This window comes from Oncorhynchus tshawytscha, linkage group LG16, assembly GCF_018296145.1.
Source record: "Oncorhynchus tshawytscha isolate Ot180627B linkage group LG16, Otsh_v2.0, whole genome shotgun sequence".
In the NCBI taxonomy this organism is placed as follows: domain Eukaryota; kingdom Metazoa; phylum Chordata; class Actinopteri; order Salmoniformes; family Salmonidae; genus Oncorhynchus; species Oncorhynchus tshawytscha.
In genome coordinates this window covers 73,409,010-73,551,712 of record NC_056444.1, presented here as the reverse complement: position 1 = coordinate 73,551,712, position 142,703 = coordinate 73,409,010, and the positions used below count along the sequence as shown (strand labels likewise).

General features: G+C 41.4%; 6 protein-coding genes across 8 annotated transcripts in view; 5 read left to right on the top strand and 1 right to left on the bottom strand.

Moving 5' to 3' along the window:
• The window catches only part of LOC112216623, an 11,436-nt gene extending 4,704 nt beyond the window's left edge, over positions 1–6,732 (top strand). Inside the window, exons 2-7 of the mRNA XM_042299934.1 lie at positions 1,803–2,134; positions 3,254–3,613; positions 4,007–4,125; positions 4,331–4,433; positions 4,874–4,989; positions 5,724–6,732. Coding sequence (XP_042155868.1) covers positions 1,803–2,134; positions 3,254–3,613; positions 4,007–4,125; positions 4,331–4,433; positions 4,874–4,989; positions 5,724–5,865 — 1,172 coding nt within the window. The 3' untranslated portion in view covers positions 5,866–6,732. The remainder of the gene's footprint in view (positions 1–1,802; positions 2,135–3,253; positions 3,614–4,006; positions 4,126–4,330; positions 4,434–4,873; positions 4,990–5,723) is intronic.
• A 17,406-nt stretch (positions 6,733–24,138) lies between these two features.
• LOC112216320 (hepatocyte nuclear factor 4-alpha) lies at positions 24,139–31,224 on the top strand. Of its 2 annotated transcripts, none has more exons than XM_024376226.1 (10): positions 24,139–24,295; positions 25,798–25,972; positions 26,278–26,402; positions 27,046–27,152; positions 27,326–27,481; positions 28,800–28,887; positions 29,261–29,413; positions 29,645–29,881; positions 30,102–30,224; positions 30,704–31,224. In XM_024376226.1, exons 1-10 carry the CDS (start codon positions 24,208–24,210, stop codon positions 30,844–30,846), a joined length of 1,395 nt encoding a protein of 464 aa, XP_024231994.1. In that variant the 5' UTR covers positions 24,139–24,207; the 3' UTR covers positions 30,847–31,224. The 2 variants fall into 2 exon arrangements, with proteins under 2 accessions (XP_024231994.1, XP_024231995.1); XM_024376227.2 differs by having other exon boundaries at positions 24,142–24,295; positions 26,278–26,372.
• Positions 31,225–39,954: 8,730 nt separating this feature from the next.
• Positions 39,955–44,574, top strand: LOC112216319 (alpha-tocopherol transfer protein-like). The gene is made up of 6 exons (XM_042299613.1): positions 39,955–40,033; positions 40,517–40,802; positions 41,870–42,051; positions 42,476–42,669; positions 42,864–42,974; positions 43,253–44,574. The coding sequence occupies exons 2-6, from the start codon at positions 40,525–40,527 to the stop codon at positions 43,535–43,537; spliced, it is 1,050 nt and encodes a 349-aa protein (XP_042155547.1). The 5' UTR covers positions 39,955–40,033; positions 40,517–40,524; the 3' UTR covers positions 43,538–44,574.
• A 2,079-nt stretch (positions 44,575–46,653) lies between these two features.
• Positions 46,654–78,415, top strand: LOC112216318 (cAMP-dependent protein kinase inhibitor gamma). Of its 2 annotated transcripts, none has more exons than XM_024376223.2 (3): positions 46,654–47,016; positions 77,420–77,604; positions 77,783–78,415. In XM_024376223.2, the coding sequence occupies exons 2-3, from the start codon at positions 77,451–77,453 to the stop codon at positions 77,863–77,865; spliced, it is 237 nt and encodes a 78-aa protein (XP_024231991.1). In that variant the 5' UTR covers positions 46,654–47,016; positions 77,420–77,450; the 3' UTR covers positions 77,866–78,415. The 2 variants fall into 2 exon arrangements, with proteins under 2 accessions (XP_024231991.1, XP_024231992.1); XM_024376224.2 differs by lacking the exon at positions 46,654–47,016 and adding an exon at positions 66,373–66,523.
• Positions 78,416–78,975: 560 nt separating this feature from the next.
• Positions 78,976–100,476, bottom strand: LOC112216317 (adenosine deaminase). The gene is made up of 11 exons (XM_024376222.1): positions 100,312–100,476; positions 95,196–95,257; positions 94,485–94,607; positions 88,090–88,233; positions 87,717–87,832; positions 86,819–86,943; positions 85,606–85,677; positions 83,775–83,876; positions 80,135–80,202; positions 79,823–79,952; positions 78,976–79,557 (listed from the first exon to the last, which is right to left on the bottom strand). The coding sequence occupies exons 1-11, from the start codon at positions 100,468–100,470 to the stop codon at positions 79,453–79,455; spliced, it is 1,206 nt and encodes a 401-aa protein (XP_024231990.1). The 5' UTR covers positions 100,471–100,476; the 3' UTR covers positions 78,976–79,452.
• A 38,805-nt stretch (positions 100,477–139,281) lies between these two features.
• Positions 139,282–142,703, top strand: part of LOC112216316 (CCN family member 2) — an 8,654-nt gene continuing 5,232 nt past the window's right edge. The window contains exons 1-3 of the mRNA XM_024376220.1: positions 139,282–139,485; positions 140,608–140,824; positions 141,876–142,124. Of these exons, the coding sequence (XP_024231988.1) occupies positions 139,414–139,485; positions 140,608–140,824; positions 141,876–142,124 (538 nt within the window). The 5' untranslated portion in view covers positions 139,282–139,413. The remainder of the gene's footprint in view (positions 139,486–140,607; positions 140,825–141,875; positions 142,125–142,703) is intronic.

Here is a 142,703-nt window from a genome sequence, read left to right as displayed (position 1 = left end):
CTCTCTCTCTCTTTCTTTCTTTTTCTTTCTTTCTTTCTTTCTTTCTTTCTTTCTTTCTTTCTTTCTTTCTTTCTTTCTTTCTTTCTTTCTTTCTTTCTTTCTTTCTTTCTCTCTCTCTCGGAGGACCTGAGCCCTAGGACCATGCCTCAGGACTACCTGGCATGATGACTCCTTGCTGTCCCCAGTCCACCTGGCCGTGCTGCTACTCCAGTTTCAACTGTTCTGCCTGCGGCTATGGAACCCTGACCTGTTCGCCGGACATGCTACCTGTCCCAGACCTGCTGTTTTCAACTCACTAGAGACAGCAGGAGTGGTAGAGATACTCTTAATGATCGGCTATGTAAAGCCAACTGACATTTACTCCTGAAGTGCTGACTTGTTGCACCCTCGACAACTACTGTGATTATTATTATTTGACCATGCTGGTCATTTATAAACATTTGAACATCTTGGCCATGTTCTGTTATAATCTCCACCAGGCACAGCCAGAAGAGGACTGGCTACCCCTCATAGCCTGGTTCCTCTCTAGGTTTCTTCCTAGGTTTTGGCCTTTCTAGGGAGTTTTTCCTAGCCACCGTGCTTCTGCACCTGCATTGCTTTCTGTTTGGGGTTTTAGGCTGGGTTTCTGTACAGCACTTTGAGATATCAGCTGATGTAAGAAGGGCTATATAAATACATTTGATTTGATTTATACAAATATAAAAAACAAAAATACCTTATTTACATAAGTATTCAGACCCTATGAGATTGGACATAATTTCGAAAGGCAAACACCTGTCTCTATAAGGTCCCACAGTTGACAGTGCACGTCAGACAAAAAAACAAGCCATGAGATCAAAGGAATTGTCCATAGAGCTCTGAGACAGGTTTCTGTCGAGCCACAGATCTGTGGAAGGGTACCAAAACATTTCTGCAGCATTGAAGATCCCCCAAGAACACATTGGCCTCTATCATTCTTAAATGGAAGAAGTTTGGAACCACCAAGACTCTTCCTAGAGCTGGCCGCCCTGCCAAACTGAGCAATCGGGGAAGAAGGGCCTTGGTCAGGGAGGTGACCAACAACCCAGTGGTAACTCTGGCAGAGCTCTAAAGTTCCACTGTGGAGATGGGAAAACCTTCCAGAAGGACAACCATCTCTGCAGCACTCCACCAATCAGGCTTTCATTGTACAGTGGCCAGGCGGAAGCCACTCCTCAGTAAAAGGCATATGACAAACCATTTTGAGTTTGCTAAAAGGCACCTAAAGACTCTCAGACCATGAGAAACAATATTCTCTGGTCTGATGAAACCAAGATTGAACTTTTTGGCCTGAATGCCAAGCGTCACGTCCTTGAATGTCCTTGAGTGGCCCAGCCAGAGCCCGGACATGAACCTGATAAAACATCTCTGGAGAGACCGCTCCCCATCCAACCTGACAGAGCTTGAGAGTATCTGCCGAGAAGAAAGCGTGAAACTCCCCAAATACAGGTGTGCCAAGCTTTTAGGGACATACCCAACAAGACTCGATGCTGTAATCTCTGCAAAGGTGCTTCAACAAAATACTGAGTTAAAGGTCTGAATAGTTATGTAAATGTAATATATTTATATAAATTGTATAAATTAGCACAAATTTCTAAAAACCTGTTTTTGCATTTTCATTATTGGGTATTGTGTGTAGATTGATGGGGGGAAAAAACGATTTAATACATTTTAGAATAAGGCTGTAACGCAACAAAAAAGTCAAGGGATCTGAATACTTTCCAACGGCACTGTATATATATTTAAATGATTACTGGAAAATCTTGTGTTTGTGTTTTTTACAGGACCGAGTTTACATAATGACTGTATTGAGAAAGCCAAATTGCCTATCAAATTGTTTTCTGGCCCCTGGGAAGGAACATCTCTGTGGGAGAAAAAGAAGAAGAGGGAGAAGAAGAAGAGGGAGGAGAAGAAGAGGAAGAAGAAGAAGAAGAAGACAGGAGGGCTTGTGAGTGCGTCAGATATCCTGAGAGAGTTGGCCCAGTTAAATCTCCCTGACACAGATGTCAAACGGTCTTGTTTGCAAAGCCTAGTGTTTAAGTGTGGATCTGCTAGGCTTCTCTTCTCCTATCTGACTGCTCTGCTCTGCTCTACTGGGCTAGAATCACTGATGAAGGTATCTACTGTCTGGGTCTGGGGCACTTTTACAGCTGATGAAGGTATGTAATGTCTGGGTCTGGGACACTGTTACAGCTGATGAAGGTCTGTACTGTCTGGGTCTGGGGCACTGTTACAGCTGATGAAGGTATGTAATGTCTGGGTCTGGGGCACTGTTACAGCTGATGAAGGTCTGTACTGTCTGGGTCTGGGGCACTGTTACAGCTGATAAAGGTCTGTAATGTCTGGGTCTGGGGCACTGTTACAGCTGATGAAGGTCTGTACTGTCTGGGTCTGGGGCACTGTTACAGCTGATGAAGGTCTGTAATGTCTGGGTCTGGGGCACTGTTACAGCTGATGAAGGTCTGTAATGTCTGGGTCTGGGGCACTGTTACAGCTGATGAAGGTATGTAATGTCTGGGTCTGGGGCACTGTTACAGCTGATGAAGGTCTGTAATGTCTGGGTCTGGGGCACTGTTACAGCTGATGAAGGTTGTAATGTCTGGGTCTTTTATTTATTGAATATGAAGGTCTGTAATGTCTGGGCTAAGCACTGTTACAGCTGTTTTTCATGCTGCCTTTTTTTTATTTATTTATAAATATTGTGAGAATGAATTAATGGCTACTTGTTCAACAGACATTTTTTTTTGTCAAATTGAATTAATATTATATTGATTACAAATAGTTGTGTCTAAAGTACAGTTTGAGTTTGAGCAATACTTATGTATGTTAAAAAATGTAATGATTACATTGTGTCTGTGTAATTTATGTATTAATTAATATGGTTGAAATATGGTTATATTGTCTCTATATTCGGGTCTACCTACAGTACTGGTATATATATTGTTTGCCACGCTACAGACAATACGTTAGGAATTGAAACAATTTTATTCTCTTTGTCTCCTGTGTAAACTTGATTCTGACTTCTAATCATTAACTTCCTTATTAATTCTTAATTTTATAAAAACTTTGATATAGTCCAGCTAGCACTTTGCACAGAAATGAGAAAAAATGACGAGGCAGTTAGCCAGGGGGTTGCTTTAGAGAAGCTTTCCCCCAACCATTTTTGCCCTTTTGGCTCTTTTTAAAAACATACGTTATTTAACATTCTTGCCCTCAATGCCTCTTCCCTCCACAGAAGCCTACTAGAACCCTATGTTGCCAGAGCCCGACCCAGAGACAAGAGAAGAGGGTTGAGATGCGTCCTGTTTGTGCTCAGCTCCTCTTCGCTGCCATCTTGTGGTCAATGCCTTACACTGGAGCTGCTGCTGTGCGGAGCCTGTCCAAATCCAACCGGACTAACCATCTCCACCTAACTAGACCTGGTTTCGAGTCAGACCCTGACTCTGACTGGAGTAATCTGAATCTTACCAGCATCAGCGTGCCTCGTATCCGAAGGAGGCGAGCCATCTCCCCCAGAGAAATTAATTCCTTGTTGGATTATCACAACCTTGTCCGCTCCCAGGTCTTCCCTCAGGCTGCCAATATGGAGATCATGGTGAGGCCCCTGCATCTGCTGAACCAGGACAGGAAAACAAGGGACTGCTCCTCTGTCACATTCTATGGCTGGGCTTACTAACACTTAATCAAATCTGAAACATAACTGTGGTATTCTTGCTCTACACCAGAGTTAGATTTGACATTTTAGAATTATATTTTTTAAATAATTGTTTTATTATGTATATTTATTGAATAAGTCAAATCTCACATAAGTAAGTACAGACAAAATCAAACATAATGTGAAAAAGAGTCGCTAGAATGACAGGACCAGTGAATATCTGTAAAACCTTCCTCTTGGCAGGGACAGGGTGAATGTAGGAAAAAAATAAATACAAAAATTATTATTTGAGAAGTGTTGAACAGCTGCTCTCTCTCACTCTCCATGCTTTAGGTGTGGGATGAGCAACTGGCTAAATCAGCAGATTCCTGGGCTTCCCGCTGCATATGGGATCATGGACCCTCACAGACCATGAGATATATGGGCCAAAACCTGTCCATCAACTCTGGCAGGTACTGTAGAACTAGCCCTGTTCTTTCCATGTTTACAACTGTTTTATAGCTGTTGCTTATGTGATTGTTGGAGATCTGGTGTGTTTTTGTTCAACAAAGACTGTTATAGGAACACTGTCTAATGCTACAGTATATCTAGTCAAATATGAAGTAGGGTGGTATTTTAAGAAACATGAAATGCTGAAAGGTCTTTTCCTTCTCCTAGATACTGGTCAATCATCGAGCTGGTGAGGTCCTGGCAAGATGAGAAAAACTCCTTCTCCTATCCCAACACATGCAGTGGACCAGTTTGTTCCCACTATACACAGGTGTGTGGCTTAGATATTGCACTAAATAAGAATGTACAGATGTAGGATTTTAATTTGAGCCAGTTTGCTACAGCAGGAAAATAATCCTGCAGCTACATGAAATGTGAATTATTATGTGTATTATAATTAATGTACATTTTTGTAGGGGTTGATACATTTTTCATTAGGGCAAATCAAGTATTACATTTCAAAGTGGAAATTACAAACGTTAGAAGCCTGTTTAAAACTCAAATACTCAACAAAAGAGTGTTCCAATTAAGATCCTACATATTTTTTTGGTGGTATGTACTATATATATGGTCTTCTATTTACAGAAGATCTGTGCTTTGCTGGTATAGTTTATATTTATATTAGTAAGAAATTGGGTGACTGTGTGTGAGAACTGTCTGTGATTGATCATGTTGACCATGAGAACTACACATCACATCAACACATTACAGATGGTCTGGGCCAATACCAATAAGATGGGATGTGCCATCAACAAATGCTCAAACATGAATGTGTACGGGAGCTCTTGGAGGACAGCAGTGTTCCTGGTTTGCAACTACTCTATCAAGTAAGTACACACTTCTCTGTTCATGGCAAGAGCAAGCGATCTTGTTATAATGAACACTTTACAGTATACGCAAATAGACATTTACAGTACATACCCAATATAGATTAATTAACCTCTACAGGATTGGTGGGTTCCCACGCAGGACGGTTGAGCTAACGTACGCTAATGTGATTAGCATGAGGTTGTAAGTAACAAGAAAATTTGCCAGGGCATAGACAAATCTGATATTGGCAGAAAGCTTAAATTCTTGTTAATCTAACTGCACTGTCCAATTTACAGTAGCTATTACAGTGAAATAATACCTTGCTATTGTTTGAGGAGAGTGCAAAGTTATGAACTTGAACATGTATTAATAAACCAATTAGGGCAGTCTTGATACAACATTTTGTACAGAAATCCAATGATTCATTGGATCGGTCTAAGATTTTGCACATACACTTCTGCCATCTAGTGGCCAAAATGTAAATTGCACCTGGGTTGGAATAATACATTATGGCCTTTCTCTTGCATTTCAAAGATGATGGTACAAAAATAAAACGCATGTTTTCTTCTTTGTATTACCTTTTACCAGATCTAATGTGTTCTATTGTCTTACATTCATTTAATACACTCCTTTTTCTATTGCATAAGCTTGACTCATCAGAGCCTTATATTTAATTGAATATCCTTTATAATGACAGGAAACAAACAAGCAAACAAGATCAGAAGTTAACCATGTTTTATTTCTCTTCCAGAGGGAACTGGGTTGGAGAGGCTCCCTATAAGAGTGGCAAACCGTGCTCTGCCTGTCCATCAAAATATGGAGGTTCATGTAACAGAAAGCAGTGTTCCTTCAGTGGTTCAAAAGCCAAAGCCAAGAAAAGAAAAAGGTATTAGAAAGACATCAGTCATACTTTCCCTGTTATAATGGAAGACTTTTTAGAGTTCATTGTTTCTGGTCAATTATTCCGTTCCATTCATCTCAGCAACAAACAACTGCAAGAGAGGGTGTGTGAAAGAAAGGTGAAGGATTTCTAAACATAAAAAACTAATCAAAGCACAAGACCTGCTTTTTTCAGCGATTCAATTATAGTACCACTATTTTTGTGTTTATCATAAACTAATGTTTGATCCATCCACTGGATGTTAGGGAAAGAATGTTTTTCCCCCTCGGTCATGATGTTGTGAACTTAAATCTATGTAAACTCTTGGGTTGCAAAGCTCCATTTTCTCGCCATGACACAGAAAGAACCCAGCTACCAAAAACCAGACAGTATTTCTGTTGTATTCATTTGATTATGGCCTTTTTTGAAAATGTTAAGAAGATGAGTGCAATGTACACTATATATCCAAAAGTATGTGGACACCCCTTCAAAACAGTGGATTCTCTATTTCAGCCACACATATTGCTGACAGATGTATAAAATCAAGAACACAGTCATGCAATCTCTCATTGACTTTCAATGTGGCACCGTCATAGGATGCCACCTTTCCAACAAGTCAGGTCTTGAAATGTATGCCCTGATAGATCTGTCCTGGTCAACTGTAAGTGCTGTTATTGTGAAGTGAAAACGTCTAGGAGCATCAACAATGAAGTTGTAAGCCACACAAGCTCACAGAATGGGATCATCGAGTGCTGAAGTGCGTATCGAGTTTAAATCGTAAAAGTTGTCTGTCCTCGGTTGCAACACTCACTACCAAGTTCCAAACTGCCTCTGGAAGCAACGTCAGCACAAGAACGGTTCGTCTGGAGCTTCATGAAATGGGTTTTGGCCGATTAGCTGCTTACAAGCCTAAGATCACCAATGGCAATGCCAAGCGTCAGCTGGAGGGGTGTAAAGCTTGCCGCCATTGGACTCTGGAGCAGTGGAAACGCGTTCTCCAGAGTGATGAATCGCGATGCCAGGAGAACGCTACCTGCCCCCAATGCATAGTGTCAACTGTAAAGTTTGGTAGAGGGGGAATAATGGTCTGGGACTGGTTGTCATGGTTCGGGCTAGGCCTCTTAGTTCCAGTCTAGAGAAATCTTAACGCTACAGCATACAATGACATTCTAGACAATTCTGTGCTTCCAACTTTGTGGCAACAGTTTGGGGAAGGCCCTTTCCTGTTTCAGCATGACAATGCACCCGTGCACATAGCTAGGTCCATACAGAAATAGTATGTCGAGATTGGTGTGGAAGAACTTGAATTGACTGCACATAGCCCTGACCTTAACCCCATCAAACACCTTTGGGATGAATTGGAACACCGACTACGAGCCAGGCCTAATTGCCCAACATCAGTGCTCGACCTCACTAATGCTCTTGTGGTTGAACGGAAGCAAGTCCTTGCATCAATATTACAACATCTAGTGGAAATCCTTCCTAGTTGAGTGGAGGCAGTTATAGCAGCAAAGGGGGGACCAACTCCATATTAATGCCCATGATTTTGAAATGAGATGTTTGATGAGAAGGTGTCCACATACTTTTGGTTGTGTAGTGTATTTGTATGCTTATGCCAACGTGTTTGATAAATCCACAAATTGTTTGCACTGCTTTTGGTTGATTATATGGCTCTTGATTGACATTTTGCGTAGCTAAAAATAAGCACTTTTATACTGTTTTTTATTATTATTATTATTTTATAACACATTTGTTTACTGTAGATTTAGAGACATTGATCATGTTGGTTACTTGTTCTCTTGTAGGCCAATTTTTTTTTTTTATAACATTGTCATACACTTATTACAGCTCATGATTGGCCTGAATGTGAAATAACTGTCAATAATTATTTGAATAAAAAAGAAAGGAGTTTAACTCAGTAGTGGGTGTTTAAACCTTACAGTTCCAGGTTGCTTTTTCACTTATATCTGTATTAAAAGGAGATTTTCTTCCTATTTCTTCCTTGCCAATCCCATCTTAATATTAATGTACACCTAAACACAGCATGTCAGCATAGATACTATACATTGGAAACTATGACTGGCTACATGTGCATGTTATCTCAAATGTCCCCTGGCCTGCATGTTTTCATTTAACTAGGAGTCTAGTGGAGGCTAGGAGAGACTAGGAGAGGCAAGGGGAGGCTAGGGGAAGTGAGGCTAAGGGAAGCTAAGGGAGGCTAGGGGAGGCTAAGGGAAGCTAAGGGGAGGCTAAGGGGGCTAGGGGAGGCTAGGAGAGGCTAGGGGAGGCTAGGAGAGGCTAAGAGAGGCTAAGGGAAGCTAAGGGGGCTAGGGGAGGCTAGGAGAGGCTAGGGAGGCTAAGGGAAGCTAATGGGAGGCTAAGGGGGCTAGGGGAGGCTAGAGAGGCTAGGAGAGACTAGGAGAGGCAAGGGGAGGCTAGGGGAAGTGAGGCTAAGGGAGGCTAGGAGAGGCTAGGGGAGGCTAAGGGGAGGCTAAGGGGGCTAGGGGAGGCTAGGAGAGGCTAGGGGAGGCTAGAAAAGATGAGGCTAGGAGAGGCTAAGGGGGCTAGGGAGACTAGGTGAGGCTAGGGAGTCTAGAAAAGGTGAGGCTAGGGGAGGCTAGGGAGGCTAAGGGGGCTAGGGAGGCTAGGAGAGGCTAGAAAAGGTGAGGCTAGAAAAGGTGAGGCTAGGGGAGGCTAAGGGGACTAGGGGAGGCTAGAAAAGGTGAGGCTAGGGGAGGCTAGGAAAGGTGAGGCTAGGGGAGGGTAAGGGGGGCTAGGGAATCCACTCTACTGGTTTTCACCTAATTTATTCTCCATATTCACCTGCAGAGAGTCTATCTCCACTATTAAACTGGACTCTAATGAGGCTTTTATGGTCATAATTATGAGATTCAATTGGTTTATATCCATTAACAATGAGAGACTGGGATGAAAATATTATTTGTATATGTTATTCCATGTCCAAAATGGTTCACACCGATAACCCAATATTCTACCATAAAGTCTTAATATGTACTGCATACACCCCTCTTTACATGTTCATGCTTGTAAAATATATTTGAAGAGTGAAATTATACGACTCCTACTCAATCAACAAACATTTCAACATTTTCAGAGGATATCTGATTCTGTGGGAAATGGCCAACATGGGAAATTTCATTTCAGGACAGCAACTGTCCCATACATGCAACCAAAAGTGAAAGTTCCCACAAGGTAAACAAATGAACTATTTTGTAACAATATCAGTGTGAGAAGAAAACTTGACCTGTACCATGTTATCAACTTACTGCTATTCACAGGGATATTTGTATGTTATTGTATTTGTGCAGTGTTTTTCTGTTCATTCATTGCGTAACCTGGAGAGAATAGGAGGACTTCTCAACCAAAACATTAGAAACTTAATTCACACTCACCATCCTGAGGTGGGGAGGTGACACCCTCTCAAGTCCTCTCTCTCTTTCATGTCCTTTTTTTCCACCTTCCCTCTTGCAGGGGAGTTATTCGTTCCTTCATTTACTCCTGTTCTTCCTTCCTTCCTTTACTCAATGCACATTAATAAAATAAACGTGCCTACAGACAGGCTTTTTGTTTCTACCATCTTGTTGCTATAGCGATAGCTTCCTGACATATATATGCGGTCTCTTTATGAGCCTGGTTACTGTTTAACATCTCCACCCACATTTTTCTCAGATTAGAAAAATCAATAAGATAACAGCTGGAAGTACCTACCTAATGCTGGGGCCTTACCTTGCACCAACACCACCTTCCTCATTATAACGCAGCCAGTGGCTAACTTCCATATTTGAAACCCTATAACTTTGGGAATACAGAATAAAACACATGAGAAAGAAACAGGGAGAGAGATGGTTAATGTAAACTCACAAGTCAGTACAAGCATGGAGTTTCCATTCACTGGTGGTGAGTACAACAGTTTCTGTCTTTTATCATCTCACGGTTTCGGTGCATTATGGTGGAGCTCACACCAACTGTTGACTTTGTTTAAACTGTAGTATGCAATACACACTGCAGAGGGTTTCTCTTATGGCAGGTCCATTCGATGTAGAAAATATAATCGCCATTTTTTTTGACACGACTGCAATCTAGGAGGTGTGGCGACGATATGAAGGTTGTTAAAAAGGGCCCCATAATAAGCTGAGACTGACTGATGAGACTGATGTCAGCCTGGCATGGCAAAGCTTCGGAGTGTAGCATAACATGATGAATGAAGGACTGCTATAGGCAGTGGGCCGAATGTAATCATAACAACACATTTCAGGAGGAGTCCTGTTAGAGTGTCAAGCACTGTAAAACACTTTGTGAATCTGGGTGGAATTGTGGCCAGGATAGTGGAAAGGTGTGGAGGGCAGCCTCAGACTCTGTCAGAGGACAACACTGGACTTTCCCCTGAAAAACACATGGGAACCACCTGGGAAAAACTAGGAAAACACCTGACAGCATCTGCAAACTGAGTGTGACTCAGTTACACTGCAAAGTGTCAGAACATGCCTTTTCAGAAGTGTACTGTGGCCTATGCATGAATGGCTTGGGGATTTATTGTCATTATGTCATTGATCACACATGGTATAATTTACATTTAAGTCAAGGAGATGCAAAATACCTTTGACCAACCAAACTGACGATATTAGTTTCCCCTTCCTGGTTTTATTGTACTGTACCATCTTTCCTTTATAATACAGTCAAATGTTCAAAGCACTTTCTCAGGTTTCAGTGAATAAAACCTAGCGGTCAAGCAGGGAAACGGTTTTTCCACCATTCATTTTTCCCATAGGAGATTTTAGAAACACTTCAAATAAGGGCTGTGATTCTTGTAGACTTACCCTGGCGTGACGTTTTGATAACTGTGTATATCTCTTTAGGGCAAGGTGACTTTTATCATAAAGACCTACAAATGCCATGATGATCTGGACGAGACTGCCGAATCAAAGCAAAGGTGCGAATCTCTGAATGTACTACTGTATCTAATGCTAGCTAAATATGGTAATGAATAAATTGGCTACATTCATTTAAATGGACAATTCTGTGAACTGTCTTGTGCAAGTTTTAAATGGACTCAGTACCTGTCAGGAAAGGTGTCAGCTAGAGCTTGTAGGGATTTATAGTTTTGCATGATATCTACTTTGATGCTAATTAGCATTTTCGAATCTGAGAGTAAATAGAGCCGAATATATTGATAAAAGCCACCTTGTACGAGAGAGATTTACATGGTTATCAAAACGTCATGCCAGTGTAAGACTACACCAAACACAGCACTTATTTGAAGTTTATCTATAATCTTATATGGGAAAAATGGATGGTGGAACAACTATTGGAACCATTTCCCTGTTTGACCGCTAGGTTTTATGGGTATTATGACACCTCCACTGTGGTGCTCTATATGGTGGAACACACCAGCTGTTGCTTTACTTTGTGCTGGCTCATACTGTCGAGAGCCGACTAGTCGTAAGAAGTGTATAACTGCCTCCCGAATGGCACAGTGGTCTAAGGCACTGCATCGAGTGGCGCACAATTGGCCCAGCGTCATTCGGGTTAGGGGAGGGTTTGGCCGGCAGGGATGTCCTTGTCCCATCGCGCACTAGCGACTCCTGTGGCGCAGTGCACGGCTCTCGACCTTCGCCTCTCCCGAGTCCGTACGGGAGTTGCAGCGATGAGACAAGAATGTAACTACCAATTGGATACCACGAAATTGGGGAGAAAAGGGGATAAATAAAAAATATATAAATAAATAACACCTGCATTTTTCTCAAGGAATGTGTTACCTCTGAGTGCTTAAAAGAGCTTCACAAACCAGGAAATTTACTGTATGTTGCAAATACATTTCTTTGGCAACTACCCTGTTTAAACTTATTTCTGGCCTAGATCTTGGGTTATATGTTTCTTTGTACAGACACAATAATGCTGCAAATCACTGTTGATAAGGTCTCTTCTAATTGTCTCTCATGCATCAGGAGACTTACAAATACTGACGTTAATGTTTCACAGGCATGACCTGCAGTTATGAGTTCTTGTCCCTGGTGGACATGACCTGGGCTGCGTCTGAAATGGTATACAGTAGTTATGAGTTCTTGTCCCTAGTGGACATTACCTGCAGTTCTGGTCCCTGGTGGACATTACCTGCAGTTCTTGTCCCTAGTGGACATTACCTGCAGTTCTGGTCCCTGGTGGACATTACCTGCAGTTCTGGTCCCTGGTGGACATTACCTGCAGTTCTGGTCCCTGGTGGACATTACCTGCAGTTCTGGTCCCTGGTGGACATTACCTGCAGTTCTGGTCCCTGGTGGACATTACCTGCAGTTCTGGTCCCTGGTGGACATTACCTGCAGTTCTGGTCCCTGGTGGACATTACCTGCAGTTCTGGTCCCTAGTGGACATTACCTGCTGTTATGGTCCCTGGTGGACATTACCTGCAGTTCTGGTCCCTGGTGGACATTACCTGCAGTTCTGGTCCCTGGTGGACTTTACCTGCAGTTCTGGTCCCTGGTGGACATTACCTGGGCTGCGTCTGAAATGGCACTCTATTGCCTGCAGTATATAGAGCACTACTTGACCAGAGTTAGTGCACTATATAGGGAACAGGGTGAGCATTCAGAAGCATTTGACGTCTGACCTCTGGCATTAACTCATAACATTTTCCTGGACTGGGATTGGACAGGAGTGATCTGCCATTTGAGATGAAGATTAAGTGTGAATTTTATGTCTCATATCTAGTGACAGTGTTGGCATAAAGGGCATTGGAAAGCATTTGCCTTTTCAAATAACATGATAAATACCTTACTAAGGTGGAGAAAGTTTTCTGATCTGGTGCAGTAGACTTATGCTTTAGAGCACAGACAGACACATCCTGTATCTCTCCATTCATAATCTCTAAACCATCTCATTTGTCATTCTTTGGCTATTCATTCTTTGGCTATAACTGCTCTCTATGCTTGGATAGGCTACATGCTGAAACTTTTTCTCATATTTTTTAACTATAAAAGTCATATTGAGTTTGGCATTTCTTTTTCAATGAAGAGCTGGACTCAACTGCTATAATGAGTTAACACGGTCTAGATGTGTTTTAGTATTAAACCCAGCAGAGATCCCCATTAGCAGTGTGCGTGGATGGGGGTATTACACACTCGGTACACTTGACACTATGAAGCCCAGTGTTCAAGACTCCAATCAAATCTCATTGTGACAGGCATTATAGGATTATCCCTGCTGCCACTTCATGGTCACGTGGCTGCAGCCTCTGGCTCGCACACACACACATACACACACGCATTTTACCTCAGGCCTCGGTGAATGGCTTATGGCCCTACATTCCCACCGGCTACAGCCCCCTTGTTCTCCCTCCCTCAGACAGACACTCCTTCACCCTCACTCTGCTCAGGCCGGGCCTGGGTGAGTACTGCAGCGTGCTCCCGGTGAGAGGGGAGAGAGAGGCTGATGGGCATACAGTCTGGTCCCTGGGCCTGGTCACTGTCAGGGGTCAGCTATCCACAGTCAGGAGGATGTATGGAGGGGAACATGGAACACTGCATGGTCACCTCACCACTCCAGGTACAAATGTAGGATTTTCATTTAAGCCAGTTTGCTGCATCAGGAAAATAATCCTGCAGCAACAGGAAATGTTATTATGTGGATTATAGACATTTTTGTAGGGGTGGATAGATTTTTTATAAGGGAAAACCAAGTCTAAAATTGGAAGACTGAAAGTGGAAATTACTAACTTCAGAATTGTTTTTAAACTTTGAATACATTACAATTTAAAACATTCCTGCATTGCAGTAAAGTTCTCTTGCAAGAGGATGGTCAAATTAAGATCTTACATATGTACAGTCAGTCAGAAACACATGTCACGGGGAAGTATTCTGTAATTCTATGACTGTTGTACTATAACTGTAGTACTATAACTCTCAGAATACAACCGTACAATAGATTTTTACTACCCTGTTACACATACTTTTACATAGCTGGTGGAAAGAGAGAGGGATTTCATGCAGTAGATTATTCCACCACACAACAAGCTACTCTGTTGTCTGTTTACTTTTTAAACCATCCCACTGGGCAAAAACTGGTGGAATCAACATTCACCCCCCCAATCAATGTGGAAAACTGATTTGCAAAAAGTAATGAGCATAAAGGCATTTCATCTTTTAACTTTTAACGTAAATGGTGACATGGTGACATTTTTTTGTTGATTTCATGTTGAATTCACATTAGTTGACAACTCAGCCAAATGTAAATCAAAACTAGACGTTGAACTGACGTTAGTGCACAGTGGGATGGGACTGTAAAGCTGCAGACGGACTGCTCACAGAACAAAGCTTTATGTTGTTCGTTAGTTAAATTAATGCTTTCTGACTTAAAAATATGATCAATTTAGCTGTGTCTGAAAATAGACACACTATTATAGATACATATTGATGTGGTAGCCCACAAGAAAAAAATACTACAGTTTACAATAGAGTACTACAGTACTTACTATAGAATTCTGTAGTTAACTGTAGAATACTATACTACACGCTGTAGTATCCATCGATCATGTGTATTACTTACTATAGAATGTTGTAGTGTACTGTAGAATACTATAGTAAATACTACAGTATTATTGGGAGAGAGAAAAAACAATGGAGTAAATACTAGAGTAAAGTCTACAGAAACACTAAACTTTTTTTAAACTATAGATAATACTGCAGTATTTTATTTGCATATACCCTGCCCCATATCCCAATTTGTGCTACCCATAAGTATATTGTGTACAGGTTATAGAAAAGAGCAGAATCTCTGAATTAGCCATTCAGACCCTAGTCCTACATACCTACCTATCGAGAGGTTATGGACAATTTGCTCTTTTAGTATTTCCCCAGTAGGTTTCCTCAAGGAGAAAGCCTCCACAAAAAAACTATAGTAAATATTACAGTAAAGTCTGCAAAAACACTACAGTAAATACTATAGTGTATAAATATAGTAATGCTACAGTATTTAAACCATAGTATAATATAGTATTTTTTTTATATGAAGGCCATATTGGTAATGTAAAAGGCCAAATGAAACCATGTATTAACGTTAATGTGTATCAATTTATATTTTATCTTGAGTGTATTCATACAAAATTGGGAAAACTGCAGATTGATTAATTTGCTCTAAGAGTTTACTTTGTCACAGACCAATCTTCTTTTTGAGAAACTCGATTACAAACAAAAACCATAGGATACTGCCTCCATTGTCCACAAGGTGGTGCTGCTACCAAGTGATTCCAATCCCCTTTATACAGGTCAGCCTGTGAAATCTACATCTTCATTCATCTTAATGCTTAATACTTAGATCACTATCTGAACATCCTCTTTCAACTCTCCATTGGGTTGAACTGTTCAAACAGAGTGATGGCTGTAGCAGAGAGGTTGCCAGTCATCAAGCTCAGTCAGTAGACTGTAGAAGGGTGATGAACCCTCATAATGGGGCCACTGAGTTTTTTTTAAATGTTGAAACTGTCCTCTAAGAAGGTTATATACACATGTAGGAACTTAATTTGAGCCAGTTTAACACATTGGGAAAATAATCCTGCAGAAACAGGACATTTTAATTATTAGGTGGATTATAATTGATGGACATTTTTGTAAGAGTTGGTCCATTTTTCATAAGGGAAAATCAAGTCTGAAATTTCTAAGTGGAAATTACTATTTTCGGAAGCTTTTTTAAACCTCAAATACACTACAAGTTTGAAATGTTCTGCATTGCAGGAAAGTTCTCCTGCAACAGGGTGATGAAATTAAGATCCTACATCTGCAGAAGGCAAATAGCAGAGTTAATGAAAGAGGCACCAATGTCAGTTGCCGTCCAGCTTCTGCTGCTACTTAGGTATTACATTTTATTTTAATGTGATGATTTAGGATGAGGTTGAATTCCTTGGCTTATAGTGTCTTGTGATTCCTTCTTGATATTGATTGGTTGATCATGGGAGAGCCTATAGCAGCAGAGAGAGTGATAACCGGCCATGCGGTCTGCTGAGAGATAGGATTTGTGCTAGCAGGCAAAATGAATTCTCAGCAAAAACAGCAGTTAATGATTAAAGGGCTTTATCAAGACACTGTGATTGATTTACGAGGAGCATTGGGTTAAATGTTTATTGATGCAATTGTTGACTTATTTAGTGTACAGACATGGGGCTACTTGAGTTTTCCTCCTGCATGGTGGAAAAAACAACTAGGGGTGGATGTGTAAGAAAATTTTAGTTTAGGAAGTTTTGCATGTAGTAGTCTAAGTTTTAAATGTCAAATCCTTGATTGTTGAAAGTTATCTACAAACAAAGTGTAGCATATTCCCTCACAACTTTTTTAACGGCAACTATTAAAATATCTTTATCTTCTTTATTGCCCAATAATTTTGGGGTTATGGAGGGTGAGCAAATTTAGGCCCTAGAAGTTTATCATTGACCTTAGACCAAACAGCCATGGCTCAGGACTATGACAATATTTCAGTTATTTCAGAGAACTATTTTAACAATCCGAGATGTTTTTCATACGAAGATTTTTCCTTTTTCCTTCTGTAAATCCACAAGGAGGAGTTGAGTCCTGGATTTGTGAAAAGTTAAAACTGGTAAAACTGCATGTTTTTGTATGGCACCTTAAACCTTAATTTGCTGAGAAATTGAGAGTAATTGAAAGGTCAATCCCATGGACAGTAGTACACAGCAGTCTTTTGCTTTTGGTTTCCTCCTCTGTACTTGAATCAAATATTTTATTTTATTTCACCAAGTTAGTGCCATTGAGAGAGACCTATTTTTCAAAAGAGACCTTGCCAAAATAGCATCACACAGCGATTCAGCTATAATTACACCATAAAACACTAAGCACTACAGTTTATAAACATACCATTTACACATTGAACAGGCAATAATTATCTGGGGAGGTGTGTTGCATCTAGGGGTCAAAACATTGACAGACCCCACTAAACTGTCCACCATAGATTTGAGCCTAGCTTTGAACTCATTCAAGAAGACGAGCTCCTACAGTGTCATGTCCTTTTGTAGCTCGTTCTAAGTGGAAGGGCCACTCTAAAATAAAGGGATAACGCTCAAGACAGAATTATAGAGAGCTCTGAAATGTACTATTGGTGCCTCAATCATAACTCTCTGTTGTTTTCTGTTCTGTCCTGAGATGGCAGACTAAAAGCTGCCTAATGTAGGCCCTCTGAACAAAGTGTAAGTAACATGTTCCTACTGTGTAGGCCTTGTTCACACTGGCAGTTTGAAGTGACTGAAATCCGATTATAAACTGGAGGGTTCGAGCCCTGAATGCTTATTGGCTGAAAGCTCTGGTAAATGATCACTATACCACGGTTATGACAAAACATTTATTTTTACTGTTCTTATTATGTTTGTAACCAGTATTATAATAGCAATATGACACCTCAGGGGTTTGTGGTATATGGCCAATATACCACCGCTAAGGACTGTATCTAGGCCCTCCTCGTTAAGTCGTGCATAAGAACAGACCTTAGTTGTGGTATATTGGCCATATACCACACCCCCGCAGGCATTATTGCTCAATTATAATCTGATATTTTTCCTGCAGCCAAAAAGCACATGGAATCGGATATTTCATAGAAAATTTCAAAACACCTTCAGGGGTGGTTTAAAATCAGATACAAATCTGATTCCTGGCCATGTGACATGTGTCTGGATGGTCAAATCGGATTTATTTGACCTCAAGTGTTTTTAGAATTTTGTTAGGCATATCTTGTCGATTGTTAGTTCCTCTGTTGACAATTTGGGGCGGCAGCGTAGCCTAGTGGTTAGAGCGTTGGCCTAGTAGCCGGAAGGTTGCAAGTTCAAACCCCCGAGCTAACAAGGTACAAATCTGTCGTTCTGCCCCTGAACAGGCAGTTAACCCACTGTTCCTAGGCCGTCATTGAAAATAAGAATTTGTTCTTAACTGACTTGCCTAGTTAAATAAAGAAAAAATTAAAAAATTTGACAAGTGACAAGCTAAATAGCTTGTTAATTGTTTACAAACAAATGAGTGAATGTGCTAGAAAACTAAACAGCTAGCTAGCTAACTAGTTGACTGCTGTGACTAGCCAAAAATGACTCGTTTTGAATGTTGGATCATCTTCCACTTTGAGGCTATAAAAGTGTTCTTACACTGTGATTTCGAACATTCTAAGCAACTAGGAAACTTCCATGGCAGGCATTATTGCCACCTTAGCTTTCTGCACAACATCTTCTGAGTGAGATGAAGCAGGAACACCATCACCAATCAGCCCACACCACCACACACACACACACCATTACTATGACAACTAGCGTAGCCATCAGCAAATGTCTGAACACACACAAATCTGATTTGTTCACTTGTAACTTGCTGTTTGGACAGTCAGTATTCCAAAACGGATTTGAAAAACAAAGCATTAGGGCCTACAGTCTGAACAAGGCTTGAGAGTCTACTACTACTGCAAGTTTAAGATTCAATGTTGTTCCAGACATTTGCACAAAATGGTTGTGAGTCAAAGCATTGATTTCACCTCAGCTTATTTTTTTTACTGACAGCTGTTTTACCAAATAATCTACAAGAGGTGTCGGTCAGTGCTAGCTAAAACAGGGGGAAAGGGTATCAAGTCAACATAATTACCTTCACTAGTAAACATAATGTTTCAATTGCATTACCAAAACCAAAGCAACGACAAAAACAGCAAATAAGAATAATTTCAACAAATGTCAACATTAATATATTAAGTCAACAATTTCGAATGGCACAGACACATATTACCACTGGTCAGCCAAAGGGCTTGGAGTTGCACAAGCTGTGTGATTTGTAGATAGTTATCATCTGTTGACAAGGTCTTCGCCTGCCATGACACTACTGCTACTCACATGGTATCTCCTACATCTAACACACACAGACAGACAGAGCAGCGCAGGCTCAACACTGGCCTCAAGTATGCTACAACAAGCACATTGTTAATGTCTCCGTCCTTCTTTCATTAATTCCTATCAACATCTACAACAGTGTAAAATACACACATCATAAACACTCACATTTGCCCTGTGCTGGAGCTCTCCTAAAAATAAATATTTTCCCATACAGTATATTCCAAATATTATTGACTCTTGGTTTTCCTTCAGTTGTTGTCTCCACTTATTCTCTTTTAGCTTCAGTAGCTCTTTCCATTGGGATCGGACGTGTGGAATGAAAAAGAGTCATTCAGTGGAAGGTACAAATAGGCAGTGGTTAACAAATGGAGTTTGGTCAGTGGTCGGACTATTCAGATTCCTATTCAGAAGACAGACAGGACTTTGTTCACAAACTGGAGTTTGAAGTTAGTTTCAAAGGGGAGAATTACACTGGTGTTACATCAGGTCTCATCAGAAGTCAGTCTTTTGACTTTTAGCCCCGGGCTGCTTGTGTGACTCATTATAATACTGACAGGACAGAACTTACATAAAGACGTCATACACACATCAACATGGCTGCTTCAGGTGTGTACGATGAGGATTGACTGTGTCAAACGGGAGCACGAGGGAACATGTTATGTCACGTTAACCCTTCATTAAAAAAGTATAAATCATCTTGTTGAGTACACAGAAATAAACTATTTGTCTAGAAGACATTTCACTTTTGGAGTTTTATGGACTGCATGTTACTGCTATGGTCTAGTCTTCTGGTGGCTGTGTTAGGGTCTGGCCCAGTGTTAAAACAGACTAAAGTGAACTAGTTAAATCAGGAGGCTTCTCTGGTTACTCTATGATAAGATACTCTGGAAGCTGGTGGAAATTTGTGTGCTATGGGAGTGTGCCTATCAAACAGGGACTAATGTTAATTATAAACCGGGTGGTTTGAGCCCTGAATGCTGATTGGCTGACAGCCGTGGTATATCAGACCGTATAAAACAAAACGTTTATTTTTACTGCTCTAATTATGTTGGTAACCAGTTTATAATAGCAATGAGGCATTGGGGGGTTTGTGGTATATGACCAATATACAACGGCTAAGGGCTGTGTCCAGGCAATCCGCGTTGCATTGTGCATAAAAACACCCCTTAGTTGTGGTACATTGGCTATATACCACACCTCCTCGTGCCCTAATTGCTTAAACATACAACCTGATATGATAGAACTCTCCATATTTGCAAAAGCATGACAAATGAAATAGTTACTAAGATTTATATATTATAATTCAAGTTTACATTTTGAGTACTATGACATGTTATGCTGTTATCATTATGTAAATGACATGTAAATCGTGAAAAAATCTATATCAGTTACTAAAACGTAGACAAGTTATGTGAGTTTAAGGTGATGATCCAAAATGTTGCTATCAGTATCTTTCTAAACCTGAACAGTCTGTCACTGCCTGAGTGTGATTAAGAAAGTCTTAACCTTGCAGATTACACTTTATGGAGCAGTATATGATTGCCCTTGGAGGAGTTCACAGAAAATGAAGACGTGAGCTGGCGATAATAAAGACGTTTAATGGCTAAGGAGATAAGATTTGTTCTAAGTGACTCGTTCTCTTTATTCCGTCACACAGATTTCCCTCTAGCTTCACCATCATTACTGCCGTGGTGAATGAGCAAATATGGGCCCTTGAAGGGCACTCCAACAGAGTCTATGTTTGTGTCCCAAATGTCACCATATTCCCTAGTGCACTACTTTTGACCAGGGCCCATAGGGCACTATATAGGGAATAGAGTGATCATTACTGCCTTGGTGCTCAAGCAAATGTGGGTACTTGAGAGGCGTTACTCTAGAGTCTATGTCTACCTAAGATGTGGAGAAGTAAGCAATGTAATGACCTCTGTTCAGACTTCTGAAACACGGACCCCCAGAAGCTCTGGCGAGGCCCTAGATTAGTTGCATGTTCTATTTGACCACCTCTTGTCATCCATTGATAAAAAATGTTATTGGTTACAAATATTCCTCTCTAAAGTTTAAAGAAGACAAGGTTCTTTCGTGCCGTTTTGTTTGTTATGCTTGTTTTCATCCATTCATCCCAAACTGGTTATCCTGAACAATGTAATTCTACCAAACATTAATCAAGATGGTGTCTCCCATATTGGCTTCTGATATGATTTGGATCAATTTTAGTCAATATTTGCTCTTCTTTACACTCTCAGGCGGATCCCAGTGACCGACTTAACCACAGGAATGTTACGATGGTAAACTCGGAAGAAGAGATTTTACTTTATGAATCCTATATGCTTTGGTTGGTTGGTTCTCGGGTTCACCAGCCTGCGTTTAACTGCTTTGAGGTCTCGGTGAACCCTAGATCATTGACCTGTGGCTTGTAGTGTACTGGCACGTTCCCTTCTTCAATTACAACACTACTGTTTACCATGGCACATTTACTCTTGCTGTGGGGCCACCTTATTTGCGTATTCTGCAACATTTATTCTTCTAAAATCAGTTGCTTTACAGGCCGGGGGAAACAAATGTTTACTGTATTCGAGTTAATACTCAACTGTATTCAATGTTTAATGTCATTTTATGAACATATAATAGTAAACTTCTCTGACAGTGCATTCTGTTCTCAAATTCTTGTTAAGCCACTTTACATTGTTAATCCTGCTGGAAGCTTTCTAATACGTTACGTATCCCAATGCAATCCTACAAACATAGGCTCCTACCATCACAAACCAATGACATTATTGACCAAAAAAGTGCTCTAAAAGCCTTGAATTTGACGCTAAGGAGCAAGTTTCTGAAGAGTTGGGTCACACTGCTTTGGTATGTAACGTGTGTACAGCATTTTGTGAAACAGTGAACTCCTTTGCATAAAGGCAACAAGTTATTTTCAGCAATAGTTATTTCCCTTGTTTATTATGAAATAATTAACTGAGATTTACCAGAGACATATTACATTTGGAAGTACAGTACCAGTCAAAAGTTTAGACACAACAAGGGTTTATCTTTATTTTTTACGATTTTTAACATTGTAGAATAATATCAAAACTATGAAATAACACATATGGATCCATGTAGTAACCAAACAATTGTTAAACAAGGCAAAGGCCCCCCCTTTGACTCTCAACCAGCTTCACCTGGAATGCTTTTCCAACAGTCTTGAAGGAGTTCCCACATATGCTGAGCACTTGTAGTCTGCTTTTCCTTCACTCTGCGGTCCAACTCATCCCAAACCGTCTCAATTGGGTTGAGGTCGGATGATTGTGGAGGTTTCTTTGCAGCAATTTGACCATGAAGGCCGGATTCACGCAGTCTCTTCTGAACAGTTGATGTTGAGATGTGTCTGTTACTTGAACTCTGTGATGCATTTATTTGGGCTGCAATTTCTGAGGCTTGTAACTCTAATATGGCTCCAGGTCATCTACAAGTCCATGCTAGGTAAAGCTCCGCCTTATCTCAGTTCACTGGTCACGATGGCAACACCCACCCGTAGCACGCGCTCCAGCAGGTGTATCTCACGGATCATCCCTAAAGCCAACACCTCATTTGGCCGCCTTTCCTTCCAGTTCTCTGCTGCCTGTGACTGGAACGAATTGCAAAAATCATTGAAGTTGGAGACTTTTATCTCCCCCACCAACTTTAAACATCTGCTATCTGAGCAGCTAACCGATCGCTGCAGCTGTACATAGTCCATCGGTAAATAGCCCACCCAATTTACCTACCTCATCCCCATACTGTTTTTATGTACTTTTCTGCTCTTTTGCACACCAGTATCTCTACCTGCACATGACCATCTGATAATTTATCACTCCAGTGTTAATCTGCTAAATTGTCATTATTCGCCTACCTCCTCATGCCTTTTGCACACAATGTATATAGACTTTTTCCCCCCTTTTTTCTACTGTGTTATTGACTTGTTTATTGTTTATTCCATGTGTAACCCTGTGTTGTTGTCTGTTCACACTTCTATAATTTATCTTGGCCAGGTCACAGTTGTAAATGAGAACTTGTTCTCAACTAGCCTACCTGGTTAAGTAAAGGTTAAATCGAAAAATTAATAAAAAATATATACTTATCCTCTGCACCAGAGGTAACTCTGGGTCTTCCTTTCCTGTGGCGGTCCTCATGAGAGACATTTTCATCATAGCGCTTGATGATTTTTGCGGCTGCACTTGAAGAAACTTTCAAAGTTCTTGAAATTTTCCGTATTGACTGACCTTCATGTCTTAAAGTAATGATGGACTGTTGTTTCCCCTTGCTTATTTGAGCTGTTCTTGCCATAATATGGACTTCTGCATACCACCCCTACCTTGTCACAGCACAACTGATTGGCTCAAGCGCATTTAAGAAGGAAAGAAATTCCATGTTCATTGAAATGCATTCCAGGTGACTACCTCATGAAGCTGGTTGAGAGAATGCCAAGAGTGTTCAAAGCTGTCATCAAGGCAAATGGTGGCTACTTTGAAGAATCTCAAATATAAAATATATTTTGATTTTGTTTAACAATTTTTTGGTTACTATATGATTCCATATGTGTTATTTTATAGTTTTGATGTCTTCACAATTATTCTACAGTGTAAAAAATAGCAAATATAAAGAAAAACCCTTGAATGAGTCGGTGTGTCCAAACTTTCAACTGGTGCTGTAGAGCTGAATCCAGACTGTTGGCAGGCCCCCTCATAATGCATTACTTCCTGTTGAGCTGCACCTCTCTTCACGTTGAGTATACATTTGATTAAGACATTTAGATAAAAGGCTAAAATAATCGGTGTGATTTCAGATTGCAATAAGAATCCATATGATAAGATGCTTTTTTTGGTGCTGAAGGCATGGGGTAAGAGTGTCTTGGCATTCTTTGAAAGGCCTACAAGTGTAGCTTCCAATTTTTGGCCAAAGACATTCAGTTATCTGATGGACAACTGGTTTAAACTGGCAGGAAACAACAAGAGGTGATGTCAAGCAAGTAAAGCACAATGATTTGGCTGAGATTCAACATTTTATGTCTCTCATAGTATAATCGTTGATCTATTACTGACAGCACGGTGGAAAGAGAAAGAAGGAAGGAGAGAGAGAAGGGAAAAGATTGAGAGTTCCAAGTTATGTTATCTTTGAGAGAAAAACAACTGTGATACACCAATAGAGGAGTATAGTTAAATATCAACTTGACATTCACCCCAGCCCTCCTCTGGTTAGCAGCCTAACTGGGAGGAGGCTCCTCCTGTCAGTCACAACCAGACTCCTCATGGCCTCCTCCTCCGGAGCTCTGGAGGAGAGACTGTCCCGAGTGAATACTCAGAGGTATCTCTATCTACTTTTATGAGGAGGAGCTTGGCCAAATATGGGAGAAGGGGGAGGAGGGGTGCAGGGGGGGCACTTAGCCTCTTGGACAAATATTTTTCCCCACTGTCAGGTAGCTGAGAGGGAATTTGTTTGTCCAAAGAACTAGTAGACATGGATATGGCAGACTATAGCGATGCCCTGGACCCAGCCTATACCACCCTGGAGTTTGAAAACATGCAAGTGCTCTCCATGGGCTCAGGTGAGTCAGAGTTACACATTACCTGGTTGAACTTTGAGACTTTTTGCTATTAAACTGGTCTTCTGTAGCTCAGTTGGTAGAGGATGGCGTTCAACACCAGGATAGTGGGTTTGATTGCCAGGACCACCCATACGTTAAACTTTTGGACAGGTCAGTTGTGGACGGAGGGTTTTAGTTGCTGTTATCAAGAGCAGCTCTCAGTTGTCCATCTTGTATTGGATGCTAATGGATGAGAATGTGCTTCTTTCCTGATAATATTATCCCCTCTTCTTGCAGTTGTAAAACATTCAGGGGTTTTGCACAATACACACAATGCATCTGGATAATTTGGTGGTGAAACAACCATTTGGTAGAGAATTACCTTCTCCTGTTGTAACATGTAGATTGTTATGGTATAGTGGTCATATTTCACTTAAGATAGAATTACAACGAATAGATATTCATACTATGCGATAGTGATTTAAGAGACATGGACATCTCTCTCTTGTTACCTACATCTATGTTCGGCATTTTGAGGTCCATAAAATGAGAAAAACATTTCACAGAGTTGTGTGACAGCATGATATATGCTTTTTGAAAGTGAGAAATTGTCCTTTCTACTCTCCCATGACATTTGGCTGTGAACCTGATTCTAAAATGAAACAACTTCCTTGCAGGATGAAAAAGCAATGACCCTTGAAAGACACTTACATTGCATGGCCAATATCATCTTTGATATGCCTTAATTATTGTACTGTTTAATCCTCACAAAATTCAATTGTTTTATGATACTTAAACAGCATACAATACAGTGCCCTTTATTTTTACTTTAGATGTTACTAGTTTAATTACAGCTTTACTGCACAGGTATTAATAAGAGTAACTTAATGTGACGTATAAGCAGTATAAGAGTAACCAGCAATGCCACTGACTTTAATGTAATCACCTGATGCAGTCAACCAATTAATGTCGCTCTCACCTTTTGAAATGAATCAAAATATCTGTTTTCTTTGAAAGTATGTTGGTTAGTTAGTTAGGTCATTCACTATTGTCCCTCTAAGTTATATTCAGTCAATATATTGATTATATTAGTCAATAAATGAGGACTGAGAGAGCTAAGAGTTTAAAAAAAAGATTACATTTTTCACATTTTGTAGAAAAACATTCTGGTTAAAGTAACAAATGATTTAAATGAATGACCTTTCCTCTAGTTCTCTCAAACTGTTGACCACTAGTTATTCCATAACATCCATCCCTACACTCGCTCAGGTTATCTTCCACCAACATAGCAGTTCATTATTTAATTACTTTATATAGCCCTCATAAATATCTTTTAGTTTTGATTTTGGATCACATAACTGCACATATCCTCTATCTCATGTCCAACATTGATGGCCCAAAGAGCCCCTGACTTGATAAGGAATATCTCTCTCTATCTCTCACTCCATACTCTTAAGCATAGGGTGATACGCACATCTAAAATATACTGTATAAAATATGTCTTTGTCCATTGTTTGCTTCAGACTCCTCGCCGGCTGAGAGTGCCAACATGAATGCAGCCAACCACCTCGGAGCGGGCACCCTGTGTGCCATCTGTGGGGACAGGGCCACGGGCAAACACTATGGGGCCTCCAGCTGTGACGGCTGCAAAGGCTTCTTCCGTCGGAGCGTTCGCAAAAACCACATGTATTCATGCAGGTGAGGTTTAGGCCAATATTACACACAAGAGCAAAGACAGTGACCATCGTATCCTTGGGCATTTACAATAAAATACTATTACATTTGACAAGTTTTGGGATTGGGATACAGCACCTGTACATAGATGGGGTGTTCATTGACAGTTGCAATATCAAACTGATGTAGCTAGGCCTTGAGAGAAACCAATAGACTTCAACCTTCTACAGTAGGTTGCAATAGCACTGGCATATTCAACAAGAGTCTTCTAACTGCAATCTACTCAATAGGCCCTTAATAATCAAGCCTTCTTCAAACTCACTTCCCAGGTTCAGCCGACAGTGTATTGTGGACAAAGACAAGAGGAATCAATGCAGATACTGTCGATTGAAGAAATGCTTTCGAGCTGGCATGAAAAAAGAAGGTATACAATTCATTCAACTTCATTCAAATGGTAATTAGAATTAAGGAATGACAACATTGAGAGTGGCCTATGTAGCCATATTGTGTTATTACGTATTATACTCAGTCTCTACACAATGTGATGACACTAGCAGTTATGATTTAATCATCTCTGGTAAGGTATATTCTAGAACTAGAACGTTCCATTTGTATCAGCCAGTCCCTATCATAGAATTGTAGAGAGGAGCAGAGCCATTGGGACCGCTCATGGCTCAGAGTAGGGTATGTTGCAAGAGCCATGAGAGCAGCACTTTGTTAATGTTCACTCCATGATTCACTGAATTCTATGACCAGCTTATGCTGAGCGAAAACTTCTGTGAGGGAGTTATAGCCACACATACTAATAAACACATCAGGCCTGGGAGAAAACATTCTCCCATTCTCCCAGAGTCAATGCTAATAACCCACTAGGAACTATGAATGTCTGTCAGATAATCTATGCACTGTTTATTACATTTGTTTTTTCTTACTGCACATGGAATGGAATATTTGAGTTGAATGACTTTGTAGGTTTGTGAAGTGAGTTAGAGTGTGTCTGAGAAAATGGGGAGTGCTTTGACTAAACCATTTCTAGTGAACAATAGAGTATTTATTCTATTCTGATAGCCGCGGTTTATGTTTCTATTGTTTCTCAGCTGTACAAAACGAGAGAGACAGAATCAGCACTAGGAGATCTAGCTATGAAGACAGCAGTTTACCATCTATCAATGCACTTATCCAGGCAGATGTACTCTCAAGACAGGTAAGGCCCATGGATATGGCTTTTTCGATCGAAATCATGTAAGCATTTAAAACTCATTTTTATTTGTCCCAGTTGTACTGAATAGAATGGATTTAAATGTATTTTGGTTAAATAAATTATGTTTATATTTTGGCTATGAATACACTCATTCATTTTTAATTCTGTATGTGTAGATATCCTCACCTGGACCTATACTGAATGGTGACATCAGGACAAAAAAGGTAGCGACCATCACAGATGTGTGTGAATCAATGAAACAGCAGCTGCTGGTGTTGGTGGAATGGGCCAAGTACATCCCTGCCTTCTGTGACCTGCCCCTGGATGACCAGGTAAGGTTGCATTAGATTTAACAGTGACAGACTAGGTTAGACTAAACCATACTACTCTCATTCAGGGGTACTGCATTTTAGGGGCTGTTTTGTCCTGGACTAAAAAGCATGCAATATAAGGCCAGAAACCGGTCTGATATAATGACATTATTGGGATTCTTAAAAATAACAACTTGAAGCTATGTGTCCAGGGAATATAAAGCTCTTCAATCAGCATTTGGAGTATGGAGTGCTGCTGCTGTTTTTTAAGACCTTCGAGTCCAGTTAGAATATGATGAGCTAGTTTGATAGTTGTATCTCTGATCAGAACTATTCCAGAATCATTAACACCGTGACAACCAGGGCTTTGGTAACTGATTTGCTGATGTTGAATTAGTGAGGGATGCATCAGGTGTATCTTCACACATTTACTTGTCTCTCTCTCTGTGAGAATCTCTGGTTAGCTCTTCAGTGACCTTAAATGTGGTATGAAAGGTTACTTGTTTAATGGTTAGGTGTGATTGGCAGAAGTGATGTAATATTTTCCATGTCTTATTGGGATTCCCGAGTGGCGCAGCGGTCTAAGGCACTGCATCTCAGTGCTTGAGGTGTCACTACAGACACCCTGGTTTGAATCAAGGCTGTATAACAACCAGCCGTGATTGGGAGTCCCATAGGGTGGCGCACAATTGTCCCAGCGTCGCCCAGATTGGGCTGGTGTTGGCCATCATCGTAAATAAGAATTTGTTCTTAACTGACTTGCCTAATTAAATAAAGGTTAAAAAAAATAAAATGCATTGTTTCATAGAGAAGTTCAGAGGCGGTGTTTTTTAAAGTATTTTTTTTTACCCCGTTTTCTCTTCATGGTATCCAATTGTTTGTCTTATCGCTACAACTCCCGTACGGGCGGGAGTAACAAAGGTTGAAAGTCATGCGTCCTCCGATACACAACCCAACCAAGCCGCACTGCTTCTTAACACAGCGCGCATCCAACCCAGAAGCCAGCCGCACCAATGTGTCGGAGGAAACACCATTCACCTGGCAACCTTGGTTGGCCCGGGAGTCGCTGGTGCGCAATGGATTTACATTTGGTTGAGTTGTCAAGTAATGTGAATTCAATATGAAATCAAAAATTCCCCATGTTATTGGATTTCGGAAAACATTTCTATGCAAAAATGACAAAATTCACTTACGTTGATGACTTTTTAAAAATCCAACCTGTTTTTGACGTTGGAATCAACATCATCAATTTTTTATTTATTAAAATGAAATGTAAACAATGTTGATTCAACCAGTTTTTGCCCAGTGATTAATAATGAAAGGCTTTCCTTTATTTCAGGTGGCATTGCTGCGAGCCCATGCAGGAGAGAATCTTCTGATTGGAGCTGCAAAGAGGTCTATGTTGTACAAGGACCTCCTGTTACTAGGTAAACTCAAGATAAGATATTAGCTACTGTACACCATCTAATTGCTCCAGGGTCATCATAAATAATGGTAGACCCTGGCAGTGACCCCATTCTCCTAGGGTGTCTCAGGTGGATTTGGTATATGCAAAAATCACATTTCCAATTAACGCATGCATATGGTAACTGATACACACTTGTAAAAATATAAGCACACACCAAAGTAATATTATTATTATAATTACACCATGTCATATAATAGTTATGTAATATAATAGACTAGTTATATAAGAGTTATGCTAGCAATATGATATTTGTTTGGGAGGGGGGCAAAATCATCAAAAAATCACAGAGTGATTCGGTATACATGGCATTTATTGGTTTCTGTTCCTTATAGGAAATGACCACATTATTCCCCGGAACTGCCCGGAGATGGAAGTGTGCCGGGTAGCAGTGAGGATTCTGGACGAGCTAGTGCTGTCCTTCCAGGAACTCCAGATAGACGACAATGAATACGCTTGTTTGAAAGCCATTGTTTTCTTCGATCCAGGTATTACATGGAACACAACGTCACCTTTAAAATGAACAGCCTATCATCTGATTCAAACAGTGAGACATCATATGAAGCATTCTAGGGCAGTAACATTTATGTTGCAAAACAAAAAACTATGTAACCAGTGAGCAACTAAACTAGTGACTAAGAATGCCTGTTATATGAGCAACGTGTCCGTGCAGCGAGTGACCAAGCTGTTAACCAAATGCCTACCCTCTCCTGCTCCAGATGCCAAAGGTCTGAGTGACCCAGGTAAGATCAAGCGGATGCGGTACCAGGTTCAGGTCAGCCTAGAGGACTACATCAACGACCGGCAGTATGACTCCCGGGGACGCTTCGGAGAGCTGCTCCTGCTACTGCCCACACTACAGAGCATCACCTGGCAGATGATCGAACAGATACAGTTTGTCAAACTCTTTGGCATGGCCAAGATTGACAACCTGCTCCAAGAGATGCTCTTAGGAGGTTAGACATCTTGATATTGTTACAAAGAAAGTAAAAGGTCTCAATCTAAATGACAAAATAATTTAATACAAACAACTTTCCGTGAGTTCTATTGGTTAGAGAAGTTTAGACTCTTCAATATGATAGAATGCTAGTTGAATATCATACTCTATTACCGAAGGACAGTGAAGGAGAAAATTAACTGTTTGGGGGGTTGGTGTATGTTGTGTTGTTTCCTCAGGTTCTGCTACTGAGGCACCTCACACACCTCACTCTCTGCATCCACATCTGGTTCAGGAACACCTCAGCAACAATGCCATCGTTTCAAGCAACATGGCTACTTCCATCCACAATGTCCAAATCTGTGAGTATCAATAACTACATGCCAGACCCCAAATGTCCAACTCCAAGTGTTGGTTCCCCAGAGACAGATTAAGCCTAGTTCTGGATTAAAAAGCACTGAAAGCTGTGTCCTGGACACTGACCCCAAAATTAGACAAAAAATGTTTGAGATTCTCAACCAACAGTGAGCTCAGTGGCATCAATCCACTGCCATGTGTAACAGAGTCAGGTAGTTGGAAGGACACACAAGCTTGGCAGAATAATCCACTAAGAAGTTATTCAGAGAGACTAATCAGGCTTGCTTTGTCAAAGAAAATGTCTGTTATTTTTTATTAACATTTTTAATGCCCTCAGAAAATTTCACAAATGTACTTATTCCTTGTCTGAATATATTAATATTTTTTCAAGTAATGTCATGCCACAAGGTAAATATGTTGATTTGTTTGTTAACCCGACTTTAGTTAATTCCTCCACTAATTGATAATTTCTGGTTTGTTGCAGCCACTCCTGGAACCCCAATCCCCTCTCCTCCCACAGTCTCCAGTTCAGAACACTATAAAATGGCTCAAGGGGTTATAGCCACTGTGCCCAAGCATCCTATCTCCATCCCTCAGCTCACCATCACCAAGCAAGAAGCCATCTAACACAGAACTGGACCCCATCCAACAAAGCATTTACAATTTTACCATCTTTGCTAGCATATGTTTCTCTGTAAACATGCTCAGTATAAAGGTGCAACAACAATTCTCATATGTGAGAAATACATATTTTCCAAAAATCTCAGGGAGTGTACTGTACAGTTGGGATACATTAGTAAACTAATCCCCAGCTGAGGTACAGTACCTACGGTAGGCCTACTCATATTATTGCATGTAGTATCAAGCTGAAATTGCAAACGGCTAGAACAACCTCATTCATGGGCAATTTGATACAGTATGCTCTTTGACATACAGCACCAGTCAAAGGTTTGGACACACCTACTCATACAAGGGTTTTTCTTTATTTATACTATTTTCTACATTGTAGAATATTAGTGAAGACATCAAAACTATGACATAACACATATGGAATCATGTAGTAACCAAAATAGTTGATGACAGCTTTGCACACTATTGGCATTCGCTCAACCAGCTTCACCTGGAATGCTTTTCCAACCATCTTGAAGGAGTTCCCACATATGCTGCGCACTTGTTGGCTGCTTTTTCTTCACTCTGCGGTTCAACTCATCCCATACCATCTCAATTGGGTTGAGGTCGGGTGATTGTGGAGGCCAGGTCATCGGATGCAGGACTACATCACTCTCCTTCTTGGTCAAATAGCCCTTACACAGCCTGGAGGTGTATTTTGTGTCATTGTTCTGTTGAAAAACAAATGACAGTACCACTAAGCGCCGAACAGATCTGATGGCGTATCACTGCTGTCCTTTAGTAGTGGTTTCTTTGCAGCAATTTGACAATGAAGGCCTGATTCGCGCTGTCTCCTCTGAACAGCTGATGTTGAGATGTGTGTTTCTTGAACTCTGTGAAGCATTTATTTGGGCTGCAATCTGAGGTGCAGTTATTCTAATTCATTTATCTTCTGCAGCAGAGGTAACTCTGGGTCTTACTTTAATGTGGCGGTCCTCATGAGAGCCAGTTTAATCATAGTGCTTGATGGTTTTTGCGACTGCACTTGAAGAAACTTTCAAGGTTCTTGAAATGTTCTGTATTGACTGACCATGTCTTAAAGTAGTGATGTATTGTCATTTCTCTTTGCTTTATTTGAGCTGTTCTTGACATAATATGGACTTGGTCTTTCACCAAATAGGGCTATCTTCTGTATACCCACCCTACCTGGTCACAACACAACTGATTGGCTCAAATGCATTAAGAAGGAAAGAAATTCCACAAATTAACTTTTAACAAGGCACACCTGTTAATTGAAATGCATTCCAGGTGAGTACATCATGAAGCTGGTTGAGAGAATGCCAAGAGTGTGCAAAGCTGTCATCAAGGAAAAGGGTGGCTACTTTGAAGAATCTCAAATGTAAAATATATTTTAATTGGTTTAACACTTTTTTGGTTACTACATGATTCCACATGTATTATTTAATAGTTTTGATGTCTTCACTATTGTCCTACAATGTAGAAAATTGTAAAATTAAAGAAAAACCCTTGAATGAGTAGATGTGTCCAAACTTTTGACTGGTACTGTAGCTGTACAGGTTATCTATGTCTTTATACACAGAGTTCAAATTATGAATTGGTAAATAAAATATAACAGTATACATGTTAGATAGGTTTTCTTAATCACATTTCAATTGTATAAATGTTACAAACAGGCCTCATATCTGTGATGAGGCAGATCATGATGTTGTTGTTACACAGTATTTTAAAGATTGTTGTCAATGGCAATACAAGTCTTGTTGACTGATATAGTCACTCACAACTTGTACCCAGAAAAAAGAATACAATGATATTATCATGTTTTTAAATAACGTAATTATGTGACAGATGGAGATATACAGGTATGATAGGCAGTCAATTGGTTCTGAAATGACATATTTAGCTTTTTAAAGCTATCGTGTACTTGCTGTATGACAGTTGTGTTGCATTGAAATCCAGGTTTAAGATATCCCTGTCTATATGCACTGGAATTCGCTAGTTGTGTAGTAAAACGCTTAAATGTTTGAATTAAAACAGCTCAGTTAATTTAATACCAGGGTTGGGGAGTAACGGATTACATGTAATCCGTTACATGTAAGGGATTACAACAACTGTAACCCGTTACGTTACAAGCAAAAATATTGCAATCAGATTAGATACTTTTGGAAAAAACTAGATGATTACTTCAAACAGGATGATTGCGAAAAAAATATTTGACACTTCTCTGTTTACTCAATGACATTCACATCATCATTGAAAAAAGGCGCACATTTAAATTTGTTCCACCTGAGCGAGTCTGACCACAAATCAGAGTCCATTACGATGACACACCAAACGTCTTTGATGGATCGCAGGAAAACAGCAGGAATGGGCTTTTGTAGGCTACAGTCCAAGCTATGTCTTCCAATGGTGCAACTGCTGTCGGTATCCATAAATTATTAAATTTGAATAAACGCTTGGAGGTAAGGATGACAGCCGTGGTGTAGTCTATGGCGATACGGATATAATTTACTATTGATATCTACATAGCGCATTGATGTGAATCACACTGCTGCGCTCTCATTTAGCTATTTGCGCCTTACGGATTGTGGTTGTTGTTGGATGGCTGTTCACAAATTTAATGTATATTTGAACACAATAGTGGTTGAATTCAACAAGTTTAAGCTGCCTATCAATCATTGTTTTTGAAACCAGTGGATCGCAAGTGAAAAATGCGCTCTTGCAACAGCTGCATAGTGCTGATCCCAGCCTATGGAATACAAGTGGGGCTTTTATTAATCAAATTCATGCTGATAAAAAAAAGACATCCATAGTCCTAATGGACACATGCTCAAACTGGCACACTTTTGATAGACTTAAATGGGGCAATCTGTAGTTACTACATCCATTTTTGGATTTATATACTAGATATATTAATGTAAAGATATAATTTAATCATATTATTATATGTAGTACAAAGCAATGGTTTAGAAGAAGCCTTCATAACCAACCCATAAAGTAAAATGTTAAATCCATGTATGGCCAGTTATGTAAACTTTAACATTGATTTATCCTGCAACAGGCATTCACAGGTTGATGAATTCATAATGTTTTACCCATTCCATTGTTATCTTCATGTTCTACTGTAAAGACCTTGTAGTGTTTTTTTAAATTTTTTACCATAGAATGTTATTTTGTGACGGTATTATAACTACATGACAAAATACATGGTGCCTTGTCATCTGTACCGCCTTGTACTGCAAAGATGGGCAATGTGTTTCACCTTACAATGTGAAGATGAATAAAATGTCAAGGTTTATTTTTACATTGCATTGTACTGTGCTTTATTTCAATAAGAGCAGACGTTAACGTACAAAAGGACATGCAACCTTAAACTGTAGGAGATGAATTGTAAATGTAGCAGGATAGCTTCTGGTAAACCCTTATGTCAGGAGGAAAAATATAACATTTTGTTAACATTATTTCAGAGGTCTTCCCCTGTCACACTCTGACACTTTGCTGGCTAAGTCAATATTGTACAAGTTAAGTGAATGAGCAAACGAGATGGTTTGTTATCTTCATTTTACTGTCCTGAGTTATAACTAAGCTGTGATTAATGAAGATGAAGCCTACAATCAAGATGAGTATTTCTCAATGATTATGCTATTGTAACATGGATGATAACCAATGGCCATAATGGTATCCAATGTTTCTTTATCAAGGACAGGTTAACCCTGGCTAAAGATTTGGAGTGACATTTCAAAACCAGTTTAAACTGCTTGTTGGCTGTTTTTTAGTGTCTGACCACTGGGCATAGATGTCAATTCAACGTCTATTCCAGGTTGATTAAACTTAATTTTATTGAAAGGATGTGGAAATGTTTTTGGTTCAACCAGTGTGTGGCCAGTGGGTGACGAATGATACAAGCTGTTGCCTACGTGGCAGTGCATCGTCAGGATAATTAGTAGGTGTGTTTCTTCAGGCTGATAAAAGGTCATAAAGTAATTGCAGATAGAGGTCAAAGGAAGCAGGCGCCTCACTTCAAAGCTTTTCCAATATTTCCTCTTGAGTAAAGAAGAAATGTCAGTGATATATTCCCCACTATTAATGCCTTTTATGATGGGTTACGGACTAGGCATTTCATCATAGGTGGACTCAACCAACTCTTTTTTCCAGCATGTTGTATGTACCCTATCGCTGCCCCTTCCTCCTTTCCCTCCATTTCTCACAATAGGTCTACTTTGAGTTTGTTATTGTGGTCCAATTTTTGGAGTAGTGTTATCTTACAGGCATGTTCAGGAGCATGGAACAGCGACAATTCAATATAGGCTATGGTCTACAGTTAAAGTCGGAAGTTTACATACCTTCAAACTCTTTGCTTGACCTAATGGGAAATGTAAAGAAATCAGCCAAGAACTCAGAAAAACAATTGTAGACCTCCACAAGTCTGGTTCATCATTGGGAGCAATTTCCAAACACCTGAAGGTACTACGTTCATCTGTACAAACAATAATACGCAAGTATAAACAGCATGGGACCGCGTAGCCGTCATACCGCTCAGGAAGGAGAAGCGGTCTGTCTCCTAGAGATGAACGTACTTTGGTGCGAAAAGTGCAAATCAATCCCAGAACAACAGCAAAGGACCTTGTGAAGATGCTGGAGGAAAGAGGTACAAAAGTATCTATATCCACAGTAAAATTAGTCCTATATCGAAAACCTGAAAGGCCGCTCAGCAAGGAAGAAGACACTACTCCAAAACTGCCATTAAAAAAGCCAGACTACGGTTTGCAACTGCACATGGGGACAAAGATCGCACTTTTTGGAAAATGTCCTCTGGTCTGATGAAACAAAAATAAAACTCTTTGGCCATAATGACCATCGTTATGTTTGGAGGATAAAGGTGGAGGCTTGCAAGCCAAAGAACAACATCCCAACCGTGAAGCACGGGGGTGGCAGCATCATGTCGTGGGGGTGCTTTGCTGCAGGAGGGACTGGTGCACTTCACAAAATAGATGGTATCATGAGAAAGAAACATTAACCTTGGTCGCAAATGGGTCTTCCAAGTGAACAATGACCCCAAGCATACATCCAAAGTTGTGGCAAAATGGCTTAAGGACAACAAAGTCAAGGTATTGGAGTGACCATCACAATGTCCTGGCCTCAATACTTTAGAATATTTGTCGGCAGAACTGAAAAAGTGTGTGCGAGCAAGGAGGCCTACATCCTGACTCAGTTACACCAGCTCTGTCAGAAGGAATGGGCCAAAATTCACCCAACTTATTGTGGGAAGCTTGTAGAAGGGTTCCCGAAACGTTTGACCCAAGTTAAACAATTTAAAGACAATGCTACCAAATACTATTTGAGTGTATGTAAACTCCTGTCCGACTGGTAATGTGATGAAAGAAATAAAAACTAAAATAAATCATTCTCTCTACTATTATTCTGACATTTCACATTCTTAAAATAAAGTGGTGATCCTAACTGACCTGAGACAGGAAATTCTTACTAGGATTAAATGTCAGGAATTGTGAAAAACTGAGTTTAAATGTATTTGGCTAAGGTGTATGTAAACCTCTGACTTCAACTGTATCTATTTATCATTTTTCTGACAAGTCCCTTGAATCCTCAAGAAGACCAGTTGTAAAGCAAGCGTTCAATTCAATGGGCTCAATCTGTGTAGGGTAGGAGTCAGCAAGGCGGCCCGCAGGCCAAAACCGGCTTGCGAGTTATTTTATTTGGGCCCCAAAAGATTTGAGTAAAAAAAATGTTTTACTGAGTTAGAGTTCATAGAATGAAATCAGTCAAATAAATTAATTAGGCCAATGCATACATTTCACATGACTGGGCAGGGGTGCAGCCATGGGTGGGCCTGGGAGGCTTTAGGCTCACCCACTTGGGAGTTAGGCCAACTCACTGGGGAGCCAGGACCATCCAATCAGAATGAGTTTTTCCCCACAAAAGGGCTTTATTACAGACAGAAATACTCTTCAGAATCATCATCTGTTCGGGTGGCGCAGGTGAAGAAGCCGGATGTGGAGGTCCTGGGTTGACGTGGTTACACGTGGTCTGCGGGTGTGATGCCGGTTGGCATACTGACAAATTCTCTAAAACGACATTGGAGGCGGCTTATGGTAGAGAAATTAACATTCAATTATCTGGCAACAGCTCTGTTCAACATTCCTGCAGTTAGCATGCCAATTGTACGCTCCCTCAAAACTTGAGACATCTGTGGTATTGTGTTTTGTGACAAAACTGCACATTTTAGAGTGGCCTTTTATTGTCACAGAACAAGGTGCACCTGTGTAATGATCATTCTGTTTAATCAGCTTCTTGATATGCCACACCTGTCAGGTGGATGTATTATCTTGCCCAAAAGAGAAATGCTCACTAATAGGGATGTAAACAAATTTGTGCAGAAAATTGAAGAGAAATAAGCATTTTGTGCTTATGGAAAATGTCTAGGATCTTTTTATTTCAGCTCATGAAACATGGAACTTTCCACTAGATGTTGGAACATTTCTGCATTAATTAGCTTCCATTCAGCCACAAGAGCAATAGTGAGGTCAGACACTGATGTTGGGTGATTAGGCCTGGCTAGCAGTCGGCGTTCCAATTCATCCCAAAGGTGTTTGATGGGGTTGAGGTGAGGGCTCTGTGCAAGCCAGTCAAGTTCTTCCACACCAATCTTGACAACTACTTCTGTATGGACCTCACTTTGTGCACGGTGGTATTGTCATGCTGAAACAGTTCAGCACTTTCCCCAAACTGTTGCCACAAAGTTGGAAGTACAGAATTGTCTACAATGTCATTGTACACTGTAGTGTTAAGATTTCCCTTTACTGGAACTATTGGGCCTAGCCCGAACCATGAACAACAGCCCCAGACCATTATTCCTCATCCACCAAACTTTACAGTTGGCACTATGTATCAGGGCAGGTAGCGTTCTCCTGGCATCCGCCAAACTCAGATTCATCAGTTGGATTGCCAGATGGAGAAGCATGCTTCAACACTCATGAGAACAGGTTTCTGCTGCTCCAGAGTCCAATGGCAGTGAGCTTTACACCACTCCAGCCAACGTATGGCATTGCGCATGGTGATCTTAGGATTGTGTGCGGCTGCTCTGTAATGGAAACCTACTTCATGAAGCTCCCGACAAACAGTTATTGTGCTGACATTGCTTCCACAGGCAGTTTGGAACTCAGTAGTAAGTGTTGCAACCGAGAACAGATGATTTTTACATGCTACGCGCTTCAGCACTCGGTGATCCTGTTCTGTTGGCTTATGTGGCCTACCACTTCGCGGCTGAGCCGTTGTTGCTCTTAGCCATTTCCACTTCACAATAACAGCCCTTACAGTTGACCGTGGCAGACCTAGCAGGGCAGAAATTTGACAAACTAACTTGTTAGAAAGGTTGCATCCTGTAATGGTGCCACGTTGAAAGTCACTAAGCTCTTCAGTATGGGCCATTCAACTGCCAATGTTTGTCTATGGAGATTGCATGGCGGTGTGCTCAATTTACACCTGTCAGCAACGGGGACCAATCCACTCCGATGAAATGTGAATGATAGGCCTAAAACCTACACTAGGGTGTAGGCCAAGTTGCCTATCCCTGGTGTTGGGTGTAAACCTATCATCTGAAGTCTGTGGTGCAATTGCACCATCTATTGGATAAAATGTGCGTATAAAACCTGGATTTAACTTTACATTATAGTAGGCCTAGGTTAACAGTTTTAGGCTGACGGGCTGACAAGGATGAAATATCAAGTGTATCATAAATTATATTTTTTATTTAATACACATAAATGCATGAATGCTAATTGAAAATAAATTAAACTAAAGCCAACACAATTCCTAATTGTCTTCTTCAGCCTCCTCTTTCGGCTTGTCACCAAAAGCACTCACAAACTTCTACAGATGCACAATCGAGAGCATCCTGGCGGGCTGTATCACCGCCTGGTATGGCAACTGCACCGCCCTCAACCGAAAGGCTCTCCAGAGGGTAGTGAGGTCTGCACAACGCATCACCGGGGGCAAACTACCTGCCCTCCAGGACACCTACACCACCCGATGCTACAGGAAGGCCATAAAGATCATCAAGGACATCAACCACCCGAGCCACTGCCTGTTCACCCCGCTGTCATCCAGAAGGCGAGGTCAGTACAGGTGCATCAAAGCTGGGACCGAGAGACTGAAAAACAGCTTCTATCTCAAGGCCATCAGACTGTTAAACAGCCACCACTAACATTGAGTGGCTACTGCCAACACACTGTCAATGACACTGACTCTACTCCAGCCACTTTAATCATGGGAATTGATGGGAAATTATGTAAATATATCACTAGCCACTTTAAACAATGCTACCTTATATAATGTTACTTACCCTACATTGTTCATCTCATATGCATACGTTGATACTGTACTCTATATCATCGACTGCATCCTTATGTAATACATGTATCACTAGCCACTTTAACTATGCCACTTGGTTTACATACTTATCTCATATGTATATACTGTACTCGATATCATCTACTGTATCTTGCCTATGCTGCTCTGTACCATCACTCATTCATATATCCTTATGTACATATTCTTTATCCCCTTACACTGTGTATAAGACAGTAGTTTTTTTTGGAATTGTTAGTTAGATTACTTGCTCGTTATTACTGCATTGTCGGAACTAGAAGCACAAGCATTTCGCTACACTCGCATTAACATCTGCTAACCATGTGTATGTGACAAATAAAATTTGATTTGATTTGATTTGATTTAATAGCATATTTAGCTGTGGATATATCACACAAAAGACAAACCAAGAGATCCATTACAGTAGTAGGCTACCAAAATCACCATCTAAATACAATGAAGTGAGTTTTGATGATGATTTGTTGTTACAATGTAGCAAGTCCTGCAGCCTAGTCTCCCCCTGTGTAAGGATCAGATGTGTTCATTTATTTTAACATTAAGGTTGTTTGATTTGGTTAAATAAAAATGTGGTAATTTGGTCGTTATTAAAAAATATTTGGGGGAGTCCGTTTTTGGGGGAGTCTTGTTTCCATCCTGAACAGTAGAATGCGGGATGCACATTCAATTCTGCAATCGCCAATATACCATAGAAGAAGAAGAAGAGTGACGCAGCTCATCACACTCTCCAACGAGAGAAGAAATGTCGCACCACCCGGAACTGTCCGCGGATTGCTCCAGGCAGGTTGGTTTGTTGTTTACAGGTTCTGTTATGATTTGGCAAGCATTTGTCTTGATAAAACGTTCAGAAAATCGACATGGAATTATGATATATTACCAAAAGAAATCGACCCTGGTAATACTAATTCCATTGGCTGGTATTCTGAAGCCCAGTGGCGTGCAGCCAGCCTCAGCTTCACCAGTGCAGCGCTGTCAAAATCAGCAATTATGAGAAATGTATAAATGTTTACAAGGCAATGTTTTCAAGATATGTATTTTGTTTAGGTCACTGCTGTTACTGTCTGCTAGACTAGAGAATACAGTCAATTGTGTGGCTACAGTGTATGACTAATTGCTGATGACCTCAGCGATGTCTAGTGGTAATTGTGGTATTTCGCACGTCCTTCTACGGTCTTGTGATGCTCTCCAATCCATTTTTTTTGTACCACGAATATTTCTGCTGTGTTGTTTAATCCCGACATTTATGTGGTATTCATACAAATTTTAGTGGCCAAAATGATGTCTGAAGAAAGTGAGCCCATGAGGCACATTGATCTTGGGTCTCCTTCTCTGGAACAACCAGCGGCTGGTCACTGGTTCCCTGGCCCTCCCCCGCCCGTCTACTCCTGCACTCTGACTCCTGAGCTGGTGGCCAAGGCCCGGGAGGAGCTACAGGAGAAGCCAGAGTGGAGGCTGAGAGACGCACAGGCCCTGAGGGACATGGTGCTGAAGGAGCAGCCTAACCTCCGGACCAGGCTGGACGATGCCTTTCTCCTGCGCTTCCTACGGGCCAGGTAAAGCATGATGCACTACAGTAACTACCCATAATGCTCTCTGTACAATGATCCAGGAAACTGGCCTTAAGCGTCTCACAGTAGGTCGGATCTAGGATCAGGTCCCCCTGTCCATAAAATCATATTATTATGATTTGAATGGCAAAGCTGATCCTATATCAGCACTTATACTCTAAGGCACTTTATGAATAAGGGCCCTGGTGTCATCTTATTGAAGATGTTCTATCTTCAAATCAAATTTATTTGTCACATACACATGGCTAGCAGATGTTAATGCGAGTGTAGCGAAATGCTTGTGCTTCTAGTTCCGACAATGCAGTAATAACCAAGAAGTAATCTAACTAACAATTCCAAAACTACTTATGCACAGTGTAAGGGGATAAGAATATGTACATAGAGATATATGAATGAGTGATGGTACAGAGCAGCATAGGCAAGATACAGTAGATGGTATCGAGTACAGTATATACATATGAGATGAGTATGTAAACAAAGTGGCATAGTTAAAGTGGCTAGTGATACATGTAATTACATAAGGATGCAGTAGATGATATAGAGTACAGTATATACGTATACATATGAGATGAATAATGTAGGGTATGTAAACATTATATTAGGTAGCATTGTTTAAAGTGGCTAGTGATATATTTTACATCATTTCCCATCAATTCCCATTATTAAAGTGGCTGGAGTTGAGTCAGTGTGTTGGCAGCGGCCACTCAGTGTTAGTGGTTGCTGTTTAACAGTCTGATGGCCTTGAGATAGAAGCTGTTTTTCAGTCTCTCGGTCCCAGCTTTGATGCACCTGTACTGACCTCGTCTTCTGGATGATAGCGGGGTGAACAGGCAGTGGCTCGGGTGGTTGTTGTCCTTGATGATCTTTATGGCCTTCATGTAACATCGGGTGGTGTAGGTGTCCTGGAGGGCAGGTAGTTTGCCCCCGGTGATGCGTTGTGCAGACCTCACTACCCTCTGGAGAGCCTTACGGTTGTGGGCGGAGCAGTTGCCGTACCAGGCGGTGAAGCTTACATAATGATGACCTGTCCCGTCTCCTTGTCCATCCAACAGGAAGTTTGACTATGACCGTGCCATGCAGCTGCTCCTCAACTACCACACCAGCCGGCGGGCCTGGCCCGAGGTCTTCCAGGACCTGAAGCCCTCCACGGTCAAACATGTGTTAGACCTGGGCTTCCTGACTGTTCTGCCCCATCCGGACCTTAATGGATGCTACATCCTCTGTCTCAGACCTGGTCAGTGTGTTAGCTCACACTATCTACTGTTCTTTTATGTCCTAGAAGGGTTTTATGTCCTAGAAGCGCTCTAACTCATTTTTTGATCTTTATTTGGAAATACTTTATTTGAACACTGTCTTCATAGAAGAATAGAATAATACTTTATATAAACACCCTCTTCATATAATAGAATACTTTATTAATTCATACAAGCCGGAAATTGGTTGTCTGCTTTACCCAAACCGGCATTATAAGTGCATTTACTTACTATCCCTTATGACCTATGTATAATGCATGACATAGGTGCTAATAGCTGCCCATAAACACCTATAATTTTTTAAATCTTGAAAACATGTCTGATAATAGCCTTGCTAAAACCGATTCAGATTATCCTATGCTTGGCCTTTTTCAGAGTTACTAAATATATGTTATTTTACAACAGGAAAATGGAAAGCAAATGACTATCCATTTGAGGACAACATCCGGGCCATTTACCTGACTCTGGAGAAGCTGATTCAGCCAGAGGAGACTCAGGTGAATGGGATCGTCATCTTAGCAGACTACACTGGGGTGGGCTTGTCCCAGGCATCCAATCCGGGCCCGTTCCTGGCCAAGAAGGTTGTCAGCATCCTTCAGGTAAGCCATCAAAGACCTTGTTATTGTTCTGTTATTTAAGTTTTGAGATTGTCACCCATGACAGCATGATCAAAATACACTGAGGTCTATCTAGAATATGTATCTTATCAAATATGTTTTGTTGAAAACATAACACCCTCGAGATATGGCTTGTGTCTTCTGTCAATAACAGACATTGTAATGTTGGATTTCAGGATAGCTTCCCAATAAGAATCAAGGCTGTTAACATCATAAATGAGCCCCGGATTTTCAAAGGGATCTTTGCAATAATTAAGCCTTTCCTGAAGGAGAAGATGGCAGAGAGGGTGAGTTTCATTTCTTTGTATTTGACATAATATGGAGTCTTTCTACATATCCTCCTTTTTCTGTACATGGTAACCTGTTAATTTGATCACTGCGTTCAGATGACATTTATCTCGTATAACAGTTGTGATACGATTTCAGTGATTTCCAAAGCGTTTTAAAGCCATTATGAATAAACCTAATCAAATGAACATGGGGCAGAAGCCCTCTTGAAGTACTGTAGGATCCTTTGTGATTGTGTGACATCAGCCTAACATAATTCCCTTATTTTTTCATACAGTACGTTCTCCACGGGTCAGACCTGCGCTCTCTGCACCGCAAAATTCCTCAATCCGTCCTGCCAGAGGAGTATGGTGGAGTGGCCAGACACCTTGACATGTCAGCCTGGTCAAAGACATTACTGGACTCTGAGGAGGAGTTTATAGTGGAGTTCTGCCAGCCAGATCCTCTAGAGGGCGTAGTCCTCCCAGACTCCATGCTGTTTGAAGGGGAGCAGCCTGGTGGTGGTGCCAGGGATGACGACACCTTCAGGGGGCTACGCTCTCAGCTCTACTACTGTTACTGATAATGACCACCACCACCTCTCGCTACTATGAGGACACTAGCCTGGTCCCAGATGTGTTTGTGCTGTCTTGCCAACTCCTATGGTCATTGATGTGACATTGACCATAGTTGGTAAAACAGAACTAGATCTGGGACCAGACTGAGGACACCACTGTTTATTTTTCCCACTAATTGTTATTTTGACCAATCACATCAGATATTTTTTAGATCTGATTGTTTTTCACTAATTGGTCTTTTGACCAATCAGAATAAGGCTGCCTGTATAAACGCAGCAAAAGTTATTTAGTAGAAATCACTACAGGAAGAGCTAAAGTGATGTCTGGGCCCATATTCAAAAAGCGTCTCAAGAGTAGGAGTGCTGATATAGGATCCGTTTTTTACCTTTGAGATCAAAATGAATATGGGGCCTACTACACTCCACATTGGCCAAGCATAAGGCAACTTTAGGTTCTGGTAAGGAAGCTTTACAGAAGCTGCTAATGCATGTTTACTTATTTAGTAGTTTGTGCCTCTCAGTTTTAAAATGGCTCTGATTTCCATTGTAAGATATATTTCCCATAGAGGAAGACGTTCGACTGTGCCCATTTGAAATGCCACTCACTTCCACTTTCTCCTTAATTTCTCAGAATACATGTACTGAGGCTCTTCATCGGCATGGTGATATTCAAACACCATGTAATTACAGAATACAAGTACCGAGGCTCTTCATTGGCATGGTGATATTCAAACACCATGTAGTTACAGAATACACGTAACGAGGCTCTTCATCTGCAAGGTGATATTCAAGCACCATGTAGTTACAGAATACACGTACCGAGGCTCTTCATCGGCAAGGTGATATTCAAACACCATGTAGTTACAGAATACACGTAACGAGGCTCTTCATTGGCATGGTGATATTCAAACACCATGTAGTTACAAAATACACGTAACGAGGCTCTTCATCTGCATGGTGATATTCAAGCACCATGTAGTTACAGAATACACGTACCGAGGCTCTTCATCGGCAAGGTGATATTCAAACACCATGTAGTTACAGGACACATACTTTGCCTTAATCTATTTTTGATAATGATAGATATGCAAGGGGTTATGAATGGGGTTTAATTTGTATGTAAGCATACAAGTATGCCACTTTTATCCAAAGCAACGTACAGTGCAGTGAGTGGATAGCGTACAATTGTAGCATGTGTATGTAATTCCAGCAGGAATTGAAACCCATGAACTTGCCTTTGCTGGCGCCATGCTCTTCCTGAACCACTCAAGACCTGTAATGTCTGAGTTACTGAGCGCCAAAGCCTACAGTGTACCTACATGGCAGTGTACCTACATTACCATTCAAAAGTTTGAGGTCACTTTGAAATGTCCTTGTTTTTGAAAGAAAAACACTTTGTCCATTATAATAATATCAAATTGATCAGAAATACAGTGTAGACGTTAGTGTTGTAAATTACTATTGTCGCTGGAAACGGTTGATAAAAAAAAAAAGGAATATCTACATAGGCGTACAGAGGCTCATTATCAGCAACCATCACTCCTGTGTTCCAGTGGCATGTTGTGTTAGCTAATCCAAGTGTATCATTTTAAAAGGCTAATTGATCTTTAGAAAACCCTTTTGCAATTATGTTAGCACAGCTGAAATCTGTTCTGATTAAGGAAGCAATAAAACTGGCCTTTAGACTGGTTGAGTATCTGGAGCATCAGCATTTGTGGGTTCAATTACAGGCTCAAAATGGCCAGTAACAAAGACTTTATTCTGAAACTCGTCAGTCTATTCTTGTTCTGAGAAATGAAGGCTATTCCATGCGAGAAATTGTCAAGAAACTGAAGATCTCGTACAACGCGGTGTACTACTCACAGAACAGCGCAAACGGACTCTAACCAGAATAGAAAGTGGGAGGCCCCGGTGCACAACTGAGCAAGAGGACAAGTACATTAGTGTCAAAAAAATGTGCTTTTCAAAAACGAGGACATTTCTAAGTGACCCCAAACTTCTGAATGGTAGTGTACCTACATGACAGTGTGACACGAAAGCAATATTGATGCACATTTGTTCATATTAATTTAACTAGTCCTGATCAGTTGTCACTCATGCTGATTTGATTTCCACCACTAGCATTGTAAATTGTGGATAGTTGTATGATATAAAAGTACTAACTACAGTATTACATTAAATTTAACATAGCTCAAATTAACATGAACATTTTTGACATTTAATAGCTAGTATGTAGATGAAATGGCCATGTTTATGCATTGTTCTAGACAAGTTTGAATCCACAGACTATTTTGATATGTAACGTTAAAGATAGATACAGCTACTTTGTTTTCTTTGCATTAACAACACTTAGGGCAGGTTTCTTGGACACAGATTAACCCTAGTCCTAGACTAAAAAGCATGTTCAATGGAAATTCGACACTGAAATTGCCTATGCTGTGATCTGGAAACGGGTCCATAATGTTTTGTTTTACCAGTTACAATCTCAACCCAGGGTACAGAAGCCAGCTATGGGGATAGCTCCAGTGTTGCTGGGTGGGTATGTCATTGTGCCAAATATTTTATTATTACCATGGACCATATAGAGGTTAGGTTATATTGTGCAGATGAACTCACTCAATAGACAAAGAGTATACCAAACATTAGGAACACCTTCCTAAAATTGAGTTCCTTCTTTAACCTGTCTCCTTCCCTTCATCTACACTGATTGAAGTGGATTTAACAAGTGACATCAATAAGGGATCATAGCTTTCACCTGGTCATTCAATGTCATGGAAACAGGTGTTCATAATGTGTTGTATACTCATGAGTTTATATTTTATTCATTATTTTATGAAAGGCCAAATTGTTTAAAAAATATATATTTTGTCATTAAGTTACATTCAACAATGTTATATTGTAATTAGCTAATCAATTTATTTTTCTAAGATGTCTAAGCATGTCTGCAGTCTCTTCATATTTTAGAGTAGGCCTCCATTGATCAATAGATGAATAAACACATTTCAAATTCAGATGTGTGATTTGCAAAACCCTAGGCCTACATGTCCAGTACAGAGGATGGTTTCATTGGGTAGAATAGAACACAACATTATCTATTTTAGTCAATTCCCAGATTGCCCAGTAGGCTGCCGTTTAGGCTTTATGCGACTTGAGAATTAGGCCTAGTCGAAAGCTTAATTTTGTCACATTCTATTCGTTTTCATATTTGAAGTTATGAAGAGTTTCACGTTTCAGCGTGAGTGAAATGTGAACCTGGATCACAAGACTATGTCTGATTGGCTGTGGAATGGCTAACTCCATTTTGGAAACAGCTGTTTGAAGACCTAATCTTCCCTCATTGTTTCGGGAGGTTGCCAGAGAAACATTCCCGCTTTATGAGACTTCATCGCTGTAAGATTTACATTTCGTGTTGCAGAAGGGCCCGGAAGCTGAATTGGTGTTTGATCCGATTGTATCAAGTGGATAATTAAGGCTACCGAATCAAGGTTAGTCATTTGTCTTTTTGTTACACTATAACAATGTTTATGTGAAAATGACTGTTGCCGCGCAACGTCGGCGGATGCACATTTGGTTACGAGGGATTTGTTCTGATTTTGATGCAGGTCGTGTGTTCGTCAAACTTACCAACATTAGGCACTTGAGGGACGTTTTATTTTGTTATTTACTCAGTGGAATGCCTATCTATACTTGAACAATGTAGGAGGTCTCGTCTGGTGGAATATAGGCTACTGCCTATCCTATTCTGGGCGATTTGAATGTGAAATTGGGACAAATTGGACTACTCCAATATTTTAACACCATCTTCCACGTTTTATTCAACCTTTTCAGTTTTGCGTATCAACAGATAGCCCTAGACAAGTTCAGCTAATTATCTCACTTATCAGAACAAATAAACTGATCTTGTGAAATAACCAAATACTCTTTTTAAAAAAAGATCACATTTTCTTATGCCTTTTACAATGGTCTTGACAGAGGGATTTCAACAAATACCCTTTAACTTAATTGTTGAAGGTCAGTAAGGATAGCTGTAGTCTGTAGGATAGGTGTAGGCTAGGGGTGTAGGCTATAGGCTAGGTGTAGGCTATAGCAGTTGTTCCCCAACTTTTTATAGTCCTGTACCCCCTTCAAACATTCAACCTTCAGTTGCGTACCAACTCACCAGGGTCAGAGCACTCTCAAATGTTGTTTATTGCCATCATTTGAAGCCTGCCACACACACACACTATACATTTATTAAACATGAGAATGAGTGTGAGTTTGTGTCACAACCCGGCTCATGGGAAGTGACAAAGAGATCTTAGAGGACCAGGGCAGAAATAATAATAATCAATTTTGCTCTTTATTTTACGTAAAGGTTTTATGTAAAACCTTATTTGTTCATTGGAAATTGTGAATAACTCACCAGAGGTTAATGAGAATGGTGTGATTGAAAGGATGCACATAACTCAGCAATGTTGGGCTGTATTGGAGAGAGTATTGACATGTTTTTGGGCATATCCACACAGTCTGTGCCTGTATTTAGTTTTCATGCTAGTAAGGGCTGAGAATCCACTCTCGCACAGATGCGTGGTTGCAAAAGGCATCAGTGTCTTAACAGTGCAATTTGCCAATGCAGGATACTCTGAGCGCAGGCCAATCCAGAAATCTGGCAGTAGCTTCTGATTAAATAAAATTTTCACAGAACCGCTTGTTGCAATTTAGATGAGGCTCTCTTGTTCAGATATCGGTAAGGCGAGGCATGAAAGGGATAACGAATCCAGTTGTTTGTTCCGTCCGTTTCGGGAAAGTACCTGCGTAATTCTGCACCCATCTCACTCAGGTGCTTCACTCTATCACATTTGACATTGTCTGTAAGCTTGAGTTCATTTGCACACACAAAATCATAGAATGATGGAAAGACCTGTGTGTTTTCCTTGTTAATGCAGACAGAAAAGATCTCCAACTTCTTAATCATAGCCTCAAGTCTGTCCTGCACATTGAATATAGTTGTGGAGAGTCCCTGTAATCCTAGATTCAGATCATTAAGGTGAGAAAAAACATCACCCAGATAGGCCAGTCATGTGAGAAACTCATCATGTGTAACGTATGTGAAACAGCTAGCTTAGTTAGCGGTGGTGCGAGCTAAATAGCGTTTCAATCGGTGACGTCACTTGCTCTGAGACCTTGAAGTAGTAGTTCCCCTTGCTCTGCAAGGGCCGCGGCTTTTGTGGAGCGATGGGTAACGATGCTTCGTGGGTGACTGTTGTCAATGTGTGCAGAGGGTCCCTGGTTCGAGCCCGGGTATGGGCGAGGGGACGGTTTAAAGTTAAACTGTTACACATGCAAGCGGTCAGACAAGTGAAAATTATGGTCAGTAAAGAACTTTAGGCTCGTCTCTCAATTTTAAAAAACGTGTTAATACTTTTCCCCTTGATAACCAGGGTCACAGCGTTACATGGTCGCTGCCCATGTCATTGCATAATGCAGAAGTTACACGAGAGTTCAGGGGCCTTGCTTTAACAAAGTTAACCATTTTCACTGTAGTATCCAAAACATCTTTCAAGCTGTCAGGCATTCGCTTGGCAGCAAGAGCCTCTCAGTAGATGCTGCAGTGTACCCAAATGGCATCAGGAGCAACTGCTTGCAGGCGTATTACCACTCCACTATGTCTCCCTGCCATGGCTTTTGCGCCATCAGTTCAGATACCAATACATCTTAACCACCAAAGTCCTTTTGACGTCACAAAGCTGTCCGTCCAGTTGACTCATCCAGCTGTAATGCACTCTGCAGAAATCGCTCTGCCATTTCCTGGCTGCTAAAATTCTAATAGTGCACCTAATTTCAGTTTGACAAAACAATCAAGTAAAGTAGAGAATCATTGTACTATCTAAACAGCTGTGAATTGTATTTTCAATAACCAAAAATATTGTATTTTCAGCTGTTTGAAGCTGGTGTACAACACTGAAACTAAAAGATGGGGAAAAAAAATACCAAACAAGTTACATATTGCAGCTTCAAGGCTTCATGGATCAACAATAATGAGGTCATGTACTGTATATCTGCAGTGCAGCAGTGGCACTACCAGCATCACTCTCCTCTTCCTCCAACTTTCCCTTTAGCTAATGGATGTCTGCTGTTGTGTTGATAGTGGCCAATAACATTATTAGCAATGGAAAATTTAAGATTGAATACAGTACTCTGGACGAGTGTGAAATGTATGTTTTGTTGGGGATAAGGGTCAGTTGGAAGGGTTAGTTGTGTATGATTGTTTTATCATCTTGTAGTTATTACTTTCTTCCCTCAGGAAGTACATTTTTTTTGTCTGGTCCCAGATCTGGTTGGGCTATCTTGCCAACTCCTACTGATGTGTTGTGCCACTGACTCTACAGTTGTCATACTATTACATTTGTCTTTTAGTAGATACGTTTATCCAGAGCAACTTACAGGAGCAGTTAGGGTTAAGTGCCTTGCTCAAGGGCACATCAACAGATTTCTCACCTAGTCGGCATGGGGATTCAAACCAGCGACCATTGGCCAGCTACCTGCCACCAATTAAGAGTATTCAGTAGGGATGCATGATATATCGGTGAGCATATCAGAATCGGCCGATATTAGCTAAAAATGCCGGCATCGGCCCGATTATCTAGCTTAACGGCGATATGCAAAATCGATGTCAAAGCTGACGTGCATACCTATATAACGTAGGTAGATGACGTAATGACGCCACGAAAACACAGCGCTACACAGAACAAAAACAGAAAAATACTAAGCGCACACTTCCAACAACTAAAGTCGAGCAGTCATTTGAAAGTAAGAACATTTCAGCGATACAACTCAAAGGCAAAACCCGTTAATGCCAAGATAATGGCATTTATTGCCCTTGACAATCAACAGTCCTGTTGTGGATGATGTTGGCTTTCGCCGACTGGTCAAGCCCCAGTACACATTATTTTTGAGATGTTGCCCTACTGGAGTTACAGTATTGTTGAAACGTACATACGAGCGTCACTGCTATTAGCTTCACAACTGACATTTGGACCAGCGATGTCAGCCCCATGAGCATGCATGAGTCTGACCGCACAGTGTTTCGATTTTTATTTGTTTCACCTTTATTTAACCAGGTAGGCAAGTTGAGAACAAGTTTTCATTTACAATTGCGACCTGGCAATTGGGTTGATGAGGATTTCATATGGAGGAAAGCTGTATTGCATGCTCAAGAATGTGCTGGTTCTCATACCGCTGCTGAACGTTTGAAACTTGGCAACATGAAAACACTCTTAGCGCCATTCAAAAAACTTGCGAAATAAGCTTATCAACTGCGTCTGCAGCAGGCGTGATACCCTCTGTCATGGCATTGAAACGGCTGCTCAACAAAACTGCCAATACAGACTGTGGGGTGAAATTTACAAAAGTACTTGAGGCTGTGAACAAGCGATTTGTGGCATTCTCTCTGAGTCTCTTTACAGTGTCGCCACCATGCTCGGTGCAAGGACCGCTACTTTTAGGCAGACAAGAAACAGGGTTTACATGAAATGTTACATACACAGCTGGACACGGCAGGGTAGCCTAGTGGTTAGAGCTTTGGACTAGTAACCGGAAGGTTGCAAGTTCAAAACCCGACCTGACAAGGTACAAATCTGTCGTTCTGCCCCTGAACAGGCAGTTAACCCACTGTTCCTAGGCCGTCATTGAAAATAAGAATTTGTTCTTAACTGACTTGCCTAGTTAAAGGTCAAATAAATAAAAAATACACCGCTGGACAAGATGGAAACGGACACAGTGACAGTGTGCACCGAGGAAGAGAGGCCACAGACTGACACAGCTGGACAAGATGGAAACGGACACAGTGACAGTGGGCACCGAGGAAGAGAGGCCACAGACTGACACAGCTGGACAAGATGGAAACAGACACCGTGATAGTGTGCACCGAGGAAGAGAGGCCACAGACTGACACAGCTGGACAAGATGGAAACAGACACCGTGATAGTGTGCACCGAGGAAGAGAGGCCACAGACTGACACAGCTGGACAAGATGGAAACAGACACAGTGACAGTGCGCACCGAGGAAGAGAGGCCATGGACAGACAGCTGAAACTTCACTGCTTGACATGTATAAGGAAATCCTGGTTGAGAATTAAATGACTGAACAAATTAACAATGTAAAGGCACAGCAATGAAGTGAAAAAGATTTTGATTATGTTTTACTGGTAATGGGGACATGTAAATGCCATCAAAATAACGTGTGTGTGTGTGTGACTTATCTAGGCAAGTAATTTAAGAACAACTTCTTATTTACAATGACTGCCAGACCCGGACGGCGCTGGACCAATTGTGCACTGCCCTATGGGACTCCCAATCACGGCCGGATGTGAGACAGCCTGGATTCAAACCAGGGACTGTAGTGACGCCTCTTGCACTAAGATGCAGTGCCTTAGACCGCTGTTTGTTAACTATTTAACTGTACTAGAATGCTTAAAAGGCTGCTAAAATTTTGAATATTGGATATCGGTATCGGCCAAAAATGTCATGTCAGTGCATCCCTAGTATTCAGGACTATCTTTCTTACACAATACAAAATATGTTACTGGATGGAGAGAAGTGATCCAGAACTATAAGCATAGTGCCCACAGACTTCAGTCTAAAATGTGTAAAGCATTTGGTTGCTCTATATCAAATCCAAATCAAATTTATTTATATAGCCCTTCGTACATCAGCTGATATCTCAAAGTGCTGTACAGAAACCCAGCCTAAAACCCCAAACAGCAAGCAATGCAGGTGTAGAAGCACGGTGGCTAGGAAAAACTCCCTAGAAAGGCCAAAGCCTAGGAAGAAACCAGGCTATGTGGGGTGGCCAGTCCTCTTCTGGCTGTGCCGGGTGGAGGTTATAACAGAACATGGCCAAGATGTTCAAATGTTCATAAATGACCGGCATGGTCAAATAATAATAATAATCATAGGCAAAAGAATGAGGGATAAGTGGGTATGATTGAGTCCCTCTTAGAATAACGTTAATGATCAACGTTAATATCGCAATAACATGTGTGGGTAACCAACTAGCAACGCAGATTTAATTGCTCCATAATTTAAATTTACTACATTCAGGGTTGGGGGGGTAACTGTCACGGTCGTTTGTAGAATTAACGGACCAAGGCGCAGCGTACGTTGAGTTCCACACAATTTATTAAAGAAGTGAAACTTTAGCAAAGACAAAACGATAAACCAACAACGAACTAACCGTGACTACACCACTAACTCAAAACATAAACAATATCCCATAACCCACAGATGGAAAAAATGCTACTTAAGTATGATCCCCAATTAGAGACAACGATAGCCAGCTGCCTCTAATTGGGAATCATACCGAAACCAACATAGAAAAAACAACCTAGAACCCCACATAAAAAATAAAAAATAGACTAACCTCCCCAGTCACGCCCTGACCTATTCCACCATAGAAAATAAAGGCTCTCTATGGTCAGGACGTGACAGTAACAAGTGCATGTAATCAGTTACATAAAATCCGATTACAAAAAACAAACTAATCAGTTACGTTTAGGTTTGGAAACGATCTGTTCAATTTCCGTACATTTTCCATGGGAAGTAAAGACCGGGTATTTTGGGAATATTGCTTAAATTCATCAAAAAAAGTTAGCTTATAACGGTGAACCTTTGTGGGATACACAAGGCAATTCTAGGTCTTGTGGCATATTTTGGTTAAACTATCCCCAATTCAATGGAATTGTAACCCTCTGCATGCATAGTGCATTCTTACATCACATGTACAGCTGATTCTCAAGATCTTGCACACTAATGAGATGCTGTTGATCCCACACAACTACACAGTCTGAGCCAAGGACTACATGCTTTCTGGTAAGTTTTGATGATAATACTGGGTGGCGTGAATACATTTTATATGGCATACATTCAATTTATTTTTATTTTTTTAACTAGTAAATAGTAGCCTACAGAAAAGTGTGTTTTATATCATTTCTAACTTAACAATTTCTGCTAGTTAGTTTTTGCTACCATGTGGGTTTTAGCTTGCTTGTGCCTGCTAACTGAGGAGTGTTAATTTACCTGTTTCCTAACATGTTTCATTTTTAAAACATTTATCTTACAAAGGAGTTGTTTAATCTAAGTTCTTAACTATTTATCTGTACATGAAATTGTATTAGTTTTTTAAATTCATTTTTTTCTAAACTTTACAGGAAAATGCCATGGGCACCATCTGATGTGTGGAGACATTTCATTGCAGCTAATGTAGAAAGAAAAGCTGTGTGCATTTTCAAATACTCTGTAAAAAAAAAAAAAAGACGAATGATGAATCAGACACCTTATCGATAGCAACAGCTCATGGTCCTCCTGGAATCAGAAGTGTTTTTGACTCAAAGGAGGACCGTAGTCAGATGTGCTGATGAATGTCTTGCTCGAGCTGTGTCTGCAACTGGTTCACCTCTCATGCTCACAGGCAATGTGTATTGGAAGATATTTCTAAATGTTCTTCGCCCAGCATACACCCCTCCAACCAGACATGCTTTATCTACTCATTTGCTGGATGTAGAGTTCAACAGAGTTCAAGTGAAGGTCAAGCAAATCATAGAGAAAGCAGACAGTATTGCAATAATCTCTGATGGGTGGTTGAATGTTTGTGGGAATGGAATAATTAACTACATCTCCACCCCTCAACCAGTATTCTACAAGAGCACAGACACAAAGGACAACAGACACACGGTTCTCTACATTGCAGATGAGCTGAAGGTGGCCGTTAATGACCTTGGACCACAGAAGGTATTTGCATTGATGACAGACTATGCTGTGAACATGAAGGCTGCTTGGTCTAAAGTGGAGGAGTCCTACCCTCACATCACACCCATTGGCTGTGCTGCTCCTGCATTGAATCTGCTCCTCAAGGACATCATGGCACTGAAAACAATGGATACTCTACAAGAGAGCCAAGGAAATGGTTAGTTATGTTAGGTATGGGTCATCAAGTTATAGCAGCAATCTACCTCACTGAGCAAAGTGAGAAGAATAAGATCACCACATTGAAGCTGCCCAGCAACACCCATTGGGGTGGTGTTGTCATCATGTTTGACAGTCTCCTGGAAAGGAGTCTCTCCAAGAAATGGCCATATCACAGTGCTGATATGGACAGCCCCATCAAGAGTATCCTCCTGGGTGATGTATTTTGGGAGAGAGTGGTAAGCAACCTGAAACTCCTGAAAGCTATAGCATTAGCCATTGCTCGGCTTGAGGGAGACAATTCCATCCTGTCTGATGTTCAGACTCTGCTTGCAGATGTAAAAGAAGAAATCTGTACTGCCCTGCCCACTTCACTGTTGCTCCAAGCAGAGGAAACTGCCATTCTGAAATACATCAAAAAGCGTGAAGACTTGTGCCTGAAGCCCATCCACGCTGCAGCGTACATGTTGGACCCCAAGTATGCTGGTAAGAGCATCCTGTCTGGTGCAGAGATCAACAAGTCCTATGGTGGCATGACTACTGTGTCTCGCCACCTTGGCCTGGATGAGGGCAAGGTTCTTGGCAGTCTGGTGAAGTACACTTCCAAGTAAGGGCTTTGGGATGGAGATGAAATATGGCAGTCATGCCAACATATCTCATCTGCCACCTGGTGGAAGGGACTTTGTGGATTTGAGGCTCTTTCCCTGTTGCCTCCATCATCCTCCAAATCCCACCAACATCAGCCGCCTCGGAACGCAACTGGTCCGGGAACACACAACAAAGCACGCAATAGGCTGACCAATACAAGGGTTGGAAAATTGGTGGCCATCTGAGCAAATTTTAGTCTTTTTGAGCCTGTCAATGAGCCATCCTCAAGGTTGGAAAGTGACAGTGAAGATGAGGCCTCAGAGTCTGATGTTCAAGAGGTGGACATTGAGAAGGTCCAGGGAGAAGACATGGAAGCCTGAGAGAAAGACAACCAAAGCTTTAGTTTCTAGACTTTAGTTTTTATCATTTTGCAGCTGTATGTTGAAAATGTTTTTAGGAGATGCAATGGACATATTCCCTTTTTGTTGTTCCGTGAAATCATTCCATTTGAAGAGTCGACTCAATTAATTCAAGTTCAATATGTAACTAAATTGTTTTTATTTCTATTGGAAGGATTTAATCATTTGTAATTGTCTACTTATGATCAGGTAAAAGGTTTGTCTCTGTCTCCATTTAATATGGTAAATATATCCAATGCAAAAACATAAATGGTATTAATTGCATATATTCCCGTTAATTCCCACGGAAAGTTTCCACCTCTGAATATTCCCCAAAATGTGCAAACCTAGTTACCATAACAAATATTGTCATCAGATGCTTTTCAAAAACTAAATTACTTCTTAGATTACTTTTAAATTCAGAGAAGGTATTTGTGAAAAAAGACACTTTTTGGTTTTCTCAATGACGTTTAAATTTGTTCCACCTGAGTGAGTCTGACCACAAGTCGTTGATGACACACCAAATGTGTTTGGATCCTTTGTCTTCTTCTGGGTTATAATTATCTTATTGTTGTTAAGACTCTCTTGTGAGGATCCAGAAGATCAGGTTATAGTGGATCAGCTCTACAGAGCTCTCTCCTGCAGAGGGGGAAGAGGGATGGATGTGGGGGGTTTTATGACATCGCATGTCGATCATAAACCATAGGTAGCAGACGATTCCTTTAGGGGCCTAGTTTGGGTGACTGGAATGTCTTTGTGTCTTATGAAGTTTTCCACCCTAAACCACATCAAACCATGGACACTGGGACAATATATTTCAACATTTGAATATTGGGAATGATGAGAGATGGAATGTGGAAAATATGTCTATTTTGTGATGTCATTAAAAGGTGCATGAAGATGTTGTAATGAGAATTTTACTTGAGTTTTCATACGGTGTATATCATGTTTATATACTTTATGTTGTGTGGAAAATATCCAGGATAAAGAGAATGTTTTTGTGATGATACGATTGTGTTTTAGTTCACTAATGAGATCATAGTAAATTGATACCTTACTTCGTAACTAGCCACGCACCAGGTAACCCAGAGAGCTTGTCAGTCTGACGTAAACGCCCACTTTTTAACCGAGGGTATAAAGCATTTGAGTTGAGAATTAACATATCAGACTAAAATGGGGTGCAGCGTGGGCTAAGATAGATGTGACCCCCAAAACGCAACACGAGGTTGAAGACAAGAACCTCTTAACAATCAATGCTACGGTTGAGTAGCAGTATCTAAGAAGATGAATTTAAGTAGGACCATCCAGTTATTCTCCTCGAATCATCGTGTCCTACACTGCTTTCATCACCACTCTGGGATCATCGACATGGCTGATTAGCTGTCCTCTGGAGACCCCTCTTCCAGAACGAGTGCAAGTACACAGACAACTAAGGACATTGTGCCCTCTTTTGGACAATCAGAGACTTACACCTGAGAATGAAAGACAAGGCCATCAGAGGGCCCAACAGAGATACACCAGGAAGACCTTCAACGTGTAAATGCATCATTACATTACTTCTTACCCAAAGGAACGGCAGTTCGGGGCAAGGTATTAGTGCTAAACTAAGCGTAGTTTACAAATATATCAAGGTGTTGCTTGTCTTTCTCTCTTGCTGATTACATCGCCATAACCTGAAAGGCCGCTCATGAAGGAGGAAGAAGACACTGCTCCAAAACCGCCATTAAAAAAGCCAAACTACGGTTTGCAACTGCGCATGGGGACAAAGATCGTACTTTTCGGAGAAATGTCCTCTGGTCGATGAAACAAAAATTGAACTGTCTGGCCATAATGACCATTATGTTTGGAGGAAGAAGGGGGAGGCTTGCAAGCCGAAGAACACCATCCCAACCGTGAAGCATGGGGGTGGGAGCATCATGTTGTGGGGGTGCTTTGCTGCAGGAGGGACTGGTGCACTTCACAAAATAGATGGCATCATGAAGGAGGAAAATTATGTGGATATATTGACACATCTCAAGACATCAGTCAGGAAGTTAAAGCTTGGTCGCAAATGGGTCTTCCAAATGGACAATGACCCCAAGCATACTTCCAAAGTTGTGGCAAAATGGCTTAAGGACAACAAAGTCAAGGTATTGGAGTGGCCATCACAAAACCCTGACCTCAATCCTATAGAATATTTGTGGGCGGAACTGAAAAAGCGTATGCGAGCAAACCTGACTTAGTTACACCAGCTCTGTCAGGAGGAATGGGCCAAAATTCACCCAACTTATTGTGGGAAGCTTGTGGAAGGCTACACAAAACGTTTGACCCAGGTTAAACAATTTAAAGGCAATGCTACCAAATAGTAATTGAGTGTATGTAAACTTCTGACCCACTGGGAATGTGATGAAAGAAATACAAGCTGAAATAAATTATTCTCTCTACTATTATTCTGACATTTTACATTCTTAAAGTAAAGTGATGATCCTAACTGACCTAAAACAGGGAATTTTTACTAGGATTAAATGTCATGAATTGTGAAACTGAGTTTAAATGTTTTTGGCTAAGGTGTATGTAAACTTCTGACTTCAACTGTACGTAGCAGGGTGTTTTTAGTCATCTAAAGATGTAAAGGAAAAAACAAGACCCTGTTCCTGATTGCCTTATTTAGCCACAGTAAGGGCTTTTACGGTAACCATATTACTGCCACACTGAATGTTTAGTCTCGGTAATTAGGCATCTTCAAGCTCTGATGCTGCTGATGGTCATTAGTATCCTACGAAACTTTCTAACTGTGGTACTCAGGACTGTGTTGTCCCTCTAATCACTCTGACATCAATGCAAATGTGTCAAATCTAATCAAACACTTAATGGGAGCACATGAGCTCATGTTGTGCAACATTTCTATAGGCTATGCAATTGCATGAGAACAGAGTGATTGCCTCTTAACTTTCTATATGCTAGGCCTACTACATTTATTTCTCAACTTTCCTAATATAATGCACATTGCTTCTCTTTTACAACAGGAGTATAGCCTACCTGGCTGTCATGAAAATGAACCATGGGAAAAGCGTACAGTGGGGCAAAAGTATTTAGTCAGCCACCAATTGTGCAAGTTCTCCCACTTAAAAAGATGAGAGGCCTGTAATGTTCATCATAGGTACACTTCAACTATGACAGAAAAAAATGAGAAAATCCAGAATCACATTGTAGGATTTTATGAATTTATTTGCAAATTATGGTGGAAAATAAGTATTTGGTCAATAACAAAAGTTTCTCAATACTTTGTTATATACCCTTTGTTGGCAATGACAGAGGTCAAATGTGTTCTGTTAGTCTTCACAAGGTTTTCACACACTGTTGCTGGTATTTTGGCCCATTCCTCCATGCAGATCTCCTCTAGAGCAGTGATGATTTGGGGCTGTTGCTGGGCAACACGGACTTTCAAGTTCCTCCAAAGATTTTCTATGGGGTTGAGATCTGGAGACTGGCTAGGCCACTCCAGGACCTTGAAATGCTTCTTACGAAGCCACTCCTTCGTTGCCCGGGCGGTGTGTTTGGGATCTTTGTCATGCTGAAAGACCCAGCCACGTTTTGTCTTCAATGCCCTTGCTGATGGAAGGAGGTTTTCACTCAAAATCTCCCGATACATGGCCCCATTCATTCTTTCCTTTACACGGATCAGTCGTCCTGGTCCCTTTGCAGACAAACAGCCCCAAAGATTGATGTTTCCACCCAAATGCTTGACAGTAAGTATGGTGTTCTTTGGATGCAACTCAGCATTCTTTGTTCTCCAAACACGACAAATTGAGTTTTTACCAAAAAGTTATATTTTGGTTTCATATGACATTCTCCCAATCTTCTTCTGGATCATTCAAATGCTCTCTAGCAAACTTCAGACGGGCCTGGACATGTACTGGCTTAAGCAGGGGGACAAGTCTGGCACTGCAGGATTTGAGTCTCTGGCGGCGTAGTGTGTTACTGATGGTAGGCTTTGGTCCCAGCTCTCTGCAGGTCATTCACTAGGTCCCCCCGTGTGGTTCTGGGATTTTTGCTCACCGTTCTTGTGATCATTTTGACCCCACGGGGTGAGATCTTGCGTGGAGCCCCAGATCGAGGGAGATTATCAGTGGTCTTGTATGTCTTCCATTTCGTAATAATTGCTCCCACAGTTGAATTCTTCAAACCAAGCTGCTTACCTATTGCAGACTCAGTCTTCCCATTCTGGTGCAGGTCTACAATTTTGTTTCTAGTGTCCTTTGACAGCTCTTTGGTTTTGGCCATAGTGGAGTTTGGCGTGTGACTGTTTGAGGTTGTGGACAGGTCTTTTATACTGATAACAAGTTCAAACAGGTGCCATTAATACAGGTAAAGATTGGAGGACCGAGGAGCCTCATTTTGTCTGTCATAGTTGAAGTGTACCTATGATGAAAATTACAGGCCTCTCTCATCTTTTTAAGTGGGAGAACTTGCACAATTGGTGGCTGACTAAATACTTTTTTGCCCCACTGTATATATTGCCCCTGTTTTGGAACAGGTGCATAATAGTGGTCCATTCTAAATCCGTTGCGTCCCTGACGTTTTTATATTCACTTGTAGCCTGTGAGAAAGACCCGATCAAGGGACGGAGAGACGTGAGTGAAAGGTGCTTCGGAGCACGCAGCCAGGAGAAGGGAATTATTATTATTATCAGCCCAAGGGCACAGTGGCCCCCGGCCACAAAAGGCATGTTTGTTTTTAGGGGGCATTAGACACCCAAAGGGGATGCCGCCGGGAAATTCGAGGCATTATCAAGTGTTTGTCAAATTGTGATTGAGAGACTGATGAAGTGTGTACAGCCTGTGCAAAAAACAAAGCAGAGCTCCTGCCTTTCATGGGACTTTTCAAATCCATCATTAGTCGCATCATGCAGCCTTACAATGTATTAAAATCATAACATATAGCCCAATGTTTATCACAACTAAAGTTACATTATAACTCAAAATTAAGCGCATAGGGGTACTTAATTCTTGGTTAACCGCTCAACACAGAATAGCCACATGTGCGCACTCCCTCAAATCGTTTTTTATTTCGCTATGTTCAATTGTATTCTTCATACTATAAAATAATGCTATGGAATTCTAAGCAAATCTTGTCTGCTAAATTAATTAGTGTAGCCCACAGCCATATGGCATAGCCAGATCAGGGCCTAACATAAGGACAATTCAGTGTATGCTATTCTGTTTTTCTGAAATAGACTACATTTTCTTCTTATCGTGTTTCTTTAGACCTGTCAAAATAAATAATGGATTTATTGTGAAGGTGTTGGCTTTATTACGTGGATTTATTATACTTTTTAAAATGAAGATGTTCTTAAGGTCTGCATCAGTGGCTTGTTGGCTATGCATGGACGATAGGAGATGCTAAATGTGTTGATGTTATTTTCTTGACAATCACCGGCTGACAATGTGATGACAGTCACAGCCCTAGCCACAATCACAATAAACATGCATTATCTCCTCCCTCCCTCCCCTGTTTATGCTTAGATGTGAGCAATGGTGGTCCTGTTCCAGTCTGTTCAGTCTCTCACATTCTTTTTTTAGATTTTAGCTCTGATCGTACACACAAGGAAAATACCATAAAGAAGTGGACCTGATAACCCACCTGCTTCCTGTCCTGTTAAGGTCCTGTGTTGTTAAAGGCCCAGTGCAGTTCAACATTTTCCTGTGTTTTATATACAGTACCTTCAGAAAGTATTCACACCCCTAAACTTTTTCCACACTACAGCCTGAATTTAAAATGTATTAAATTGAGATTGTGCCAATGGCCTACACACAATATCCCATCATGTAAAAGTGGAATTGTGTTTGTACATATTTTTTACAAATAAATGAACAGGTGAAATGTCTTGAGGCAATAAGTATGCCATCCCTTTGTTATAGCAAGCCTAAAACAAGTTCAGGAGTAGAAATTAGCATAACAAGTCACTAAGTTAAGTGGGCTCACTCTGTGTGCAATAATAGTGTTTAACATGATTTTTGATTGACTATCTGTAAGGTCCCTCAGTCGAGCAGTGAATTTCAAACACTGATTCAACCACAAAGACATGGGAGGTTTTTCAATACCTTGCAAAGAAGGGCACCTATTGGAAGATGGGTATAAAAAAAGCAGACATTAAATATCCCTTTGAGCATGGTGAAGTTGTTTACACTTTGGATGGTGTATCAATACACCCAGTCACCACAAAGATACAGGCGTCCTTCCTAACTCCGTTGCCGGAGAGGAAGGAAACCGCTCAGGGATTTCACCATGAGGCCAATGGTGACTTTAAACCAGTTAGAGTTGAAGTGATGGGATAAAACTGAGGATGGAACAGCAACATTGTAGTTATCCACAATACTAACCTAAATGATGGAGTGAAAAGAAGGAAGCCTGTACAGAATAAAAATATTCCAAAACTTGCATCCTGTTTTCAATAAGGCACTAAAGTAAAACTGCAAATAATGGGGCAAAGAAATTAACTTTTTGTCCTGAATACAGTTATGTTTGGAGAAAATACAACACAGGACTGAGACCCACTCTTCATATTTTCAAGCATGGAATTGGCTGCACCATATTGTGGGTATGCTTGTCATTGGCCAGGACTAAGGAGTTTTTTGGAGGGAGATAAAAATAAACAGAATATAGCTAAGCACAGGTGACATCCTAGAGGAAACCTGGTTCAGCCTGCTTTCCAACAGACACTGGGAGACATTCACCTTTCAACAGGACAATAACCTAAAATACAAGGCCAAATATACAGTGGAGTTGCTTACCAAGATGACATTGAAATGTAAAAAATTATGATAATTAGGATTAAGAGCTGTTTGAGAATACCACCTGAAATTTCAGGCTGTTCTGGTGGGGGGGGAATGTTGGCATGCCTGGTGACATCACCAGGTGGTAAATATGTTAATAGACCAATAAGAAAGAGTTCCAAACCTTCTTTTTGACTTTTTTTTTATTAACAAGGTACTTAATTGTTACCCAGAAATAATTTGATTTTGAGATTAAAAAGAAAGCGGCTGCATTGGAACTTTTTTTATAATTAAAAAAAAATGGGGGAGCAGAAATAGACTTGAGCTAATATTGACGAGGTCCTGTCACCATAACCACCATGACCCTTGTCTCCCTCTCTCCCCACGGTAGTGAACAGATATGAAGAGACCAGCATGGACCCTGCTCAGACAAAGCATTATCTGCATGATAAACCCATATTCATCTGCTTGACATATACCTATAACTTAGCCTCTTACTTTAAGTATACAAAAGAGGATATTAGTAAATGTTTTGAGTATACATGTCATACTGAATATTAATCTTGAACATTTTCAACATGGTTAAGTAGGCCTTATAACATTCCATTGTGCTGATCAGTGTTTGTTTAGACGGCTAAGAAAGATGCATCACATCTTAAATAAAAACGGCACATTGTACCTTCCGTCACAGTTGTTTTAGAAACAATATCTGGAGCCTTATCCTTGCCAGCAGTGGTGTAAAGTACTAAAAGTAAAAATCATTTCAAGTACTACTTAGGTAGTTTTTTTTGCGGTATCTGTACTTTTATATGTTAGACAAATTTTACTTCTACATTCCTAAAGAAAATAATGTACTTTTTACTCTATACATTTTCCCTGACACCCAAAAGTACTCATTACATTTTGAATGCTTAGCAGGACAGGAAAATTGTCAAATTTACACACTTATCAAGAGAACATCCCTGGTCATCCCTACTGCCTCTGATCTGGCGGATTTGCCAAACAGACTGACATAATTTACAAACGAAGCATGAGTTATACATATATTTCAGCAATTACATTTACTTTTGATACTTAAGTCTAAAATTATTTGGTTTTGAATATACTTTAGTACTAGTCGCCCAGTAAAATACTACTTGTGTCATTTTCTATTGAGTTATCTTTACTTTTACTCATATGACAATTGGGTATTTTTTCCACTACTGCGCCCCAGTGCATTCCTGGTTGCGTCCGAAATGGCACCCTATTTCGGATCTAGTGCACTACTTTTAACCAGAGCCCTATGTGTATAAGCAATAGAGTGCCATTTCAGATGCCCCTGTGTCTCACCTTATGGGTGTCTTGGCTCATTAGCCTTGTTTTCCTCTAAACTCATTCTGCACCAGGAGAGTGAAGAATGTCTGTGTTTCATGGATCACTTTCCCATAGTCTCTGGAAAATAACATACCATTTTTATCCTGATTCAACTTTGTCACAATAGTAAAACAATTATGATTTAGCAGCATGGGAAAAGGGCAAAATCCAAAATGTGTGTGTTTTATGAAGATGAGTGCTTTGGACTGTTTACAGCAGCAGTTGTCTTCTAAAGCTGTTAACACCCGCTGCTGATGCCACCTCAGCTGTGATGTGTGGAGTCCTACACACACACACACTGGGGAATCCCCTTACCGTTTGGGCTGGGTTGGGAATGTTGCTACAGTATATTCATTGTCATGTGTCTGGCTGACAGGGTGGGGTCATCTACACACATCTCTAATGCATTCTGGACAAGAGAAGAGAGTAGAAGGAATGATTCATTTTAGTTCATTTACAGCGCTACTTCCACCCATGGACACCATCTGCTGCTTTGCCCTCAAGTGTGTGTGTGTGTGTGTGTGAGAGAGAGATGCTTTGCCTTAGTGTGAAGCCACTATACTCTATTGTGGCCATGTGGTGTGGTTCCATTGAAGACACCGTGGACCATACATTGTCATTTAAACCTGGTCCAGGGAGTTGATATTGACCCAGCTTTAGGCAGTCTGTAAGACACTGAACTATGCCAAGAAGAGAACAGACCGCCTACTGTACAGGATGTATTCTACCTGTATTGTGACATGATTTATTGTTGTTTATGATAACTTTGCCATCTGGTTTTGGGCGTCAAGTAGGGTTCTGCTTTGCCTTGACGAACCTGTGAAGCAAGATAAATATTGAACTGTCCTTTCCACATTACGTTTCAGGTAAAAAGAAAATGAACGTTGTGCTCCTTTAAATAAATAAAAAGATCCTTGGCCTACTATGGTTTTAGAATATTTTAAAACAACGTGAGTGGATGTGATGTCAGGGCTGAACTTGATGTGTTACAGTAGCCTAGATTATGTAGGTTTTTATTCAGTGGGCCTGGGAGCAGCAAGTTATTCAGTGAAGCAGTGAGTTATTCAGGGAGCAGTAAGTTACTTGAATAGGCACCTTGAGAACATGTGGAAGTTATGAAGGACTTTCTGAGATGTGGTGAGTTGTCATGTGAGGGACGATGGGTGAAGCCTCTGATGTCATCCTCCAACCGAAGGTCCTAAAGCAGAAGGGTTGTGTTCAGTAGGATCATTTCCAACGGAACTTGTCAATGATGGGTGCAAAATGTTCTTGCTACAGCGTGCGCTACTAAACACTTTCACTGATACTCCATTACTGCTCTGCTCACGCCACCACTCACTTCCAACACACAATGATTCAAATTATCGTTCAAGAAATGCAAATTAAATATTGAGTTGTTTTTGACAGTTGCGAAGTGTTGGCTCTGCTTCCTGTCAAGATTATCCTGCATCTAAGGCTTGTTTTGATTTAACAGTAATTTTTTAAAGTAGCTTTACACATCAAGCTAGCTCGATTATCTATTGTTTTATTCATCAGTTCATTGTCACTTTTATGCTAATAGTTGCTTTTGTTTTATGCAGGCTTTGGTCATACCTTTACCTCTCCTTGAGCTGTTAGAAAGATACAACAACTGGATGGGATTAGTGATGGGGAACAACACTTAGACACACTTTCTTTTATATGTATCTGCCTTTCAACATGTTTCTACAGCATCAAGAGGGGGAAAACGGATTGTATCAAATAGTGTATTATCCCTTACTGATGGTCTGTACTCTGTAGCTATGGGAACAATTTGGCTGAGATTTACATAGTGAGCAATGAGGGCAGCTGCAGTTGTAAAGTGCTGAAAAGCCCTAGTGACACGTTTAAATAAAACTTGGCAAAGATGTCAGCCTCAGCCTCTCTCCTTCAGTCAGTCAGGGGAATTCCTTACTTGACAAACGCAAACTGCTGGAAGTTCTCTCTCCAGGCTAGCTTTCTGTCTCACAACTTGTACTACTCACTATCAGGGGAAATTAAGTCTTCACACCTAGGTCCAGCGGCCTCGTATGAATATTAAAGTCCAAATTTTATTTGTCACGTGCCGAATACAACTGGTGTCGACCTTACAGTGAAATGCTTACTTACAAGCCCTTAATCAACATTGCAGTTTTTAAAAAATATTCTGTTTAGTGTTCATTCTATTACTGATTTGGTAACAGAATGAAGCGTTTTAATCACTTAAATCATAAATCAAATTATCAGTAAAAACACTAATTGATAGGTCTGCCCTGTTACTTCTGTGAACTTTGATTATCCTTCGTCTTTAGGAGATTATTTTAAAATATGTGGGTTTTTGGTAACCGAATGACAAGACACTAGGCAATATTTCTTAAACTTAGATTTTTTTCCAAGACCCCTTTTCCATCTGTTTGACCAGAAATCAAAGCCTTTGCTTATTCCACATTTTTGGGATGGAAAATGGTTGAAAAATGTATGTGCCTTAATTTCTCAAAAATATACTCTAGACTTAGCATCCATGAACTTGCTCATGGGGAGTTTTACATGGAAAGGCCCATATATTGAGCTGGGGCACATACTCACCACCAGTATTCAATAGACAAGGTTTTATTTATTTATGTATGAAAGAAACGGAAGAACCGTGTAGGACAACAATACTAATCTGGCTGTCTGGAGGAAATACAACTCCCCAGTGTTGTGGAGTGGGCTGGTAGTCAGTGCAGGCAGCAGCTGCTGAAGGCATGAGAACGGACAGCACCCAGACACTCCCAGTGATTCATTGACACCCAGGATTAGAAGAGGGAAGGAGTGGAGGGAGGCACTGTGCCATGGCTGAGGCACACTTGGCTTTCTTTCCCAGAGAGAGCCTCAATGGACAGCTGCCTGCTTTACACAGTCTTCTGGGTTCTGTAAAACTGGAGTTTGTGTAGCTACACTCTTCACTGCTGATTATTTTGGTAAGCTGGAGATATTACCATATTTCGTTCTGAACATTCTGACTTGAATGTGCCATATGGTTTGATATTTTATTTTAGAAAGGCTGTTTGGCTGGACAGGAATGTTAGGACAGTTGAGTGTCCCATTTCTACTCCGCTGGTTGCTCATGGTTTCCTGTTTTATTTTGCATCCCTATTTCAGAAAATACATTTTATTCTGCTATTAAAATTATCCTTCCAAAATGGGCTGCTGTTTTGATCATTCTTATTGTCTCACTAACATGGTTAGCCTATAATAATGACATCTTAATGCATTTTACTATAGCTTAAATATATCGAACAGATCCCCAAAGCAACCAGGCAGGAGAGATAATCTTGCGTGACTATTCTTGTTACTATGAGAGACAGTTGGATTCAGTCATGTGTAGCCTAGCTTTCCCTCTGTCAATAAATGCAGTGAAATTAGTTGACAGTTTCCAAATTGGGCAGGATACAGCCTTAATGGGTTTAGAAGATAGTGAGGCGGGGTTCTTTGTGCAGGTTATTACAGATAATGTGAGCTTATTACACAGTGATTTAAAAGACTGGTGGAATTGGACCAGCCTCTCTCCCTAATGGATCAGTGAAAGCACTGCTGAGTCATTCATTCTATTCCCGGGCTGATCACAGGCTTTTGTTGATGATGATGATGTTGGTGTGTGTTGCGGTCCTATTACATTATTTTCTATAAACTCAGCAAAAAAAGACAGGACCTCACTGTCAACTGCTTTTATTTTCAGCAAACTTGTGTAGATATTTGTATGAACATAACAAGATTCAACAACTGAGACATAAACTGAACAAGTTCCATAGACATGTGACTAACAGAAATGGAATAATGTGTCCCTGAACAAAGGGGGGGGGTCAAAATCAAAAGTAACTGATATGGCCACCAGCTGCATTAAGTACTGCAGTGCATCTCCTCCTCATGGACTGCACCAGATTTGCCAGTTCTTGCTGTGAGATGTTACTCCACTCTTCCACCAAGGCACCTGCAAGTTCCCGGACATTTCTGGGGGGAATGGCCCTCGCCCTCCGACCCAACAGGTCCCAGACGTGCTCAATGGGAATGAGATCCGGGCTCTTCACTGGCCATGGCAGAACACTGACATTCCTGTCTTGCAGGAAATCACGCACAGAACGAGCAGTATGGCTGGTGGCCTTGTCATGCTGGAGGGTCATGTCAGGATGAGCCTGCAGGAAGGGTAACACATGAGGGAGGAGAATGTCTTCCCAATAATTGCTTGCAATGACAACAAGCTCAGTCCGATGATGCTGTGACACACCGCCCCAGAACATGACGGACCCTCCACCTTCAAATCAATCCTGCTCCAGAGTACAGGCCTCGGTGTAACGCTCATTCCTTTGACGATAAACGCAAATCTGACCTTCACCCCTGGTGAGATAAAACCGTGACTCGTCAGTGAAGAGCACTTTTTGCCAGCCCTGTCTGGTCCAGCGACGGTGGGTTTGTGCCCATAGGCGACGTTGTTGTCGGTGATGTCTGGTGAGAATCTGCTTTACAACAGGCCTACAAGCCCTAAGTCCAACCTCTCTCAGCCTATTGCCGGCAGTCTGAGCACTGATGGAAGGATTGTGCGTTCCTGGTGTAACTCTGGCAGTTGTTTTTGCCTTCCTGTACCTGTCCCGCAGGTGTGATGTTTGGATGTACCGATCCTGTGCAGTTGTTGTTACACGTGGTCTGCCACTGCGAGGACGATCAGCTGTCCGTCCTGTCTCCCTGTAGCGCCGTCTTAGGCGTCTCACAGTTCGGACATTGCAATTTATTGCCCTGGCCACATCTACAGTCCTCATGCCTCCTTGCAGCATGTCTAAGGCACGTTCACGCAGATGAGCAGGGACCCTGGGTGTTTTTCAGTCCGTAGAAAGGCCTCCTTTTAGTATTTTACGTTTTCATAACTGTGACCTTAATTGCCGACCGTCTGTAAGCTGTTAGTGTCTTAACGACCGTTCCACAGGTGCATGCTCATTAATTGTTTATGGTTCATTGAACAAACATGGGAAACAGTGTTTAAACCCTTTACAATGAAGATCTGTGAAGTTATTTGGATTTTTACTCATCTTTGAAAGACAGGGTCCTGAAAAAGGGCTATTTTCTTTTTTTGCAGAGTTTAGATGTTTTGTCACATACACCTTAAGTGCAGTGAAATGTGTGGTTTTACAGGGTCAGCCATAGTTGTACAGCACCCCTGGAGCAAATTAGGGTTAAGTGCCTTGCTCATGGGGCACATAGGGGGGAAAAATTACCTTGTCGGTTCGGCTGTTCGAAACTGCAACCGTTCAGTTACTGGCCCAACACTCTAACCGCTAGGCTACCGATGTTCATATACTGTAAACAAATCCCTTTATCCAATCTGTGAGCCCCCCCCCCACACTATCACACATTACAATAGTGATATATTCTTTATGGAGCCAATGAAAGCCCACCCTCTTTCTGAGAATCACCGCTTGTTCAGAGATTCATAGGACATTGGTGTCTAGAGGCGCTAAACTAACAGGTCACTTATTGTAGTGTAGCGATTTCCTGTAGAGGATTAAGGAGGAGTTTGTCTGGGCTGAAAGCACACCTGTGACATTACTTTGGTAGTGTTTAGAAGCTGCAGCTGGGTCCAGTTTCCTCTCCTGCTCTACCCTTTTCAGGACCTTTCAGGAGCCTCCTTTATGAAGCGGTCTGTTGGCTAATATATTGAGTAACCATTGACTTTTAAACTGTAACTTATGGGTAAACAAACTTCAACCATAGACCATAGGCAAGTGGTGAACTGAGGGTAAACCTGGTTGCAGTTAGGGCTGAGTGATATGGCCTAAAAGTCATATCTAAAAAAAAATGTCAAATTTGTTTTTTTCCCCCTCTAAATAAGCTTTGTTGTAAAATTGTAAAGGTCAAATACACTGCATTTTAAAACTGTCAGCAATGCTGTCATACCTAGGCTGAATCTACACTCCGGTCAAAAGTTTTAGAACACCTACTCGTTCAAGGGTTTTTCTTTATTTTGACTATTTTCTACATTGTAGAATAATAGTGAAGACAACACTATGAAATAACACACATGTGGTTACTGATTTTTGCTTCCAACTGCCGTCTCTTTGTGAGACGCGGTGTGGGTGAACGGATGATCTCTGCATGTGTATTTCCCACCGTAAAGCTTGGAGGAGGAGGTGTTATGGTGTGGGTGTGCTTTGCTGGTGACACTGTCTGTGATTGATTTTAGAATTCAAGGCACACTCAACCAGCATGGCTACCACAGCATTCTGCAGCGATACGCCATCTGGTTTGGGCTTAGTTGGACTATCATTTGTTTTTCAATAGGACAATGACCCAACACACCTCCAGGCTGTGTAAGGGCTATTTCACCAAAAAGGAGAGTGATGGAGTGCTGCATCAGGTGACCTGGCCTCCACAATCCCCCCGACCTCAACCCAATTGAGACGGTTTGGGATGAGTCAGAGCGCAGAGTGAAGGAAAAGCAGCCAACAAGTGCTCCACATATGTGGGAACTCCTTCAAGACTGCTGGGAAAGCATTCCAGGTGAAGCTGGTTGAGAGAGTGCCAAGAGTGTGCAAAACTGTCAATGCAAAGGGTGGTTATTTTGAAAGATCTCAAATCTAAAATACATTTTAATATAACACTTTTTTTTTGGTTACTGCACGATTCCATATGCGTTAGTTCATAGTTGCGGTGTGTCAATGTAAATAGTCCGGGTGTCCATTTGTTCTGAAGTCTTATGGCCTGGGGAAGAAGTTGTTAAGGAGCCTTTTGGTCCTAGATAATGTAACAATCTCAAACAATCTCTGAAGCACAAGCCCACGTGCTTCTGCAAGTAGCCAACTAATATTTATATTTCAAGTTGTGCCAACTTGGATCTTTGTATAATTTCACAAGCTCTGAATTCAACTAACAAGTCATAACAGTTGAGTTATGAACACAAAATTCTGTCCGTCTCAACTGTTTGAAAAGCATGCTAGCCTATCCACTTTGTTCAGATGTTGAAAACAAGTGGCATACCTTTTTTGTCAGAATGACAACGAGTTGCCAATTCCTTAGTAGTTTTATGCTTACTGCACGTTTATAAAACAGACTAAACAGCTAGTAATAAAAATCTTTTTGACAAAAATGTTGCTAGCGCATTAATTTTCCAGAATGCGAGAGGTTTCACTCTCGCAAAAAGTTGTCCAAGATAAGCGCAATGCGGTTATTTTGAACCTAACACGGAACCCAAACCGGCTGCGCCCGTGGGCCATCGTGCATAAATTTATTTTGCCCCCCCCCCCCACACCAAACGCGATCACGACACGCAGGTTAAAATATCAAAACAAACTCTGAACCAATGACATTAATTTGGGGACAGGTCGAAAGTCATTAAACATGTATGGCTAGTTAGCTTGCATTTGCTAGCTAACGTTAATTTGTATTTATTTAGCTAGCTTGCTGTTGCTAGCTAATTTGTTCTGGGATATAAACATTGAGTTATTTTACCTGAAATGCACAAGGACCTCTACTCCGACAACAAAACGGCCAACCGAATCGTTTCTAGTCATCTCTCCTCCTTCCAGGCTTTTTCATGTTTTAACTTATATGGTGATCGCATCTAAACTTTCATTGTATTACCACAACTACCGGCAAAACAGTTCGTCTTTCAGTCACCCACGTGGGTATAACCAATGAGGAGATGGCACGTGGGTACCTGCTTCTATAAACCAATGAGGAGATGGGAGAGGCAGGACTTTCAGCGCGATCTGCGTCAGAAATAGGAATGAGTTCTATTTTAGCCCTTGGTGTCGCAGACGCTCGTTGGCGCGTGCGAGCAGTGTGGGTGCAATAATTGAATAACATAAATTTAGAAATCCAATTTGCGACGCTCGCGCGCACGACGTGTCCGGTCTGGTCAGCATGTAAGCTTGTCGCCAGTTTTCATGCCTTTGGAACAACAATTCCTATTGTTAGGCTGGAGACATGAGCATCTCATCATTATACACAAATCTCTGGTGTTAATGGGAAGTTGCACAGCATGGAAGGAGCGAACGAGATGAGACCAAAAAGACAAATGCTCATAAAAACAAAAAGTACAGAAACTTGATTCTGTGATACAGGCATTTGGGATATCGTTCAAAAACATAAATTCGAACTAATCAAATTTAATTAAATATATCGCCCAGCCTTAAGCAGTTTGTGCCATACATTATAATAACGTGTATGTAGATGATGGACACCACACACACACACACCATAGTTTCAATAAGATGCTGCAGCGTTCCTCCACAGTGGAGGTAGTCTTTAGTATAGAGCACACCATAGTTATTGTGTGTGCGTTCCTGTGTATGTGTGTGTGTTTGAGAGGGAGAGCATGGCTGAAAATCAACATGTCTGGGCAAGACCTCAGACCACAGAATGGTAATTTAAGGTCCCATACACTGTCGCTAGGCAGACTATAACAACCAACCATCATTCAAGAAACAGAGCTGCATTAGCTAGTTTGTAATGTTGGTCTAAAGAACATTAAAACAGGATTTCTGTCTGCAGAGAAAATAGAGGAGTGGATGTTTCTCTCTTTTTCTAATGTAAAGCTGTGCATTAGCTTAATGGCATACAGTGGTGCAAGTTATGGTGCTATAAGGGCAATTCCACTTGAGTGACATTTCCCGGTGTGCTGTCCTCTCCTGGAGGGGAGAACGGACCTAGCCCCTCAGACCACGGCCATTTGACTGGTACACCTAATTGACTTGAATGGGAATGGCCATTCTAGTAATTCTATGGGACTATCTGCACATTCCTGCTCATTCTAAAGCAGCCCTAGTTTGGCACAGCTGCCCTGCTTTACTCTGACCCTGGGTACTTCTCATTTGGCACGGTAGATAATATTCTGTACAGAGGAAGCCATTCCTCTGAGTGATACTGAAGAAATGTGATGTGAGTGAAAGTATTTGGGAAACACCCGACCCTGGGTTATTGTGTCAATGCATGAGAGAGAAGGCCTAGCTTTGGCTGCCAACTTTCTTTCTCCATTCTTTATGGTTCAGGGCTTTGTCCAAGTGGCTTATCTGTGGGGACATGTGACCTTGACTCTCAGATTATGTAGCACAAGCACTTCGCTACACCTGCAATAACATCTGCTAAGTATGTTTACTATATGTGACCAATAGAATTTGATTTTGTTATGCTCCTAGTTGATGTTCAGATGTTTAATCAAGTCTTTGTAATGCTGTTGGCCATGCCATGTTGAGACTTTGGGGCCAGCTATGCCTGATTCTTAATGACGGTTGGAGGGGGAGGGAAGTGTTTGATTGTTGGAGTAGGATATGTCCACTTGTCCAGCTGCCTATAATTGTCTGACAGATTCGTAGCCTGGCATACAAATGATTTTGCTACGTGTCACTGTTTCAAACAATAGTTGAGTGCCGTGTTTGGCCTGGTTTAAACGGCTACCAGATTGTCTTCCTCATCTCTTTTCCAGAGGAAGGCCCTACTTCTAAAAGGAACAGATTGTCTCTTATTTTTGGAGCAGATTTTTTTCCTCCACCCACCTGTTCTCCTGAAACCACGAGCTAGCTGTATAGTATTGTAGTCCCTGGCAAGATCCATGACCCAATTTTCTGTGGGCTGAGAAGAGGAAGACTGAGCAGGGAGGAATGAGTAGCTAATGTGAGCTGAGAAGAGGAAGACCCAGCAGGGAGGAATGAGTAGATAATGTAAGCTGAGAAGAGGAAGACCCAGCAGGGAGGAATGAGTAGATAATGTAAGCTGAGAAGAGGAAGACCCAGCAGGGAGCAATGAGTAGATAATGTAAGCTGAGAAGAGGAAGACCCAGCAGGGAGGAATGAGTAGATAATGTAAGCTGAGAAGAGGAAGACCCAGCAGGGAGGAATGAGTAGATAATGTAAGCTGAGAAGAGGAAGACCCAGCAGGGAGGAATGAGTAGATAATGTAAGCTGAGAAGAGGAAGACCCAGCAGGGAGGAATTAGTAGATAATGTAAGCTGAGAAGAGGAAGACCCAGCAGGGAGGAATGAGTAGATAATGTAAGCTGAGAAGAGGAAGACCCAGCAGGGAGGAATGAGTAGATAATGTAAGCTGAGAAGAGGAAGACCCAGCAGGGAGGAATGAGTAGATAATGTAAGCTGAGAAGAGGAAGACCCAGCAGGGAGGAATGAGTAGATAATGTAAGCTGAGAAGAGGAAGACCCAGCAGGGAGGAATTAGTAGATAATGTAAGCTGAGAAGAGGAAGACCCAGCAGGGAGGAATGAGTAGATAATGTAAGCTGAGAAGAGGAAGACCCAGCAGGGAGGAATGAGTAGATAATGTAAGCTGAGAAGAGGAAGACCCAGCAGGGAGCAATGAGTAGCTAATGTAAGCTGAGAAGAGGAAGACCCAGCAGGGAGGAATGAGTAGATAATGTAAGCTGAGAAGAGGAAGACCCAGCAGGGAGGAATGAGTAGATAATGTAAGCTGAGAAGAGGAAGACCCAGCAGGGAGGAATGAGTAGATAATGTAAGCTGAGAAGAGGAAGACCCAGCAGGGAGGAATGGAGATAATGTAAGCTGAGAAGAGGAAGACCCAGCAGGGAGAATGAGTAGATAATGTAAGCTGAGAAGAGGAAGACCCAGCAGGGAGGAATGAGTAGATAATGTAAGCTGAGAAGAGGAAGACCCAGCAGGGAGGAATGAGTAGATAATGTAAGCTGAGAAGAGGAAGACCCAGCAGGGAGGAATGAGTAGCTAATGTAAGCTGAGAAGAGGAAGACCCAGCAGGGAGGAATGAGTAGCTAATGTAAGCTGAGAAGAGGAAGACCCAGCAGGGAGGAATGAGTAGATAATGTAAGCTGAGAAGAGGAAGACCCAGCAGGGAGCAATGAGTAGCTAATGTAAGCTGAGAAGAGGAAGACCAGCAGGGAGGAATGAGTAGATAATGTAAGCTGAGAAGAGGGACCCAGCAGGGAGGAATGAGTAGATAATGAGAAGAGGAAGACCCAGCAGGGAGGAATGAGTAGATAATGTAAGCTGAGAAGAGGAAGACCGAGCAGGGAGGAATGAGTAGCTAATGTAAGCTGAGAAGAGGAAGACCCAGCAGGGAGGAATGAGTAGCTAATGTAAGCTGAGAAGAGGAAGACCCAGCAGGGAGGAATGAGTAGATAATGTAAGCTGAGAAGAGGAAGACCGAGCAGGGAGGAATGAGTAGCTAATGTAAGCTGAGAAGAGGAAGACCCAGCAGGGAGGAATGAGTAGATAATGTAAGCTGAGAAGAGGAAGACCCAGCAGGGAGGAATGAGTAGATAATGTAAGCTGAGAAGAGGAAGACCCAGCAGGGAGCAATGAGCAGTGGTGGAAAAAGTACCCAAATGTCATACTTGAGTAAAATAACTTTTTTAAATGACTCAAGTAAAAGTGAAAGTCACCCAGTAAAATACTACTTGAGTAAAAGTCTAAAAGTATTTTGTTTTAAATATACTTAACTTCTACAGGATCGTGATTAGCATGAGGCTGTAAGTAATGCACATTTCCCAGGACACATCTGATAAGGGCAGAAAGCTTAAATTCTTGTGAATCCAATTGCACTGTCAAATTACAGTAGCTATTACAGTGAAATATTACTATGCTATTGTTTGAGGAGAGTGCACAGTTATGAACTTGAAAATGTATTAATAAACCAATTAGGCACATTTGGGCAGTCTTGATACAACATTTTGAACAGAAATCCAATGTTTCATTGAATCAGTCTAAAACTTTGCACATACACTGCTGCCATCTAGTGGCCAAAATCTAAATTGCTGTGTCATATCTTGGCATTTCTCTTGCATATTTCAAAGATGGAACAAAAACAAAGCAAAAAAACACTTTCTTTGTATTATCTTTTACTAGATCTAATGTGTTATATTCTCCTACATTAATTTCACATTTCCACAAACTTCAAAGTGTTTCCTTTCAAACGGTATCAAGAATATGCATATCCTTGCTTCAGGCGTTGAGCTACAGGCAGTTCCTTTTGGGTATGTCACTTTAGGCGAAAATTGAAAAAAAGGCTCCGATCCTTTTAAGTATCAAAAGTAAATGAAATTGCTAAAATGTACTTAAGTATCAAAAGTAAAAGTATTAATTTCAAATTCCTTATTATGTAAACCAGACAGCACAAGTGCTTGTTTTTTAATTTATGGATAGCCAGGGGCACACTACAACACTCTGACATTTGCATTTGCAAACAAAGCATTTGTGTTTAGTGAGTCCGCCAGATCAGAGGCTGTGGGGATGACAAGGGATGTTCACTTGATAAGTGTGTGAATTGGACCATTGTCCTGTCAAAGTAACAAGTTTTTTTGGGTGTCAGGGAAAATGTATGGAGTAAAAATGTATTTTCTTTAGGAATGTAGTGAAGTAAAAGTTGTCAGAAATATAAATGTAAAGTACAGATACCCCAACAAACTACTTAAATAAAAAATACTTTGAAGTACTACTTAAGTAATTTACACCAGTGGGAATGAGATGCTAATGTGTGCTGAGAAGAGGAAGACCCAGCAGGGAGGAATGAGTAGCTAATGTGAGCTGAGAAGAGGAAGACCCAGCAGGGAGGAATGAGTAGCTAATGTGAGCTGAGCTCAATAGGCTCTTCTTTTCTCTCTCCCCCGGTCAGCCTCTGCACTTTTGAAAGACTTAATATGTATAAAGAACGTATTGTAAGCTTGCACTGTTCATGTGAGTAGTTTTTAGAGAGTCAAAGTTAAGTGAGTGATTGGCTTGAGGGTTTGAGTCCCTGATCAACGCTCCGTTTTTTTATTTTATTTTAATAACTTGTAATTAGGTTGGCAAATTAGTTCTGACGCTAGCGCCATTAGCCCACTGTGCAGAAATAGAAAGGACAATATTTCACTGTCAACTCTGAGCTCTGGATATGGTACAGACTATTTGTATGGCTCAACATTAAGATAGTCATACCCCTCACACTGTCATGTCAACTTGAACATAATTGTGGTGGTTCAAATGTTTATTTTTTATATTTCCTTTTTTCCACAGTTCCAGCTTGGTTTAGCTCAGCTTTGTTTTGTTGGCCACAGTAAGACTGCCCCTCTCACTCCCCCTCTCCATCAGACAAGAGCAGGAAATGATTTCAGTTCAGGTCCCTCCTTCCCTCAGACAGACGCTGTAAGGTCCCTCCTTCCCTCAGACAGACGCTGTAAGGTCCCTCCTTCCCTCAGACAGACGCTGTAAGGTCCCTCCTTCCCTCAGACAGACGCTGTAAGGTCCCTCCTTCCCTCAGACAGACGCTGTAAGGTCCCTCCTTCCCTCAGACAGACGCTGTAAGGTCCCTCCTTCCCTCAGACAGACGCTGTAGGGTCCCTCCTTCCCTCAGACAGACGCTGTAGGGTCCCTCCTTCTCTCAGACAGACACTGTAGGGTCCCTCCTTCCCTCAGACAGACGCTGTAAGGGTCCCTCCTTCCCTCAGACAGACGCTGTAGGGTCCCTCCTTCTCTCAGACAGACGCTGTAGGGTCCCTCCTTCCCTCAGACAGACGCTGTAGGGTCCCTCCTTCCCTCAGACAGACGCTGTAGGGTCCCTCCTTCCCTCAGACAGACGCTGTAGGGTCCCTCCTTCCCTCAGACAGACGCTGTAGGGTCCCCACATGTAAGTTGAACAGGTATAAACACACATTTATTCCCATGTCCATCTAATACCTAACCAGCAATAAGTAAAGCTGAACTGTGTTAGTACGCCACTGACAGAATAAGGGAATATGGAAAGTATTATGTATGTGACGTGTATCATGATGTGTGTAAGGTACAGTGTCTAATTTGTATACATCAGTACTGGGTGTCTGAGACAATTTTCCCCTTGGGACATTAAAATGAATCCTATCCTATCCCTCTCTGCAGGTGTAATGAGGTGTCTGGTCATGGACAGATAATGGATGTGGAGACAACAACACCGTACTCTGACTTCATCAACTGTGATCGTACAGGCCGCAGGAACGCAGTACCTGACATACAGGGACAGGCGGCAGCAGCCAGCACCAGTGAATTAACCAAAGACATGGAAGGGCTGGACCTGAAGGTGGCGGGTGAGTGTGTGTGTGTGTGTGTGTGTATATAGATAGATATAGCCAGGTGTTTGTGTTCTACATCTTCATTCACTTAGTCAGCATTACCTCCTGCCTTCTCTCCAAGCCATCTCCAATCTATTGACACTTGTGGGCACTTTCTTTGTTTTTAATGGACCATGTTTCCCGTGTCTTTCAGAAGGAGACTCTGGTGCATCACCAGCCCCTGAGGGTGAAGGGTTGACTAGCCAAGAGGCCCAGGGAGGCGAGGGCCCATCCTAAACCACCTCACAGGAGTGGAGAGCGGGACACGGAGAAGAAGGGACAGAATAAGACAGAGAGAGGATCTCCTGAATGTCCTGCCTGACTAGACCCTACCCCTCTCCTAACTCAACAGTGATGACATCTCTCACTATGGAGCTTTGCTGGTCCAACTGCATGATCCTTCTCCTTTATCAATTGGCATTGTGGGAAATGTAGTTGACAGAACAGTTGTTGACAAGTAGGACTACATCTGTTCTTGGCCTAGAGGTGCTGCTGGGCTACGGTGGTAAAGGAAATGTTCTCACATCACTATGAGAATGTACCAAACTTTGGATCTATGTCTCTCCAGATGTACTGAACACTATCCTTAGAATGAAATGTTGCTGTTCCAAACCTAACATGGAACTATCATCAAAAACGAGCTACGCAGAATCTATAATCATGTTTGCCATTTCTTTTGTGTTTATTATTTTACAATAATTGTAGTATCATATTTATTTCAAATGGTTCTCTGATACCTTTTTGTAATAGTCATTTATTTTCTGTAATAAAATGTTTATGTATCTTCTGTTACGGTATGTGCATACTTCTGCTGTTGGCACAACTGTAATCTTATCTTCAGAATACCATTGCTGCCTGAGGTACTCCCGGAGTCTTTCATTTTCTTCAGTGAAGCTACTTTCAGTGGTCAGAATACTGCTAGTGGGATTTATTTAGTTCAAGTAGATGTGCAGTTTTCTATAGATTTTTTGAAACACTGACGTTAGCCAAGATGTGACTGTTCAAAGACACCCATCGCTGATGGAAGTTGAATATGAGGTTATCATCAATATTTCCTAATGCAGTTTAGTGTACATTGGAGTGGTCACAGGAAGCCAATTTACAGCATATAGGACAGCGCCCTAGCACCTCAATGTTGTATTTTTTTTTGATAAAGGAGAAGTGTTTGAGTGAAGTGGTACTCATGAGCAAGCTCTATGTTCCTGGGTCCAGCCTGTGCTTTTCCAGTAAGATATGCTGCTGCTTTGTAAGAGCTGCCACTCAAGTGGTTTACATTTGAACTAAACTGTCCATAGTGAGGTAAGGTCCATATTGCAGTTGATTCTGATACTCCTTCAATAATGACAATTTTAAGATGCAAAAGCGTTTTTATTGTAGATATTGCTCGTATTTTAACGTCATTGTCCTCAATGGAAGAAATGTATTAAATGGAACTGCTTTTCAATTAGTAAAATGCAAAAATTACAAAATGTTTCACTAAATCTACCTCTGAGAAAAACCTCTTACAGAAGTTACTCTAAAAACGGTAAGACCACTTCAGTAGGCTTTACTCTCCACCAAGTGAGAACAGTACAGCAGTAGATAGAGAACATCACCTAGTGCTCACAGCTAGGACTACAACAATACATTTTTGATCATTTTTGGTATAGAGCTGGTTTACCTGAAGCATTCCCAATTTATTTTAAAATGTGGGGTAAGAACTCTATTTCCACCAAAGGAAATGTAAGATGTTGGCATGACGATTCAAATAGTCTATACGACCTATCTTACTTGGCAAAGTGGTTGGTGCCTGGGTTGTTGTTGCAGCTCTGATCAGTACTTAATTTAAAAGCCAGTGTTCTCCACCATTCCATAGGCTTCGTACAACTTGTTAATAAGATCCTTCTTCTCCTTCTCAGGCAAGAAGCTGGAGTTAGCGGAGTTTATGTTCTGAAAAACGAGGTGAATGAGAGACTTATTAAACCATAAGGGGAGAGTATACTGTAGTATTTAATGGTATTAACAGTTGCATAGTATTTCATAGCCTGGTCCTGGATCTGTTTGTGTGGTCTTCCCAACTCCTTTGGTCATTAATTGTCATGTTAACAACCATAGGATTTAGCTTTACAGCATAAACAGATCTGGCACCAGGCTAAATATTTAATGGTATTGAGCTGCCAAGCCAAATAGGAAGAGTTGAAATGTGTTTTCTTACCAGTCTCTTGAATTCCTCCTCGGTGAAGCCCATGTAGTTCTGGGCAGTGCTGTAGTCTAAGTGCAGGGTGGAGTTGAAAATCAAAGGGTCGTCTGTGTTCAGGGAGTAGTTAGCCTTATCCTTTCTGAAGCTACACACACACACACACACACACACACATTCAGAGGGGAAAAGTAAACCCAGACAAAAATGAAACGGTTAAAAAAAGGTATTGTTTCCAAACGCCTGTTACAATCTTTATGGTGTTGGGTTGTTGAAACTTTATCAGAAGTATCATTCATAGAATATGATGAGTAGTGAATGATGGCTTACGTGATGACAGGATGCTTGGTGAAGTCTGGATCACAGGCTCCAGTCAGTTTGCTGGATATGGGACACACCTGAAAAATCACACGGCATTCCTTCCTTACAGAACAGTAGCCTTGTCTGCCAGGATTCTAGGCTGTAGTTGGACACATGGCTAGTGAAGGAGACTAGTTCTTGGTTGCCTCCCAATAAACTCTCCTTCCTCCTGAAGTGTGCACATGTTCACTACTCCCCACAAGTTTAAAATAATTGTGTTGGCTATGGGGATTTTCCATATACAGTGCATTCGGAAAAGTATTCAGACTCCATGACTTTTTCCACATTTTGTTACGTTACAGCCTTATTCTAAAATAGATTAAATTAATTTGTTCCTTAGTCTACACACAATACTCTATAATGACAAACTGGAAATACCTTGGAAAGGCACACACCTGTCAGAGCAAAAACTAAGCCATGAGGTGGAAGGAATTGTCCATAGAGCTCCGAGACAGGATTGTGTCAAGGCACAGATTTGGGGATGGGTACCAAAACAATTCTGCAGCATTGAAGGTCCCCAAGAACACAGTGGCCTCCGTCATTCTTAAATAGAAAAAGTTTGGAACCACCAACACTCTTCCTAGAGATGGCCGCACAGCAAAACTGAGCAGCTGGGAGAGAAGAGCATTGGTCAGGGAGGTGACCAAGAACACGATGGTCACTCTGACAGAGTTCCTCTGTGGAGATGGAAGAACCTTCAGGAAGGACAACCATCTCTGCAGCACTCCACGAATCAGGCCTTTATGTCAGAGTGGCTAGACGGAAGCCACTCCTCAGTAAAAGGCACATGACCGCCCACTTGGAGTTTGCCAAAAGGCACCTAAAGGACTCTCAGACCATGAGAAACAAGATTCTCTGTTCTGATGAAACCAAGATTGAACTCTTTGGCCTGAATGCCAAGCGTCACGTCTGGAGAAAACCTGGCACCATCCCTACGGTGAAGCATGGTGGTGGCAGCATCATGCTGTTGGGATGTTTTTCAGCAGGGACTGGGAGTCTAGTCCGGATCGAGGGAAATATGAACGGAGTAAAGTACAGAGAGATCCTTGATGAAAACCTGCTCAGGACCTCAGACTGGGGCGATGGTTCACCTTCCAACAGGACAATGACCCTAAGCACACAGTTAAGACAACACAGGAGTGGCTTCGGGACAAGTCTCTGAATGTCCTTGAGTTGCCCAGCCAGAGCCCGGACTTGAACCCGATCGAACATCTCTGGAGAGACATGAAAATAGCTGTGCAGCGACGTTCCCCATCCAACCTGATCGCTTGAGAGGATCTGCAGAGAAGAATGGGATTAACTCCCCAAATACAAGAGTACCACGCTTGTAGCGTCATACCCTAGAAGGTGTAATCGCTGCCAAAAGTGCTTCAACAAAGTACTGAGTAAAGGGGGTCCGAATGCTTTTGTAAATAAGCATTCGTTTTTTAAAATATACAGTGCCTTGCGAAAGTATTCGGCCCCCTTGAACTTTGCGACCTTTTGCCACATTTCAGGCTTCAAACATAAAGATATAAAACTGTATTTTTTTTGTGAAGAATCAACAACAAGTGGGACACAATCATGAAGTGGAACGACATTTATTGGATATTTCAAACTTTTTTAACAAATCAAAAACTGAAGAATTGGGCGTGCAAAATTATTCAGGCCCTTTACTTTCAGTGCAGCAAACTCTCTCCAGAAGTTCAGTGAGGATCTCTGAATGATCCAATGTTGACCTAAATGACTAATGATGATAAATACAATCCACCTGTGTGTAATCAATTCTCTGTATAAATGCACCTGTACTGTGATAGTCTCAGAGGTCCGTTAAAAGCGCAGAGAGCATCATGAAGAACAAGGAACACACCAGGCAGGTCCGAGATACTGCTGTGAAGAAGCTTAAAGCCGGATTTGGATACAAAAAGATTTCCCAAGCTTTAAACATCCCAAGGAGCACTGTGCAAGCGATAATATTGAAATGGAAGGAGTATCAGACCACTGCAAATCTACCAAGACCTGGACGTCCCTCTAAACTTTCAGCTCATACAAGGAGAAGACTGATCAGAGATGCAGCCAAGAGGCCCATGATCACTCTGGATGAACTGCAGAGATCTACAGCTGAGGTGGGAGACTCTGTCCATAGGACAACAATCAGTCGTATATTGCACAAATCTGGCCTTTATGGAAGAGTGGCAAGAAGAAAGCCATTTCTTAAAGATATCCATAAAAAGTGGCGTTTAAAGTTTGCCACAAGCCACCTGGGAGACACACCAAACATGTGGAAGAAGGTGCTCTGGTCAGATGAAACCAAAATTGAACTTTTTGGCAACAATGCAAAACGTTATGTTTGGCGTAAAAGCAACACAGCTCATCACCCTGAACACACCATCCCCACTGTCAAACATGGTGGTGGCAGCATCATGGTTTGGGCCTGCTTTTCTTCAGCAGGGACAGGGAAGATGGTTAAAATTGATGGGAAGATGGATGGAGCCAAATACAGGACCATTCTGGAAGAAAACCTGATGGAGTCTGCAAAAGACCTGAGACTGGGACGGAGATTTGTCTTCCAACAAGACAATGATCCAAAACATAAAGCAAAATCTACAATGGAATGGTTCAAAAATAAACATATCCAGGTGTTAGAATGGCCAAGTCAAAGTCCAGACCTGAATCCAATCGAGAATCTGTGGAAAGAACTGAAAACTGCTGTTCACAAATGCTCTCCATCCAACCTCACTGAGCTCGAGCTGTTTTGCAAGGAGGAATGTGAAAAAATTTCAGTCTCTCGATGTGCAAAACTGATAGAGACATACCCCAAGCGACTTACAGCTGTAATCGCAGCAAAAGGTGGCGCTACAAAGTATTAACTTAAGGGGCTGAATAATTTTGCACGCCCAATTTTTCAGTTTTTGATTTGTTAAAAAAGTTTGAAATATCCAATAAATGTCGTTCCACTTCATGATTGTGTCCCACTTGTTGTTGATTCTTCACAAAAAAATACAGTTTTATATCTTTATGTTTGAAGCCTGAAATGTGGCAAAAGGTCGCAAAGTTCAAGGGGGCCGAATACTTTCGCAAGGCACTGTATAAATCAATTTTCAACAATTTCTAAAAACCTGTTTAATCTTTTTTAGAATAAGGCTGTAACGTTATAAAAAGTGAAAAAAAAAAGGTCTGAATACTTTCCGAATGCACTGTACCAGTAATTTTACTTTCAAATCCATGTAGGAAAGTAGACCCTTTGGGAGAAAGGAGCTATTAATTGGGACACAACGCTTGTGTAATGTCTCTTCATGACCACCAGAGGTCATTGCACTAGCCGCCTTCATGGTAGGAAAAGGCTATAAGTCCACAACCTGATGCCCAAACCAATATTTTATTTCATAAAAGTATTAAAATTAGGTTAAGGTTAGGGTCGGGGTTAAGGATTTGGTTAGGGTTAACGTAAAGGTCACTTTTTAGGTTTTTGCTAGTCGGTTTAAGCGTCAGCTGTGTAGCCTCTCCATTCATGGTAGGATCTATTTATCTTGTTTTATGAGGTATGCTCATAGATAATGTAATATTCTGTGTGTACGAAGTCTAATGTTACTTTACATTACAGGTGAAATATAAATGTGTACGTTCTTACCTCAAAATGCATATTCTGCTCCAGGAGTTGTTTGTACAGCACTTGGTCCTCTAGTATGTTGTAGCCATGTCCTATTCTCTCTGCTTTCAGGACCTCCACAGCCTGAAGAAGTCATGAGATATGTGTCATCAATCAGTGTTGTCAAAATCCTCTCACGGACAGAACTACTGGCTATTCCTGGCAACATGCTGTCTTTGGTTGCATAGTTGCCTGACATTTTAGAAATATGGCTTTCATAGAAAGTAATTCACATAGGCTAGTGAAGAATTCCAGGGTGACGTGATATTGGCTAGTGATGAACAGACTAGTGCGCTCTGTGTACTCAGAAACAAGTAAAACTACTATCTGACAAACAAACCGTATTTACGTTCTTATAAAAGAGGAGAGATGTTTTCACAATGCAGTGTCACTTATAACATCATAACAGTTCAGTGATAGACGTTAATAGTGAAGACATCAATACTATGGAATCATGTGGTAACTGAAAGTGTACAACAACAAAAATGTTTTAGATTCTTCAAAGTAGCCACCCTTTGCCTTGATGACAGCTTTGCTTACTCTTGGCATTCGCTCAACCAGCTTCACCTGAAATGCTTTCCCAACAGTCTTGAAGGAGTTCCCACATATGCTGAGCACTTGTTGGCTGCTTTTCCTTCACTCTGCGGTCCAACTTATCCCAAACCATCTCAATTGGGTTGAGGTTGGGTTATTGTGGAGGCCTGGTCATCTGATGCAGCACTTATCACTCTCTTTCTTGGTCAGATAGCCCTTATATTGGAAGTGTGTTTTTGGTCTTTGTCCTGATGAACAACAAAGGATAGTCCCACTCAGCGCACCCCAGATGGGATGGCTTATTGCTTGTTAGCATGCTGGTTAAGTGTACCTTGAATTCTAAGTAAACCAGTGTCACTAGCAAAGCACCATCACACTTCCTCTTCCATGCTTCATGGTGGGAACAACACATGCAGAGATTATCTGTTCACCTACTCTGCGTCTTACAAAGACATGGCGGTTGGAACCAAAAAATCTCACATTTGGACTCATCAGACCAAAAGACAGTTCTCCACCGGTCTAATGTCCGTTGCTTGTGTTTCTTGGCCCAAGCAAGTCTCTTCTTATTGGTGTCCTTTAGTAGTGGTTTCTTTGCAGCAATTCGATCATGAAGTCACGCAGTCTCTTCTGAACAGTTGATGTTGAGATGTCTGTTACTTGAACTCTGTGAAGCATTTATTTGGGCTGCAATCTGAGGTGCAGTCAATTGCTGATTTCTGAGGCTGGTAACTCTAATGAACTTATGCTCTGCAGCAGAATAACTCTGGGTCTTCCTTTCCTCTAGCAGTCATCATGAGTGCCATTTTCATCATAGTTCCCCTACTTTGTCATAACACAACTGATTGGCTCAAACGCATTAAGAAGGAAAGAAATGACCACAAATTAACTTTTAACAAGGCACACATGTTAATTTAAATGCATTCCAGGTGACTACCTCATGAAGCTGGTTGAGAGAATGCCAAGCGTGTGCAAAGCTGTCATCAAGTTAAAGGGTGGCTACTTTGAAGAATCTCAAATATAAAATATATTTAGATTTGTTTTAACACGTTTTTTGTTTACATGAGTCTGTTATTTCATAGCTTTGATGTCTTCACTGTAGAATAATAATGTAGAAAATAGTACAAATAAAGAAACTCTTGACTGAGTAGTTGTGTCCAAACTTTTGACTGGTACTGTAGGTGTTGCTGTTGTGTGTTGAGAAGTAGAGAAAGTCTTCGGTCAAGTTGAACTGTCAAATATTTAATGGTCCCCAAAGGCTGTACAGGAAAGGGAAGCTCACCTCTTTCACCACAGAGGCAGGGCCTACCTCTCCAGCATGGACTGTTCTGTGGACCCCACATCGCTCAGCTTCCTGTCAACAAGGTCACTCACATCAACACCAAGTTAACATGAGAAACATCTGGCTTTGACAGGTAGTCCTGACTGAAATACCTTCCATTGTCTTGAAACTGTCATTATACATGGATGAACATAGTCATAACATGATTCCAAAAGCCCATGCTTCGGTAAAGAGAATGCATTATTTTTTGCCAAAGGCTAGATTGGTAAGATTTGCATCTCACCAACATTTGAGAAATGTCAGATCTGCTTTTGACAAAACCCAGCTTAGAATTTAAGACCTCTGAATTTAGAGCTTGTACAGTTATAACTGTCTGTATTAGTATCAGCGTGGCACTCTAGTAAGAGCATGTTAATTCTCCGACTCCTAGTGTTTGGAAATGGACTTCTTCACACTAATGATTTAAACAGATGTTAACATGTCCACATTTATCACTTCAGCCGCTGGATGACCTTACCACAGTGTTCCCAGATGTTATCCTGGGGGGAATGATTGAATGGCTGTGTGTTTAATTCAGGAACCTCCAGAGATAGAACAAACTACGCAGTTGAAACACTTAAGTGGCATACTTTGGACAAATTGCCTAAATTTGGTCATCATGAACATGGTGAATAGTTTCACTGATTCAGTTATTGCTCTTGAGAGAGTTTTCTGTTGCAAGAAATTGCAGACCTCCAACTGTCTGTCTAAAGCGACCTTCAGGTCTCCATTTATGGGTATATGTATAGAGAGTTGATGAATTATAATGATAAGGTGTAAATTATTGGCTAGTTATAAAACAAATCAACCAATTGTAGGCCTTTTAAGGTCTGAAGTTCTGCAATAGCCCCAATAAAGATTGGTTGTACTTTAACTCTACTATCTGACAACGGGTAGCCAACAGTGTCAAATGTGATTTTTTAAAATTTCATGTAGTGTCACAAATGTTAAATTCTTGTGCAAGTTGGAGGGTGATCTGCCACCTTTTTAAGCAATAAAAATGAGCATGATATGCTGCATGACAGCGTTCAGTAGGAAAGTGGTTAGCGTCATATCCTGCTGAGGCTAGCTATTGTCTTGTATCGTGGCCATGAACCATGCATGCATGGAACAGTTACCTACAGCACAGAATGAATTGGACACGAGGGTTCAAAGTTGGGCAGTGGTAAGTTACCTCATAGGCCATCCTGTGTCCTGGGTAGGCCTCACAGTTGAGTGACTCGTCTCCTGCCAGATCAATAGCCACCACTCCATCCTTCTTGTACTTCTTACACAACTCCACCACGTCCTTGGACCAGCCTGCGCAACGCAACAACCCAATGAGGTCAAAGACCCAGAGACAGGTCGTTTTAAAATGCAGGATGTTTGATTTGTGTGGATGTTTGTGAAATGTTTTCATGCTAGATCTATGACCTAAAGGTTATCTGAATATCTGCTGCTACAAATGAGAGACATTGTGAATCATGTCAAGCATCTCCATGAAAGCTAGTGTAAAGCAATGGTTGTAAAGGTCAAATTGTTCAGTTCCAAACTTATTGTTAACAAAAGCAGAACAAAATACAAAAAACTAAATACTGACAACAGAAAACTGTTCACTGGAATGTTTGCCTAAAATAGTCACTTGTATTTTGTTGCATGTAATAACAAAAACAGATACTATGCTCTGTGTCAGAAAGTTACATATAACCAAATTCCTTTACTGCTGGGACTATTCTGGACTGTAAACATAGGAGATTTGGCTTGCAATTTTTAATTCAGTGATACATTACACAAATGAGCCCCTTTTTACTGTCTGCATTAGGGTCAGCAAATGGTGACATTAGCTAAGGTAGAAAACTCAATAAGCACAGCATCACACCTCCTCACATATAGATCAACATCATTGAGTGGGGTTGAAATGAAACAAGACATAGTCAGACGATGCCCAAAACAGGAGCGAGTATTTTTGACTGGGAGATGTTTGGCCTGCAACTTAGTGTGATGAGGATCACAGACAGAGGACTGCGGACAGGAAAACAGACAGAGGGGCTGTGTTAGGCCAGACAGACAGGACAGGACCGCGAGGGCATTACTTGGCATGTGGCGCATGCAGCACAGAATGGACCTGGCTATGATGTTGAATGCCTTCTCTCCCTCGGCCAGACCCTGGTTCACCAAGCAAACAACCTCATCTGGGCTCAAGTCACCTCTGGGGGAAGAGAGAGTGAAATCAACACACAGAGAACTCTTCAATGCATTGCAATGTCACATTTTTTAAATCTCTAAGAACAGATACCTACATGAACAATACAAGACTGCAATCGGAGAGCACAAGTAACTCAAAGAACTGTATTGTGCATGTCCATATAGTAATTAGACATCAATCACACATACAGTATGTTTCAAAGGCACGCTTTTCTGTCATCTACTTTACCGGATCAGAAACATATAGTATCATCCACGTACTCTTTTTGGTTCCATGGAATGGGTTCTACGTCAGTGTTAGCCAGAAAGTGTGGGCTGTATCTGACTTCAACGTAGATCACCCCCTCTTTGGCTTTGTCCTCCACAAACTCATAGGCTATCCTCTTGATCGCCTCTCTGTCACCACTGGAAAGTTCACAGAAAATCAGAGGAAGCCCAAGAGAAACAACATAAATATTTACTCAACTATGGCAGATAATGAATAGTATTAGTCACCAGCAAAGGCCCTACATTTGCTTTAGATTTCATCACATCATGTTCATCCAGTTACAAATGAAGATGTTGGAAGAAGCTATATTTCAATTTTCCTGTAAAATACAGGAAACGTTCTAGGAACAGCCCATTGTTCTTTGTGTCTCTTCCCTCTTGGCCTGCAGGGTTAGTACTGGGTATTACAGGTTTAGTACTGGGTATTACAGGTTTAGTAACAGGGTATTGTAACGGCTCTCTTCTATCTCCTCCTCTGACGAAGAGGTAGAACAAAGATCGGACCAAAATGCAGCGTGATGATGATGATTCATGATATATTTTAATGAAGGAAAACCTATACATACAGAAACTACAAAACTAACGAAAATGAATAATGAAAACCGAAACAGCCCTATCTGGTGAATACAAACACACTGAGACAGGAACAATCACCCACGAAAACACTCACAGAATATGGCTGCCTAAATATGGTTCCCAATCAGAGACAACGAGAATCACCTGACTCTGATTGAGAACCTCAGGCAGCCATAGACTATGCTAGACACCCCTACTCAGCCACAATCCCAATACCTACTAAAACCCCCAATACCACATCACAACACAAAATAACCCCATGTCACACCCTGGCCTGACCAAAATAATATATAAACACAAAATACTAAGACCAGGGCGTGACAGGTATTACAGGTTTAGTAACAGGGTATTACAGGTTTAGTAACAGGGTATTACAGGTTTAGTAACAGGGTATTACAGGTTTAGTACTGGGTATTACAGGTTTAGTAACAGGGTATTACAGGTTTAGTAACAGGGTATTACAGGTTTAGTACTGGGTATTACAGGTTTAGTAACAGGGTATTACATGGTAGAAGTGTTTCTCTAAATGACAGGAGGGTAATCTGATGGTAAATCCTCAGCACGCCACGCCAGGAGGACTATTACTGTCAGAGAGAGCCAAGTGGCTGAACCAATGCTCCCTGTGACCCCTGACCTGAACTTGACTGGCACTGCTACTGCTAATATGACTAACTGTCAGCAGGAGAATATGACTATCATTATCCCTGTATGATAATGAAGGTAAAGGACATAAGATCAGCCTGTGTATAGTATTTGATGGATGACATAGGGCAGGGACCACCAATTACATTAAGCCGCGGGCCAATTCTTTTTTGAGTGGATGGTCCTGGGGCCGGAACATAATTCTAAATAATTTGTAGACCTACACTGCAAATTGACTGCAAGAAGCCCAAACATATATAGTGTTTGACATATTTCCTAAATTAAAATAACTTTGAGCTGATTTCCTGGGGATTTTACAGCCATTTATGTCCAACAACAAAAATCATTATTTATATATATATATATATGTGTGTGTTTTACTAATTTGGCTTGAGTTCCACCTATTTGGAACCCTGACATAGGGAATGATAGAATATTATATTCATTTGTAATTTTAATTTGATTTTGAGTGCATATCATTCTGTTTTATAGTAGACATTTCTGTAAAAGTCCCCGTGGAGCAATGGGTATTCTGGTTGGAGGGGTGGGAAATGTCTGCAAACTCAGTGGGACAGATATATCCAGCATCAATTCCCTTTGTTGCTTTTTGACTTAACAAAGTTTCTGTTTCACATCACGATTGGAAAACAGACCAGCATTTACACTAGACGTGAATGCCTGTTTCTAACATGCCTGGTCTGAATGCTTGTTGTCTCTCCCTCCGACCCCGTGACCCCCATCTGTGCCGGTCTATCCGCCAACACACACAACAATTCTGCATGAGCCAAACACAGCTAGCAAGTTCCCCATGTTGTTGTCGTGTAGGGGGGGAAGCACCAGATGCAACAACACAGCTTTTCAAGGGAAGGCCTTGCTAAAAAATGCTTCATTCAGCATAACTGACAGCTAGCAGCTTCCCTGGCTGCTATTACAAACCATCATTGGGTCTTTTCATACTTGTTGTGGGCAGTGGTGTAAAGTACTTAATTAAAAATACTTTAAAGTATTGTAGTAAGTCGTTTTTGGGGTATCTGTACATTACTTACTATTTATACTTTTGCTCCCCTACATTCCTAATGAAAATAATGTGCTTTTTACTTCATTCATTTTCCCTGACACCCATAAATACTTGTTACATTTCGAATGCTTAGCAGGATAGGAAAATGGTCCAATTCACGTACTTATTAAGAGAACATCTCTGCTCATCCCTACTGCTTCTGATCTGGCGGACTCACTCGAGCGTGCCTCTGGCTATCCGTGAATTAAAATAAGAAAATTGTGCAGTCTGGTTTGCTTAATATAAGGAATGTGAAATTATTTATACTTTTTGCTTTTGATTCTTAAGTATATTTTGGCGATTACATTTACTTTTGATACTTATGTATATATAAAACCACATACTTTTAGACTTTTAGTCAAGTAGTATTTTACTTGGTGACTTTCACTTTTACTTGAGTCGTTTTCTATGAAAGGTATCTTTACTTTTACTCAAGTATGACAATTGGGTACTTTTTCCACCACTGGTTGTGGGAAGTTACTGGTTAGTCTGGTATGGAACTGAACCATCACAGAAAATGTTGTCTTTTAATACATTGTTTAGTTTCAGCAGTGGGTGAGATTTGAGTTTAGATTTTACTATGATTGTTGCTTTTTTTCAAAAGTACCATCTTGGGGTAAAAATGTGAAATATGTTGATAGCTTTAGGGTTAAATATAAGCTAGTATTGTAATGGGAACGATATCTATAACGACCAATTAGACACTGTAAATTCAGTTGGTTGCCACAGACATACCTGCCTGCATCATGACCTGCTCCTGCATTACATCCACTCAGTAACCAGGGAGAAGACCAATCAAGACTGGTCTTAAGTGTTCTTTAAAAGCTTGTTGATTGCATTGTTGGCAACAACACCAATTAATCGCGGTCATATAGAGTACATAGACTCTCAACTTCCAACACCATGTAACTGTTGGTAACAGAAATGTTTGTGTTTGCCACTTTTAACCGCACACTTGTTGTTTGTGTACATGGATTTCAGAATGTCGTATGTTTTTCCCCCAACACCACTTTACATCAATTTATATTGCAGATCCTCATGCCAAATTGAGTCAAAAGATTTTTTAAATCAACAAAGCATGAGAAGACTTTGCCTTTGTTTTGGTTTGTTTGTCAATTAGGGTGAATACGTGGTCTGTCGTACGGTAATTTGGTAAAAAGCCAATATGACATTTGCTCAGTACACTGTTTTCACTGACGAAATGTATGAGTCTGCTGTTACTGATGAGGCAGAAGATGTTCCCAAGGTTGCTGTTGATGCATATCCCACGGTAGTTATTGGGGTTAAATTTGTCTCCACTTTTGTTGATTGGGGAAGATGCTAGAGCTAAGGATGATGTTAAAGAGTTTAAGTATAGCCAATTGGAATTTGTGGTCTGTATATTTTATAATTTAATTGAGGATACCACCATCACCACAGGCCTTTTCAGGTTGGAGGGTTTGTATTTTGTCCTGTAGTTCATTCAATGTAACTGGAGAATCCAGTGGGTTATGGTAGTCTTTAAAACATCTTAGGGCTGAGATCCCGCTAACGGAATCAATATGACAACGGCCAGTGAAAGTGCAGGGCGCCAAATTCAAAACAGAAATCCCATAATTAAAATTCCTGAAACATAGAAGTATTTCACACCATTTTTAAGATACACTTCTTGTTAATCCCACCACAGTGTCCGATTTCAAATAGGCTTTATTTCGAAAGCACCACAAACGATTATGTTAGGTCAGAGCCAAGTCACAGAAAAACTGTTATGGGATTTTTATCAATAATGACTAAATGAGGTATACTGCACTATAACTGGCAAGAATTCTACCCTGTCTTTCTTGTAGTATTAAATAATGTTTGTCCATTAGGAAGGGGTTATATGGCATGGACCTAGGAAGAAAGGAATGTATGTGGAGATAAGAGAGGACAGGGAGGGCTCCTCAGAGTTATGGTGTCTGGGGGAGCCTGGAACGGTCAGTTGAGGGGTTATAAACTGTGGTTAGACTCATGAGAAAATCCATGTTTGTGTGTATGTGTGTGCGTAGTTTAGGATGATATAAGAAGGAATGGATTTGTGAAAACTTTGGAGCTCTTGCAAATAAATTGGAACCTGATCAATTGTGAGCTGGGAATTCTGCCTGTTTTATTTAAGACCAGAACTTTACAAATTCTGGGTATCAGACAGATAAATATAATTGGAATTTATGAACACTGATTAAATAATTACTTGACAAAAACACAGCCATTTGTCCAGCCAAAGAGAGGAGTCACAAAAATCTGAAAGATATAAAATGAATCACTAACCTTTGATGATCTTCATCAGATGACACTTATAGGACTTCATGTTACATAATACATGTATGTTTTGTTCGATAAAGTTAATATTTATATTTTTAAAAATTCAGTATACAATGGCGCGTTATGTTCAGTAGTTCCAAAAACATCCGGTGATTCTGCAGAGAGCCACATCAATTTACAGAAATACTCATAATAAATGTTGATGAAAATACAAGTGTTATGCATGGAACTTTAGATACACTTCTCCTTAATGCAACCACTGTGTTGAATTTCAAAAAAGCTTTAGGGAAAAAGCAAATAATCTGAGTACGGCACTCAGAGACCAAACAAGCCAAAAAGATATCGCCATATTGTGCAGTCAACAGAAGTCAGAAATAACATTGTAAATATTCACTTACCTTTGATGATCTTCATCAGAATGCACTCCCAGGAATCCCAGTTCCACAATAAATGTTTGTTTTGTTCGATAATGTCAATCATTTATGTCCAAATAGCTACTTTTTTTTAGTGCATTTGGTAAACAAATCCAAACTCACAAAGCGCGTTCACTAGGAGCAGACAAAATGTCAAAAAGTTCCGTTACAGTCCATAGAAACATGTCAAACGATGTATAGAATCAATCTTCAGGATGTTTTTAACATAAATCTTCAATAATGTTCCAACCGGAGAATTCCTTTGTCTTCAGAAATGCAATGGAGTGCGAGCTAGCGTCATGAGCTTGTGGCACTCTGCCAGACCACCATCTCAAAGAGCCCTTTGAGCCCCTCCTTTACAGTAGAAGCATCAAACAAGGTTCTGAAGACTGTTGACATCTAGTGGAAGCCTTAGGAAGTGCAACATGACCAATATCCCACTGTATCTTCAATAGGGAATTAGTTGAAAAAAGGACCAACCTCAGATTTCCCACTTCCTGGTTGGATTTTTTCTCGGGTTTTTGCCTGCCATATGAGTTCTGTTATACTCACAGACATCATTCAAACAGTTTTAGAAACTTCAGAGTGTTTTCTATCCACATATACTAATAATATGCATATATTAGCAACTGGGACTGGGTTGCAGGCAGTTTACTCTGGGCACCTTATTCATCCAAGCCACTCAATACTGCCCCCAGCCATGAGAAGTTAATTCTAAGATTTGTATTTGGTCATGTATATGTTTTTGCTGTTTGTTCTTTGTTATAGGGCCAAAAAGATTGGAGAAGTGGTTTACCCATACATCTCCGTTTTGGATAGATAACTCTTTGTGTTTGTGTCTCTCTCTTCCCTGTGTGTGTTTCTCCCTCTCTCTTGAGACCCTCCAATCCTGTAACACTACCAGTATGAAGGAAACTGACCGTGACCCTCATTTATTAAGATATTTGTCAAACTCTCACTCTTGAGTTTGACATCCCTAGCTTGTTCCCAGATCTGTTTTTGCTGTCTTACCAATTCCTTTGGTCATTGTTATACTATTGGCACAAATAGATCTAGGTCCATGAAAAACCCTGTGATAATGATAAGAAAACCCCTTCCAGCATCGGGAATCACCCTTCCTGCACCGCTACCTGATTTGGGCTAGTTGATCTGGACATTTCTGACAAGTTATAAATATCTCTCTAAGGTATGCAATGACTAACATGACAAGAGGAACTAGTGATGCACTACCCAATTTCAAAATGGCACCTTGTAAATTCTACTATTACAACTTTCAAGAGTGAGTTGAAAGCCGGACAGAGTTCCTTAAAAAAAGGTGGTTCACAGTTTGGGAATGTAAATGAAACCAAAAGCTCAGGTGGTTAGTACAGTAGTCAGCATCTAATTATCTCATTATCTATCTTTATGTTCAGGGTACTTACGCAATGACGTGCATGTACTCTGCGAACTTGCCGAGGAACTCTGTGAGTGTGGCAGGCTGGTGCACCACACAAATGTGTGTCATCTCCTTCACTGTGCCTGCAGGCAGGGTAATCCCACGTCGCCTGAGACAGACAGAGGACTTTAAAAGTACAATCAGCAATATTTAGCTACAGCTGTTCAATGTTCATTTCTCTAGGCTGAAAATGAAAGGAGACCAGGCATTTGCCATTAGGGCCCCTAGACTTTGAAATGGTCTGCCAGATTTAGTGCCTCTTCTGAAATCTCTGTTGAAGACAACCTTTTATGAAGATGCTTTTAATATATGATTCAATGTATTATTTTAATTAAATGTATTTTTTACTATATTTTTTACTATGTTTGTTTCTTAGTACTTTTAATTGATTATTTTATGTGAATCACTTTGTTATTTGTATTGAAAAGCACTATACAAATAAAAATATTATTATTATTATTTCAATTAATTATATTAAGGACATTAAAGATATTTGCTAGTTCAAAAGAGCACCATAACTAGACCTACATGTACCAAACACAAAGACTGAAAGAACATTGTATGTCAATTGAACCTAACAGCCTTTTTGTGAAGGGTAATAGGCAATTCATGATTCAAGAGAACTAGCAAAACCAATTTTAACATATTATTTAACTAAAAGAAAAATGCTAAGAACTCAACAGGTTTATGAACTTACCTGGCAACGTCTAGGATCGTCTCCACTCGGATAGCGCCATCAAGATGCACATGCAGCTCTATCTGAAGATAAAAATATGACAAAAATAAAATACAGTGTAGACATTATTAATGTTGTAAATGACTATTGTAGCTGGAAACAGCTGATGTTTTATGGAATATCTACATAGGCGTACAGAGGCCCATTATCAGCAACCATCACTACTGTGTTCCAATGGCACGTTGTGTTAGCTAATCCAAGTTTACCATTTTAAAAGGCTAATTGATCAATGGAAAACCCTTTTGCAATTATGTTAGCACAGCTGAAAACTATTGTTCTGATTAAAGAAGCAATAAAACTGGACTTCTTTAGACTAGTTGAGTATCTGGAGCATCAGCATTTGTGGGTTCGATTACAGGCTCAAAATGGCCAGAAACAAATAACTTTCTTCTGAAACGCGTCAGTCTATTCTTGTTCTGAGAAATGAAGGCTATTCCATGCAAGAAATTTCCAATAAACTGAAGATCTCGTACATTGCTGTGTACAACTCCCTTCACAGAACAGAGTAAACTGGCTCTAACCAGAATAGAAAGAGTGGGAGACCCCGGTGCACAATTGAGCAAGAGGACAAGTACATTAGAGTGTCTAGTTTGAGAAACAGACACCTCACCTGCCTCTTTGCTTGACATCATGGGAAAATCAAAAGAAATCAACCAAGACCTCAGAAAACAATTATAGACCTCCACAAGTCTAGTTCATCCTTGTGAGCAATTTCCAAACACCTGGAGGTACCACGTTCATCTATATAAATAATAGTACGCAAGTATAAACACGGGACCACGCAGCCATCATACCGCACAGGAAGGAGATGCGTTCTGTCTCCTAGAGATGAATGTACTTTGGTGCGAAAAGACCCTGTGAAGATGCTGGAGGAAACAGGTACTAAAGTATATTTTTTCACAGTAAAACGAGTCCTCTATCGACATAACCTGAAAGGCCGCTCAGCAAGGAAGAAGCCACTGCTCCAAAACTGCCATAAAAAAAACCAGGCTACGGTTTGCAACTGCACATGGGAACAAATATCGTACATTTTGGAGAAATATCCACTGGTCTGATGAAACAAAAATAGAACTGTCTGGCCATAATGACCATCGTTATGTTTGGAGGAAAAAGGGGGATGCTTGCAAGCTGAAGAACACCATCCCAACCGTGAAGCACAGGGGTATCAGCATCATGTTGTGGGGGTGCTTTGCTGCAGGAGGGACTGGTGCACTTCACAAAATAGATGGCATCATGAGAAATAAAAATTATGTGGATACATTGAAGCAACACCTCAAGACATCAGTCAGGACGTTAAAAGCTTGGTCGCAAATGGGTCTTTCAAATGGACAATGACCCCAAGCATACTTCCAAAGTTGTGGAAAATGGCTTTTAAGGACAAAAAAGCCCTGACTTCAATCCTATAGAAAATTTGTTAGCAGAACTGAAAAAGTGTGTGCGAGCAAGGAGGCCTACAACCTGACTCAATTACACCAGCTCTGTCAGGAGGAATGGGCCAAAATTCATCCAACTTATTGTGGGAAGCTTGTGGAAGGCTACCTGAAACGTTTGACCCAAGTTAAACAATTTAAAGGCAATGCTACCAAATACTAATTAAGTGTATGTAAACTTCTGACCCACTGGGAATGTGATGAACGGAATAACAGCTGAAATAAATCATTCTCTCTACTAGTATTCTGACATTTCACATTCTTAAAATAAAGTGGTGATCCTCACTGACCAAAGACAAGGAATTTTTACTAGGATTAAATGTCAGGAATTGTGAAAAACTGAGCTTAAATGTATTTAGCCAGCAGCATACCACACTACTGGCTTGCTTCTGAAGCTAAGCAGGGTTGGTCCTGGTCAGTCCCTGGATGGGAGACCAGATTCTGCTGGAAGTGGTGTTGGAGGGCCAGTATGAAGCACTCTTTCCTCTGGTCTAAAAAATATCCCAATACCCCAGGGCAGTGATTGGGGACACTGCCCTGTGTAGGGTGCTATCTTTTGGATGGGATGTTAAACGGGTGTCCTGACTCTCTGCGGTCATTAAAGATCACATGGCACTTATCATAAGAGTAGGGGTGTTAACCCCGGTGTCCTGGCTAAATTCCCTATCTGGCCATCAAACCATCACTTAATAATCCCCAGTTTACAATTGGCTCATTCATCCCCCTCCTCTCCCCTGTAACTATTCCCCAGGTCGTTGCTGCAAATGAGAATGTGTTCTCAGTCAACTTACCTGGTAAAATAACACATAAATAAAAATACATACATTTGGCTGAGGTGGATGTAAACTTCTGACTTCAACTGTATGTGTGTGCCTCCCTGCGTGTGTGTAGAGTCTTGAATTGGACAGTGTTTAAATACATACACTAATCAGGTCTATGACAGCTGTTTCAGTCCTTTACAGATTAAGTCATTTTCTGGCATTGTAGTAACAACTCATTTCCTCATGGGCTATTCTTCTGTGGTTTCCTACTTTACTAACCATGACCAATACAAAGCATATAACCTGTTTTATCTATCAACAGGTATAAATGTAATGGAAGAAACTGTTATTAATCATCTGTGTTCTTGTTGTTATAAATGTGTGTCTATAACAGCACGGCAACCTTATTTTGTTTGTGTCACAGCCATCATTACACAACTTTATGTAACAGCCATGAGGCCAACAGCACGTTTTCACAAAATGCATGCATCATTTTATAGACAATTAATACTCAAACAATGTGACATGTTGTGTAATGTATAGTCATTACATAACTTCATATAGTTCTGTTTCTGTTGCATGGATAGTTGAGGTCAGGCTCATCACGCCCCATACATTCAGTTATTGGTTGATAATCAAGATGTTATCAATGACAAAGTCACTCTTCAAGGTTGTCCATCCCTGTTTACTGTATTACTGCACACACACATTACGCTTCTTGTTATCAGCTATCAGCTCCTCGCCCTGTGCATGTTCTGCTGACGCAGGACCATAACTCCAAAGGGCACTATTGTATGTGTGCTGGTGCTAATGGGTGGTATATGTTCAAGAAGACTTAGGATCCGTATTTACTGAAGTGTCTTTCTTACCCCTGGGCCAGTATCTTGTGTATAGGACTAGGAGTGCTGATCTAGGATCAGGTCCCTCCTGTCCATGTTATACATAATTATCCAAAAAGGTCTTTATTACCCCTCGCCTCCTGAACTAATGTTCGAGCAGCGCACACACACACACACACACACACACACACACACACACACACACACACACACACACACACACACACACACACACACACACACACACACACACACACACACACACACACACACACACACACACACACACATATATATCGTATATATGTGGTAGTAGAGTAGTGGCCTGAGGAAATCCACTTGATATGTTGTGAAATGTAATGTAATGTTTTTAATTGTTTAACTGGCCTTAATTTTGCTGTACCCCAGGAAGAGTAGCTGCTGCCTTGGCAGGAACTAATGGGGATCCATAATACATACAAATCAATCGAGCACTCACTAGGCATTCTCCACCTACTGAGGATGTGCCCTTGATCAAGGCAACTTAACCCCTAACCTGCTCCAGGGTCACTGCTCTGTGGCTGACCCTGTGCTGCTCCCAGCCTGTTGTGTGTTGTTGTCTGTACGTTGTGTGTTGTCTGTATGTTGTCTGTACGTTGTGTGTTGTCTGTATGTTGTCTGTACGTTGTGTGTTGGGGCTGGGGACTCTGACAGCAAAAACAACCACATTACCATTGTCTCTGAATAATGGAACAATAAAATATTGTATTGTTTTTGTGTTGCCCCTCTATAGGAGACACAGTGGTGCAGTACAAGCTACAGTGTGTGAATTGAATTACACTGTCCGGGTATCAGGAAGAGCAGCTTGCTTAACCTTAATCTCTCGTGGGCAGATTCTAAATGAGACATTACTTTTGGGTAACCAAGATTAATTTACCCTCTACATCAGTTTAAAAAGGCAACACTGAAACAAGTAGAGTAGCCTACTGCTTATAATCAACAGCCAAACTATCTTATTACTGGTGTTTTTGGTGCATTTGTCCACCATTAATATTTAAACAATGGTATATATGTGTTATATAGGCCTACAGTGTCACCCCTTGTCTTTTGATACTCTAAACACAGCCAGTAGACTTCATGGGCTTGACACATCAAGATATCTGGCTCCACCAGTAAATGCACCTGCCAATCCCACCACCCTGAGCCACCTCTAGCCTTTCGGGGACGCTAGGCGAGATTTGGTCGGGAGACTGTGTTGCAGTTTTAAAGCAATCTGCAATTATTAATATTTTTGCCATGGGGCGGAGAACATTTAGCAGTTTTAAAGCAAATTTCCTGCCGTTCTACACATTGTGTCATGTTCACATGATATATGTGTGAGAGTGACTAAGTAAATCAACATGCCCTGCGTGCCTGGTTGGTAATTTGGTGATGATTAGGCCTCATACAAGGGTTAGATAGCTGGCTAGACTACCTCACCTAGCAATCTAAAAGCTTTGAGTGACTGACATAAGTGGAAATATACTGATGCTCTAACGTGGTGCCCTACGCCTAGCGCGCTTAGTCTGCCTATAGAAAGAGGCGGCACCACCAATGCGCATCCATAATTACAGTGAAATGTTATCTAATGCTCAACGTATTACATGCTATGTAAAACCGAAGTGAGTGTGAAAATACCACACAACACTTTAGAAAATGTATCAATGGAAAATGCATCTAGTTAGGATCTTCTTAAAACGTTTAGCTAGGTATTGATGCAAATTAATAGGAACGGCCCACAGATGGCACAACAGTTCATCAATAGTAGCCTACGCTCCCTTTCTACTTTTCGTTTCTTCTAACCACGTGCTTCCTTGATTTTAGAATTTAGAAACAAATGAAAGAGCGACGTCAAACCCTATCATTACCGAACGAAGTACAGCCTACACGGTGACAAGTTTGAGAAGGAATAATAGGGTAATGAATAAATGGTTACAAAGTGGTTGAGAAGGAGAGAGTAAACAGGATCATTAATAATTTAATGCAACTGTCATTCTGCCTGATACATTAGTCGTCAAATACAACTTACCTTTGGTTTGTTAAATACTATTTGTTCAGTGAAGTGTTCTGCCATTGTGAAGGCTCTCCTGTGTCTGCCGGTGAATGTGAAAGTGCTGATAGCACAGAATGAGAGGCGCAACTTCAAGCTTGTCACGCCCAGGACTCGAATAGCGTTCATTACTACCATTATATACATGTCTAGCTCGCATGGGACATGGGACACGCCTTGATCCTACCCACAGCAACAGCATGCAATTAGGCCCATTGTCATAAACGTGCAAGCAAATCGAGTTTATCTGCCGTTATACTATGGAAGGTATTGTAACCAGATAATTAGGTCTACAGATACATTTTCACGGTAACAATGTTTCCACGGTGTAACCAGTAGACTAGTTGTGGTGAGTAGGATTAGCAGCATACAGTAGGTTAATCGTTGGCCAAATGCTTAGAGGTTTACCAATGATCTGATTATGGCCTGTCCAGAGCTACTGTAGCCAGACCAAGTCCTACACATCCAGGGAAAGGAGGAAGTGATACATGTAATCAGTTACATGTAATCTGATTACACAAAACAAAAATGTACCTGAATGTACAGCAAAAATATTGTAATCAGATTACAGATACATTTGAAAACTATGATTACTAGGTGATCTACTTTTAAAATCAGAAAGGATGTTTGCAAAAAAAGACATTACAATACAAAATACAAATAAAAACATATTAAAACTTTGTTTTCTAAGTAACATTGAATTCAGCATTGAAAAAAGTGCATGTTTAAGTTTATTCCTTTGAGACCACAAGTCAGAGACCACTATGATGACACACCAAATGTGTTTGATGGATCATTTTTGTCTTCTTCTAATGCCTTTTAAAGGTCCAATGCAGATATTTTTTTTTATCTCAATATCATATAATTTTTGGGTAACAATTAAATACCTTACTGTGACTGTATCAATTAAAATGGTCAAAAAGAAACAAAAATAGTTTTTTAGCAAATAACAATTTCTCAAGCAAGAATTTTACCAGGACTGTCTGGGAGTAGTCTAAGTGGGGAGGGGAAAACTGAAAGCTAGCTGTTATTGCTCGATGTGGCAAATCTGACCATAATTCTATCCTCCAGATTCCTGCTTACAAGCAAAAACTAAAGCAGGGATTACCAGTGACTCGCTCAATACGGAAGTGGTCAGATTACGTGGATTCTACGCTACAGGACTGTTTTGCTAGAACAGACTGGAATATGTTCTGGGATTCATCCAATGCCATTAAGGAGTATACCACCTCAGTCACCGGCTTCATCAATAAGTGCATCGACGACGTCGTTTCCACAGTGACCGTATGTACATATCCCAACCAGAATCCATGGATTATAGGCATCATCCACACAGAGCTAGAGCTGCGGCTTTCAAGGAGCGGGACACTAATCCGGACGCTTATAGGAAATCCCGCTATGCCCTCCTGACGAACCATCAAACAGGCAAAGCATCAATACAGGACTAAGATTGAATCCTACTACACCGGCTCATACGCTCGTCGGATGTGGCAGGGCTTGCAAAGTATTACGTACTACATAGGGAGACCCAGCCGCGAGCTACCCAGTGACACGAGCCTACCAGACGAGCTAAATGCATGTTATGCTCGCTTTGAGGCAAGCAACACTGAAGCATGCATAAAAACACCAGCTGTTCCGGACTACTGTGTGATCACGCTCTCTGTAGACGATGTCAGCAAGACCTTTAAACAGGTCAACATTCACAAAGTGGCGGGGCCAGACGGATTACCAGGACGTCTACTCAAAGCATACGTGGAACAACTGGCAAGTGTCTTTACTGATATTTTTAATTGCTCCCTGACCAAGTCTGTAATACCTACACGTTTTAAGCAGACCATCATAATCCTTGTGCCCAAGAAAGCAAAGGGAACCTGCTTAAATGATTACCGCCCCGTAGCACTCATGTTGGTAGCAAGGAAGTGCTTTGAAAGGCTGGTCATAGATCACATCAAAACCATCATCCCGGAAACCCTAGACGCACTCCAATTCGCATACCGCCCCAACCGATCCACGGTTTACGCAATCTCAATCGCACTCCACACTGCCCTTTCCCACCTGGACAAAAGGAACACCTATTTGAGAATGCTGTTCATTGACTACTGCTCAGCGTTCAACACCATAGTGCCCACAAAGCTCATCACTAAGCTTAGGTCCCTGGGAATAAATACCTTCCCCTGCAACTGGATTCTGGACATCCTGATGGGCAATCCCCAGATGGTAAGGGTAAGCAACAACACATCTGCCATGCTGATCCTCAACACGGGGTCCCCTCAGGGGTGCATGCTCAGTCCCCTCCTGTACTCCCTGTTCACCCATGACTGCGTAGCCAGGCACAACTCCTACACCATCATTAAGTTTGCTGATGACACAACAGTGGTCGGCCTGATCACGACAATGATGAAACAGCCTCTAGGGAGGAGGTCAGAGACCTGACAGTGTGGTGCTAGGGCAACAACCTCTCCCTCAATTTGAGCAAGACAAAGGAGATGATTGTGGACTACAGGAAAAGGAGGGCCGAACAGGCCCCAATTAACATCGAGAGGGCTGTGGTGGAGCCGGTCGAGAGTTTCAAGTTCCTTGGTGTCCACATCACCAACAAACTATCATAGTCCAAACACATCAAGACAGTTGTGAAGAGGGCATGACAACACCGTTCCCCCCTCAGGAGACTGAAAAGATTTGGCATGGGTCCCCAGATCCTCAAAAAGTTTTACAGCTGCACTACTGGTTGCATCACTGCCTGGTATGTCAACTGCTTGGCATCAGAGGGTAGTGCGTACGGCCCAGTACATCACTGGGGCCAAGCTTCCCGCCATCCAGGACCTTTATACTCTGGGAAGCTAGGCAGTGTCAGAGGATGGCCCAAAACATTGTCAAAGACTCCAGTCACTCAAGTTAAGTACTGTTCCCTCTGCTACCGCACGGCAAGCGGTACAGGAGCCCCAAGTCTAGGACCAACATGCTCAATAATTAATTTAACAGCTTCTACCCCTAAGCCACAAGACTGCTGAACAGTTAATCAAATGGCCACCCGGACTATTTATGTTGACCCCGCACCCCCTAATGTCTACATCTGTCGTATTCATGCATTTGACAAATAACATTTTATTTTATTTTATTGGCAGAGTGGTTTGAAACTATTTTATATTGGTCTATTAACCAATTTACCACATACTGATGTCACCAGGCAGGCCAAAATTCCATCTCACAAAAATAGGCTGAAGTTTCAGGTAGTCTTTTGAAACAGCTTTTACACTAAAAGGGCATTATTACAATTTTCACAATTTCACAGTATTATTTCAACCTCATAGTGTGGAAATACAGTATATATAAAACACATTTTGACTGGGCCTTTAAGGTGAAAGTAATCCAAAAGTGACTGAAAGTAATCAGATTATGTTACTGAGTTTGGGTCATCCAAAAGTTGCGTTACTGATAACAATTTCGGACATGTAACTATTACATTTAAAATTAGAATTACATTTAGGATTACATTTAGAAAGTAACCTACCCAATCATGTATACATCTGATAAGGAAACAAGTCCAACATACAGGTAAATAATTAAATGGTTCTTCAAATTGATTAAACTAGTAGCCTAATTGGTGGTGGTACCACATAATGAAAAGGAAATAGGGATGTCCATGGGACTCACTAAGGTGTCAGGTTCCTCTTACAGGAGCTTATGGGGCCTGCTGGCTTGGGGCCACTATTGAAAGTGCTTCCCTTTTAATTTCAAGATCATCATGATTAGCTTATTGTGAAAGGTTCTGCGGCTGTCTGTCTTAACTGCCAGTTACCCTTGGTAAACTGACTGAGATAATAATAACAACTATATTGGTGCTTATATTTGCCTATTTCACACATCTACAAGTGTGCATTAATACGTGTGAATTGGAAATGTGTTTTTCTGCATATTTCAGCTCCCCCTGGGGGTCACAGCAAGGGTCTGCCATTATCCACAGCAACCCTGGAGCAATTAGGGTTCAGTGCCTTGCTCTAGTTCACATCAACAGAGTTGTCACCTTGTCTGCTCGGAGATTCAAACGAGCAAACTTTCAATCACTGGCCCAACACTAACCGCTAGGCTATCTGCCACCACCACTTGATGTCCATCAAGTCCTGGGCCTCTTCAGTTGGGCCTCTTCATCTTGTCAGCTTCCTTTTTTTTATCTATGTCTTATTGCAGTTTTTTTTCATTGTACTATTAAAGAACACTCAACAATTAACAAAATAAGCTACGCTCTACAGTGAAAATCAACAAACAGATATTTCAAACAGAACAGTGGCATCAGGTATCCTTGCCACACAGATAATATGCACACTTGCCATTTAAAAAAAAATACTTATCTGTACAACTTACATATGTTTTTTGTATTTGGTCTGTTCTTTCTAAATGCAATTAAGAACGCTATAAAGATGAAGAACATTTGTAGTGTTAGGGTACCCCACGTTGCTCTTGAAATCTCAACACTATTAGGATGTAGCACCACCATGTGTTTGTTATCTGAAGCTGCCTTTGTTTATTATGGTTCTATGTCCCATTATAAACCAATGACTGTAGTGTACATGTGACAACACATAAGTTTAATTAAGTAGCTAAACTGCATATTACTTTCAACCTGCATCAAACCTCAATATTTTGTTGTATTTTCTACTCCGGCATTAGATGTACTGGTTGTACATGCTTCCGCCACATATTACCTTATTGCCTTTGGGGCCTCCATGATTCAAGCATTAGTTTAGCAAGTCATGTTCACATAGATAAGAAAGGTTGTCCAGAAAAATACTTAAATTACCATAAATCATGCAGTTATGATTTGCTCCGGAACTTCGGCAACTACTGAGTATTTTTTAAACCTCCTGCTTTTGTCTCAATGTGTGTACACTGCAACAACAAAAAAGATATGGCGGCATAGCAGGAAGATCTGAATGCCATGAACCAAGAGGTTGTGAGTTCAAATCCCAGGTGATGATATGTTAAACAACATGTCATTTTAAATTGACTGACTTTTAGGGCCAACAATAATGTTTTTAATAGTTCAGGTTAAAAAAAAAACGCTGTAGAACAAGTTACTTAATAATAATAATTAGTTACAACAACTACGTTTTTTACAGTGTAGTTTATACATGCACAAATCTATGAGCAGAATTAATGTCTTATTAGCCATGAATTCCCTAGTTTGAAAGCTGTACTGCGCCATTTTCCCTACCTTTCCCCCTACGTGGCCCAGCCTCCTAACAATTTGAGGTCCAGCCAATGAGCTTCAGCCCCTCACCTTTTCAGTTACAGCTGAATTAGAGAGAGAGAGAGAGAGAGAGAGAGAGAGAGAGAGAGAGCACAATAAGTGGTGCACATACAGTGCATTCGGAAAGTATTCAGACCCATTGACTTTTTCCACATTTTGTTACATTACAGCCTTATTCTAAAATGGATTAAATGTTTTTTCCCCTCAACACTATACACACAATACCGCATAAAAATGACAAAGCTAATTTTCTGGGACCACTTTTGGCTCGTGAGTGCTATTTTCAGAACTTCGGGCTAAAAAGTATACAAAAGTACCGGGGAATCTCTTTAACATTTCTCTGGATCGTGAACAGGGGTTCACTCATTTATTAGGTTAAAAGTTCAGTCATTCTTATCTATGCAAATATCAAGAGTTCCTGGTATGACTGATAAGTCTTAGTAGAGTATTAATGAGCCTCACTATTTCAATAACCTTATATGAACTGTAAGTCCGTAAAATCATTGAAATTGTTGCATGTTGCGTTTATATTTTTGTTCATTATAATATTTATAGCCTACATGAAATGATCATGTTAGGGTTCATATCTACAGTACATGTTTAACCTGTTGTATCATGTTAGGGTTCATATCTACAGTACATGTTTAACCTGTCGTATTATGTTAGGGTTCATATCTACAGTACATGTTTAACCTGTCGTATTATGTTAGGGTTCATATCTACAGTACATGTTTAACCTGTTGTATCATGTTAGGGTTCATATCTACAGTACATGTTTAACCTGTCGTATCATGTTAGGGTTCATATCTACAGTACATGTTTAACCTGTCGTATCATGTTAGGGTTCATATCTACAGTACATGTTAAACCTGTTGTATCATGTTAGGGTGCATATCTACAGTTAGGGTTGCAAAGGGTCTTTGGCATATTTTGGTTAAACTATCCCCAATTCAATGGAATTGCAACCCTCTGCATGCACAGTGCATTCTTCCATCACATGTACAGCTGATTCTCAAGATCGTGCAATCAATCAATCAATCAATCAATCAATCAATCAATCAATCAATCAATCAATCAATCAATCAATCAATCAATCAAATGTATTTACAAAGCCCTTATTACATCAGCCGATGTCATAAAGGGCTATACAGACACCCAGCCTAAAGCCCCAAACAGCAAGCAATGCTAGGTTCCTCTCAAGAAACCTAGAGAGAAACCAGGCTCTGAGGGGTGGCCAGTCCTCTTCTGGCTATGCCGGGTGGAGATTATAACAGATGACCAGGGTCAGATAATAATAATCACAGTGGTTGTAGAGGGTGCAATAGGTCAGCACCTCAGGAGTAAATGTCAGTTGGCTTTTCATAGCTGATCATTCAGAGTTAGAGACAGCAGGTGCGGTAGAGAGAGAGAGTCGAAAACAACAGGTCCGGGACAAGGTAGCACGTCCGGTGAAGGGTTCCATAGCCGCAGGAAAAACAGTTGAAACTGGAGCAGCAGCATGACCAGGTGGACTGGGGACAGCAAGGAGTCATCAGGCCAGGTAGTCCTGAGGCATGGTCCTAGGGCTCAGGACCTCCAAGAGAGAGAAAGAAAGCGAGAAAAAAAGCGAGAAAGAAAGAAAGAAAGTGAGAACGAAAGAAAGAAAGAAAGAGAGAAAAGGAGAGAGAATACTTAAATTCACATAGGACACCGGATGAGACAGGAGAAATACTCCAGATATAACAGACTGACCCTAGCCCCCCGACACAAACTACTGCAGAATAAGTTAAAAAAATAGTGGTCCTAAAACGGAACCTTGAGGAACACCGAAAGTTCAGTTGATTTGTCAGAGGACAAACCATCCACAGAGACAAACATATCTTTCTGACAGATAAGATCTAAACCAGGCCAGAACTTGTCCGTGAAGACCAATCTGGGTTTCCAATCTCTCCAAAAGAATGTGGTGATTGATGGTATCAAAAGCAACACTAAGGTCTCGGAGCACGAGGACAGATGCAGAGCCTTTAAAATAAATGTTATTTACCACCTTCACGAGTGCAGTCTCAGTGCTATGATGGAGTCTTAAACCAGACTAAAGCGATTCGTATACATTGTTTGTCTTCAGGAAGGCAGTGAGTTTCTGCACAACAGCTTTTTCAAAAAATTTGAGAGGAATGGGAGATTTGATATAATAGTTTTTTATATTTTCTGGGTCAAGGTTTGGCTTTTTCTAGAGAGGCTTTATTACTGCCACTTTTAGTGAGTTTGGTACACATCTGGTGAATAGGGAGCCGTTTATTATGTTCAACATAGGAGGGCCAAGCACAGGAAGCAGCTCTTTCAGTAGTTTAGTTGGAATAAGGTCCAGTATGCAGCTTGAAGGTTTAGAGGCCATTATCATTTTCATGAATGTGTCAAGAGATATATAAAAAACTTGAGTGTCTCCCTTGATCCTAGGTCCTGGTAGTGTTGTGCAGATTCAGGACAACTGAACTTGGAGAAAGACACAGATTTAAAGAGGAGTCCGTAATTTGCTTTCTAATGATCATGATCTTTTCATCAAAGAAGTTCATGAATTTATCACTGCTGAAGTGAAAGCTATCCTTTCTTGGGGATTGCTGCTTTTCAGTCAGCTTTGCGACAGTATCAAAAATACATTTTGGATTGTTCTTATTCTCCTCAATTATGTTGGAAAAATAGGATGATCGAGCAGCAGTGAGGGCTCTTCGATACTGCACGGTACTGTCTTTCCAAGCTAATCGAAAGACTTCCAGTTTGGTGTAGAGCTATTTTCGTAAATGTAAACAGTAGCTATAAAAAGTGATTGAGTAGGCTGCATAGAAATCATGACTAGAAGCTCAAAAGATGAAAACGCAATAATTATTTGGTTGTTGTAAATTGCAATTTGGTATCATAAATGTTAGCAACACCTCCGACCTTTGCGGGATATGCGGGGGATATGGTAACTAGTGTAACCGGGAGGAGAAGCCTCATTTAACACAGTAAATTCATCAGGCTTAAGTCAGGCCAGTCACATCAAGATTATGGTCAGTGATTAGTTAGTTGACTATAACTGCCTTGGAAGTGAGGGATCTAACATTGAGTAGCCCTATTTTGAGATGTGAGATATCACAATCTCTTTAGATAATGACAGGAATGGAGGAGGTCTTTATTCCAGTGAGATTGCTAAAGCGAACACCACCATGTTTAGTTTTGCCCAACCTAGATTGAGGCACAAACACGGTCTCAATGGGCATAGCTGAGCTGACTACACTGCTAGTGGCAGACTCCAACTATCCTGGCAGGCTGGCTAACAGCCTGCTGCCTGGCCTGCACCCTGTCTCATTGTGGAGCTAGAGGAGTTAGAGCCCTGTCTATGTTCATAGATAAGATGAGAGCACCCCTCCAGCTAGGATGGACTCCGTCACTCCTCAGCAGGCCAGGCTTGGTTCTGTTTGTGGGTGAGTCCCAGAAAGAGGGCCAATTATCTACAATTCTATCTTTTGAGAGAGGCAGAAAACAGTTTTCAACCAGCGATTGTTGTGAGAGACTGCTGTAGAGCTCATCACTCCCCCTAACTGGGAGGGGGCCAGAGACAATTACTCGATGCTGACACATCTTTCTAGCTGATTTACACGCTTAAGCTATGTTGCGCTTGGTGACCTCTGACTATTTCATCCTAACATCGTTGGTGCTGACGTGGATAATAATATCCCTATACTTGTAACGACGTGTGCAGAGATTTAGGAAGCAAGTTCAGGGAGTGAGCGTTTTCATAAATAAACGAAACATAATACAAAACATGAAACTCAACCAGCACACAGACAAGAAACAGAAACAATGATGACTGGGGAAGGAACCAAAAGGAGTGACATATATAAGGAAGGTAATCAGGGAAGTGATGGAGTCCAGGTGAGTCTGACGACACACAGGTGCGCATAACGATGGTGACAGGTGTGCACTATACTGAGCAGCCTGGTGACCTAGAGGCCGGAGAAGGAGCACACGTGACAATACTCGCCAGTTTTAGCACCATCTTCAGATTAGCCTTGACGTCGGTAGCTCTGCCCCCTGGTAAACAGTGTATGATCACTGGACGGTTATTTTTAAGTCTAATTCTGTGGATAATGGAGTTGCCGATGACTAGGGTTTTCAATTTGTCAAAACTAATGGTGGGAGGCTTCGGCGTCTCAGACTCCGTAACAGGTGGAGCAGAGACCAGAGAAAGCTCGGCCTCTGACTCCGACTTGTTGCTTAATGGGGATAACCGGTTGAAAGTTTCTGTCGGCTGAATGAGCGACACCGGTTGAGCATTCCTACAGCATTTCCTTCCAGAAGCCATGAGAAAATTGTACGGCTGCGGGAACTGTGCAAGAGAATTTATACTACTATCTGTACTTATTTATGGCACAGACGATGTTTCATCCTTTCCTACACTTAAATTACCCTTGCCTAACGATTGCGTCTGAAGCTGGTCTTGTAGCACTGCTATCCTCACCATAAGGCGATCGTTCTCCTGCACACCACCCTGCATACCACTGCTAGCTTGCTTCTGAAGCTAAGCAGGGTTGGTCCTGGTCAGTCCCTGCATGGGAGACCAGATGCTGCTGGAAATGGTGTTGGAGGGCCAGTAGGAGGCACTCTTTCCTCTGGTCTAAAAAAATATCCCAATGCCCCAAGGCAGTGATTGGGGACACTGCCCTGTGTAGGGTGCCGTCTTTCGGATGGGACGTTAAACGGGTGTCCTGACTCTCTGAGGTCATTAAAGAACCCATGGCACTTATCGTAAGAGTAGGGGTGTTAACCCCGGTGTCCTGGCTAAATTCCCAATCTGGCCCTCAAACCATCACGGTCACCTAATAATCCCCAGTTTACAATTGGCTCATTCATCCCCCTCCTCTCCCCTGTAACTATTCCCCAGGTAGTTGCTGCAAATGAGAATGTGTTCTCAGTCAACTTACCTGGATAAATAAAATAAAAATATATATATTTATTATGAGTACAGCGACTAATGGTTCTCAATTGGTAGAGAAAAAAGATGACTGCTAAGGTGTGTGGTCATCCATACCCACTCCCAAAATTGGTGCTGTGCCATTTTTCCCCTTGCATTACTTGTAATTACTATATCATTGCGTTTACTTGATAGCTATCTACACAAATAGCTAGCTAGAACAAAGTGTTAATAAGATAAATTCATTAAAAAGATTAAAAGCAATACAAATAAGTTCTCCAGTAGGCATCTACTGAGGGAGCTAAGAGCTGTGTTGTCAGCCATTTCCCAGCCATTTCCCAATTAGAAGGCATAATGTTAATGTTACTATCTAGCTTCGGCTGGTGGAGGTCCTGTAGAACCATGTCGAGATAAAGCGTCCGGTGTGAAAAAGTTTAATTTAAAAAGTCGAGCGAGGGGAAAAATATAAAATGGTAATTACAAAGTAAAAACCGTAAAGTTGGCAGGTAGCAAAGTAACGCTAGCAACAAAACATACAGCAGCACATAAACAAGTCCACAAGTTGAGAGAGGTAATTACATCAGATGAGATGCTATTGAGCCCACACTACTACAATGTCTGAACCAGGGACTACATGATTTCTGACAAGTTATGATTACAATACTGGGTGGGGTGAATATATTTTATATGACACATATGTTTTTTGTTAATAAACAGTAGCCTACCATGTGTTTAAATCGTTTCGAACGTCATAGCAATTTATGCTAGTTCGTTTTTGCTACTGTGGGTTTTAGCTTGCTTGAGCCTGCGTGTTTAATTTTTTTTTAAATCTTAAAAAGGAGTTGTTTAATCTAACTGCTTGACTATTTCTCTGTACATGGAATTGTATTTGTTTTTTTAAATTCATTTTTTTCTAATCTTTACAGGAAAATGCCATGGGCACTATCTGATGTGTGGAAACATTTCACTGCAGCTAATGTAGAAGGAAAAGCTGTGTACATTTGCAAATACTGTGCAAAATCATATGTGAAGAATGCAACAAAGATGCAGAATCATCTGGCCAAGTGCAAAAAGTTCCCACAGCGCTCACAACAAGCAACCTCTGACAAAAGTCCCTCTACTTCTATTCGAGGTGAAAATGATGAATCAGACACCTTATCGATAGCGACAGCTCATGGCCCTCCTGGAATCAGACGTTTTTTTGACTCAATGGAGGAACGTAGTCAGAGAAATGCTGATGAATATCTTGCTCGAGCTGTGTAATCAACTGGTTCACCTCTGATGCTCACAGGCAATGTGTATTGGAAGACATTTCTAAATGTTCTTCGCCCAGCATACACCCCTCCAACCAGACATGCTTTATCTACACATTTGCTGGATGCAGAGTTCAACAGAGTTCAAGTGAAGGTCAAGCAAATCATAGAGAAAGCAGACTGTATTGCAATCCTCTCTGATGGGTGGTCGAATGTTCGTGGGCAAGGAATAATTAACAACATCATCTCCACCCCTCAACCAGTATTCTACAAGAGCACAAACACAAGGGACAACAGACACACTGGTCTCTACATTGCAGATGAGCTGAAGGCAGTCATCAATGACCTTGGTCCACAGAAGGTATTTGCACTGATGACAGACAATTGTTGGGGAATAATCAGAATTGGTTGGTAACATAGGTAAGATGTTTTATATTCATCATGTGCTTATGAGTTATTTCTCATAAGAATGTATTTTGTTGTACTATAGTGGTGGCCATTGGCAGTTATCTGTTCTCTGTCAGGACTAAGTTGTTTGGGCCGCAGAGAGGGGAGAGGTCAAGGTGTCATCATGTGTAAACATATCTTTTGCTCCACTGTGTCTGTGTGCCGGTCACTCCCTACTTTTCCCATCGGGGACAGGAGGATGGCAGTGTCTGGAATCATTCTATGCTCCCTCTTTTGTTGACCTATAGCCTCACTCTCCTCTCCGTGAGTTTGTCCAGGATTGGTTGTATTTAGAATTGGTTGTATCTAAATGACAATTTGATATATATCATAGGGTGGGGGTAATGTCTTGGTACCATTTTGTACCAAGGACGAGATAAGAGCTTTGTTTAGGAGACCAAACTGAAGGATAATGTATAGCCAACTCTGTCTGGCTAGGGGATACTCCTCTCTGAAGTAATGTCTTTTCTTTGTGTAAGTTCCTAAGACCTGTGGTTTGTCATGTCGTCTAGGGGGGGGTGGATCTTTGCTATTAAAGGATCTCAGTTGCAATGTAGAGGGGGCTCTCAGAGAATTCATTGATAGACACTGAATTGATCTGAGAGTCACAGGGTTGTGATAGAGCTCATATAATTAAAGATGGACTTTGATAACTAACTCTGACTTGTGTTGTGGTTTGCTCTCATGATTTGCTCTCATGATTTCCACGACACAATGCTGCAAACATGAAGGCTCCTTGGTCTAAAGTGGAGGAGTCCTACCCTCTCATCACTCCAATTGGCTGTGCTGCTCCTGCATTGAATCTGCTCTTCAAGGACATCATGGCACTGAAAACAACAGATACACTCTACAAGAGAGCCAAGGAAATGGTTAGGTATGTGAAGTGTCATCAAGTTGTCCCTTGTGTTGTCTTAAGGGTAAAAAATGACCCGCCACTATGCTTAACAGCAGAGAAAACCCCCTAAATTATATTTTTTTCAACTTGAAATTTGAAATTTGACTTTTCCTAGAGTGACCCCAACTTTAGAAAAAGTAAAACATTGCCTTTGTTCATATTTCCATGAAAGCTGTACCCCACCAGTGTACAAAGATTATTTTAGGGTCACACAGAAATGGAGATTATGAGTGCTACTGATTGAAATCAGACAAAACTCGAACTTTCTTGTGCATGTGCAGCATCCCCCCTTCATGATCCCACACATGACTCAAGTTCACAGACAAAATAAAAACAATTTCAGACAAAATAAACATTTATTGAAAGCATTGTTTACTAATGGGGAAGGCAGTCAGAAGCCTTAAAGGTGCTGCAGATGACAGTCCCCCCAGTTCTCTCTTTGCTGAAGCCATGCGCGCATGTCTCGGTGCCCAACAGGTCGTAGATCTGATTTTTTCAGATGTCCAGGAGGAACAAGAGAACAATGATTTAGAAGAGGAGGAGGTATCTGAAGAAGAAGATGCAGAAGAATACAACCCAGAGCATGATGCATCATCGTCAGATTGCTCTATCAAATATCAAACCATAGACTTAATTATAATACACTGCTCAAAAAAATAAAGGGAAACTTAAACAACACAATATAACTCCAAGTCAATCACACTTCTGTGAAATCAAACTGTCCACTTAGGAAGCAACACTGATTGACAATACATTTCACATGCTGTTGTGCAAATGGAATAGACAACAGGTGGAAATTATAGGCAATTAGCAAGACACCCCCAATAAAGGAGTTGTTCTGCAGGTGGTGACCACAGACCACTTCTCAGTTCCTATGCTTCCTGGCTGATGTTTTGGTCACTTTTGAATGCTGGCGGTGCTTTCACTCTAGTGGTAGCATGAGACAGAGTCTACACCCCACACAAGTGGCTCAGGTAGTGCAGCTCATCCAGGATGGCACATCAATGCGAGCTGTGGCAAGAAGGTATCTGTGTCTGTTAGCGTAGTGTCCAGAGCATGGAGGCGCTACCAGGAGACAGGCCAGTACATCAGGAGATATGGAGGAGGCCGTAGGAGGGCAACATCCCAGCAGCAGGACCGCTACTTCCGCCTTTGTGCAAGGAGGAGCAGGAGGAGCACTGCCAGAGCCCTGCAAAATGACCTCCAGCAGGCCACAAATGTGCATGTGTCTGCTCAAACGGTCAGAAACAGACTCCATGAGGGTGGTATGAGGGCCCGACGTCCACAGGTGGGGGTTGTGCTTACAGCCTGACTGCCATTAGGTACCGAGATGAGATCCTCAGACCCCTTGTGAGACCATATGCTGGTGTGGTTGGCCCTGGGTTCCTCCTAATGCAAGACAATGCTAGACTTCATGTGGCTGGAGTGTGTCAGCAGTTCCTGCAAGAGGAAGGCATTGATGCTATGGACTGGCCCGCCCGTTCCCCAGACCTGAATCCAATTGAGCACATCTGGGACATCATGTCTCGCTCCTTCCACCAACGCCACGTTGCACCACAGACTGTCCAGGAGTTGGCGGATGCTTTAGTTCAGGTCTGGGAGGAGATCCCTCAGGAGACCATCCGCCACCTCATCAGGAGCATGCCCAGGAGTTGTAGGGAGGTCATACAGGCACATGGAGGCCACACACACTACTGAGCCTCATTTTGACTTGTGTTAAGGACATTACATCAAAGTCGGATCAGCCTGTAGTGTGGTTTACCACTTTAATTTTGAGTGTGATTCCAAATCCAGACCTCCCATGGGTTGATACATTTGATTTCCATTGATAATTTTTGTGTGGTTTTGATGTCAGCACATTCAACTATGTAAAGAAAAAAGTATTTAATAAGTATATTTCATTCATTCAGATCTAGGATGTGTTATTTTAGTGTTCCCTTTATTTTTTTGAGCAATGTATAATACAGAAATACGAGCCGGTTGGTCACTAGTATGGTCAAATCCAGAAACTATCATTTCGAAAACAAAATGTTTATTTTTTCAGTGAAATACGGAACCGTTTTGTATTTTATCGAACAGGTGGCAACCCTAAGTCTAAATTGCAATGTAATCGACCATAATCGCCATCCAAAAAGGCAGATTACCAATTGTTATGAAAACTTGAAATCGACCCTAATTAATCGGCCATGCCGATTACTCTGTTGACCTCTAGTGCAGACCGCACCACCCTCTGGAGAGCCTTGCAGTTGTGGTCGGTGCAATTGCCGTACCAGGCGGTGATACAGCCCGACAGGATGCTCTCAATTGTCCATCTGTAAAAGTTTGCCAGGGTTTTAGGTGTCAAGCTAAATTTCTTCAGCCTCCTGAGTTTGAAGAGGTGCTGTTGCGCCTTCTTCGCCCACATTGTCTGTGTGGGTGGACCATTTCAGTTTGTCCATGATGTGTACAGAGGAACTTAACACTTTCCACCTTCTCCACTGCTGTCCTGTCGATGTGGATATGGGGGTGCTCCCTTTGCTGTTTCCTGAAGTCCACGATCATCTCCTTTGTTTTGTTGACGTTGAATGAGACAGTGTTTTCCTGACACCACAACTCCAAAGGTTTACCCATTTAATTATCTTACTTACGTTGGCAACGGAGAAGGAGAGGGGGCCCGCAGTCCTTGGTAGCGGGCCGCGTTGGTGGCACTGTATTATCCTCAAAGCGGGCAAAGAAGGTGTTTAGGCTTCATGTTAGGCTTCATGTTAGGCTTCATGGTACAGGTTTAACCTGTCTTATCATGTTAGGATTCACAGTACAGGTTTAACCTGTATTGTGTGTGATGAATCAAAGTGATAGTTGTATACATCACATCATTTGTTTGTTTTACCCAAAACAGAAACTTATGTTTCGTGTTCAAGTTGATTGAGGATGGTCATGTGTGTGATAGTGGCTGTAAACTACTATGGAATTACTGTACTGGTCTGGACTTTAAAGATACCATGCAGTTTAACGTTGCCATGTAATAAGACCTGTTTCAGTACAAAACATATTTGGTAGAGCGTCTTTGGACTACTACACTACCACACTCATTTCTGTAATCATGAAGTGTTTTGAGAGGCTGGTTAAGGCACACACTAACTCCACCATCCCAGACAACCTAGACCCACTCCAATTTGCATACTGCTCCAACAGATCCACACCCACCTAGATAAGAGGAATACCTATTTAAGAATGCTGTTTACTGAGTACAGCTCAGTGTTCAACACCATTGTCCCCTCCAAGCTCGTCACCAAGTTTAGGAGTCTGTCTAAACACCCCCCTCTGCAACTGGATCCTGGACATCCTGAAGGGCCGACCCCAGGTGGTGAGGGTAGGCAACATCACCTCCGCCACGCTGACCCTCAACACAGGGGCCTCACAGGGGTGTGTGCTTAATCCCGTCCTGTACTCCCTGTTCATCCAAGACTGCGTGGCCTCGCACGGCTCCAACACCATCATCATCAAGTTTGCTGACAACACAACGGTGGTAGGCGACAATGAGACAGCCTACAGGGAGGAGGTCAGTGACCTGGCACTGTAGTGCCAGAACAACAACCTCTCCCTCAACGTCAGTAAATTCAATGAGACTTAAAATGGTCCAAACACACGCACAGTCGTGAAGACTGTGAATTAGGGTCGATTTCAAGTTTTCATAACAATCGGTAATCGTCCTTTTTGGATGCCGGTTATGGCCGATTCTACATTGCAATTTAGACTTAGTGTTGCCACCCGGAATGGTTCCGTACTTCACTGAAAGAATCAACGTTTTGTTTTCGAAATGATAGTTTCCGGATTTTTCTTCCCCCTCAGGAGGTTTTAAAAGTTTGGCATCGGCTTTCAAATCCTCAAAACGTTTTAATGCTGTACCATTGAGAGCCTTTTGACTGCATCACTGACTGGTATGGCAATGGTGCTACAGAGGGTGGTGTGGACAGCCCAGTATATCACTGGGGCCGAGCTCCCTGCCATCCAGGCCATCTATATCAGGCAGGGTGGGATGAAGGCCCAGAAAATTGTTAAAGACTCAAAACACCCAAGCCATAGATTATTTGGCAAATGGTACCGGTGCATCAAGTCTGGCACCAACAGGCTCTTGAACGGCTTCTATCCCCAAGCAATAAGACTGATAAATAGCTAACAAAATTGCTACACACACTATCTGAGTTAACCTAGTAACCTCATTGACATTTATTTTTGTCTCTATGCACACTCACAGGGCCCTACACACTCATACACACACTCACAGGGCCCTACACACTCACACATACACATTCACAGGGCCCTACACACTCATACACACATTCACAGGGCCCTACACATTCATACACACACTCACAGGGCCCTACACACTAACACACTCAAATACACACTCACAGGGCCCTACACACTCATACACACACTCACTGGGCCCTAAACACTCACACATACACATTCACAGGGCCCTACACACTCATACACACATTCACAGGGCCCTACACATTCATACACACACTCACAGGGCCCTATACACTCACAATCTCTCCATCATCTGCTCACTCAAACATAACATACAGTGTCTTCATAATGTATTCAGACCTCGTGACTTTTTCCACATGTTGTTAAGTTACAGCTGTAATCAAAAAATTGATTAAATGAAAAGGTCCCCAAGTACACAGTGGCCTCCATCATTCTTAAATGGAAGAAGTTTGGAACCACCAACACTCTTCCTAGAGCTGGCCGCCCGTCCTAACTGAGCAATTAGGGGATAAGTGCCTTGGTCAGGGAGGTGACCAAGAACCCAATGGTCACTCTGACAGAGCTCCAGAGTTCCTCTGTGGAGATGGGAGAACCTTCCAGAAGGACAACCATCTCTGTAGCACTCCACCAATCAGGCCTTTATGGTAGAGTGGCCAGACGGAAGCCACTGCTCTGTAAAAGGCACATGACAGCCAGCTTGGAGTTTGCCAAAAGGCACCGAAAGACTCTCTGACCATGAGAAACAAAATTCTCTGGTCTGATGAAACCAAGATTGAACTCTAGCCTGAATGACAAGTGTCACATCTGGAGGAAACCTGGCACCATCCCTATGGTCAGTGGTGTAAAGTACTTAAGTAAAAATACTTTAAAGTACTACTTAAGTAGTTTTTTAATTTCGGTATTTATATTTTTGACTACTTTTACTTTTACTTCACTACATTCCTACAAAATAATAGCAAGAACCCCCTCTGCAGTTTAGAAAATGCTGTCATAATGCTGTGCTGATAAACATTTGCAATACATGTTTAAGTAAGAAAATTATGTACATTTTACTCCATACATTGTGCCTGACACCCAAAAGTACTAGATACAATTTGAATGCTTAGCAGGGCAGGAAAACGGTCCATTTCACACACTTATCAAGATAACGTCCCTACTGATAACGTCCCTACTGCCTCACATCTGGTGGACTCGCTAAACATAAATGCTTCCTTTTAAAAATGATGTCTGAGTGTTGGAGTGTGCCCCTGTCTGTCAAAAAAAGTAATAAAAAGGAAATTGTGCCATCTGGTTTGCTAAATATAAGACATTTGATGTATTGCGTTTACTTTTACTTTGTACTTTTACTCAAGTATGAAAATTGAGAACTTTTTCCACCAATGTACTTAAGTACATTTAAAATCGGATACTTTTAGACTTTTACTCAGGTAGTATTTTGCTGGGTTACTTTCACTTTTACTTGAGTCATTTTAATTTAACGTATCTTTACTTTTACTCAAGTATGACAATTGAGTACTTTTCCACCTCTGCCTACGGTGAAGCATGGTGGTGGCAGCATCATACTGTCGGGATGTTTTTCAGCAGCGGGGACAGGGAGACTATTCAGGATCGAGGCAAAGAAGAACAGAGCAAAGTACAGAGAGAGCATCGCTACCCATCCAACCTGACAGAGCTTGAGAGAATCTGCAGAGAGAAATGGGAGAAACTCCCCAAATACAGGTGTACCAAGTTTGTAGTGTCATACCCAAGAAGACTCAAGGCTGTAATCGCTGCCATCGGTCCTTCAACAAAGTACTGAGTAAAGGGTCTGCATACTTATGTAAATGTGAAATTTCAGTTTTTTTTAATACATTTGCAAAAATGTCTAAAAACTTTGCTTTGTCATTATGGGGTATTGTGTGTAGATTGATGATAATTTTTTTAACATACATTTTAGAATAAGGCTGTAACGTAAGAAAATGTGGAAAAAGTCAAGGGGTCTGAATATTTTCCAAATTCACCGTACATTTATACTGACTTGACACACACACGTACACCCACTCACATACAAGCTGCTGCTACTCTGTTTATCTTATACCCTGATGCCTAGTCACCTTACCCTTACACATGTCTACCCCCATCACTCCAGTATCCCTGCACATTGTAAATATGGTATTGGAACTGACCCTGTATATAGTATGCTTAGTTACTTATTGTGTTCTTCATATTTCTACGAATTTCTCGTGTTTTTTATAGCATTACATTGTTATTGATTAGTGCATTGTTGGGTTTTGAGTAGTCAAGAAATGCATTTCACTGTACTGTGCATGTAAACATAAAAACTTGAAACTGAAATGTTGAATCCTGGACTTCCTGACGGGCCGCCCCAGGTGGTAAGGGTAGGTAACAACACATCCGCCACACTGATCTTCAACACAGGGGCCCCTCAGCAGTGCGTGCTAAGCCCCCTCCTGTACTCCCTGTTCACTCATAACTGCACAGCCAGGTATGACTCCAACACCATCATTAAGTTTGCCGATGACACAACAGTGGTAGGCCTGATCACCGACAACGATGAGACAGCCTATTGGGAGGAGGTCAGAGACCTGTCCATGTGGTGCCAGGACAACAACCTCTCCCTCAACGTGATCAAGACAAAGGAGATGATTGTGAACTACAGGAAAAAGAGTGCTGAGCATGCCCCCATTCTCATCGACGGGGCTGCAGTGGAGAAGGTTGACAGCTTCAAGTTCCTTGGTGTCCACATCACCAACAAACTGTCATGGTCCAAGCACAATCGTGAAGAGGGCACAACAAAGCATATTCCACCTCGGGAGACTGAAAAGATTTGGCATGAGTCCTCAGATCCTCAAAAGGTTCTACAGCTGCACCATCGAGAGCATCCTGACTGTTTGCATCACTGCCTGGTATGGTAACTGTTCGGCTTCCGACCGCAAGGTACTACAGAGGGTAGTGCGAACGGCCCAGTACATCACTGGGGCCAAGCTCCCTGCCATCCAGGACCTCTATACCAGGCGGTGTCAGAGGAAGGCCCTAAAAATTGTCAATGACTCCAGCCACCCTAGTCATAGACCTTTCTCTCTGCTACCGTACAGCAAGCGGTACCAGAGCACCAAGAGAGCACCAAGTCTAGTTCCAAGAGGCTTCTTAATTAACAGCTTCTACCCCCCAAGCCATAAGAACTCTATTCGCATTGTTATTATCATCTATGCATAGTCACTTTCATAACTCTACCTACATGTACATACTACCTCAACTAACCGGTGCCCCGCACATTGACTCTGTACCGGTTCCCCCCTGTATATAGTCTCCAAATTGACTCTGTACCGGTACCCCCCTGGATATAGTCTGTCTATTGTTTTTTTACTGCTGCTCTTTATTTACTTGTTATTTTTGTTTCTTATCTGTATTTTTGTATTTTTTTTATTTGAAACTGAATTTTTGGATAGGGGCTCGTAAGTAAGCATTTCACTGTAAGGTGTTGTATTCGGCGCATGTGACTAATAACATTTGATTTGATTAGGTCAGTTAATTAAATAACATGAAATTATCATAGCCACATCCCCATAAGTTATGTTCTTTTCGATCACACAATGGTTTTGTAAATGCGTTTTGTATTTTATCATACATTCAACTAAAGGTTGTGTCCGATTGACATGATATTAACAATGACAACACACAATGATATTGATTATTATTATGGCTGATTACTTTATATAGTATAAATATTCCTCCATGACCACTAGAGGTCATCTAGTGAAAAGCCAACTGACATTTACTCCTGAGGTGCTGACTTGTTGCACCCTCGACAACTACTGTGATTATTATTATTTGACCATGCTGGTCATTTATGAACATTTGAACATCTTGGCCATGTTCTGTTATAATCTCCACCCGGCACAGCCAGAAGAGGAATGGCCACCTCTCATAGCCTGGTTCTTCTCTAGGTTTTTTCCTAGGTTTTGTCATTTCTAGGGAGTTTTTCCTAGCCACCGCGCTTTTACACCTGCATTGCTTGCTGTTTGGGGTTTTAGGCTGGGTTTCTATACGGCACTTTGAGAGATCAGCTGATGTAAGAAGGGCTATATCAATACATTTGAATTTGAATCTTGTTCACAGTGATAAAGATTTGAAAAGACAGACATGAAAAATACAGAGATATAGGAAATACTGCAATTAAAACTGCATTAGAGTAAGAGACCCTCAGCCTATCAAGCCTTGTTTATTTCTGGTTCTAACATGCATCCTTTGTCCTGATCTTGTTCACATTCTGATTGTGCCCACATTGGTAGAGAGGTGTATATGATTAAAAGACACATTGTTATCTGATTGTGATCAGATTTTTCTGATCACCTCCGGAGGTAGTCAGGCACTCATTGTCTCTGGATCCTTGCAAGTGTAGATGGATCTGAATAGTGAAACCATTATTTTCCAACCTTCTAAATGTGGCACCATTGATTTATTGAATGTGACTTAAAATAAATAAATAAATGTTTTTTTAAAGACTAGCTGTCAAATTACTATTTTAACCACTTTAAAAAAATCGAACATAAGCTGAAACTTCAAAGAAGTGAACTGTCCCTGAAATCAATTGTTTCAGACATTACATGTTTTCATACTTGGAGTGGGGGCTGATACAAGAGAGAGCCAAAACCTCCCACATTCTTGATATTTAAGTATTATGGCGGTTGATACTACTTCTGCAAATGATTTTATCAAATCGATTACACTCTAATTTTATGAGAATATTATTCAAAACATGGCAAAAGTCAAGAAGGACCTCGTCTGTCATCTAGTGGATCTTATTTAGTTTAGTTTAAGGACAGCTTGTTCTGTAGCCACAACTATGAGCATAATCATAAGTCATTTATTTCTTATATTTCAGAAAATAAAATTGTTTTGATGGATGAGATTTCTAAGATTTCCGTATTAACTAATCTCATTGGTGTCTGTGAAAATAGTTTTGAGTAGAAATTTATCTAACATTAGCATGATAACATCCCCATTTATTTATCAAAAATGTTTTAGATGAAATATCCTTGGAATGTTCTCTTAACGTTCACTAAAATGTGCACAACATCTGTAACAACCACCACAGAACATTCCCCAGAAGTGTGTATGTTTGTATGAAACGTTTGCCCGATGTTGCAAAAACGTTGCTATAAGAACATTTAATCTCTTCTTTAAAGTTTCCCAGAATGTTTCATTAGGTTGTGGGAACAGTCTGGTGGGGACGTCACAAAAGATATGTTCCCAAAACCCCAAAACTGTCCAGTTGTGCAGATTTTTCTACAATGTTTCTTTAAGGGTGAAAATACATTTCTTTGATGTTACAAGAACATTCCCAGAACACATTTCATCTGTTCTTTAAAGGTTTTCAGAATGTTTCATTAGGCTGTGGAAATATTGTGGGGACATGAGAGAGGTTCCCAAAACATCAGTTGTGCTGACATTCAGATAATGCTTGTATCAGGGTGCATAAAACATTGCTTTGATGTTGCAAGAATGTTGACAGTTAAGCTTTTCTGGGCTATTTAAAGGTTCCCAGAACTTGTCATTATGTTGTGGGAACAGTGTGGGTACATTACAAACAAAATATGTTCAGTTCTGATGACTTTCATGGAATGTTTAAGTTAGGTTGCACAGGACATTCCCATTAATGTTGTAAGAATAAAATAAATCAGTTTTTATGACATTCATAGTGTATTTGTTTTAGGTTTAACATAATATTCCATTGATGTTCACACAATATACATTTACCTTTCAAGAACATAAAACAATGTTATATTTACCTTTACCTAACATTCTCAGCAATAAAATCCACTATGTTGCTCACCAGATTTTATAGCAATTCACATTTGAAGACTGGTCTAGACTATGTGAATTTTACACTATAGGACATTTAATCATACAAACATAATTCCTTTTTTAAAAGTTAATCTGTGGACAATCTGCACATGTAGGGTTTGAATCTGCAATGTTTGGTTCCCAAGCCATGTCTTTTATCCTCTGCACCACCACAGAAGCTCATCTGCGCCACCACAGAAGCTCATCTGCGCCACCACAGAAGCTCATGTGTGCCACCACAGAAGCTCATCTGCGCCACCACAGAAGCTCATCTGCGCCACCACAGAAGCTCATCTGCGCCACCACAGAAGCTCATGTGCGCCACCACAGAAGCTCATCTGTATTTATGCTGTAGTAGTTTATGTGTCGGGGGGCTGGGGTCAGTTTGTTATATCTGGAGTACTTCTCCTGTCCTATTCGGTGTCCTGTGTGAATCTAAGTGTGCGTTCTCTAATTCTCTCCTTCTCTCTTTCTTTCTCTCTTTCGGAGGACCTGAGCCCTAGGACCATGCCCCAGGACTACCTGACATGATGACTCCTTGCTGTCCCCAGTCCACCTGGCCATGCTGCTGTTCCAGTTTCAACTGACCTGAGCCCTAGGACCATGCCCCAGGACTACCTGACATGATGACTCCTTGCTGTCCCCAGTCCACCTGGCCATGCTGCTGCTCCAGTTTCAACTTCCACCTGACTGTGCTGCTGCTCCAGTTTCAACTTTTCTGCCTTATTATTATTCGACCATGCTGGTCATTTATGAACATTTGAACATCTTGGCCATGTTCTGTTATAATCTCCACCCGGCACAGCCAGAAGAGGACTGGCCACCCCACATAGCCTGGTTCCTCTCTAGGTTTCTTCCTAGGTTTTGGCCTTTCTAGGGAGTTTTTCCTAGCCACCGTGCTTCTACACCTGCATTGCTTAGTGTTTGGGGTTTTAGGCTGGGTTTCTGTACAGCACTTTGAGATATCAGCTGATGTACGAAGGGCTATATAAATAAATTTGATTTGATTTGATCTGCGCCACCACAGAAGCTCATCTGCACTGTATTTTTTCAGTATATAGCCATGGCAGTATGGTCACTTAGGAATTCCATGCTTCCCTTTTAGCCTTAACTAACCCAGGGAAATAGTGTTAACTGGGTTATTCACCATCACTCCACCCATCCTCTTTATATGCTGCATACTTCTGGGCCCACATTTACAAGTATCCAAGACTATGACAGCTGATCTAGGATAATATTTGCTTTTCAGATCATGAAAAATAAGCCAGGGGGGGTCATATCAAGTGTTTTCAAAGTAAGAACAATAAAAGATAATTCTATAATCATCACCATAACTGGACAATTTTTGTGTTATGAGAACATGTGCCACGACTTAATGAATGCTCTGGGAACCTTCACAGAACCAATTTTGGTTTGCTGGGTGTATCTAGTGCTAGATTATTTCTGCCTGGGGCCTCGGAAACAAAAGAGGTGTGATCAATCACACATGTTCCGAGCTGAGCTTCTCTCACAGTAACATTGTTGGTTTAAACATTCCCATAATATTCCATGTGTATTGTGTCCCACACAAGCTGTCATCAGATGTTTTCACAGCAACCCGCTTCTGTTAGTGTTCACATCTGTCAACACATTATTCATTCATTTGATCAGTGGTTTGCATTGTAAAAAGGCTAAATCCCAGTTGAGTTCAGTGTTTCTCAGTGATTCACAGTGTGTTAGACATGCTCAATATGCTGTATGCAGTACAGTATATAACCACCCCTGAAGTAAAGGGCACAATCTCAACTAAAAATATTGACACGGCTCACGACATGTAAGGAAGTGGTCTCATAGATGAAGTCAGTCCTTGTACCATATTTATTTGTTGTCAAGTTATTTTTAGTAACGTGACTAGAAATGGATGTGTTGTTGTTATAGGTGTGTCTGGATGCATTGCACATGGCTATTTTTACAGTATGTTGTTGCTGCAATTATTTTTCCATAAACAGCTACCTTTGTGAATCCTGGCTGACCAAATGAACTCAATGAGCAAAGAAGAGCAAACTTGACTTGACAAGTTGGGATGCCGCAGTGGGGAATAGTGAAGGCCTTGAGAGGCCTTCAGAGGCCTTCGTTTTAATTTCTATTTAATCTTTATAATATTTTTTATGATCTTCTGATTTCATCGCTTCAGTACTGAAGATTAAAAGAAATATGCAGTCAGGATTTTTTTTTGGTAGTCTTTGGGTACAAAAATCTAGCTAACTCAGCCAGCCTTTAGCTAGACCTTCAGAAGCTGGACAGAAGGATAATGCCATTCAACTGTATTAGAGCAGTTGCTTACAATGGGTGGAACCATAAAAAAAAAGGGAAGGCCTAAACATGTCACTACATGCACTACATACATGCAACAGCAAATAATCAGTGGTGCGAGCAGTAGTTTTCCCATGCTAACGCTAGTAAAGTTGACTAGCTTGTGTTGTATTAAGGTGACAACGGCGATGGCAGCAGCAGCAGCAGCAGCTCTTAACAACTTCAAGGTGGATGTTGTTGCTAATTTGTTAGCATCACCCTTTATAAGATTCACTTTTAAACTTATTTTAAACTTTGCTTACAAATGATCATCATCTGGTTGGTGGCACTGTTTTTTTGTTGCAGCTCGCTTTCTGTTAGCTAATGACTGTGAAACATTGTTGTAATTAAACTTCAGATCACCGGTTAGTGTGATGAACGTGATAAAATATACAGTGTCTTCGGAAAGTATTCAGACCCCTTGACTTTTTCCACAATTTGTTGCTTTACAGCCTTATTCTAAAATGGATTAAATAGTTTTTTCCCCTCATCAATCTACACATAATACCCTATAATGACAAAGAAAAAATGTTTTTTTAGAAGTGTTTGCTAATTATATATAATAAAATATCACATTTACTTAAGTATTCAGGCCCTTTACTCAGTACTTTGTTGAAGCCCGTTTGGCACTGATGTGATCTTCCTGTCCGGGTGTGGCACACCCCTCGGGTTCGTCCCGTGGGGGAGATCTTCGTGGGCTATACTCAGCCTTGTCTCAGGGTAGTAAGTTGGTGGTTGAAATGCATTCCAGGAGACTAGCTCATGAAGCTGGTTGAGAGGATGCCAGGAGTGTGCAAAGCTGTCATCAAGGCAAAGGGTGGCTATTGGAAGAATCACTTTTTTGGTGACAACATGATTCCATATGTGTTATTTCATAGTTTTGATGTCTTCACTATTATTCTACAATGTAGAAAATAGTAAAAATAAAGAAAAACCCTTGAATGAGTAGGTGTTCTGGGTGATGGACATCTACAAATGAATACATTCCATACGAAACGTAACATATCACACGAAATGGAGTGTCCCGGTGTCACGTCCTGACCATAGAGAGCCCTTGTTTCTCTATGGTGTAGGAGGTCAGGGCGTGACTAGGGGGTATTCTGGTTTAATATTTCAATGTTGTGTTCTAGTTTATGTTTTCTATGTTTGTGTTTTGTATGATTCCCAATTAGAGGCAGCTGGTATTTGTTGTCTCTAATTGGGGATCATATTTAAGTAGATATTTTTCCCACCTGTGCTTGTGGGATATTATTTTGTGTTTGTGCATGTGCACCACGTAGTCACGTTCCGTTGTTTTTTGCTTAAGTTTCTTTGGAATAAATATGTGGAACTCAATATCCGCTGCGCCTTGGTCCCATTCTTACGACAGCCGTGACACCCGGATTTACATACCAAATAATACGAAATGCTCTGAGACCAGGTTGCTGCGGTTAATTCATAATGTCATCAACAACAACAAAAAACATTCCTCCTCCTTCACTAGAGCTGGAATGGTCCGACTATAGAAGATATAGCCCAATGACAGGCACATTAAGTGATTAAGTATTAAGTATTCTGTAGTTGTTTTTATTTTTTGAGTTTGATACAACATATTGGAAGATTTTTGGTCCCTCTGAACGTCTACTCACTGTTGCCACTGGGTTGCCATACATGTTGTTTGTCCATTTTTGAAAGAGACTGAAGTTCTACCAAACCTGTTTCTGTATGCACTGTGTAACATAAATGGTCCAGGTTGAGGTTGCGCCATCCTGGTACCCAAGAAAGACCATGCTGGATTATCAGAACAGGGTTGAAGGTGTATTCCATTTTGAATCCGGTCTATACAGGAAAACAAATTTAATTTCACGTACTGACATTCCCTGAATTTATCAATCAAATCTCAAGGCCAACCTTACTCTGCCATGGCTAACAGAATATTACCAGTAAAGTCATAGTGTACACAGATTGTCATTAACAAGCCATAAAACTAATATTTACACCCATGTTGCTACTCAGACAGTGTTGTCTTCCTTCCTTCCTTCCTAGCTAATAATCCTGTCACTGCAGCTGTCAAGGTGGGTGGGTGTGTCCCGGTAGTCCACCAAAGTTTCCTATTTAGCAGACAGACAGACAGACAGGATCTGTGTCCCAAGTGGCATCCCGTTCCCTATGAAATGCACTACTTTTGACCAGGACCAAAATAGGGAATAGGATGCCATTTGGGACAAAGCCTGGGAGAGAGTGTAGTGCCTCACCCTACTGACGTCATCAGGTGACCTTCTGGTCAGGACACTGTCCTTATCGGAGTGTTTGGTTGTTCCGGAGTGTCTCTGACAGCCCTATGAGATTTTCACACATCCACCTGGAATGCCTGGAATCTAGGTGCCATTTCCTCCAATAGCAAAACATCTTGGCTGCCGGAGACTATCCCTCCATGTTGGAGAGTTGGAGAGCTCTCTGTGTCTACATAGTTGAACTGTCAAAGCACATCTGGACCACAGCTGGGATTAAAGATAGACAAAGCATCTTGTTGAACATGAAAGGACTGAGAACATTTTTGCTTTAATATATTAGTTAATTGAAAAGTATTTATTTGTGTTTTCTGACAGTACTCTCCCAATTTCAGACAATATACTTTCGCATGATGTTCCAAATATGCACCTGTAGCATTTTCTTACGGGTTTCAAGAGGTCAGCACGCAAATCCTTGTGCATGCAAATATTTTCATGGACACACCTGTAAAGTACAGTACATCAAGAACCTAAAATAGTGTCTCTGTCTGGCTGGTGAGCATTACATTATCCAAACTATTCACCTGCGACCTCCTCATCCTCTTCATCCCAGGTTTCCTAACCATGCAGTTGAAACCATGTGCAGTCTTTGACCGCCACCTTTCCTGCTGGTGTCTACTTAGCAAACCTTTTAGCTTGGTGGAACATGAAGAGAGGCTTCATGCAATGCATTGTAGTAATCATGTACAGTGCATTCGGAAAACATTCAGACCCCTTGACTTCTTTCACATTTTGTTACGTTACAGCCTTATTCTAATATATAAATAAATATATCATCAATCTACACACAATACACTATAATGACAAAGCGAAAACAGTTTTTTAGAAATGTTTGAAAATGTATTACAAATAAACAGATTATCCCTTATTTACATGTATTCAGCCCCTTTACTATGAGACTCGAAATTGAGATCAGGTGCATCCTATTTCCATTGATCATCCTTGGGATGTTTTTACAACTTGATTGGAGTCTGCCTGTGGTAAATTCAACTGATTGGACATGATTTGGAAAGGCACACACCTGTCTATATAAGGTCCCAGAGTTGACAGTGCATGTCAGAGCAAAAACCAAACTATGAGGTCAAAGGAATTGTCCGTAGACCTCTGAGACAGGATTGTGTCGAGGCACAGATCTGGGGAAGGGTACCAAAAAATGTCTGCAGAATTGAAGGTCACCAAGAACACAGTTGTCTCCATCATTCTTAAATGGAAGAAGTTTGGAACCAACAAGACTCTTCCTAGAGCTGGCCTCCCGGCCAAACTGAGCAATCGGGGGAGAAGGGCCTTGGTCAGAGAGGCGACCAAGAACCCCATGGTCACTCTGACAAAGCTCCAGTGTTCCTCTGTGGAGATGGGAGAACCTTCCGGAAGTACAACCATCTCTACAGCACTCCACCAATCAGGCCTTTATGGTGAAGTGGCCAGACGGAAGCCACTCCTCAGTAAAAGGGACATGACAGCCGACAGGTACCTAAAGGACTATCAGACCATGAGAATCAAGATCCTCTGGTCTGTTGGAACCAAAATGTAACTCTTTAGCCTGAATGCCAAGCATCACGTCTGGATGAAAGCTGGCACCAACCCTACGGTGAAGCATGGTGGTGGCAGCATCATGCTGTGGGGATGTTTTCAGCATCAGGGACTGGGAGACTAGTCAGGATTGAGGGAAAGATGAACGGAGCAAAGTACATCGAGATCATTGATGAAAACCTGGTCCAGAGTCCTCAGGACCTCAGAATGGGGCTAAGGTTCACCTTCCAACAGGACAACAACCCTAAGCACACAGCCAAGACAACGCATGAGTGTCTACGGGACAAGTCTCTGAATGTCCTTGAGGTGTGCCAAGCTTTAGCGTCATACACAAGACGACTCGAGGCTGTAATCGTTGCCAATGGTGCTCCAACAAAGTACTGAGTTAAGGATCTGAATGTACATGTGATATTTCTTTATTTGTTTTGCTAAAATTTATACAAAACTGTTTTTGCTTTGTCTTTTTGGTGTTATTGTGTGCAGATTGATGAGGGAAAAAAGTATTTAATCAATTTTAGAAGGAGGTTGTAATGTGGAAAAAGTCAAGAGGTCTGAATACGTTCTGAATGCACTGTATATTACACTGTCTTAGTCGACAGTGATTCAGCCTTAATCATTTGGTAATGTTTCAGAGCTGATACTTCTCAGTTAAGAAAGAACACATTGTTTCAATGTTGATGTTGGATGAATTTACTGTAAACCTTAGGAGAAAAACATCTTTTACATCATTCATTGTGCTTTATTCTTACAGACTGAGTGAGGATTGTGGAAGAGCTATGGCTCTATATTCAGCCTGTGAGTTTTAATTTGAGTTTAGAAGTTGGCAGTGAGACTGCGATGTTAGGCATCATCTCTGCCATGAGTTTTACTGGAATAATGAGTCAATGTAAATCACAACACCAATCTATCTTTGGATTTTGGACACATACTGTAGCTAAACCATTTATTTTACAAACCTAACTTGCGAAGTTGGATCACTCCAGCTATTTCTAAACTCATATTAACACACACACACACACACACACACACACACACACACACACACACACACACACACACACACACACACACACACACACACACACACACACACACACACACACACACACACACACACACACACACACACCTCTGAGCTGTCAGAGGTGATGCATCTTCCTCGTTTGGAAGATACAATAAGATCTGGCAGTCTTGACAGTTTTATTATGGCACTGCTCGGACGCCTGACGCTGTTGGTTTAGAGGCGCCCCTGTGCCAAAACCTCAGACACCAATTACATGGTGTGTGCGTGTGTGTCAGATACTGCCCCAGGGGGAGAAGGTGGGTGTATTATTTGTGACTGTTGCTGGCCACAGCTTGTTGACTTTCAGTCACATTCAGATCACCCAGAGCACACTGAGTGTCACCCAAACTAGCAGCATCGTGCCCATAGGGTGCCACCTCAGATTTGTCCTGCAATGTAAGTTTATACTACTAGTCACTTAACAATTTCGTCTAACTATCTTAGTTGGCATGCCTTCTGGCTAGGTTGATACATTTTAGAAAAGCAAACAATAACTGAATGTACTGAATAATACTCACATTCCTTTCAATCTTTTACCCAGATTTTAGCAGAGATGCAGAGAGGGATGTTTTGTTTCTTTAAAAAAGTAATACCAGCCAGGAGGATAAAGATAGTTCAAGAGGTATGCTTTTTTTTGTTTACACATATTTATGTAAAATATTTATATTTATATAATCATTTGATTATGTCTCTAGATTGACCCTGTCCGGACTCCCCCCACCCCAGGTAACTTCACATCATTTGTGCCCCCTCAGATTTTTAGGGTGCATGACGCCCCTGACCCAAACCCATTAACCATAAAACTGGCAGACCTGAAATCTCTCGGTTAGCTGAGGAGAGAAATAGGAGAGGTGAGTTGATAGATGAAATTATGTGGCTTCCCACAACACTCTTTTTCATTGTGGGGACAGACAAAATGTCAACTTTGTAAGTTACAGTGTTGTTATGTTGGACCATTATTTAATATTTGAAGCCACTTTTAGATTTTTATTAATGTTGGATAGACATTTTCCTTTAACATACAGAATGTTAGCCATTCTTGCTCCATAGTAACAGATTTGGTATAGTAGGCTCCATTTCCTTTTAGTTCTCAACACTTTGATCATTGCTTTCTTTTCTACATTAATAGGAACCATAATATTTTCATGGCTTTTCCCTACAGTCCATGTATGTTTGAATCAAATAGAGTTCCTGCACATACCATTGCATAGCTAAACAGTATCCCTTTCAAACTGAATGGGGTCATTGTATTTAGCCCTGAGAGACTTCTCCAACTGTGCCATCTCCCATCAGTTACAGTAAGACTGTTGTTCTGATTAAAGCAGCAATAAAACGGGCCTCCTTTAGACCAGCTGAGTACTTGGAGCATCAGCATTTGTAGGTTCGATTACAGGCTCAAAATAGCCAGAAACAAAGTACTTTCTTCTGAAACTCGTCAGTCTATTCTTGTTCTGAGAAATGAAGGCTATTCCATGTGAGCAATTGCCAAGATGCTGTGTACTACTCCCTTCACAGAACAGAGCAAAATGCCTCTAACCAGAATAGAAAGAGGAGTGGGAGGCCCCAGTGCACAACTGAGCAAGAGGACAAGTACATTAGAGTGTCTAGTTTGAGAAACAGACGCCTCACAAGTCCTCAACTGGCACCTTCATTAAATAGTACCTGCAAAACACCAGTCGCAACGTCAACTTTGAAGAGGCGACTCCGGGATGCTGGCCTTCTAGGCAGAGTTACAAAGAAAAAGCTGGCCAATAAAAAGAAAAGATTAAGCTGGGCAAAAGAACACAGACACTGGACAGAGGAAGATTGTAAAAAAGTGTTATGGACAGACAAATCTAAGTTTGAGGTGTTTGGATCACAATGAAGAACATTCTTGAGACGCAAAAAAAAATAAAAGATGCTGGAAGAGTGCTTGATGTCATCTGTCAAGCATGGTGGAGGCAATGTGATGTTCTGGGGGTACTTTGGTGGTGGTAAAGTAGGATATTTGTACAGGGTAAAAGGGATCTTGAAGAAGAAAGACTGTCACTCCATTTTGATAGCCACGCCATGCCATACCCTGTGGACGGTGCTTAATTGTAGCCAATTTCCTCCTACAACAGGACAATGACCCAAAGCACAGCTCCAAACTATGCTAAAACTATTTAGGGAAGAAGCAATCAGCTGGTGTTCTGTCAATAATGGAGTGGCCAGTCAACCTTATTGACTGTTGTGGGAGCAGCTTGACCGTATGGTACGTAAGAAGTGCCCATCAAACCAATCCAATTTGTGGGAGGTGCTTCAGGAAACATAGAAATCTCTTCAGATTACCTCAAAAAATTGACAACTACAATGCCAAAGGTCTGCAAAGCTGTAATTGCTGCGAATGGAGGAAATTTGAAGGACACAATTATTATTTGAATTACAAATCACTATTTATAACCTTGTCAAAGTCTTGACTATATTTGCTATTAATTTTGAAACTAATTTCATGTATGTTTTTATGTAAAACAAGGACATTTATTAGTGACCCCAAACTTTTGAACGGTAGTGTACATTGAAATTCAGAGAGCGATTCAGGCTGGATTTCTTCCAAAACATAATTGATGATCTGATGCTCTGTTTGTCATTGATTGTTTTGCTCCTTTGGATAAATAAAGCAATCATTTTTTCTTTTTACTTTAATTAATGCTTTCAGTAGGACAAATAATGACATTACATTTATATTTATAATAAACTTGAACTTGATCTTTGTAATATCTTTGCTCTACCTGTATGTTTGAACAAGCATGATATGAAGTATGCATACTCTATTGCATAACAAAACAATATTGCCTCAGCTTACTGTAGGCCCATTGTCTTCTGCACTGAAGCAAGGTCTCCTCCAAATGTCCAATGTACACTGTGAAATGCGTCCTAAATGGGACCTTATTCCCTATGAAGTGCACTACATTTGACCAGGGACCATTGCGCTCTGGTCGAACGTAGTGCACTAAATATAGAAAAGCGTGCCATTTGAGACGCAGTCAATGTCTCCTCCAAATGTCCCGTGTACACTGTGGGTTACAGCAGGGCTATCGCCTTGCCTATTAGTTTGGGGGCATTGCAAATCCTGTCTTTCTTGGACAGTGTGAAAATAAAATAAAAAGGTGTTGAAAACAAAGTTTAGTCCAAACTGGAGTTCACTTTTGGTCTGCTGTAACTGGCTAACCACATGACTCCCACCTGTGTTGGACATGCATCATTTAATCTGTCTCATTCTATTTTCAAACAATCTGTCTTTTCTTATCCCTTCACTCCCCTGTCCTATAGCCTTCTTTCTCCATGTGAACTGTTATCCCTTCACTCCCCTGTCCTATAGCCTTCTTTCTCCATGTGAACTGTTATCCCTTCACTCCCCTGTCCTATAGCCTTCTTTCTCCATGTGAACTGTCATCCCTTCACTCCCCTGTCCTAGCCTTTCTCCATGTGAACTGTTATCCCTTCACTCCCCTGTCCTAGCCTTTCTCCATGTGAACTGTTATCCCTTCACTCCCCTGTCCTAGCCTTTCTCTGTGAACTGTTATCCCTTCACTCCCCTGTCCTAGCCTTTCTCCATGTGAACTGTTATCCCTTCACTCCCCTGTCCTAGCCTTTCTCTATGTGAACTGTTATCCCTTCACTCCCCTGTCCTAGCCTTTCTCCATGTGAACTGTTATCCCTTCACTCCCCTGTCCTAGCCTTTCTCTATGTGAACTGTTATCCCTTCACTCCCCTGTCCTAGCCTTTCTCCATGTGAACTGTTATCCCTTCACTCCCCTGTCCTAGCCTTTCTCTATGTGAACTGTTATCCCTTCACTCCCCTGTCCTAGCCTTTCTCTATGTGAACTGTTATCCCTTCACTCCCCTGTCCTAGCCTTTCTCTATGTGAACTGTTATCCCTTCACTCCCCTGTCCTAGCCTTTCTCCATGTGAACTGTTATCCCTTCACTCCCTGTCCTGCCTTTCTCCATGTACTGCTCCCCTGTCCTCTCCATGTGAACTCTTATCCCTTCACTCCCCTGTCCTAGCCTTTCTCTATGTGAACTGTTATCCCTTCACTCCCCTGTCCTAGCCTTTCTCCATGTGAACTGTTATCCCTTCACTCCCCTGTCCTAGCCTTTCTCCATGTGAACTGTTATCCCTTCACTCCCCTGTCCTAGCCTTTCTCCATGTGAACTGTTATCCCTTCACTCCCCTGTCCTAGCCTTTCTCCATGTGAACTGTTATCCCTTCACTCCCCTGTCCTAGCCTTTCTCATGTGAACTGTTATCCCTTCACTCCCCTGTCCTAGCCTTTCTCCATGTGAACTGTTATCCCTTCACTCCCCTGTCCTAGCCTTTCTCCATGTGAACTGTTATCCCTTCACTCCCCTGTCCTAGCCTTTCTCCATGTGAACTGTTATCCCTTCACTCCCCTGTCCTAGCCTTTCTCCATGTGAACTGTTATCCCTTCACTCCCCTGTCCTAGCCTTTCTCTCCATGTGAACTGTTATCCCTTCACTCCCCTGTCCTAGCCTTTCTCTATGTGAACTGTTATCCCTTCACTCCCCTGTCCTAGCCTTTCTCCATGTGAACTCTTATCCCTTCACTCCCCTGTCCTAGCCTTTCTCCATGTGAACTGTTATCCCTTCACTCCCCTGTCCTAGCCTTTCTCCATGTGAACTGTTATCCCTTCACTCCCCTGTCCTAGCCTTTCTCCATGTGAACTGTTATCCCTTCACTCCCCTGTCCTAGCCTTTCTCTATGTGAACTGTTATCCCTTCACTCCCCTGTCCTAGCCTTTCTCTATGTGAACTGTTATCCCTTCACTCCCCTGTCCTAGCTTTTCTCCATGTGAACTGTTATCCCTTCACTCCCCTGTCCTAGCCTTTCTCCATGTGAACTGTTATCCCTTCACTCCCCTGTCCTAGCCTTTCTCCATGTGAACTGTTATCCCTTCACTCCCCTGTCCTAGCCTTTCTCCATGTGAACTGTTATCCCTTCACTCCCCTGTCCTAGCCTTTCTCCATGTGAACTGTTATCCCTTCACTCCCCTGTCCTAGCCTTTCTCCATGTGAACTGTTATCCCTTCACTCCCCTGTCCTAGCCTTTCTCCATGTGAACTGTTATCCCTTCACTCCCCTGTCCTAGCCTTTCTCCACGTGAACTGTTATCAAGAATTCTCATAATTGAATGGAATGTTGGACCAAGGCATTTAAACAGCATAATGATGCCCAAGTAATACTCCATGTATTGTTCTTTATTAGATCCATTTCTTAACCAAAAATGTTTCAATGGTATGTAACGGTTATGGTAGGCCTATTTAATTAATACATTAAGTGAATGGCCCAGACTTTTGCAGAATTCTTCACTTACCCCAAGAAGATATTTCTATCTCTCCAGTCATACTGTTATGTTGACCGTTATAGTAACAGCCTCTTATTTAGACTAGATGTTAGCATTCTCTGCTGCTTTGCTGTGGTTGCTGGGCAGTGCTACTCTTCACTACAGAATATCAGCATCCCAAATGGCACTCTATATAGCCCTACTATGGGTTTGGTCAAAAGTAATGCACTATATAGTGAACAGGGTGTCATTTCAGACACAGATTTGTTTCCTCATGGTTCCTCCGGAGTAGAACCTCTCTGTCTCTTTCACAATGGGACTAGTCATGGCCTTTCAAGTTCAGACCCATGTCAGCCATATTGCTCCAGCACCATGGCAATCACAGGACAGATGAGGTTGGCATTATAAGAGGTGACTTAGATATCAATGAATTTGTTTCGGTTGCATCTAAAGTTTTGAAATTAAGAAATAATTAACAACTACCTGTTTTAATGTTATTTTCTAGGCTGTCACTATAAACAGCTGTTGATATATACAGTATGAATCAAACGTTTGGACACACCTATTCATTTAAGGGGTTTTTGTTATTTTTACTATTTTCTACATTGTAGAATAATAGGGAAGACATCAAAACTATGAAATAACACATGGAATCATGTAGTAACCAAAAAATAGTTAATTGTTTGATTCTTCAAAATAGCCACCCTTCGCCTTAACGACAGCTTTGCACGCTCCTGGCATTCTCTCAACCACCTTCACCTGGAATGCTTTTCCAACAATCTTGAAGGAGTTCCCACATATGCTGAGTACTTGTTGGCTGTCTTTTCCTTCACTCTTCGGTCCAACTCACCCCAAACCATCTCAATTAGGTTGAGGTCGGGTGATTGTGGAGGCCAGGTCATCTGATGCAGCACTCCATCACTCTCCTTCTTGGTTAAATAGCCCTTACACAGCTTGGAGGTGTGTTGGGTCATTGTCTTGTTCAATAAGATGGGATGGCATATTGCTGCAGAATGCTGTGGTAGCCATGCTGGTTAAGTGTGCCTTGAATTCTAAATAAATCACAGACAGTGTCACTAGCAAAGCACCCCCACACCATCACACACCCTCCTCCATGCTTCACGGTGGGAACCACACATGCGGAGATCATCTGTTCACCTACATAGAATCTCACAAATACATTGTGGTTGGAAACAAATATCTTACATTTGGACTCATCAGACCAAAGGACAGATTTCCACCGGTCTAATGTCCATTGTTCGTGTTTCTTGGCCCAAGCAAGTCACTTCTTCTTATTGTTGTCTTTTAGTAGTGGTTTCTTTGCCGCTATTTGACCACAAAGGTCTGATTCACACAGTCTCCTCCGAACAATTGATGTTGAGATGTGTCTGTTACTTGAACTTTGCGAAGCATTTATTTGGGCTGCAATCTGAGGTGCAGTTAACTCTAATGAATTTATTCTCCGCAGCAGAGGTAACGGTAGTTCTTCCTTTCCTGTGGTAATCCTCATGAGAGCCAGTTTTATCATAGCGCTTGATGGTTTTTGTGTCTGCACTTGAAGAAACTTTGAAAGTTCTTGATATTTTCCGGATTGACTGACCTTCATGTCTTAAATTAATGATGGACTGTCGTTTCTCTTTGCTTATTTGAGCTGTTCTCGCCATACTATAGACTTGGTCTTTTACCAAATAGGGCGATCTTCTGTGTACCACCCCTACCTTGTCACAACACAACTGATTATACTTTTTTAACACTTTTTTTGGTTACTACATGATTCCATATGTGTTATGTTATAGTTTTGATGTCTTCACTATTATTCTACAATGTAGAAAATAGAAAAAATAAAGAAAAACCTTTGAATGAGTAGGTGTTGCCAAACTTTTGACTGGTACTGTATATATATATATATGTTTAGGAAAGGAAAAGCGAAAGGAAAAGCGAAACCACAATCTCAAAACATAAGGAAGAATATATACACTATGAATTAGCACATTTTCATCTTCCTTATGTTTTAAGATTGTGTTTTCGCTTTTCCTTTCCTAAACACATATATATATATGTATCTTTCTGTTTGGCCCTGTCCGGGGGTGTCCTCGGATGGGGCCACAGTGTCTCCTGACCCCTCCTGTCTCAGCCTCCAGTATTTATGCTGCAGTAGTTTATGTGTCGGGGGGCTAGGGTCAGTTTGTTATATCTGGAGTACTTCTCCTGTCCTATTCGGTGTCCTGTGTGAATTTAAGTGTGCGTTCTCTAATTCTCTCCTTCTCTCTTTCTTTCTCTCTCTCTGAGGACCTGAGCCCTAGGACCATGCCCCAGGACTACCTGACATGATGACTCCTTGCTGTCCCCAGTCCACCTGACCGTGCTGCTGCTCCAGTTTCAACTGTTCTGCCTTATTATTATTCGACCATGCTCGTCATTTATGAACATTTGAACATCTTGGCCATGTTCTGTTATAATCTCCACCCGGCACAGCCAGAAGAGGACTGGCCACCCCACATAGCCTGGTTCCTCTCTAGGTTTCTTCCTAGGTTTTCGCCTTTCTAGGGAGTTTTTCCTAGCCACCGTGCTTCTACAACTGCATTGCTTGCTGTTTGGGGTTTTAGGCTAGGTTTCTGTACAGCACTTTGAGATATCAGCTGATGTACGAAGGGCTATATAAATACATTTGATTTGATTTGATATGTTATGGAAAGGAAAAGCGAAACCACTATCACAAAACATAAGGAAGATGAAAATGTGCTAATTCATAGTGGTCTATTTTACAGTACTCAACTCGCGGACCTCTTTTCTTTTCTCTTTGCTTATTTGAGCTGTTCTCGCCATACTATAGACTTGGTGTCTGTACCGCGGTTAGATAAACACACATAAGACATGGAAACATTTGTAGAATTGCAGGAAATTAGCTTTAAAACAACAACAAAAAAATCTCTTTCTGATGCAAAATGTGTAGAATTTTGCAAAATTGGCTTTGAAACTTCAAAATGTTATTTCCGCCTACAAGAAGGGTGTGAACAGTTTGGGGTCGCATGGGTTGCGAGGTGGTGGTCTGTTACTACTTCAATAAATTACAATATCAATCCGGGCCTTTGCCACCTAGGAAATATGTGTGACCGGACCTTCTCAAATAGTACTTGAGTACCCCTGCAGGAAACTTTACACCGCAAATAAGTTTTAGAGGCTATTTGACATCCAGTAGACATCCAGGAGGATAATGTATTTTTCTCCCTTCAACTTGTGTTAAGCTGTGTAAACTTAGCAGCACACCAACAGACTGAGAGGGAGGGAGGGAGGGAGGGAGGGAGGGAGGGAGGGAGGGAGGGAGGGAGGGAGGGAGGGAGGGAGGGAGGGAGGGAGGGAGGGAGGGAGGGAGGGAGGGAGGGAGGGAGGGAGGGAGGGAGGGAGGGAGGGAGGGAGGGGAGAAAGGGCTGGAAGTGTAAATGGATGACAGGGAGTAGGAGGAATGTGAAACATTTCTGATCTCGCTCCAGTGACTGTTTACACGGCGGTCAGCTCTGTGACATCACAGCTGAGACTTTATAAATGACAGCCATGCAAAGGAATGAGTAGTTAGCCAACAGCAAGCAGCACTGGTAGCTAGCTAGCACCACTACCAAGAACTTCATCACTTACAGGTTAGACAGACAGACACAACAGAGCAGTCCAATCAACCTACAGTCGTTTCAATGGAAATTTCAAGACAACTCAGTGACAATGTGATAGCCTTGGCATTACTGCTCTGTATGGGTGCACTGCAGGTGAGGCCGCATGGGTTTTCTGCTTTTCTCGTTGTGTGTATAGGGAGGTGAACTGTACCTGTATCTTACACCTGTTTCTCAGGATGTGGACTGTCTGTGGAGATCAATGTGACTACATTCCATTGATTGTATCCATTCATTCCATGGAAAGATCTATCACAAGATTCCAGGTGGCTATGTTTGAAGATTAAACAAAATCTGTTTCGATAGAACTGATTGTTTGTTTTTATGTTTGTGTTGTTACTCTGTAATAATTACTCTGTAATATTTGTACCTTTCTCTGTAGCCAATTTATAATATTTGTAAATTACTCTAGAGCCAATTTTATAATATTTGTAAATTACTCTAGATCCAATTTGTAATATTTGTAACTTTCTCTATAGCCAATTTGTAATATTTGTACAATAAGCTGTTCATTGCATGATGTACCAGTATTGTACCCTGCATATTCCGATTTTTTTTTTTTTTTTTGTTATCTAGAAATGGGCAAAAAAAATAAAAAATTGTACACTTTGATCATCATGAATAATAATGATCAATATTGATGTATTAAGAATATTGTGAATGTTAGATGTTAATTTGTATAGTTGCATAGAGAATAGTTTGAGATGACAAATTATGTTTAAAACAATGGAAGAGTCCAGGGGGGATGACATTGAGGCCAGTATGTCCAAAGATTGCCTGCTGTGGGTTGGCTCCATTATCTGCCTGTAATTGAAAACAGGAGTATTTTGACTAGACAGTGTTGGACATAGTGTACTAGATAGTGTACTTTGACTAGACAGTGTTGGACATAGTAGACAAATTACTTCTACTAAATACACATTTTTTGACCAAACTTACATTTGGTCAAAAAAAGGATGTTTTATTTCAGAACATAACTGCAGCATTGTTTTAACTGTGATGATGTTGATGACGATTATGAGGATGGCGACAATGAAAATATTGTTGATACTTGAGATGGTGATAATAATGATGAAGATGATTATGATGACGATGATGACGGAGATAATGATGACGACTATGACGACAACAACAACTGAACAACAATTGACCTCCTACTCCTCTTGCTCTAATCTCTACCTGCTCTAACCTCTAACATTTGCCCCCGTGTTACTCCAGGTGTGGTGTCAGCTATGCCCGGGACCATGCCATTGCCCCAGCCCCGTGCCCCTGTGCCCAGCTGGAGTCCCTCTGGTCCTGGACGGCTGCCAGTGCTGCCAGGTGTGTGCCCGGCAGCAGGGTGAGGCCTGCAGTGATCTGTACTTGTGTGACAGCCAGCGAGGACTGCAGTGTGACTACAGCACTAGCTTCTCCGGCAACCCTGGAGAGTGTTCCAGTGAGTACCAATTGTTTATTGACTTTCAGTCATAAACAAACGCAATAGTGCCACCCTTCCTAACAGTAAACAAGCAGCCTCTGCTCAAGCCAAACCCAGGCCTGAAAGATTCAGAGTCAGTTTAGACCAGGTGTGGTTTGGCTTTGCAGTCTGTGTGGGTGGGACAAACAGACAACTCTTTTCTGACACTAAACAACCAACCTCTGCCCATGACAATTAGCAAATAAAGGGAGAGGGCTGCACTCTGTTAGACTGTCTGTATGTAAGAGAGGGACAAACATACACTCTGTTTAGGGCATATACTCAGCCAGCTAGCCAGCCGGAAAGCGGAGGGGCTTTAGTTTGCCTGTATTTCAAAACACCTCAACCTCTATTTTCAGTGGTGGTGTTGACACACTTCCCATTGAGAATGATAGATTGCAGAGACAACACACACGGATTGCAAAACAGACTTTTCAGTCTCCCCAGGCCTGAGTTGTGTCCCAAATGACACCCTATTCCCTACATGGTGCACAACTTTTGACCAGAGCAGTGCACTTAATAGGGAATAGGGTGCCATTTGGGCCACAGCCTGGTTTCCCATAACATCACATAACAACCCACAGGCTTGGCAGTAGACATGAGCCTCTTGAGTCCTTACCTCACTCTTTCATAAGCGCTCTCTCTCTCTCTCTCTCTCTCTCTCTCTCTCTCTCTCTCTCTCTCTCTCTCTCTCTCTCTCTCTGTTTGAGGTTTTCCTTTCCTAATTGTATTTCCTTCAGACCAGAGCAGAGGCCATGTTCCAGGGTACGGGTTAGGATTAGGGTGGGGATGCCAGTCCAGGGTAAGGAGCCTAAGATAATCTCTCTGTCCTGTTCCCACATCATACTGGGGTTCAAATACTTTATCAATGCTTGATTGAGCTTGCCTGGTTTGATGGAGCAATAGAATAGTCCCAAAAATACAAACTCTGCCCATCTGGACTCCAGGCAGGCTAGAACAAACGCTCAAACTATTTGATAGATTTCAAATGGAATTTGAACCCAGCTCTGTTCTGTTCATACCCGTCCAGGTCAGGAGGAGTTGGGCTGTGAGATGAATGGGGTTTCTTACCTGGATGGCCAGGTGTTCCAGCCCTCCTGTGCCACCCAGTGCCGCTGCCTGGGGGGAGGTGTGACCTGTGTGCCCCTGTGCCCTGAGGACATCCGTCTGCCCAGCCCAGACTGCCCATACCCCCAGCGGGTACAGCTGCCTGGGAAGTGTTGCAAGGAGTGGGTGTGTGAGAACACGGACAATACCATCCTTCAGGATGCCATCACAGGTAACATCAAGCTTCGATAACAGTCATACACAAGTCTGGTCCAAGATCTGTTTGTGCTGTATAGTCCACTACTATGGTGGTTGTCATTGGCAATACAATACAAACAGATCTGGCACCAGGCTTGTCATCCTCCGTTCTGACGCAGGTTTCTGCTACATCTTTAAACTGGACCATATTTAAAAGTCACTGTGGATTTCAAACGTTATTTTCTGATTTTAGGCAAGCTACTTGACATATATAAGGAATTGTTCACACAATTGGATACCACAATGACAGATGTTATTTTGTTGATCAAGCTGTAGGACAATATTAACATCCCACAAGTGCATCGATGACGTCGTCCCCACAATGACTGTACGTACATACCCCAACCAGAAGCCATAGATTACAGGCAACATCCACACAGAGCTAAAGGGTAGAGATGCTGCTTTCAAGGAGCGGGACTCTAACCCGGAAGCTTGTAAGAAATCCCGCTATGCCCTCTGACGAACCATCAAACAGGCAAAGCGTCAATACAGGACTAAGATAGAATCGTACTACACCAGCTCCGACGCTCGTTGGATGTGGCAGGGCTTGCAA

Coding starts and splice junctions, on each gene's coding strand:
- LOC112216317 (XM_024376222.1), bottom strand. CDS start 100,470: ATGGTAGTAATGAACGCTATTCGAGTCCTGGGCGTGACAAGCTTGAAG. Junction 87,833..88,089: donor ATTCCATGGAACCAAAAAGA/GTACGTGGATGA, acceptor CTCTTCCCCCAG/AGGTGACTTGAGCCCAGATG. Junction 85,678..86,818: donor GACACAGGATGGCCTATGAG/GTAACTTACCAC, acceptor CCTTGTTGACAG/GAAGCTGAGCGATGTGGGGT.
- LOC112216319 (XM_042299613.1), top strand. CDS start 40,525: ATGATGTCTGAAGAAAGTGAGCCCATGAGGCACATTGATCTTGGGTCT. Junction 40,803..41,869: donor CTGCGCTTCCTACGGGCCAG/GTAAAGCATGAT, acceptor TCCATCCAACAG/GAAGTTTGACTATGACCGTG. Junction 42,052..42,475: donor CATCCTCTGTCTCAGACCTG/GTCAGTGTGTTA, acceptor ATTTTACAACAG/GAAAATGGAAAGCAAATGAC.
- LOC112216318 (XM_024376223.2), top strand. CDS start 77,451: ATGGATGTGGAGACAACAACACCGTACTCTGACTTCATCAACTGTGAT. Junction 77,605..77,782: donor GCTGGACCTGAAGGTGGCGG/GTGAGTGTGTGT, acceptor CGTGTCTTTCAG/AAGGAGACTCTGGTGCATCA.
- LOC112216320 (XM_024376226.1), top strand. CDS start 24,208: ATGGATATGGCAGACTATAGCGATGCCCTGGACCCAGCCTATACCACC. Junction 26,403..27,045: donor CATTCAACTTCATTCAAATG/GTAATTAGAATT, acceptor ATTGTTTCTCAG/CTGTACAAAACGAGAGAGAC. Junction 27,153..27,325: donor CAGATGTACTCTCAAGACAG/GTAAGGCCCATG, acceptor CTGTATGTGTAG/ATATCCTCACCTGGACCTAT.